The sequence below is a fragment of the Mytilus galloprovincialis genome, chromosome 1, assembly GCF_965363235.1.
Source record: "Mytilus galloprovincialis chromosome 1, xbMytGall1.hap1.1, whole genome shotgun sequence".
In the NCBI taxonomy this organism is placed as follows: domain Eukaryota; kingdom Metazoa; phylum Mollusca; class Bivalvia; order Mytilida; family Mytilidae; genus Mytilus; species Mytilus galloprovincialis.
In genome coordinates, this window is record NC_134838.1 from 65858241 (window position 1) to 65983766 (window position 125526).

Below are 125526 nucleotides of genomic sequence, written 5' to 3' on the forward strand. Positions count from 1 at the left end.
AAAAAGATTTCCAAGAATTATGAAAACTTTTGTATTTTTAGTGTCGATATATTATGCCCTGCTTCTTAGAATATATAATAATGATGTCCTTCGGAAGGGGGTGTTAAATACGAGGTCCTGTGTTAATGGAGTACTACGCTTTGTGCACATTAAAGATCTCTCTTAACAAGTTTCTAAAGTTATCCATAAATGGCCGGTTGTTAGGCCAAATTATTTCATACCGGTTTTGGCTTTGATGTTTTCAATGGTTTTTAAATATACTATTTAGCTTGTTGGTTTTTATTGTTAAAGATTAGATGCTAAATATTTGTAAGGATGCATTTTTGAAATCAAGATGTAAAACGACTTCAGAGTATTTAGGATAAACATACGGCAAAATTGCGGGTACTTTATTCATTATCTAAATCGCATGACCTATGCTAAATCTGCCCCTTTATGCGAGTTATCTCCCTTTTATTTACAAAAAAGACCCACATATAAGGAAAAATTTTAAGCGGCCTGCCGACGGAACTTTTAATGGCATTATTCTTTAATCATTTAACCCCATCCAAACCCTCTTGAGTGAGTCTGACTAAAAAAAAACTCGCTATTTGACTTTAAAAAGCAATTAAAAAGACAATAAACATCTAGCTGACTATTCATTGCTAAAACTTGTTTATGTAATGTTTCATAACTACAAGTATTAATTGAATTAAACCAATGATTTATCAATGTAAAAGGGAAGCAACTCGCTTCTGAAGTGTTACCGGTACAAGGAGGCGCCTTCAAGGAAATACATTGGATTGTACCAATTCATTTTAAAATTCGATTGTGATTGATACTTTATAACACATAAGAAGATTTTTCTTAATCAATGAAAAAGAATGCGTGTACGTGTGTGGAAAGGTCTTTTTCTTTTAATCACAAAAAAAGGGGGTGCATATTCAAACCATGGGTAATATAGGAGGATCAAGGTCCCAGTTTATGAAAAACCAATTCTTCGGTAGTCAAAAAAAGTTTAAAGTTCATGGAAATAGTTCTTTAATGTTATCTAAACAAAGACCAAAAGAGTTTATTGAAATTGAATTCGGAACAGAGAGGGAAGTAGTCAAATTGTCACTTAAATAAAACTTTTCAATGAAAATGGCTTTTAAAATTAATATAAACACTAACTTTACATCATTACCAATAGTAATTGACACTACAATAGAAACGCAAAACGGGAATTCATCAAATGTGAACGATACACACAAAAAAGCATGGATCCTTCTAGATAGGGGAACAGTTCTTAAAATACACAGCATCTACAGTGAAACAAGTATTTCGCCGATACATATAATTAATGATAAATTGAAAAAGAGTGTCCTTCCGATTTTAGAAAACTGCGTTACTTTTATATCAAGGTTTTTTTCAGCTGTCCGGAGGACACAACTCAAAGCTAGGTGTGTAACCGGTGGGCGAGAGAGGGACACTATACCACGGGAAAATGTACATTTACAGGTGTTTTATGATGAAATGTGTTTTAAGAGTGAATTAATGGCGAAAGAACGTAAAATTAATAATGGCAAGCTGAACTCGTTGTATGCCGAACATTCGACAACAGAAAAACAATTAAACTCTCTCAAATTAAAGTCTGACGACTATCAGAAAAATTTGAGATTGTATAAAGAGGCAAATACAGCCTTAAATAAGTACATTGAAAACCTACAAAGCCCTCTAGTAAATAATGGTAAGACAATACCAGAGTGTAAAAGCAGGAAACAGTCAACTAAAAAGATTAGTATTCTTAAGGAGAGGGTAAACAAGGCTCTATGGTTTGCTAAATCAATTGGGGTTGATTTACAAGAGTTAAAGGTATTCGACTCAGCAGGTTATACGCATGACCTCTTAAAAAACACAAAACATGTTGGCAGGTATGATCAAATGCCAGAGACGGAGCAAGATAAGGTAAAAAGTTTTCTGTGTGCTCTTGACAAATTCAGTGTTTCTGACGATGCTTATCATGAACTTGCTGTGTACAATAACGAACTTCCAAGATCGTACTTGATGAAATAATGTCGTCAGGATATCAATGATATGTGCACAATAACTCAGACCCCTGGTAAAAGTCAGGGTGCTCAACTCACGTTGAAAGAAACTCTAGATAGACTTCTTACTAGACATGATATAGAGGGCTGAGTTTAGCACCCGGAATTTTACCAGGGGTCGGAGTTATTGTGCACATATCATTGATATATACGGTATTCAGGAAGTCGGGAATCAGAACACTGTTTTGTCATTTGCTTGACCACAATATATTTTTTTTCTCATAAGAAGAAATAAAATATCCCATATCAGTCTTCGAGTGGTCAAAAATACTTATTAGAGTTATTTATAGGAGGAGATATGAAGTGTTTATTGATTTCACTAGATTTAAATGTGGCCATTGCAAATTTTGCATGCCTTTATTGTAAGATAGAAAAGAAAAATAGATACGATATTATATACGGTATTCAGGAAATAAGGAATCAGAACATTGTTTTGTCATTTTCTGGAACACAATATATTTTTTTTCTCATTAAATTTGGGGTCAGAATATGTTTTTCTTTTGAAGTTAATGGTCACACCTTATATTAATGTACTGAAATGAATAGATATATACTGGAATCATTTTTTAGAAGTAACTATATTTTTCAATGATGCCAACGTACTTATATTAATACAAAATAGATATAGGAAGATGTGGTGTGAGTGCTAATGAGACAACTCTTCATCCAAATAACAATTTAAAAAAAGTAAACCATTATAGGTCAATGTACGGTCTTCAACACGGAGCCTTGGCTCACACCGAACAACAAGCTATAAAGGGCCCCAAAATTACTAGTGTAAAACCATTCAAACGGGAAAACCAACGGTCTAATCTATATAAAATAAAAAATCGAGAAACGAGAAACACGTATAAATTACATAAACAAACGACAACTACTGTACATCAGATTCCTAACTTAGGACAGGTGCAAACATTTGCAGCGAGATTAAACGTTTTAATGGATCCAAACCTTCTCCCTTTTTTCTGAAACAATAGCATAACATAGAAAAACACACATTAATATATTAATTGGCAGGCTTAACTCGATCAAAAAACGTACATTAATACACTATAAACGAATAAATTCGATCTGTGATATCTGAATGCAAATGCAGTTAATAAAATATTAGAGACAAACATTCAAGGCCAAAAAGCAAACAAACAAGTCCAAACAAAGCCATGGCAAGTCATCATTGCGAAATATTTGACCCTTCGAAAATATTCACTTCAGAAAAAAAAACGGTTTAAAAAAAATACAGGTAAGTCTTGAAGTTTATACAAATATATTTCAAATAATCAAAGCTATACCAGCTATATAGACAAGATCCATATAAATATAAAATAACAAAAAAGCATTATAAACAGTATCAACAGGTCGAATTAACAAAAAAATACGATTTGAAAGAACTCGCAGTTACTGACAGCTAGTTAAAAGAACAATTAATAATTAAAAAAAACCATGCATCAGAGACTTAAATCAACTAAAACACATCCCAAGGATTAGTATTTTAACGTCATGAACAGTCAGAGAAGACATGACTTGTGCAAAGCCAAAAATAAATGTATTGACAGGTAGTAGGATAGTGAGGAGCGACTTCTATAGAGATAAAAATTAACGTGTCTGTGTCTCTATACATCCCGCCTTAAAAAAAGATAAAATTTAGTTACGTTTTAATTTGCTAATGACAAAATCGATATTAGTGCCAATGTAAACTATATTCAAAGATCTAATTACAATATTGGTACGATAACCTTTACTTATAAGTTTGTTTAAAGGTTCGATGAGTTACAAGGATCACATAATGATTTCCTCGCTTTAAGTACAATATAACCATAAAATTTAGGATGTGAAATACCATTTTTAATAAGTTTTCTACAGGTATAGCCAAATTTACTAATCAAATCTTTGTATCTATGAAAGAATTCAGTAAAAGTTTAAAGTAATTTTTGGTATCAAAATCCCTGACACAGCAATTTCCGAGTGATGCATTGATTACGTTCGTTAAAATCTATGACATCCAAACACACGGGCAAACCGAACGAGTTGGGATATATAAACACCGTATGATGGAGCCAAAGGCACATCGCCGTCTAAAAAAGGAAAATTACCAATAGGAAATGAAAACTCGTCTCTTTTGTCGTAAATTTTAGTATGAAGTTTCCCGTTTGAATTAAAATGTCTAATCTAGAAAAGGGCAACTGCTGCTGTTTGTGTTAGATTTAGTTAAAGTAAGTTCTTTTGGGTAAATTTCTGAAGTATATTTAGAGAACTCTGGATTATTTAACGAAAAAATATCATCCAAATAACTGAAGGTACTTTTGAATGTATCAACCAAATATAACAATGATGGGTCTTTACTGAGTTTGGTCATAAACTGGGATTCACAGCAATATAGAATTATATCTGCTATTAAAGGGGCACAATTGGTGCCCATAGAAAACCTACTACTTGATGATACCGCCGAAACGTACATAAATGTTATCTAGCAGAAAATTTAAAGCTTCAATCATATCCTCACATTTCCAGTAAGTCCGTATAACAACTAAAAGGTGTCCGTGTATCATCTAAAATGTCCGTGTAACACCCGTAAATGTACTGTTTTTGTAAAATAGCTCTGCTGGGGACAAAGTCGTACAACACAGTTTATTTAAAATATACAAGGAACGTGCTAGTGAGGTAGGAAAATGGTTGCACAGTTTTTTCGGACATTTTTTTCTTCCGGATTCAAATGTTGAAGATTCATTCGTTGACAGTATGATTGGTGGCTGAAGCACCTTAAGAACCTATATGTTTCAAATTTCGTACTACCTGACAGAAAAATTATGTGATAGTTAAATGCCGATTTCCACCAATATTATGGGCTGAGTAGTCATAACACAGTAAGTGTACGATAAATGGTGAAGAATCCTTTCATGCAAACTATAATGAACAGGTCTACTCGACACATCTCGGCTTTTTTGGTCATTTTGAAGAGTATCATTGAACAACAGTCGGGAAATTACATTAAGATTCATTGTTTTGATGAACAGGCATCCCAGTCAAGAATTGAGAAAAGAAACTTCATTATTTAGTTGAAATGTTGGCGAAATACCAGTCAGAACAGATAACAAGGGCTTCATTTGTTCACTCCTTGGGCTTCAGATATCAAGAGAAAACTGACCTGTGATGACTGTACGTGTTTTTATGTCTTTAGAATGTTTACTTTTATCTGTACAATGTATATAAATAATCATATAAATATCAATGTGCTATGACATAAATGTGCAAGCATTCTACGTAAACTTATCCGAAAGAGAATGAGCCGTTGTTATATTATAGTTTCTGTGTGTGTTACAATTTAACGTTGCGTCGTTTGTTTTCTCTTATTTTTTTAGTGTAAATTGACATTGCGATAAGACGTGTCACGGTACTTGTCTATCCCAAATTCATGTATTTGGTTTTGATGTTATATTTGTTATTCTCGTGGGATTTTGTCTGATGCTTGGTCCGTTTCTGTGTGTGTTAGTTAAATTTTAGTGTTGTGTCGTTGTTCTCTTATATTTATGCGTTTCCCTCAGTTTTAGTTTGTTACCCCGATTTAGTTTTTTGTCCATGGATTTATGAGTTTGAACAGCGGTTTACTACTGTTGCCTTTATTGAACACATGGATAGACAGAATTTGTTTAGCAATCAACAGTTTGGTTTCATGGATGGAACTTCACTTCAGCTGAAAGTCCTAGACCAGTGGACAGGGGAGGTATATTACACTCGATTTATATGGACTTCATGAAAGCGTTTGATAAGGTGCCACAAATGAGACTACTACACAAGATTCAACATTATGGTATCAGTGAGCAAACTAGAAACTGGATAAGAAGCTTCATTAGTAATAGACAACAGTGCGTACAGGTCGATGGGTCAAGATCAAGTGGGATGAATGTAATCAGTGGAATTCCTCAAGGCTCTGTATAGGGACCAATATTATTCGTTCTATTCATTAACGACGTGCCAAACAATGTTATATCAGATGTATTCAGGTTTTCAGACGATACAAAATTATTTAGAGAAATAGTCGAGCATAGCGTTCAGAACCTTATTCAGGGAAGACCGCGATGTCCTATTTGATTGGAGCAAAACTTGGCTATTGAAATTCCACCCAGACAAGTGGAAAATTTTACCGATTAGTGGAAGGAATACTATACATCAACCTCCAAACTACACGATGAAAAAGTATGAAGACGGTCGCACTACTCTTGAAAATGTTGAATCAGAAAAAGATATTGGTGTAACTATTTACATAAATCCGACATTTGCAAATCATATTCAAAACAAAGTTAACAAAGCTAACCAGATCGTAGGCCATTGGTGTAACTATTTACATGAATCTGACATTTGCAAATCATATTCAAAACAAAGTTAACAAAGCTAACCAGATCGTAGGCCACACTCGTCGTTCCTTTGTCCACATAGACAATCGCACATGTACATTGTTATTTAAGGCACTTGTAAGATCGAATCTGGAGTATTCAAACAGTATATGGTCAACCTACAGGAAGGCTGTCATAACAAGTATTGAGAATGTGTAAAAGAGAGCGACCAAAATGTTGCCTACCATACGAAGACCGCTTACGAAAACTCAAGCTTCCAACTCTCCGTTTCCGCCATTTACGAGGTGACATGATAGAAGTGTACAATGATATTGTCAGTTTGTTTTTGATTTATTAGTTTGACTGTCCCTCTGGTATCTTTCTCCTCTTTTATTGACATATACGACACTAGAGTAACACATGGTTTTCTAGAGATACAAAACTCGAACTAAAACTAAGAGGCCACTCAATAAAACTTGAAGTCGTCTGGATCTGAGGAAGCATTTTTAATCAAAAGAGTAGTGAACATATTGAACAGCCTCCCTGAAGAAGCTATATCAGCAAAAACTTTAAACGCTTTCAAAAATAGATTAAATAAATGTTGGGCCAACCAACCAGTAATGTATAATTTCGAAGCAGACTATGAAATTTTATCCGAAAGTATAAAATGTACTATTGAATACAACGATGATGAAGTAGAGCAGAATATAATGTTACAACAGTGCCAGTGATCTAAAGATCCATAGGTAAATGTGCTATGAAATGACTTTTAAACTTTTAACTATAATGAAAAATATGACTTAAACTCTGTCAGGTCTAACCTACAGGTCAAAATACCGGATAAAGGAGGCTGGAAGTCATAAAAAACAAAATATTGCAAAAGTGCAAAATTAATATCCTTTTTTAAAAAGCGGTAATGTCCTATGATTTAAAGCGCAAGTGTCCAAAAAAAGCCCAAACATCCCTCACCAGTCGCGTTAAAACCCCTCACTTGCCCCCTCAAAAGCATTCAGATTTTTAATTTATCCCTAGGTTTTTTTCATCTATGCAAACATTATCATCCAATCATTTGGGGACAGGATTTCGGTGTTTTCTAACAAGCTTTCTCAAATAAGCTGTCCTTAATGACGTATATAGATATAGGAAGATGTGGTGTTATAAATTAACTTAACGGTACAAATTTTCTTGCACCAGATGCGCATTTCGACAATACATGTCTCTTCAGTGATGCTCGTGGCCAAAATATTTGAAATCCAAAGCTTATATAAAAGATGAAGAGCTATAATCCAAAAGGTCAAAAAAGTATAGCCAAATCCGTGGAAGGAATCAGAGCTTTGCATGAGGGAGATACATTCCCAGTTAAAGTAAACCATTAAGTTAACATTTACAGTTAATGTAAACCATTATAGGTCAATGTACAGCCTTCAACATGGTGCCTTGGCTCACACCGAACAATAAGATATAAAGGGCCCCAAAATTATTAGTGTAAAACCATTCAAACGGGAAAACTAACGGTCTAATCTATATAAAAAACGAGAACCGAGAAACATGTATAAATTACATAAACAAACGACAACTACTGTACATCAGATGCCTGACTTAAGACAGGTGCAAAAAATTGCAGCGGGATTAAACCTTTTTATGGTACCAAACCTTCTCCCTTTTTCTGAAACAATAGTATAACATCACAACATAGAAAACACACGATAAAAAATCAATTGGAAGGCTTAACTCAATCAAAAAACGTAAATTAACACACTATGAACGAATAAATTTGATCTGCGATACCTGAATGCAAATACATTTTTACTGAATTTGCCTCTACATTTTTGATACCCGTTCGACAGTTTATTTTCGATTTATGAGTTTGACTGTCCCTCTCGCATCTTTCGCCCCTCTTTTAGACAATATATCAAAGTTTTTTAGTTTATAGTCGTAGGTCCAGAATTCTCTCGCAGCACCTTTTCTCTAAATAACAAAGTGTTTTTCACCTGAAGGATTTTAATATTTGTCTTCCCATAAAAATGTTTGTTTCAATTATATCTAGTTCACTCAACCCTCAACTAAAAAGTGTCCGTGTATCATTTAAAATGTCCGTGCAACACCCGTAAATGTACTGTTTTCTAAAATAGCTCTGCTGGGGACAAAGTTGAAAGTCGTACAACACAGTTTATCTAAAATATACAAGGAACGTGCTAGTGAAGAGGGAAAATGGTTGCACAGTCTTTTCGAACATTTTTTTCTTCCGGATTCAAATGTTGAAGATTTATTCGTTGACAATATGATTGGTGGCTGAAGCACCTTAAGAACCTAGATGTTTCAAATTTCGTACTACCTGACAGAAAATTATGTGATAGTTGAATCCCGATTTCCACCAATATTATGGGCCGAGTAGTCATCACACAGTAATCGTACGATAAATGGTTAATAATCCTTCCATGCAAACTATGAGGAACAGGTCTACTCGACTCATCTCGGCTTTTTTTTGTCATTTTGAAGAATATCATTGAACAACAGTCGGGGAATTACATTTAGATTCATTTTATTGATGAACAGGCATCCCAGTCAAGAATTGAGAAAAAGAAACTTCATTATTTAGTTGAAATGTGGGCGAAATACCAGTCAGAACAGATAACAAGGGCTTAATTTGTTCACTCCTTGGGCTTCAGATATCAAGCGAAAACTGACCAGTGATGACTGTACGTGTTTTTATGTCTTTAGAATGTTTACTTTTAGCTGTATATAAATAAACATATAAATATCAATGTGCTAAGACATCAATGTGCAAGCATTCTACGTAAAATGGAGAAACTTATCCGAAAGAGAAGTATTGAACACATGGATATACAGAATTTGTTTAGCAATCAACAGTTTGACTTCATGAGTGGAACTTCACTTCAGTTGCTGAAAGTCCTAGACAAGTGGACAAAGGAACTTTACAGGGGAGGTATATTACACTCGATTTATATGGAATTCATGAAAGCGTTTGATAAGGTGCCACAAATGAGACTACAACACAATATTCAACATTATGGTATCAGTGAGGAAACTAGAAACTGGATAGGAAGCTTCCTAAGTAATAGACAACAATGCGTACGGGTCAATGTATCAAGTTAGAGGAATGTAATCAGTCGAATTCCTCAAGGATATGTATTGGGACCAATATTATTCGTTCTATTCATTAACGACTTGTCAAACAATGTTATATCAGATGTATTCATGTTTGCCGACGATACCAAATTATTTAGAGAAATAGTCGAGCATAGCGATCAGAACCTTATTCAGGGAGAACCTCGATGTCCTATTTGATTGGAGCAAAACTTGGCTATTGAAATTCCACTCAGACAAGTGGAAAGTTTTACCGATTAGTGGAAGGAATACTACACATCAACCTCCAAATTACACGATGAAAAAGTATGAAGGCGGTCGCACTACTCTTGAAAATGTTGAATCAGAAAAATATATAGGTGCAACTATTTACATGAATCTGACAATTGCAAATCATATTCAAAACCAAGTTAACTCGTCGTTCCTTTGTCCACATAGACAATCTCACATGTACATTGTTATTTAAGGCACTTGTAAGATCGAATCTCGAGTATGCAAACAGTACATGGTCAACCTACAGGTAGGCTGACATAACAAGTATTGAGAATGTGTAAAAGAGAGCGACCAAAATGTTGCCTACCATACGAAGACCGCTTACGAAAACTCAAGCTTCCAACTCTCCGTTCCCGCCATTTACGAGGATTTGTTTTTGATTTATGAGTTTGACTGTCCTTCTGGTATCTTTCTCCTCTTTTATTGACAGGTTTATACGACACTACAGTAACAAATGGTTTTCTAGGGACACACAACTCGAATTAAAACTACAAGAGGCCACTCAATGAAACTTGGAAGTCGTCTGGATCTGAGGAAGTATTTTTTAATCAAAAGAGTAGTGGACATAGCCTCCCTGAAGAAGCTAAATCAGCAAAAACTTTAAACACTTTCAAAAATAGATTAGATAAATGTTGGGCCAACCAACCAGTAATGTATAATTTCGAAGCAGGATATGAAATTTTATCGTGAAAAACGTACTATTAAGTACAACGCTGATGAAGTAAAGCAGAATATAATGTTGCAACAGTGCAGTGATCTAAAGATCCGTGGGTAAATGTGCTATGAAATGACTTTTAAACTTTTAACTATAATGATAAATATGACTTTAACTCTGCCAGGTCTAACCTACAGTTCCAAATACCGGATAAATGAGGAGGGAAGTCATAAAAAGCATAATATTGCAAAAGTGCAAAATTAATATCCTTTTTTTAAAAAGCGGTAATGTCCTATGATTTAAAGCGCAAGTGTCCAAAAAAAGCCCAAACATCCCTCAACAGTCGCGTTAAATCCCCTCACTTGCCCCCTCAAAAGCATTCAGATTTAATTTATCCCTAGGTATTTTTTCATCTATGTAAACATTATCATCCAATTAGTTGGGGACAGGATTTCGGTGTTTTCTAACAAGTTTTCTCAAATGGGCTGTCCTTAATGACGTATATAGATAGATATACATGTAGGAAGATGTGGTGTGAGTGCCAGTGAGACAACTCTCCATTCAAATAACAATTTATAAATTAAAGGAAACCATTATAGGTCAATGTACGGCCTTCAACACAGTGCCTCGGCTCACACCGAACAATAAGATATAAAGGGCCCCAAAACTACTAGTGTAAAACCATTCAAACGGGAAAACCAACGGTCTAATCTATATAAAAAACGAGAATCACGTATAAAAACAAACGACAACTACTGTACATCAGATGCCTGACTTAGGAAAGGTGCAAACATTTGCAGCGGGATTAAACGTTTTAATAGTACCAAACCTTCTCCCTTTTTCTGAAACAATAGTATAACATCACAACATAGAAAAACACACGATAAAATATCAATTGGAAGGCTTAACTCAATCAAAAAACGTAAATTAACACACCATGAACGAATAAATTTGATCTGCGATACCTGAATGCAAATACATATTTACTGAATTTGCCTCTACATTTTTGATACCCGTTAGACAGTTTATTTTCGATTTATGAGTTTGACTGTCCCTCTCGTATCTTTCGCCCCTCTTTTAGACAATAAAGCAAAGTTTTTTAGTTTATAGACGTAGGTCCAGAATTCTCTCGCAGCACCTTTTCTCTAAATAACAAAGGTATTTTTCACTTGAAGGATTTTAATATTTGTCTTCCCATAAAAATGTTTGTTTCAATTATATCTAGTTCACTCAACCCTTATGGCAATAGGTTTATATGGTTTATAATGAAAAAGATTAATTACATTATAAATTCCTTGCACAACTTTGTTCACCCTTTTAAAAATACAATGAGGTACACCTTAAAGATGAACCAGTGTTTCGGCAACTAGATCATGCATCTGTGCATGAAGAGCAATATTTTATACAAACAAATCTCAAGAGACTATGATAATGACTAATATTGTTTTTTTATAACTACAAATGATAAATGACCAACATATTGTTTACAATGCAGTGAACCATGAAAAGATGAAGAGTGTCATCATGTAAATATTTATCATATTTAAACACCTTACACGATGTCGTGAAACAATGTACAAATAATTAAATGACATATGATAAAACAAGTTAAGACGTGACTTAAAGATGGCTGCTAAAAAATGTAGTCAACAGCCATGCTGCAAACGTAAGTTAAATATCATTGTGAAATTCTTTTGTTTAATACATTGAAACAAAAAAATATGTTTTTAAAGTTATTCAATGGAAAAGATTCAACATCTCGAAGAGAAAACTGTTATGTCGGTTGTGAAATACAACGGGAAATGAGATCACTGGTTCCTATCCAGCTATTATACTTAGGACAGGGGACTAGTAATTGAACAGAAACACTTATTATACAAAGGGATATTAATAATATATATACACAGGCACTCGTCTCAGAAAAAAATATACCTTTATATAAAGGATAAATAGGAATTTTTTTTCTGAGACGAGTGCCTGTGTATATATATTATACCAGTATATAATTGACCAATGTGGACCTTATTTTCGCAATTCCATAGATTGCTTTATTATTTTAGTCTACAACACTAGACAAAATATCTTTATTGGGATCTAGAATAGTTTTAAGTTTAGAGTTTGAGTCAAGCTGGTTAAAATTAGGATAATGGGTTTTAATTGCATTATAGTACCCTTTGTTTTATTTTGTCACAAATCGTACTTTTGTTATAGCTGACTTGTATTGCAATGAGTGTTGAATTTGAAAATGCAATTTTGTAAGCAATGGCTCTATTTAAGGAAAATAAAGAGACAATATTTTGTATGATAAAGAACTACGAAACAAGTCCACTAATCACATATATTGAAACTATAGAAACTTCAAAACAAAAACTGGAACTGGAATTAAGAGCTTCGGAACGATAAGCAGTTCCTGCTCCACGTGTAGCGCCAAGTACATATTTTATAAGTCTCTTTCTGAAATGTCATAATTTTAAAAACAATTATAGGTCAAAGTACGGCGTTCATACGGAGCCTTGGTTCACACCGAACAACAAGCTACAAAGAAACCCCAAAATGAAAATAAATCATAAATATAAAAAAAATAGATGTGGTATGATTGCTAATGAGACAGCTTTCCACAAGAGACCAAATGACACAAAAATTAACAACTATAGGTAACCTTACGGCCTTCAACAATAAGCAAAGCCCATACCGCATAGTCATCTATAAAAGGCCCCGAAATGACAATGAAAAATAATTCAAACGAGAAAACTAACGGCCTAATTTAAATACAAAACAAGAACGAATAACAAATATGTAAAACAAAAAAACGACATCAACTAAATAACAGACTTCTGACTTGTGACAGGTACATGCATACATAATTTGGCGGGGTTAAACAATGTTACCGGTATCCCAACCCTCCCCGAACCTGGGACAGTAGTGTAACAGTACAACATAAGAACGAGATATAAACATCAGTTGAAAAAGGCTTAACTCGTCAGATGGATACAAACACTTCACAGAGTGGACGTGGCCGAGTACTTGTATATCCCAACAACAAAAAGACACTTTAAGTACAGATCTGAGAGTACTCGCAGTTACTGACAGCTACTTCAAAGCCACTAACAACTAACAAAGCAAATTAGCATCTAAGACTAAATTTCCTTTCATTTAATTATTTCAGCTGTAAATTATAACCAGTGCATTGATATGTCATGTTGGACTCTAGAAGATAGACGTTACTGTAATATTCCAATTAATATCAAATCTATTGATTGTTTCTGCGTGTTACACGAGCGAAATTGTTTTATTGAGGAAGATCTGTTTGGATATGACATCGACGAAGATCAACACTATTTATGGGTTGATGGTGGATGCAATGGAATATTTCGAGTTTGCAGTAAACAAGGTATACATATTGATGTAATCTGGATCTCTTAAGGGAGTACCATTTGATATTTAAGGAGGGTTGACAATTTGTTTGAAAAAAAGTTAAGATAATAAACTAATAAAAAAAAGGCAGTCGAGACCTCGAATAGAGTGAAAAATAAAAAGGCATAACAAAGATTACAACTAAAAATAACTGCAGGACAAAAAAATTCATCCTAGGCTCCTCCCCCTAAAGATCAAATGGTAGCTCCCTAAGGAACGGAAGATCAGTATCAAGACAACACGCATTTTATATTTTCTTCCCATGCTAATACACCAGGATGGCTAATATTTTCTAAATAACGATAATATCAGGAAATTATCTGAGAATTTCATTTTCTTTGTTGAATTAGATAGCTTTCGGTTAGCAGTGATGCTCAAACATTCTTACTTTCAAATAATTAAATCGAAAGAACTTCTCTACAAGAAAACTTAAAAGGAACGGTTGTATTTCAATTTGTCATAAAGATGCAAAAATCAATCTCATCGATGTATGCCAGGGGTAACAGAAAATGTGAAGATGGAATAAAAATAACACAGAGATATTCTTCTTATTAAACAAATTAGTACATTGAAACATACTGATGACAACAGCATACACTAAGATTTCATACCGATACATATATATCTTTATTGATTATTGTTTGATGTGTAACGTCCGGTGGCAAACATTGCATGTATGTCTAAGACGAAGGGATACATGGTAGGCTCGATAAGCGTACCGATATTTTCATGGATAGCTCAATTGATGTACCGATTGTCTATTCGTATATTTTTATGCATCAAAAGTAATATTTTTACAAAATAAGTGCTTTTACAAATGATAAATATTTCCTATTCCCTAAGGAACGGAAGATCAGTATCAAGACAACACGCATTTTATATTTTCTTCCCATTCTAATACACCAGGATGGCTAATAGTTTCTAAATAACGATAATATAAGGAAATTATCTGAGAATTTCATTTTCTTTGTTGAATTAGATAGCTTTCGGTTAGCAGTGATGCTCAAACATTCTTACTTTCAAATAATTAAATCGAAAGAACTTCTCTACAAGAAAACTTAAAAGGAACGATTGTATTTCAATTTGTCATAAAGATGCAAAAATCAATCTCATCGATGTATGCCAGGGGTAACAGAAAATGTGAAGATGGAATAAAAATAACAGATATATTCTTCTTATTAAACAAATTAGTACATTTTAACATACTAATGACAACAGCATACACTAAGATTTCCATACCGATACATATATATCTTTATTGATGATTGTTTGATGTGTAACGTCCGGTGGCAAACATTGCATGTATGTCTAAGACGAAGGGATATATGGTAGGCTCGATAAGCGTACCGATATTTTCATGGATAGCTCAATTGATGTACCGATTGTCTATTCGTATATTTTTATGCATCAAAAGTAATATCTTTACAAAATAAGTGCTTTTACAAATGATAAATATTTCCTATTCCCTAAGGAACGGAAGATCAGTATCAAGACAACACGCATTTTATATTTTCTTCCCATTCTAATACAACAGGATGGCTAATAGTTTCTAAATAACGATAATATAAGGAAATTATCTGAGAATTTCATTTTCTTTGTTGAATTAGATAGCTTTCGGTTAGCAGTGATGCTCAAACATTCTTACTTTCAAATAATTAAATCGAAAGAACTTCTCTACAAGAAAACTTAAAAGGAACGATTGTATTTCAATTTGTCATAAAGATGCAAAAATCAATCTCATCGATGTATGCCAGGGGTAACAGAAAATGTGAAGATGGAATAAAAATAACACAGAGATATTCTTCTTATTAAACAAATTAGTACATTGAAACATACTGATGACAACAGCATACACTAAGATTTCATACCGATACATATATATCTTTATTGATGATTGTTTGATGTGTAACGTCCGGTGGCAAACATTGCATGTATGTCTAAGACGAAAGGATACATGGTAGGCTCGATAAGCGTACCGATATTTTCATGGATAGCTCAATTGATGTACCGATTGTCTATTCGTATATTTTTATGCATCAAAAGTAATATCTTTACAAAATAAGTGCTTTTACAAATGATAAATATTTCCTATTCCTCGTTACAGTATCAAACAACAACTTACAATGTCTGTCGAGGAATAACATCTTTAAACCAACGCACAGGACACCAAGACCAACAAGAAAGTATACACAAGGTGTAACGAACAAGAGTAGCACAACACCACGACTTTATATAGGAAGCACAACAATTTTACCAAACCAACAGGAAGCTACAACCAGTTCCACAGGGTTGTTGGTAGTACTTCCGTTAGTTATATTGGCTGTTTTAGTAGCAGTGATATTACTAGTTTACAACAGGAAGAGGTAATGGTATAATAAATTCTCTGAATTTGTTCTGGTTTTCTAATTTGTGAATTAGCATTGATTGTTAAATGCAAGAAAATATGTAGAGACACGTTTTTAAGATTCTTAGCTAGTATAATACAAAAAAATAAACCTTCAAATGAAAACATACAGTTACCAATAACACATGGTCAAGCTAGGCTTACTTTGTACAAACCCATTCTTACGAAAGCACAAACTGCACCTTTTCCCATATGTCTCTAAACGTAATAACATACTCAGTACAGCTGAAAGAACTCTAACGTTAACTTAAACAAGGAAAAATGATAATTTTGAAACCATGGTGAGAATTTCTTTTTTTCTTCTAAAGGAAGTTTGCTAACGAATCAATGTATGCATGTTTGGATGGATACCTCCACAGAATAAGAAACACTTTTACTTGTTTTCATACGTTTATTTAAGAATCAGAAAAACGTTTCCATTCCTTTTATCTTGTAGCCGTATTCTTATTTCCTGTAAAATTCCACAAATGTAACTTCAAATCCATACTGAATTATAGAAAAATCAGTTTGAACCGACCACCAAACGACCCAAAAATCTTAAATGAAGAGTATCGATATTTCACCCATAATTAACTTTTAATCTACATCCATAACAAGATCAGCTAATGTAACAGTTATGTTTTTTTCTTCAAATTTGACCGAAGTTCATGCTCAGCATGCAATTTGTAAGATATAGATGCCAGTGACATATTTTAAGTGCGATTTTTTATGGAGTTGACTGATTGTGGATTCCGTATTCGACGTTTCTGCAGATTTTTGCTTCATTAGAACATATTCTAGCAAACTGAACATTTTGTTATATGTTCACATCATTTGAGCCGGGACCATTGCCGCCAGGGAAAAGTAGGGCTGATTTACTTGCTTCCGTCCAGAAAAGTTTAACTTGTAATGCCATGGTTGAAATCATCTATTTTGTCGTATTTTTTATTTCAAATTCAGTTTTATACCATTACAGTTTTCATAATTTTTTCAATGAATAATATTTCAACTTGGCAAACTTGTCTAATTGGCTATAATACCGCATTTCCTTACTTTTACACAAATAATTATTGATAGCATTATAGTTTTGTTAAGCTGACATTTCAATTCGTTGGTTGTTAGCTCAGTTTTAGTAATCAGAATAAAAAGTTCTACACTGTAAATATACCTGACGCCTGACGCGTCCGGACGCGTTCAAAATTTGTACACCGAATGTTCAATATTTTAACGTCATATGTTCATGCTTAGAGACGTGTTCAAAGTTTTAACGTTTGCAAATATTAACATGTGTGTTCAGACACAGTGAACACTGGTGTTCAAATTCTGATCTAAACCTCATAGTTGTTTGTCCGGTTTTCTATTCTTCTAATTATTGGCAAATTTACAAAGAAGTTAATTTAAAAATATGATGATCTTGTGAATTTTTTACTAATATTTTAGTAATTGTGAAATATTAAACTTCCAAGCTGGCATATATGTATAGCTTATGAACTTATTTTATTATTATTACTAGTTTTACTTATGAGTGACATAATTACGCATATCAATGAGGTCTGTTATGATAATATCGTAATAAAAATATGTCGATGTTTATCTTATTTCATGATCCGTTCAGTTTATTAACATTACATGTTCAATCAGTGTTCAAATCGCTCGAAATTTTGAACACCTCGCGTTAAAAAAAATATACCAGGGTACCAAATACCGGAAACAGATATCGGCTGGTGATTTAGGCGGTTAAACGAAGAATGGATACACACAAGGAAGAGAACTGGAGAAGGGACTTCTATTCCACATGAACACGAAAGAAGTGAGTAACAAGTTAGGATAGGTAGTTAGATGGCTTCCTTGGTATTTGCTCATGTCAGATATATATTTGTCAAATATTCATAACTGTTATATCCAAATTTTCAATATTCAACATAAAGACTTGAAGGACAGGATTAAAATTAAACGTAAATAACTGTCAGCGTTGTTCTGATGATTTCCTAAACTGATGAATAACCAATCTGTGATCGTGTGTCTGTTATACAGAATAAATGATGATTGTTGACATCCACGTATATTAGCTGAACACTAAGTGTTAAGAACTCTAACATCAAGTGTTCAAAAATGAAACACAAAGGCACCAAAAACGGAACACCACACATTCAATTGATGAACACTCAGTGTTAAGAACTCTAACATCAAGTGTTCAAATATGAAACACAAAGGCATTAAAAACTAAACACCACATATTCAATTGATGAACACTTAGTGTTAAGAACTCTAACATCAAGTGTTCAAAAGTGAAACACATAGGCATTTAAAACTGAACACCACGCCTTCAATTATTGAACACTAATGTAAACATTTGGAACAACATTTTTTACTTAGAAAATGCATTCTTTTTTTATTATTTGCAGAATCGTTAGATTGAAATGTGTGAACTAGGAACCGGTATCCAATAATCACACAAAGGTCATTTCTGCATGCTATAGTGTTGGAAAAAAGAAAGATGTAAAAAAAGGTATGACAATATATGCATATTAATAGCTTATGTGGGTGTATCATTTCTATATCTGTATACCTTAGGTCAAGAAATCGTCTTTTGTAATTTATAATGTCAAAACTTGCATTTCACTGCCATAGAATATCAATTTGTACTCTAGTATATATTGAAATTAAAGCATAACAACCATTGCATTTTTTTTTTATGCTTTATGAAAAATTCTCTTCTATTAATTTTTAATTTTATTTTGCAGGATATATAGGCTTATAGACATTACTTGTTGTGGAGGATTTGACATTAGAAGTTGATAACAACACATAAAATACCACCCAGTTGATAGCTTTAAGTGAAGATGCACTGAAAAGTGGAGCGTGCATTATATGTGATCGTATAAGAACTGTTGGAATTTGTAAACTTTTAAACTTTCCTTGTGACAAATATCTATATCATAAACTATCTACTTATCACATTGACATGCTTTTTTGGTTAGGATACACTTGATGTAGCAACTATCTAGTCATGTAGGGGTAAATCATTATTTGTGATATATTTAAGTCAGTTTAAAAACATTATGTATGTGATTTCACTGAATGTTACTTGTGATATCATAAGGTATTCTTGTGTACTTTTCTTACATATATGCTCATTTGATTATATAAAGAATTACTTGTTAAAATATGTTTTATTGTTATATTTTGCCTGATTCAATATAGTTTTTATAACAGTTTAATTAAGTTTAGTACTTATGAAAAATTATGTACTCTTGAAAATAGAACATGTTCCACATTTGAACACCATCATTTTGAACACTTATCTCAACTGTTCTGAATGTTAACGTCTGGTGTTCTGAATCTAACATTTTGGTTTTTGAACATGTTCTGTGTGTTCAAAAAGTGTTACATGGCCGTTGAACGCGTCGACGTATTAAGATTTTGAACATTCGGACACGTTAAATCGTTGAACACTAATGTTAAGGTCTCTAACATCAAGTGTTCAAACATGAAACACAAAGGTATTAAAAATTGAACACCACACATTCAATTGATGAACACTAGTGTAAACATTTGGAACACCATTACACGTTCAAAAAGTGTTACAAAAAAGCGTTCAAGCAGTGTTCTATTTATTAACACTTAGATTTACAGTGTATGGTCGGTGCTTTTATGCCATAATAATATAACAAAGTTAACATAGCTTTGAATTTTTAAATAAAAACTTATTTTCAAGTGATCTTTCTTAAATATTGTAACATAACTCTATTTAAAGGTTAAGATGCAAAAAGACTGCAGTGAGAAATAAGACTAAGGTAATCAATTATTCAAGTTGTCATATTCCTAGTGTAGAAACGGATGTGTAAATAATTCTGTGTCGATTGGTGACGTAATCGGGATTGCGTAACGGTATAAATATGCCTCTATGAGAGAGAAGTTCAATCCATGTAATGATCATTTATAGAACCATCTTCGGTATCCTTACATTAAAACAAAAAATTGTTCGAAGTGAAGAATATCGAATAAAGAGTTCAAGAGCTTTATTTATATCAATTTAGGGAGCTACCATTTGATTTTTAGGGGGGGGGGGGTGCTAGGATGAAAAATTGTGTCCTGGTTTTTTTAAGTTGTAATTTTTACTAGTTTATCCTGTCTTTTTTTACACAAATTGTCATCCTGCCTTTTTTTTTTACCAAGTTGCTCATCCTGCCTTTTTTTTTACTCAAAACTCCTGTCCTGCTATTTTTTTCAAATTTCACCCTAGCCCCATAAAAATCAAATGGTAGCTCCCTTAGGCATTTCATATATACCGAACATTTCCTTCCACAATCATCAGATTTACTGTACAAATAAGATTGAATAAAATTGAGATAGGAAATGGAGAATGTGTCAAAGCGACAACAACCCGACCATAGAGCAGACAACAGCCGAAGGCCACCAATGAGTCTTCAATGTAGCGAGAAACTCCCGCACCCGTAAGCGTCCTTCAGCTGGCCCCTTAAAAAATATGTATACCAGTACAGTACAGTAGTCATACTAAACTCCGAATTATTCACAAGAAAAAAAAATTAAAAATCATACAAGACTAACAAAGGCCAGAGGCTCCTGACTTGGGACAGGCGCAAAATTGCATGTACAGATCAGAGGAGACATTCCTTTCAATTTATTTGAAAAGTGTATCGTGGTGTTTTGCTCCTCTTGTTGGTTAAGGTTTATACAAATGTACGTCCGCAATGACGATTTCTTTGACAACATAAACTATAACGTCTGGGATTAAAAAAAGACTATGCTGTATAATTATGCTGATGACAGCTCCAATATCAAATTTCAAGAAAAAAAAACATTTTTAGTTACCAGGAATTTTAGAATGTAAAACAAATCGATGGGAAACTGTTGAAAAGCTCTGCGAGTTTCAAGTTAACTCTTGCATTTCTTCTCGTGTAATGAAAACCCGCCACCATTTTCCATACATGTATATATTTTCCATACATGTACGAATGTAGTGTATACGTATTTTCAACACTTTTATATATTACAGACAGATGAAGACAGACCTTATATGGAGAGTGTAAAATTAGATCATGATATCGTGTACGATGAGATTCGGCCTCGCCAAACTTCCGGCCAGGATAAAAGAAAGAGTCAAATTCCAATTTACAACATATGTGGTGGTAACATGGACACGAATACCGATGCTGAAAAAATGACAAATGCTAATTATTACGTACTGGAGAGAGATACAATTCATCCTAACGTTAGAGTACCAGCGCAAAGAGATTTAAGCAAAACAAAGTCAGACAGTCAATCTGACAGGCCAATTCCACTACCAAGAAGAAAACTAACTGGCAGATTATCGGTGGAAGAACAGGCAGGTTATTTTGTTCCTGTGGATGTTAAGATGCCAGATGTGGATAAAAATAAAGTCACTGGGAATGAATACTTCATTCTTGAGAAGGAAAATAATGATAAGGAAAACCGTTATGTGCGAGACACTGGCTTTGTTTTTAAACAACCAAACAGAAATGTGGAATATTTTGTTCTAGAAAAAGAAAACAGTGGATTTACTGAGACTTAAAATAAATGGCAGATATATATTTTTTATGTTTTCTTGATTATTGCGTATTTTCAAGGAAATGTATTGTTGCTCCATTTTTACAAATAAAGGCTAAAATATATTATCCGAACATTATGTAAAAAATAAGGAGATATGATAGTATGATTGCTAATGACACAATCTATCTTCCAAAGTTTAAGTGAAGTGGATGTAAGCTATTACAGACAACAGTACGGCCTTAAACAATGAGAAAAACCCATACCATATAGCCGGCTTCAAAGTGCCTCTACATAACACAAAAATAAAACAATTCAATTGAGAGATCTAACGGCCTGATTTAAAACAAAACAATTAACGAATGACGGTCATGAACTAACGATAACCACAGAGCAACCGTGCTTCTGACTAATCGAGATTTGCTATGAAAAAAATATCTACTTGTTACAATTACTAAACCTTTTAATTTGTTTTTACTCTCCACTGCTATTCACCATCATTAACAAAAAGATCGACTTCAATTTTTAAAAAACGTTGTTTTACTACAAAAAATAGAAATCATAGGTATAATTATGTTTTTTAAGGACACTAAATCATTTCTCGTGAAAGACCACACTGATCCAAACAACAAACACACTGCAGACAATACAATGTAACACTATATAACTGTAGTTTTTTTTTATTGACACCATGTCATGGATTGATATTTCAACAAACAGTAGGCCTTCCAATGATGACGAATTATGACCCTTACTGAGTGACTTGTTTTTGAACTCATTTGAAGCAAAATTCATACAAAAACCTCAAAAAGACAAAAAGAAAGGGTATCTTAATGTGTTCTTTAATTTCACCATCAGATATATGGATTATTTGTTGACACTCAAATCCCACATTTTAGCGAGTGAGTGCTTGGAACTCATATTTACCATCAATCATTAAAATAATAAGAATACTATCATATAGTTATCAAAGGTACCAGGATTCTAATTTAGTACGCCAGACGCGCGTTTCGTCTACATAAGACACATCAGTGACGCCCATATCAAAATATTCATAAAGCCAAACAAGTACAAAGTTGAAGAGCATTGAGGATCCAAAATTCCAAAGTTGTGCCAAATACGGCTAAGGTAATCTTTGCCTGGGATAAGAAAATCCTTGGTTTTTGGAAAAATTCAAAGTTTTGTAAACAGGAAATTTATAAAAATGACCACATTATTGATATTCATGTCAACACCGAAGTATTGGCTACTGGGCTGGTGATACCCTCGGGGACGAAACGTCCACTAGCAGTGGCATCGACCCAGTGGTGTAAATAGTTATCAAAGGTACCAGGATTATAATTTAGTACGCCAGACGCGCGTTTCGTCTACATAAGACTCATCAGTGACGCCCATATCAAAATATTCATAAAGCCAAACAAGTACAAAGTTGAAGAGCATTGAGGATCCAAAATTCAAAAAAGTTGTGCCAAATACGGCTAAGGTAATCTTTGCCTGGGATACGAAAATCCTTGGTTTTTGGAAAAATTCAAAGTTTTGTAAACAGGAAATTTATAAAAATGACCACATTATTGATATTCATGTCAACACCGAAGTGTTGACTACTGGGCTGGTGATTCCCTCGGGGACGAAACGTCCACCAGCAGTGGCATCGACCCAGTGGTGTAATATGTTATCAAAAGTACCATGATTATAATTAAGTACGCCAGACGCTCGTTTCGTCTACATAAGACTCATCAGTGACGCCCATATCAAAATATTTATAAAGCCAAACAAGTACAAAGTTGAAGAGCATTGAGGATCCAAAATTCCAAAAAGTTTTGCCAAATACGGCTAAGGTAATCTTTGCCTGGGATAAGTAATCCTTAGTTTTTTGGGAAAATAAAAGTTTTGTAAACAGGAAATTTATAAAAATGACCACATTATTGATATTCATGTCAACACCAAAGTTTTGACTACTGGGCTGGTGATACCCTCGGGGTCGAAACGTCCACCAGCAGTGGCATCGACCCAGTGGTGTAAATAGTTATCAAAAGTACCAGGATTATAATTTAGTACGCCAGACGCGCGTTTCGTCTACATAAGACTCATCAGTGACGCCCATATCAAAATATTCATAAAGTCAAACAAGTACAAAGTTGAAGAGCATTGAGGATCCAAAATTCCAAAAAGTTGTGCCAAATACGGCTAAGGTAATCTTTGCCTGAGATAAGAAAATCCATAGTTTTTGGAAAAATTCATAGTTTTGTAAACAGGAAATTTATAAAAATAACCACATTATTGATATTCATGTCAACACCGAAGTGTTGACTACTCTACTGGGCTGGTGATACCCTCGGGGACGAAACGTCCACCAGCAGTGGCATCGACCCAGTGGTGTAAATAGTTATCAAAGGTACCAGGATTATAATTTAGTACGCCAGACGCACGTTTCGTCTACATAAGACTCATCAGTGACGCCCATATCAAAATATTTATAAAGCCAAACAAGTACAAAGTTGAAGAGCATTGAGGATCCAAAATTCAAAAAAGTTGTGCCAAATACGGCTAAGGTAATCTTTGCCTGGGATAAGAAAATACTTAGTTTTTGGAAAATTCAAAGTTTTGTAAACAGGAAATTTATAAAAATGACCAAATTATTGATATTCATGTCAACACCGAAGTGTTGACTACTGGGCTGGTGATACCCACGGGGACGAAACGTCCACCAGCAGTGGCATCGACCCAGTGGTGTAAATAGTTATCAAAGGTACCAGGATTATAATTTAGTACGCCAGACGCGCGTTTCGTCTACATAAGACTCATCAGTGACGCCCATATCAAAATATTTATAAAAACTAGATGATCTTCTTTCTAAATCTTCTTCTTCATATTAACCCAGATGGACGAATTCAACCAATGACCTATGATAAACATGGCGATTTCAGTGTTCCCATTGTCAAAATCCCATTTTTCAAAATTAACATACCCCTTGTCTTACCATGTCATGTTTATATATCTCAACCGATACGTTCACAAGCCGATTTACTACCATTTGTACACCAACATCATGATAATTGTGGGTACAAATACGTACTATCCACACTGATCTGTGTCCACAATTGTTGTGGGTACAAAAATACTCGAACCTTCTTTATGCCATGAAGTGAAATTGTATCTTTAAATTCATAATTAAGACACCGACAAATGTATAACAATTCACGTTTACGAGATAACCATGAATAATATCTGATAAAGTGTTGACCGTATTTAATCTTGTCCACTTTTAAGTATGTCACAGTATAAATTGTTAGTTCGGTCTGCTAAACAAGTTGTCACAGTGCGCAACAATGGCGCAAAAGTGGTGTGCGGAAAAGACATGCAAGCAGTTGATATCATAGATGGGGATGACAATGATGGCGTCAATATTCTTATCAGCAAGTATGTACTGTATGAAACACACAAACAACGCGTGTCTTGTAATGATTTGTTATCTATCAAGAAATATTAAATATATAAATAAATTGATTTTTTTCTATATATAGAAATTTGGTTTCCCCCATTTAAGAATAAAAAGCCAAACTGCATGCCACTGATGATCTGCATAAAGTCATTTGATGTCAAATTTGCTGGCTAAAAGCTAAATAAGAAAAACTGCACCATACGACTAAATCATTTTTCTAGGACTGTGCCAATTTTTAGCCGTATACCCTGATGTGAAATTAAACACTTTTAATAATCGAATTTTTCCTATTCCGTCACCGCACTAATTCAAGATGCGTGTAAATATTATTTGTATGTATTAAATTACGTTTCATGTTTCTTGGAAAGAGACTAATTAAAGATATTGGACATTCTAGTAATGCATTTTTAATTCAAACCAAACATATATGTAAGACTCAAATCTATGGCAGATTCCTAATCTATGGTAATTTTGACGTCACGCCATCCTAAATCTATGGCAGATTTTTTACAATCCTAATCTATGGCGGATTTTTATTGTTTCCAAATCTATGGCAATTTATTTTGTAAATGGAAAACAATGCAGTATATTTTCGACCAATGACTTGTCTTAAGAAAGAGGAAATATACGACAACGGGAACATGTCTTTAAACATTTGTGAAATAAACATTCCATAATGGTCAACCAAAAAAGTCATAAATTATAAATTCATAAACCTTAGTACAGACTTCAAGATGAAATGATGTGCTCTGTAAAAAATAAACATTTTTTTAATCTGTGCATGGCATCTGTTTAATGTGGATTTAAAAAGCGGTGCCCTTATTCATCGCGGGCATTGACTGCATGGTACAGCACATCTTGTCCCTCTTCGGAAAAGTAGGTCTCATCTTCATTTAAACCACCGGCAAATTTTTGTCAGGAAAATAACTTCATCTTGAATGGTGTTCAAATCTATTGGTTCCGCCATCGTTAGCGGCGGCGAAGACGTAATATGACGTTATTCAATTGTGACTTTATATGTTACTCTCTCCCCCAGATCTGCCATAGATTCGGAGAAAATAAAAATCTGCCATAGATTTGGAGAAAATAAAAATCTGCCATAGATTTGATTTGTTTGGCGTTTGTAACGTCACATTTACCATAGATTAGGAATCTGCCATAGATTTGGAACCCGCCATAGATTTGAGTCCTACATATATAACATTTATAAGGAAAAGTGGTTTATAAATAAAGCCACCAATGTTCAAATGTCATAAATCGATTGCGAGAAAAAAAATCCGGGCTACAAACCGAAACCTAGGCCGAAACACATCAACTATATAAGGAAAACATCGAAACAACAGACACACTGAATTCGAAGTGTAACATTCGAAACAAACAAACAAACAAACAAACAAACGACAATACAACACACAGAGAAACAAATATAATTGCCAATGAGACAACTTTTCTTGATCAAGCCAACAATTCTACCCGTTGACTTTTAACCTAAACGTAGCATTCGTATTAAATGTAGCTTTATTCTTTTTTTTTTTTTTTTTTTTAACTCGGATGATTTGAGTTCGACCTATATTGTATATTGTTGATGTACATGTATGTACTTTAAATCGGTATTGCATAGGATTGTATTTAATGTCAGCATGATACATTTAGTATGAAACTTTAGCAATTCAGCAGCAAAACTTATGACAAGTTTTAATTTAAAATAGATCTGGCAAAATTGAGTTTGTGGGAAAAAATTCAAAGTTTGAAGAAAAGTATAAAAACCTTACAGTTGATGTTGAAATCGACGCTACCGGAAAATGTGTTATTCCAGGTGAGCATTAATGTTAACCATTTACATCTAGTACTAAAATATTATATATGTAAGCAATTTAGGTTACCATATGGCATTCTACAATGAGCAAAACCCATATCATATAGTAAGAAGCTTTCAAAGGCCCGATATAACAAAATCTAAAACAATTTAAAAAAAATCAAGTGAACCAATTATTATAAACAAAAAAACGAATATAAGAGACAGCAACAAATGCTAACCACTGAATTGAAGACTTCTGACTTGGGACAGACACAAATTGCCGATTTGAAAGTATGGATTACTTTGTAGGTACCTTCATCCGTAATTCAAAATCTTCTTACTGCATTTCATTGATTTACATCAGCAGGATTTTCAACACCTTTGCTAAAACTACTTATTGTTTTCTTAATTCATTTTTCTTGTCCTGGATATGCATAAAATATTTGCCACTGGACAAATAGTATATTACAAGCAATCAATCGATCGACCTTCATATCTAAGATAATCATTGCAAATAAGCTTTAAATGTACACAGAGCGTAGAACTCACCAGACTGTGTGCATCAGATTTAACGTCCATATTCTGACAGGACGTGGCCTTAAATTTAAATCCATATTGGACGACCCACTGTGGCAATGGTTTAACTGCCGATCGGAAAACTAAGGTCACCATATTTCTATACCCAGGTATCATTTGGATCAACGTACTTTGAGAAACTGAAATGTTGAAATCAATCTTAGTCGTAATTTACCACACGAGGAATGCTTGAATTATGATAAAAGAAATTGCCATTCGTTTCTTCATCCAGGTATTAATAATGAAAGTAAACCAGAAGTGATTATATAAGCATCAGATGCAGCTAATAAATCCTTCCGTCCAACTTATATATTAATATGTATATATCGTCTAATATTTTTTTTTTTAAGTTAACTCTTTGTTAAATATGTACTCATTTCAGAATGTAGCACCACGTATAATTGATTAAATTGGATCTTATTCGTTTATAATATTTTCTAGGATTGGTGGATGCCCATACTCATCCGGTATGGGCTGGTGATAGAGTACACGAGTTTGCTATGAAGGTAACTTTTAATACTTTTCCTATTTTTAAATTAAATTCAAAGTTCTGAAGGTTAGCAATCTGGTGTTTTTTCGTTTATAGTTTTTCAAAAAACTAAGGATTTTCTTATCCCAGGCATAGATTACCTTAGACGTATTTGGCATAACTTTTTGGAATTTTGGATCCTCAATGCTCTTCAACTTTGTACTTGTTTGGCTTTATAAATATTTTGTTATGAGCGTCACTGATGAGTCTTATGTAGACGAAACGCGCGTCTGGCGTACTAAATTATAATCCTGGTACCTTTGATAACTATTGTACGATTATCAGGAGGTTAGTTTTCCCGTCTGAATTGTTCAAGTTCTATTTATCATGGTGAGGTCCTCATAGCTTTTTATGCGGCACGAATATTTCCTCATTGTTGAAGGTCGTACGGTGACCTTACATATATGTCATTTGGTTTCTTATATATCATACTTCGGTGGGAAAGCACGAGAATGTAAACAGAGGGCACTGGACGGCTTCTGACAATGGGCAAAAACTGTATCGAATAGTAAACCCGATATGATAAATGTAAAACAATTCAAACGCGAAAACAACCGTCCTGCTTTATTTACAAAACAATACCGTTCAGACTCCAGACATGGACCAGACACAAGTATGCCAAATACTGTGTGTTTTCTTTATTTTTTTATTGACACAATATTGGTAGAAATATTTGTTTATTATAGCTCGCAGGTGCGACATACATGGATGTCCATAAAGCAGGAGGTGGTATTAACTTTACAGTCGAACACACCCGTGCTGCATCAGAAGACCTGCTCTATAAAGGTCTGAAACAGAGGTTACTGAATATGATGAGTACAGGAACCACGACAGTAGAATGTAAAAGTGGATATGGATTAGAAGTTGACACAGAGGTTAAAATGTTAAAGGTCATTGACAGAGCAAGCAAGGAAATTCCAATCACAATATCGTCAACATTTCTTGGTGCACATTCAGTTCCAAGGTATTTGATATTTACATGAAAATTTATTCTACTTTTTGTAAAATTTTAAAAACTAACATCACGATAGTTTTGATATTGAGGTTATATAGCCCGCAAGAGTAGCAGGGGAATAGAAATGTGGTCACTTTGGTATTTTTCCGAACGGAATTAATACACTGGTCAAAGTTATGCGTCTGTTTGGCAAAGCGGGATGTTCAAGTACAAAGCCACGTCCTGTCAGAATGGGGACGTTAAATCTAATGCTTCGAGTAAAGAGAGTTCAACGTTTTCTATACGTTAAAAAAACCTTGCTTAAAATCCCTGAGGGGGATGTAGGTGTCCTCTTGCTACCGAAATATCAGTTCCTGTCTTATATTCCCTCATTTTCCAGGGGCAGTCCCGATTTCCCCAACCTTCATCCCAGACGGTCCCTATTACAGAACATACCTTATGTCTTAATTGTTGATTTGTTCTCGTCTTGATCACTCGTAAAATATTTGCAACTGGACGTTTAGCAACCAATAATCAATCATGAGGTTACAGACAATTTTTAGAGAGAAAAAAATACAATGTATAAGCGTCAGGTTATAATGAAGTCGTAAAACCGTCATACATGTAAATATCTTTTGGAAGAAAAGGTCAATCTAGAACTTGTGAAAAAGTATGTGTGAAACTTAATACATATGACAGTCAATGACAGGTGTTAACTGACACGTGAATGATGTTAATGGTTGTTTCTAGAAATCGGCTGAAAATTACATAAGATGAAAAAGAGTGTTAAAAATGGTTAAAGACTTAACCATGAAGCTTGCGTGATGAAGTTTTTTTAGATTCTGTTGGAAACATATTACAACAGTTTATCATTAGAAGATAACGAAAAGTCTCATAAATACATATTCGTAAATAGGTAGGAGGTATGATATTTAACCGAATGATAAACAGTTGCAGCTTTTCACAACAAATATATTTTCAAAATCCACAACTCCAAGTTTAACCTTAAGGATTACGGTAAAAGATTAGAAAAAACTTTCTTTATGTAGTAAATTTTATAAATAAGATAATAAGACTTCAATTTTACATGAATATTATGACAAAGAAAAGAAATTCGCAAATAAGTGTCCTTTAATTTTGAATAATCTCGGTATATATATATATTTTATTCTGAAAAACCTATGTTGATACAATGGTATACAGAAACACATAGACATACATAATAATTTTATAAGACACATGGTGAGGTATCGGCAAATAGAGAAGAAAAGAATGCATATGTTTGAAGGCTTACATTTTATCAAGGAGAATCCATTTTTGTATTTATGATTCTAATGAGCTTACACAGCTTTTTAAGTTTTGATTGTTTTGAAAAATTCATAACTGCTTTAAACTTTAGAGTATTAATGTTGGTACAAAATTTCTCATCTATACATTCTTTCCTTTCTTCTGAAAAATATGTACATTCTGAAATATAGTGAAATTCATCTCCAATTTCATTTCTATTACACAAGTTACATGTTCGATTTTCTCTAGGTATGTTTTTCAATCTACCAGATTCAATTGGGAGCTTGTGATTTACGGTTCTAAATCTACAAAGAGTGAAAACGTCTTTATCGTCTAGCTTGTTGAGATAGTTCTCGAAAGCAAATTTCTTTATAAATGCAATAGTTAACCGTTTTAGGACTGTTATTAATATTTGAACTCCAAGTTTGGATAAATTGATCTCGGAGACTAGCTCTAATCGTATGTTTTAGCCAATCATAATTGTAAAAATTTTGATAAGTCCATATGTAGGAGAGACCACATTCATTAAAAATGTTCGAAATATAATTTAGCCATGCAGATCTTAAAGAGGAATCATTTTCTAATTTCAGCAGTAATTTAAACACAATGTAGCATAGTTTTTCTTGTTTGCCTTTTAATTTTCTTATCCAATATGATATCATTCTGATTTTTATATCAATATTAAGAGGGTATCGGCCGAGTTCCCCATATATAACATAGTTAGGTGTAGTAGGTTTTACATGGAGGAGGAGTTTACAAAATTTTTAATGAACTTTTTCCAGGATGTCAATATTTTCATATCCCCATATTTCACAGCCATATAAAAGAATTGGTTTAACAAGTTTGTCAAAAAAATCAAGTTGACAGCTAATAGAAAGATTATGTTTTCTTCCTTTTCGTAAGACATCGTACATTGCGTTAGTATCCTTTTCTGCCAAATGAAGTTTGCCCGTTTTAAAACTCCCAGTTCTTGAAAAATATTACCCCTAAATAATTAAAGTCATTACATGTAACAATATCGATATTTGAGTTATTGTATTTAAATATTAAATTTTTTTGTAACCTTCCTTTTGTAAAAACTACTATCTTTGTTTTTTCAACGTTCACCTTGAGTCCCCATATGTTACAATACGTATTAAATTTATCTAAGGAGATATGATCGTGTCATCAGCATAAAGTATAGCAAATAAATTCAAATACATATCTAACTTTGTTTCAATGTCTTTGCTTATTGTTTGTAGACCACATTTTCTTGGCATAGAAAATCTTCTAAGTCATTTAAAAAAAGTTAAAATAAAAAGGGTGGTATAATTTCTCCCTGTCGAACACCATTTTCGCATGGAAAAAAAATCAGATTTTTTACCATTATATAATAAACATGATTTGATATTTTGATACATATTGAAGATAATGTTGTACATTTTGTCACTTATATTACTTAAAAGCATTTTGTACCACAGAGCATCCCGTCGAACAGTGTCAAATGCCTTCTCAAAATCAACAAATGCACAAAAGAGCTTCTTCTTCTTATTTCTTAGAATTTCAAAAAATGAATGCAAAACGAACACGCAATCAGTTGTCGAATAACCTTTACGAAAACCAAATTGATTTTCCTTAATCAACACTGATCAACAATGTTTCTTCCGAAAATTTTATTAGTCTTGCATTTAAGATTGAAGTAAATAGTTTTCCAAAACAGCTAACAATTGTAATCGGGCGATAATTTTTAGGGTTGAATTTATCACCTTTATTTTTGTAAAATGGTTTAATGGTCCCAATTACCCATGATTTAGGAATTGTCCCCGATTCAAAGATAAGATTGAACAATTTGACGTAAAGTTCTATATACTGACCAAGGGAAGATTTTATGTATTCGTTGATAATTTTATCATCTGAACAGGCTTTGTTGTTTTTCAGTTTTTTAACGCACTTTAAAATTTCATCTTCAGTTATCGGCACATTAAGACGTTCATTGATGTTATTATCGACATTGCAATGAGCTTGAGAAGAGTCTTTTGCACGGGGTTATTTTATTATTCTTACAGTAATATAGATTTATTGCATGAATATTGGTGAATATTGCCCCGAGCTTTCGCGTGCAATATATACTCAAGGAGGGATAATATTCATCAATATTAATTAAAACTTTTCTTTTATTGCATGAATAAATCAAAGTTCACATGAATACGGATTCGATGAGGTCGAATTATTCATTTACGAGTAAATAATTTATCATCAATGTTTCTTAGCTTATTTTGAAAAATTGAACCATACTGGGTGCTAAAAGCGATATATTATTTCACTTTCATTAATGATTGAACAAAAAAAATCTTATTTTAGATTTTTTATATATCTCATAGCTAGTGCCCCTTTAAATACCATATAATATAATAAGAAAAGTTCAAATTAAATTGAGAATGGAAATGGGGAAATGTAAAAGGAACAACAACCCAACAAAGAGCAGAAAACAGCCGAAGGCCACCAATGGTTCTTTAACACAGCGAGAAAATCTCTCACCCGGAGTCGGGCCTCAGCTGGCCCCTAAATTTAAGTAAAGTGTGTACTAGTTAGAATGTTAGAAAGAATGTCCTTTGGAATGTCAGTCACTGCATGTACATATTAAAATATAAAAAGTTTCACTCCTTAATAAACACCAAAAGCATGACGCTAGGGTGTATGTTTTGTCTTGAAATGTGATTCCTTAATTGTACCTCATATTAACTACATGGATACAATGTTTTAGCGTAGTTCTGTTTTCGCAGAAGTCGGTATTTTGGTCAACTGTATGAGTTATTATGATTGGCTGTTTTATTAACATTAACATCCTTGTTTGCATACCATATTTTATTATAAGAGTGTCAGAATATTCAATAATGCTAAACATCTTGAAAAGTAAACAATTACAAAGTCCGTCCTTGGCCTTTGATCCCGATTTGACGGATATATTTGAAATCTTAATAGCTTTTCCTTATTTGCATACCTTATTTTATAATCAGAATGACATAATATATATGCAATAATGATGCAATCTTAAAAAAAATTGTCCGTTTTTAAGCTTTCACGGAAATAGTCCCGTGGGAAGCTAGATTGGTTTTTACTTCTGCAGACAACCGTTAGCAGCCTTAATCACCTATACATAGCCAGAAATTAGTAGTGGTTTTGCTAATTAATATTCATAATATGTAAATGAGAATTATACCACGTGATAGTACTTTGAACTGGACAGGCTTGATAGGCTTGATATCATTAAAATCTTTAAAACACGGATATTATAAGTTTCCCATCACAGAGTCCTTATTTACAATCACTTTGATATTTCCGTAAAGTTGTCAGGCGGTCAAAATCAAAACAATGAACGAAAATTTAGTGAATTTTACATGCCTACGTGAGTTTATTCTTCTTGAAATAGTGACATTTTAATTTTACGTGGGAACCTAGAGTTCAACGACTACACATACAAGGTTTGGACTTGCTTATTCTTTGGAAATTCAAGTTTCATATTTCACCCCGGCAACCTGTTTTTGTAATGACCTTGTAAGCCAATTTTCAACACGAAGTTTGCAAATTTGACGTTTCAGACATTTTAGCCTGTATTTTACACTGCAATGTTAAAAGCCTCTCGCTTCAAAGTTTAAAATAGCTCAGGAACCTGTATTTTTGCAACAACAGTCATTATGTTTCGTTTAAATGGTGTATATTGTTGTGTATATTCATTTTCTGCCCCGGCAACCTGTCTATCACTTAAATTAAAATTAAAACAGACATTTTTTCAAAATTCCCTATCATTTTAATGTAATTTCCGTGACCCGTATCCGATTTCTTTAGTATAATATTCAAATAAGCAAAGTGGCGTTGATTTCTGGATATGATACATATAACATGATTATCAGCCCAATATTTATATATACTTTTACAATTAGACTATGGTGTGTGGTACATCATTTAATTCTAATATAAAGAAGGCTGTATATACGCAGGTTTATACTGTTTTCTTATCAAGCTTTTTATTTGCTTTATTTTATTCAATTTCAAGAAAATATGAGAGCCCAAATACAATTGCACTTATTCAAAACAAGTTGTATAGCTATTTGTAATAGAAAAACAAACTAATGACATGGGGCATCCATTCATGACACAAAAATACATGCAAAGCTAAAACACACAAACAGCAAAGGAACAGCGCTTGTATTGCTGTTCTTCATCTCAAAGTCACAGCGAGGCCTTCAACACGGAGCAAAACAAGTTAAATTAATTAAACATTATTTAATTTCTGTAATTAATTACGTTTATAACATTGAACTATTTTGCTTCAGTGAACTTCATTGGCTATATTTACAGATGTTAAGCAACCGACTAATTTGTGATGGATAGATTTAAATGAATGTCAATCTTATATAAATGAAGTATAAGAAAATAACAAAGATTCAGATCAAAGTCAAATAGTTTATTAAAGTCTCACCACAAAGAACAAAGATATAAAACAAGATACATAACTATATATACATATTTACATTTACTAGTCTAAGTATAAGATAAGTAAAATATATGTATGTACTATTTTAAAAAGAACTATGTAATGCTTATAACATTATACACTAAAAATATATATATATATATAAAGACGTGGTATTATTGCGAAGGAGACCACTCTCCACCAGTGATCAAATGACGACGAAGGTAATACCCCCTTCACATACACGAATGTGTCTTACGATTCCTTACGAATGTTGTTTGTTTTATCAAATGCAAGCATTCGCAAGCAATCGTAAACCACTCGCAAGCAATCGTAAATCACTCGCAAGCAATCGTAAACCACTCTTAAACAAATCGTAGACATTCGCAGACAATCGTATCGATTCGTAAAACTATTTGGAAATTTTTGGACATGCCAAAAATTTTACACGAATGTCCACGAATCATTTCATTCGTAAAGAGCTCGCAAATCACTCGCAACAATTCGTTAATGCATCGTTAACCGATCGCAACAACTCGTAAATCATTCGCAAGAAATCGTGAACAGTTTGATTTAAGAATGTTTAACGATTCATTTACGAATAGTTGCGAGCAGTTTACGATCGCTTTGCGATGGATTAACGAATTGATACGAATTCACGCGAGTGCTTTACGAATATATCCGATTGCTTTACGAATGTATACGAATACTTTGCGACTGCTTTGCGAGTGCTTTGCGAATGTTTTACAAATAGGAATATTTAACAAATGATTTGACGATAAAATTGGGGTTTTGTTTTTATTCTAAAAGATTTAGGAAAATCTTGAATAGAGAACCTTTAAATGTATAACTATTTGTAGATTGTAGAAAATTTGTAGCTTTTTTTGAGAATGAAAAGAAATAGGTTAATCCACATTTGTTTATGTTGTTTATTTTAGGAACCAAAATTTTTAAACAAAACCAATAAAAAATGACATCGCTGAAAAGTGTAATATGCAAACGGAATCTTTTGCCATTACTTGGCGCCTGTGCCCTTTTCAATGTACATTTAGTTGTAAATCAAATTCGAACACACTAAGGAGCAATCAATAATCATAAACCACAAAGAAGACAATGCCATGGCAAATACACAACAGGCAACACAAATAACAACATAACAAAAACTAAAAACAAAGCAACATGGACCCCAAACAAAAACAAAATGTGGTGAACTCAAGTACCCTGGAAGGGTTAGCAGCTCCTGCTTCAAGTGTGACAACCGTCGTTTAGCTTAAATGTCAAAATCATTCTGAAACTCATTTATTGATGCTTATCAAAGTTTGTGTTTAAACTCAACCTATTCTTTTTTGCGCGTGTTGGGTCGTTGCCTCTTTGACACATTCCCCGTCTTCACTCATATTCTATCCCTTAAATACCATTCCAAGTACTAGTATTGCAACAAATTTGTATTATAAAGTGTATGTCAAACAAAGTTGGAGTGAATTATTCATTATGATAGAACCTCATTCTGAGATTTTTTATAGTCCTATCTATATCTAAATTTTTATTTTTAAACATTACATCAATTAACACAATACTGATGCATTCAAAACAATCAATGTTTCTGAACCAGTCAAATCATGTTCTCTTGCCAATCTACGGCGCCTGCTTCCGAGTTGAAGTAATTTTTAAGATAGTTCCTTTGATCAATTCCAGCAGCGTTACCAAAATTTCTCTGATACCCTGGGTCTCCGTCGGTAAGTTGCGCACCTTGTCGCCATTGTCCCTCTATTAAATTATGATTGTTGTCTTCTTCGTCAGCAAACAGTTGTAGATCAGCACGTTTCCTTATCCGAAGTAAGTTATGAAGAGTAGTACAAGACACTACGATTAAATCTACTGTTTCTGGCAGTTGTTGCATAGTTCCAATCAAAATCTGAAATCTCATAGCAAGAATGCCAAAAGCATTCTCCACAATTCTACGTGCACGGGACAACCTATAGTTAAAGATGCGCTCATCGTGGTCTAAACGTTTTCTTGAATAGGGTTTCATCATCCATGATCGGAGAGGAAATGCGTCATCGCCAATAAGAAAATAAGGAATATCTGTTTCACCATTTGGAAGAGGGGAGGGAGGCGGAAGATCCAAAGTTCCATCTTCTAACATTGGTCGTAGTTCCGAGTCCCTAAATATCTGGCTATCAGATGCACTTCCGTATGAGCCCACACTCAGCCAAATAAACTTATAATCTGCATCAACTAGAGCCATCATCACTGTAGAGAAGAAATGTTTGTAGTTAAAAAATAACGACCCCGAGTTAGGCGGTTTTCTTATTCTAATGTGCTTCCCATCCAAAGCACCACAAGCGTATGGGAGGTTCCATATTCTTTCAAAGTCAGATGCTATACGCATCCAATCTTCCGTCGTAATCTCATCCGGCATGACTTCATCTTTGTATGCTAAGTAAATTGCTTCGCAGACTTTAGGCACAAAGAGTGATATGGAGTTCCGGGCAACACGAAAGGCATACATAAGATCAGCATACGTGGAACCGGTAGCCAAATGTCTGAGTGTAACGGCTAACTTCAGTCCTGGTTCAAGTGGTTCCCTGTAACGAGAAATATTTATCTAAACTTACAATGCAATTAAAAGAATATTTTTTGTCGCATAAAAGGTAAACTGGAAATGTGTCATACATTAGAATAACAAAAGACAAGACAGTTTAATATACCCACTTCCATATGAATACGAACGTTATTTGGGGCGTTACTAACACGTACTTTGTTCACTTTGTATTAAATTGAATTATTTAGAAGCAAAGTGCTTAAGGAAAATTTTTTAAAAGATTGTTTTGCTGACCTTTTTACTTAGATATGAATTTCTGAAAAAAACAGTTAGTATGGTTTTCTAAACTGACTATATCATGCGGAAAATCCAAGCCTCGTCCTTCGGCACCGTCGGATATTCATATGATATAGTCAGCATACAAAATAAAACTAACTATTATTCTTAATGTACATTTCTGTTTTATTTTGCTTGAAAATTGAAGTACTTACCTGAAAGAGGTAGAGCTTTTTCTGATTGCAGGGGTAATTCTGTCAAGTATCTCCCCAAACAATTCGGCATCAACTCTTAAAAAGTTTCTGTAACCAGACGCATCTTCCCGGTTAAGCTCATGCAGGAGTTGGTCATATTGTCCAAACAAAGTTCTTCTGATGAGCCATGGCCTGCACCAAAATCTACGTTGAGTCCGCCTCCTCCTCCTAAAACAAAGAGGAAACAGTTGTTGATTTTCTTCCTCTGCCCTCTGTGCCAGTGGAAGAAGAAGTCGAAGGAAGTTATGGAAGAGTAATAATTTATTTCTCTCGTAAGACATGTCTTGTTACTCCGAATGTTTACATGGATAATAAATGATACTGTATGGCCTACTATCTATATGAGTGCATGCATTTCCCATTGCAAAAAAAATAAACATTCGTAAAACACTCGTAACTCAATCGCAAATGTTCGTGGGCTATCGTAAACTATTCGTTAACCAATCGTAAAAACTTGGATCAGATCGTTACCATTCGTATTGTGCTCGCAAAACACTCGTATGCATTCGTTAATTGCTCGTATCTATTCGCAATGAATCGTCTACTGTTATCGTAAAAGCATCGCATTCATTCTTAGTAAATCGTAACCAATCGTAAAGCACTCGCAAATCACTCGTAAAAGTGGTTTATTCGCAAAAGATTCGTTAAAGTTTAACGAATCTTGTAAATTTTGGCGATTCGTTAGCATTCGTAAGAAACATTCGTGTATGTGAAGGGGGTATAAGCAAGAATGGGTTGCTGTACGACCTCCAATGACGAGCAAATAACCCATACCGCATAGTAGGCTATTAAAGGCCCCGAAATGACAAAGGTCAAACAAGAAAACTAACGGCCCTATTTATTTACCAAACAATAAATGAAAAAAAATAATCTGATATACAGTTTCCTGACTTGGAACATGCACATCCAGAATGTTGCGTGGTTAACCAAGTTTGCGGGTGTAATCACAATTACTGAATGCTAGTTCCTAGACAATAACAACTAATCTTATAATGTGAAAAAATAATCATGTATTCAAATAATCTATAAACATATAAAACATTATAAAGTGCAATTAATGGTATAAAAGCTGTCTTGTTTAAAAAAAAATATTAAAACACATAGAAGAACGTACGGGCAACGTAAATGTGGGTTCCATCAAGCACCACCAACATAACAATTAACAAACGAATGTAAATTAACTATGATTATTATTAGCATGTGACATTGTTGTTATGTTTTTGGAATGAACATGTTGACAATTTGCTTCTTGACCCTACCATCGTACTTTCATTTATATAATTGTCATGTTTTTTTTTAAATGTGTTATGGTTATGATTCTAATCTTTCAACAACCATGCATCCTTAACACTAACTCAGAATACTAACGATTCAGCAAAAAAAGATATACTAATACATATTTAGTGCATGGTCATTTTAATAGGCAGTAAAGGTACGTTCCACGACCGACATTTAAAGGATTTTTTCTTGAACAAAGACAAGTGTATTATAAAAACAAAAACTTATTTATTGTAGCATGCTTGACAAACAAAAAATTATACTGCCAGTTGTCACATATCTAACTTTAACCATATATTTTTTCGAAGTGAGGGATTCATGGCAGGCACTTCGGATTTATACAACCCTAAAATGAGGCTATGTAATATAGATAGTTATCAAAGGTACCAGGATTATAATTTAGTACGCCAGACGCGCGTTTCGTCTACACAAGACTCATCAGTGACGCTCATATCAAAATATTTATAAAGCCAAACAAGTACAAAGTTGAAGAGCATTGAATATACAAAATTCCAAAAAGTGGTGCCAAATACGGCTGAGGTAATCTACACCTGGGATAAGAAAATCCTTAGTTTTTCGAAAATTTTAGTTTTGTAAACAGGAAATTTAATAAATATGTAATATAGATCAGTAAGTTATACAAGAAATTATTTCTGAAGACGTAAAACGCATAACTTGAATTAGGACTGATCATAAGTGATCTTAAAATATCATAGTAAGAAACACATTTAATCTTGCTGGGAACAGTTCTGCCTTATTTTTAAAAAGATCATGTGATTCCAAAACTTCACTGAAGTTGGTTCCATGTGCATCTTGTTTACCATGTAGTTAACACTGTTCTGAACGTGTTATTCGCTATACTTGTCATTGATTGAGTTCATACCATTAATAATAATGAATTAATGATAAATATTTCGTGCACCGTAAAATAGATTTTTTTATGAATACTACCCCCTATAAGACCCTAGTATTGAAAACACAATAGGATTTTATCACTTACAAGGAAATTATATTTGAAGTATGTTTACAAGCGATCATAAACTAAAGTTATTTTTTAGAGACATTTAGATAAACGAGAAAAATCCACCTGTATGTGCAGATGTTTAAAATAATTTATAGAACATGCATTAATAGCGTAAACGGTACCAAGGATAAGCTAAGTTGATAAACGATGGCTTTCTCTGAATCCTTCAATCAAGCCCAGATTCCATTCTGCTCATCTTGTAAACTGGAAAAAATCACTGAATGGAAATGTGTGGATTGTGATAAGCAACTTTGTTATGAGTGCAAAAGGTTTCATCTGTGGGAAGTTGATTGTACTTCACATAACGTAGTGTGTATTAGGCCTGCATTAGCAGAAGGATTAAGTGATCTGCCAGAACTTGCTAAAACCAGTTGCACTAAACATGCAGAATTCGGTTATACAAACTATTGTTTGAATTGTAGGCAACTTATGTGTCCAGAATGTATAGTGTTAGGCTCAATACATTCCAAGCATGAAAACATAACAATAGTTAAGTGCCGTGAGAAAAGTTTGAGAGATCTTGAACATTTGAAGACGAACATTGAAAGTAGAGTCCTTCCAAATATTGAGGATAAAATTATATCATTAACTGGACTAGATATTGCTTTTGAAGAACGGCATGAGAACGAAAGGAAAAAAATAGCGAAGCAAGCAGAAAAATTGAAAGAACAAATAACAGAATGTACAAATATGCAACTCTTGTATTTAGAGAAATTTTGGAAAAAGAACAAAGATATCATAGAAAAAGAAAAATCGCAGCTTATAAAAATACAGAAAGAATTAAGGAACGAAATCAAAAATATAAAGTCCATCAGAATGAAAAATATCGAAGAGATAGTACACGAGACTGCAGACATTACAAGTCGTATATATAGCAAACAAAACAGTAATCCACCAGTCAGCTTTCCACAAGATATTATCAAGTTTCACCCTAAAAACAATAATACAACTGACATCAGTACGATTATGGGAGGTTTTGAGAACCACAATATGGCAAGTGAGGTGAAAGGTCGGATTCGTTCATACCAGTTAATACAACAGATCAAACAAAATTCTTCACTGGCGATTGACAGAGATGAAACAATATATATCGCCGACGATGATTGTGTTTCTATTGAACAGACACCCAATAAAAAGCCCAAAATTATAAGAGTAAAACATGGTATTTTAGATATTGCTAAATTGGACTTATCACACCTGCTTTTTATATCAAGGGAAGACCATCATGTTATGACAAAAAGTGAAAGTGGTGAAACCAAATCATTTTACAGACTTCGAAACAGCAATAATATAGCATTAGCCCTTTGTGTCTGTGGAGACGAAAGAGTATTATTGCTTTACGCTAAGGAAGTTCCCTCCCCAAAACGTAAGAGTGAGTGCCAAATAAAACTTAAAATTGATATGTTGTCACACAATGGAACATTAATGAAAATAATAAAATTCAATTATCCGTCGCAGTGGAATACATTTTCAACAAGCAGATTTAGAATGAGACAGAATATTAATGGACATCTATGTATCTTTTGTGAAGAACATGGCGAAGTAGCTGACATGAGTCTGGACGGAACGGTAAACTGGAAATACAAAAACTACTTAGCATGTGATATAGAGACCACGCCTATTGGCAATATTATTGTTTTGGAAAGATATTCAAATGAGTTGAAAATTCTTAACTCTGGTGGAGAACTATTACAAGCAATGCAATTAGACTTATCAAAACCAGAAACAAACAGTATATGTTTTAAAAATGGCAAAGAATTTGTGATCATTAGCAGAGAAGAAATGTTTATTTTAGAGCTATCTTTTCCAATATAACAGTGCTTTTGTCTATTTTCAATTGATTGTACAGTGATAAAATTTTCATATTTGTTAAATGCTTACTCAGGTTAAGTTTTACATTCACAAAAAAGTTCAAAGGATTGGTTTCTTAGGATCTGAATGAGGTTTTGATAGGTTAACACTAATAGGTATTATTTTTTTCGGTTAACTTGCAAGAAATGGAATTCTTAAATATGTATCCAAAAGAAATATAAATTGAAAATATAATTTTAATTAGATCTAAACAAACACTTTGTTGATAGTTGTCTCATTGGCAATCATACCACATCTTCTTTTTTATATACTAACTCTGGTGGGAAAATTACCAATAATCAAGACACTAATTATTTCAAAGTTAAATCATCTGTTTTAAAATTAAAAGCATCATATTATAATACTCCTAAACAACTTATTAGTTCAATATATCCATTTATTTTGGAAAACACGCCTGACAAGATGAAAAGATAAATTTTATTGCTGGGTCATAAATTCCTTATGTAGTTACTAAAGTGTCATTTTTGTCGCAATGTAAAGCTTTTAAGGGGGTAGACCTTGGTTCAGGGAGATAACTCTTTAAATCAGTTAAGCGTTTGTAAAAGTCAAGTTCGTCAATGTTTTTTAAGCATTTACCTGAAACAGATTGAAAATAATCTATGTAACCTAGAAGCTTAGAATATATTTTTTAAAATGGTTGACACAAACGTACTGATGATTTTAAGAGTTATTTCCCTTAACCTAGGTCTAACTCCTTAAATTTTATTCCAATTTTGAACCATCGTTGTTGTATTATTCTTCTCCATTTCATAATTTTTTGTCCACCACAATTACACAGAATAACTACTAACGAAAGCCTGTGAATTGAATCAGGTTTACCGTTGTGACAAATCTATCACTTTTATAGAATTTTAAAATAAAACTATCCAGAATATAATATGTTAAAATATAAATGTAAACTGTCACCTTTGTCATAATTTTGCTTGAACACAGCCACTATAGATTGATTAGTTAAATGATAATGCCAAGTGACATTTTTATATGCATCTTATAGACGAGAACATATTAACAATTAATACAGTAGATAGGTTTTGCAAACTGAGATGACATAGATAAAGGTCGGGTAAACAATGATATACTGAGTGCCAATGGAAACGCAACACTTGGTTTTTCTAAAATAAAATTTATATTAGAAATGATAAATAATCTTTCAAAATAAATTATTCTTGAAAATTAACAATTTTAACAATAGATCGATATCATACAAAAATGTTTCATTGTCATCTTTCGAGCTCAATAGGTAAACGAAACATCCAATGTCGAATCATCAAATCACAGTCCTAACAAAAAATGTTACAACCCCGTGGTGCAGCGCAATCTCGACAGCGCCGTTGAATTGATCATCCCGGACGTTTAATGTTATCCCGAGGAATGTTATGCCACTTGTCCCGCAAAGCAAACTCAAACTGACTTTATGATATTGGTGGTGGTTTTCATCGTCTAAACTATGTCAAATCTGATGCAAAATTTGCTCGATCGGACCAAAATCCGGCGAAAAGCAGGACTTTTGGCCAAGGCGGATGCCAAATGTCTATGTAACCACCACTGACGGTTTTTGGTACATAACGAAGGATTTTTGGTCTACAGAATTCGATGTTTACGCCAGACGGATGTTTAGATGTTGCTAAGAAAAGACGGTGGTGCTCTTTAACAATTTCTGCGTAAATGGTGCTTTGCTGAAATTGATCCAAAGGTTCTACTGTGACCACCATTGAACTCTCGTGACCTTTGGACAGCCATCAGAGTCGATATCGGATATGTTTAAGACCAAATGCATCGGTTTTGCTAAGCGTTTCTTGCTTTTTATACCCCAGGATGTGGCTTATCATTAAATGATCCATTTTGGTTGAATTTGTGGATGATTTGGGTTATTGTAGAGGCTACAACTTCCTTCTCGTAATTGTATGCTGTGAAAGACTTCATTGGATCATGCCCAAAACTGCATGTCGCTGGTTGTCAGAAAGTCCTGGCATTTACTCAGATGTTTATTGCAGTTTGTTAACAATAAGGGCAGGAAAATTCATGACATTAGCCAAGCTTTAAATGACAAAGTCGTGAAAGTGGTGCGTATGTTAAAAAGCGGTGAACTCGGTGAATGTCCTTTCAAAATAACCCTTACTTCGCATTTGTTCCAAAAATCACTCAACCGTTACATTGTCGACAATTGTCTTAAAAATCATTTTCAACCAACTATACAAAGTTCTAATATAAAAAAATAAAAATTATTAGATTTTTTGAAAAAACAAAAGTGTTGCGTTTTCATTGGCACTCAGTATATAAAAAAATACCATTTTGATACGGTAATCAACTAAGAGCGGGAAATTCGGGTAGTTGAAGTTCTAACCAATTGTCAAGAATTACTTATCTAGTGTCGGTATATATTGTTTTCTGTTCCCATTCTTATAGTTATCGGTACCAACAATAAAACTAGATGAAGACAATCGTTTGGCTCTTTTAAGTTAAAAAAAAAAAAAGCTTCTAAATTTGGGTACGAATGCAGATTTCAAATTTTAATCAAAATAAGCACTAACAATCATGGATAAAAAAAACAATGCTCTAAAGAGATTATCTCTTTGACATAGTACTAATGAGAGATGTAACCCCAAATGGCGATTTTTACCATCAATCTCTCAAGGGAAACTAACAATGTCTAGTTTTGAGTTGGGACCTTGATTTCTTTAATATTTCTTAATTAATCAACGATTAGGGAAAACCTGTGGTACGTTAGGACAAAATAACACAAAAAGAATAAGCAATTCCAGAACTCGATATTATGATGAAGAAATTTTCATCTCTATGGGAGATTTCACAATACTAGTTCAATACAAGGTTAATAACGGCAACTTAACACAACACTTATACAACTAGTTTAAAGAAAATAAATTAAAAAAAATTAAGGTTTCTCTCTTAACAAGCTAAGCTATATAAACTTTAGTGGGCCTCAATATATGAGTCTTGCATCTTTAGCTATAAATCCTTATGCCATTTAAAGTTTTATTAGTTTACATTTCAAACTGAAAGTCTTTTGTGTACTTAAAAGTGTCTAATTAAATATGAAGTAATGAATTACGACTTTTTATTTCTCAAATACGAACCCATTACAATTTCACTATAGAAACACTATACGTTGAACTTGACCGTTTTTTACTAACCAATAAACTGAAGTTATATTGTTATTATTTTTATTCTTAAGAACACCAAGATAGCGAATGATCTATGATTGTTACCTTGTCTCGACTCTCCCTTATCGGTTAACAAGATTTGATCATCGGTAAAGTACTATCTCTCCATGTGTTGACATTTGAATGACAAAACAGTAGTTGTATTTCAAACTTTTTGACAACGGAAAGTATTTTGGTATTATAAAAAGGCATTGTTCATGTATTGAATTATAAGATTTACTATAATATATATAATATAAAATAAAAACTATATTTGATTAACTATCATTAAGTAAAGTTATCTTTAATATTATAATGTATGTTTTAAGGGCCTTTAAAAAATCTATCTGTATATAAGTATACTGAGGTTTTTGAACAAGTGGCTTTGAGAAGCTTAGTTGAGTAAAGATCGTCATGGCTTCCTATGAATCATTACAAAAAGCTCAAATTCCGCTCTGCTCATTCTGTAAACTAGAAAAGAAAACAGAATGGAAATGTATAGATTGCGATAAGTATCTCTGTTATGAGTGCAAAATGTTTCATCTGTGGAATATTAATTGGAGTGAACATAAAATATTATGGACCAGGTCTTCAATTACAGAGGGATTAAGTGATAGTGCAGAACTTGTTGAAATTTGTTGCACTAAACATGAAAACTATTACAATACGAACTATTGTTTGCGTTGTAAGCAACTTGTTTGTCCAGAATGTATAGCTTTAGGTTCGCTCCATTTCCAACACGACAACGTAACAATATATAAGTGTCATGAACAGAGTTTGAAAGAACTTGAAAATTTTAGGAAAACAATTGAAAATGAAGTGTTTCCAAATATTAAGAAAAAAATGGAATCATTAATATCATTTGACATTACCTGTGAAGAAAAATATGAAACTGAAAGAAAAAAAATTGAAGAGCAAGGGGAAAAGTTGAAAGCCCTTATTTCGATATGTACAAGTAACGTACTCGAGTCTTTAGGAAATGTTTTGATCAGGAACAGAAATCTAATAAGAGAAGAAATATCACAGCTTGAACAAAAACAGAAAGAGTTGAAAAATGAAATTAAAAATATAAATGTAACAAGAATGAATGATAACATTAGGGAAATATTACGTGAGGTTGTAAACATTTCAAGTTGCATTCAAAAGAACAGTGATATATCAGTTTATTTTCCTCGAGAGATAACCACTTTTTATCCGGTAAACACCACATCAGCCGACATCAATGCTGTTATAGGATGTTTAGAGTATCACAATATAGCAACTGAAGTGCATATTAGACATCCTATTTATTCTTATAAAATAGCTCAACAAATTAGTGATAATAGCTCATTAGCGGTTGCTAAAGATGGAACCATATATGTTTCCGATCATTTTGTTTCTATTGAATTGAAACCTAATGAAAAACCTAAAAGAAATAGAGATCAATTTAATATTTTAGATTTGGCTACATCGGAACAATCAGAACTGCTATTTCTTACAAGTGGAGACAATTGTGTTTGGATAGAAAGTGACAGTGCTGACGTTATGGCTGTTTACTCACTTCCTAACAGCAAAAATGTAGCTGTAGCTCTTAGTGTTTGTGAAAATGGCAAAGTAATGGTTCTTTACGTCAAAGAGGTCCCATCATCCACATTCAAAAGCGAATTTTCAGTAAAACTTAGAATTGATATAATCTCAAAAAATGGAATATTGATAAAAACAATTAAATGTAAGTTTCCTTACAAATGGAATACATCTTCAATAAACAGATTTAGAATGAAAGAGAATACTAATCGACATATTTGTATCTTGTGTGTAGAACAAGACGAAGTTTTAGATTTGAGTAAAGACGGAAAGGTCAATTGGAAATACTCGATGTGTCAGGTAAACGATATTGTGACAACATCGGTCGGCAATATTATCGTATCAGGAAGATACTGTAAAACATTGAGAGTTCTAAGCTGTGACGGAAAACTACTAACAACAATACAACTTAACTTTAGAAGACCCGAAACATACAATGTATGTTCGAAAAACTGTAGAGAACTTGTCATCGTTAGCAGAAAGGAACTTTTTATTCTAGAGCTATCTTTTCCAATATGACAATAGCTAGTCTATTTAAGGACGCATCTCTTAAACTATAACATCTAGTTATACACACTGTGATATATATATCGTTTGATGCTCCATCAATTTAGTTACTTGTTAGCTCTCAAAAATATAAATTGAAGCCTTTTGTCATTGCCTCCTCTGGTCGTTTGTTCCTGCATTTATCAGTTCCGTCTAAAACAGGAGATGATAAAATACTGCCTTGGCAAATATCCATCTACTTTGATATTTAAGAATTATAGTGTTTAAACCCGTTTGTATTCATAATGTATAGTAGACGCTTATCTTTTGTTGGCTGAAAGACTAATCACTTGATTTTGTTTTACACTTTGTATGAAAACAACCCAATGTTATAGAATGAGATGCGTCCACCTAATTTATCAACAATGCGCATTGTCTTGAATTTCTTGCAAAACGTTTTGTATATTTTATTGATTAAAAATGAAATGCACTGTTAATTTTATATATTACTAGTAATCTCTTACTACTTTTAAAACAATACCTTTTCTTTTGTTCATACTAATGATTATTCTTTTAAAAACGCAAATTGTGTGCATATGCAAAAGTAGTCGACAATGTGGTAAAGGAAAATAGTTCGGAACACAATTGAGTAATTCGGCTTCCCAATTGTGAATTTTCATTTTTGGACCAAGAGTTCCAAATGGTGAAGTTGAGATCAACACTTTGTAAATTTTACGGACGCCATCACGGGTTGGTTGACCGTTGTGTTATATCCGTTTCATATATGATATCGGATATGTTCCTTATGTCGTAACTACAATCCAGTCCCCCTTACACAAATGTGACCAATCTAGTGAGCCTATTAACCGACTTGGTAATAACATGAGCAATACGACTGGTGCCGCGTGTTGAGCAGAAGCAGCTTACGGGTATCACCAGCACTTTTTTGTGCTGACATGAATTATCATTGATATGGTTATATTTATAAATTACCTGTTTACAAAATTTTGAAATTTTGAAATACTAAGGCTTTTCTACCTCAGGCATAGATTACCTTAGCTCTATTTGGCAACACTTTTAGGAATTTTGGTCCTCAATGCTCTTCAACTTCGTACTTTATTTGGCCTTTTTATTTAACTTTTTTTGGATTCGAGCGTCACTGATGAGTCTTTTGTAGACGAAACGCGAGTCTGGCGTATATACAAAATTTAGTCCCGGTATCTATGATGAGTTTATTTACAACCCGGGGCACCTGAGATCGCCCCCAGGTTTTGGTGGGGTTCGTGTTGCTGTTGTACCCCTATTTGTGATATGTTTACCTATTGTGTCTGTTTGTTTTGTTCACACACCGTTGTCAATGGAATTTGCTGCGACTGTCACACACGTGAAAGATTGAGCGCTTTAAAACCAGGTTTAATCAAACCATGTTCTACATCAGTCTACCTAGCCAGGAATATGACAATTGTTATCCTTTCGTTTGATGTGCTTGAGCTTTTGATTTTGTCATTTGATTAGGGACTTTTCCTCGGAGTTTAGTATTTTTGTTATTTCGCTTTATACAGAGTTAGCTCAAAGAAGGAACGTAACGAAACATTCACAAATTGAACAGCGCCAACGGAATAATTGTTCAGTGTCGTCAATGGTAGTTGAGATACAAACATTTTTTTGCGCTTATGAATGCAGAAACGAATCAATTCTGGACACAATCAAGCCTTCTTTCTAAAGTATTTCGAGAAGCATCCGTCACATATTTTAATGAAAAATATTAAATTGATACTGGCAGAACCTTTCGGAATTTTATGTTCTCAATGCTCTTCAATTTTAATTTTTTATTTGGTCTTTTTTTGGTCCACCACGCCCATATTTCTAGTTGCAGTTCTTATTTAGCACACTTCATCGCAGTCGACATTACATTTTTACTTTATTCTCGTCCTGGATAAGCATAAAATGTTTTGGCATTGGACGTTAAATTAGCAAAAATCGATCGATCAGATGCAAAGTGATTTCGTTAAGGTTATTTTATTATTACTGAATTCCATTCCAATTACCGTTTTATAATAAATCAGGACGATCGATATAGCTTCAAATGATACTTTAGGGTATAGTCTTTATATCCTGTTGGATTTTGTTTTTTTACTACAGAGGGAAAACACCAGAAGACGCAACAAATGATGTTATTTCCGTTCAGTTATCGAGGATAGTCAAACTGATGTCTGATGGTCTATTGAAAGTTGACAATATTGATGTATTTTGTGAGAAAGGAGTATTTGATGTTGATCAATCAAAAAGAATCCTAGTGGCTGGAAAAGATGCAGGTCTACAAATAAATTTTCATGGTGATGAACTCCATCCATTAGAAGGGGCTGAGGTATACATTAGGCTATACGAACGTTATACATAGGTCATCTTTTTTTGCTGTTAGCCTTAACGGGACTCTTAATGCGAAAAATTGAATGTGATAATTGTCTTTTATAGTACTTTACTTGTTTGTAGTGTATAATAGGAAGGGGGACGACACGCTTTTGGAATGTGTGATATAGGGTACAAAGGAATGGGGTCTTCGTATACGGGGGTAACATTTGGGAATGTTGGAACAAGACGATAAAAAAATTGGGATCTGGGGGGGAAAAGACCATAAGTTAGAAGTGCGAAAACATTACAAAAGAAGTGGGATTTGGGAAATGATCAGGAATCCGCGAAAAACTCTAATGAATAACTACTTTAAATACATATACCAATCAATCATGCATAAAAGAAACAGGCTTTTGAAATAAAATAGAGAACGTAAGACGATCACATTAATTGCTATGACATTTTATAGAAACAGTCGCTTGTATTGCTTTAATTCACGCTGAAGTTGCATGAATGTCTTTAGCAATAACATGAATAAACTGAATAGTGAGCATCTTAAAAGAGACCAGCATTGCCATTATACAAAGGTACCTGTCTCCGATATCCGTAACTCAATCTTATAGCCTATGTTATGTTGGAGCATTAGAATTTTATATATGTGCGGATTTTTTTTTTAAAACACACAGGACAACAAGCTTAAAAAGAAATTCCCTAAGTGGTAACATATCCATGATATACATTGTTGTAATCCGGAATTCCGACGGTTTTTGTGCAACTGCCTAAGTTTTCTAACACTATTTTTCTTTTAGATGGGTGCAGAATTGGGAGCTTTAGCAATAAGCCATCTAGAGGAAATTTCAGAACAAGGAATAAAAGCAATGGTAGAAGCTGGAAGTATTGGTGTTGTTTTACCTACAACTGCATATATACTCAGAATAAAACCACCACCTGTGAGGTTGATGATAGATTCGGGTATGGCAGTTGCTCTTGGATCCGACTATAATCCTAATGCTCACTGTTCAGCAATGGTAAGAACAACAAAAATAATTTTGAAAATTATCACTATATTAGGTTTCTTCTACAGGCTAATAATGTGAATAACAAAAATGGAAATGGAAATGTATTCATTGGACTCCAAGTACAAAATATATAAACATGCATTCCCATTTTCAATTTTATTAATAAATAACCATAAAACAGACAAATACTGTACAAAATAATATCCATGTGCACTTGGAGGCACGAAGAAACAAGGATTATAATTCCCTTTAACTAATACCTCAATGAAATGTTATTAACCACTGGGATTAAGGCTAATTGTATTAATCTGGTTAATTACTTAAATAGCATTTATCGTTTTGTCTTACCAGCCTCTGGTTATGCATTTAGCATGTGTGTTGATGCACATGTCGATGCCAGAAGCCTTAATAGCTGCTACACTCAATGCTGCTGCGGCCTTGGGATTAGCTGAAACACATGGTACAATAGAAGCTGGTAAATATGGAGACATGGTTGTCATTGATGCCAATAGGTAAACTAACTTTATACTGAAACTACTGGGTGTTATAGTACAAATGTAATAGTCTCAGCTTTACAGTTTTATTTCAAGGCAAAATGTTTATACATACATGTAAATAAAAAATACAGGGCACAGACTTTTTGCCAACATAAGCTTTTGTATCTCTTTAAATGTAGTTCGTATACTGAAGGAAACTGTTGACAAATCATGAAAAAAATTATAACCCTTTTTTAAAACTAAATTGCAGATTTATCAAAATATTGTAAAACTGGGAGTAAATAAATAATATACTGTGACTTTTTGAAGAAAACAAACCAAGAAGAATTAAAATGAGCAATCGAAAAGTAAACCAGATGAGAAAATCAAAGCCAAATGGTAACGGAAGCCTTTACAAAATGGGACAAATTGGAATCGGAATACAAAGTAAAATAACAAACATACTAAACTTCGAGGAAAATTCAAAACATAAAGTCCGTAATCAAATGGCAAAATGAAAAGCTCAAACACATCAAACGAATGGATAACAAATGAAAGCAATACAGTGATAGGAATCTTCCGTTTAAAGAGGTGGATCATTTAGTGTATAATTATTCAGTTACTTTTCAGTCGTTAAGAATACAAATGAAACAGCTCCATGCTACTATTGGATTGAACATGAAACTGTCCTTTATGAACATATCTTTTATTCAAATTTATGTTTTTGTTATTTTAATTTATTTGAAAACTTATTATTTCAGATGGGAGCATTTGATATACCAGCTTGGATCACATGATAAATTAATTGACTGTGTAATAAGACATGGTGATATAGTGTACCAGCGAGTGTGAAACATACAATTGAGCTATAATCATTATTTGTTCATTTGAAATATGAAAATGTGGTTAGGGTATTTGAAAATACATGATTTTTTTTTCAATCAAAAAGTTGTATAATATTTTGCATTAAAAAGTATGAATCAGTGAGTGTAAAATATAAAGTTTTTTTAATCCAAATTAAACGGATGTATGTCCGTCCGTACATCGTCCACATGTTGGTCTGGAAAACTCATTAACAATATCTATCAAACTTTGGTGAATTGTTTACATCTATTGATGTGAGTTCACTTTTCATTTTTATATAAAAAATATATAAATTAGTTTCTAAATAATGGGTTTTTATTCTTAAAAAAGGGTGAATTTTCTAGTTGTCTGACAATATCTAATAAATGCTTTTGGCAGTTTTCCTAAAGCGTTGGTCGTTGGTTTATTTCTATTATTTAATATAAGCCCCTTACGAAATACAAAAATGTCACAATTTGTTTGCCTTTGGGTTTGATCTCTCTTTCTTGACTATCCTGCTTAGCTTACAACTTCTGCATGGATATTAAACTTTTTTTTTTTTTTTTTCTAACATAAATTTTTCATTGACATTGTTATCGTTCACATCTAGAGGAAGAGATTCTGACTCATTTTTTAACTATGAAAATCCTCCAGTAAAAAATATATAAACATACATTTAATTTAATAAATAAAAAAAAAAAAAAAAAACAACAGGCTAATACTGTACAAAATAATATGCATGAGCACTTGGAGGCACATAGAAACAACCGAAAACTGAAGTTTGGGAAAACTAAACAGTTAAGAGAAAACTTGAAGTGAAAAACGTACAACTAAAATACCGTACTCAGAACAATTCAAAAAAGGGTAGTATATAAAAACAGACAAAAAGCAAAAACTATCAAACAAGTGAAAAATGCATCAGGTTAAGCATAGCTTTGTGTTTTGTTTTCAAGCCTTCAATCATCATGTTTTCGGGTATCTCAAAATACTTCATTGAGTAACATTTATCTTGCTTGTGGTACAGCTGAAAACCCTTAGTTAACGAAACTATACACAAGTCAGTATCACTTGCCAAATGGTCTATGATCAAAGATGATTAATAGGTTATAAAAAACTAAGACATTTAGATGTCAACATATTGTCAATAATTTTAAGATTTCTTAACAACATATCTAGCACTGAACCATGATAAGTTTATAAATCTTTGCTTGAATTCCAATCAACAATTTGTCATCAACACACAATTCCTCACGGACAAAATTATTAAGACAATCAATGTGGTGTTTCTGTATTTAAAAAAGTTCAAAGACGTCTCATGAAAAATGCAAAAACAAATAAATTCAAATGATAATAACTGGCAGTTTGGTGTAGAAAAACAGCCCCTCTTCAAGCAAGATATATTGTAAACCAATAGCATTTTCATTTAAATTCTTTGTTTACACACTCTTATATAAATTCAATCTGTGAACAATAAGGGAGAGTGACTAAATTATCTTTGAACAGATACTAATGCAACAGCTTATCATTGACTTATTAAACGTGGATCTTTCTGTGCTGGACATACTTACCTTACGAACATTTTAACATGCAGAAAATTAAAATATAATAGATCTTTATAATGTGGCATTGATGGAAGTTATCTTAATTAGATTTGTAAAAATGCTGAATGGATCTGATAAGGGAGCTACCATTTGATTTTATGGGGGGGGGGGGGGGGGGATGGGGCTAGGATGAAATTTGAAAAAAATAGGCAGGACAGGAGTTTTGAGTAAAAAAAAAGGCAGGATGAGACACTTGCAAAAAAATAAGTCAGGATAAACTTTAAAAAAAAAAAGGCAGGACCGAACAGAGTGAAAAATAAAAAGGCAGGACATGCAGAGATTATAGCTAAAAAAAAATGCAGGACAAAATTTTTCATCCTAGCCCCCCCCCCCATAAAAATCAAATGGTAGCTCCCTAACAACATCCATTATGTGTGTACCTTGCAAGGTCCTCGCGCCTGTCATACAGTTTCATTTGATTGATTGTAAGGTGTACATTTAATCTGACATGGTTCTTCTGACCTTGTAAGGTGTATAATTATGTATTTCACGTATTTTTTAAGACAATGTATTTATCTAACCTGGACATCTTATTCTTGGATCATGTTAAGTTGTTTATGTGATTCTTGAAAAATTAGTTTAAGGTCATATAAACCAAACAAGATATACAATGTACGTGTTCACCTTACAATCATTCGATACACTATATATAGTTGACCTATTGCTTATAGAAAGAGACAGACTTAACCAAGAAACTTAATATTTACCAATGTACCATGAAATGAGATCAAGGTGAGATTAACCATGCCAAGCAGACATGATCAGACATGTACAGCTTAAAATCATTCCATACAACAAATATAATTGACATATTGCTTATAGTTATCACAGAGATATGTCTCGCTTTTTTTGTAATTTCAATAATGCAAATGTTGAAATTAAAAAAGCAATTCTTTTTTTAACATGTAAGTTTTGCAAATATTCAAAGTCAATGAACCATGACTGAAGGTACATGACTAAACAATCTCAATTGAAATGAGATGTGCCAATGCTAATGCAACTGCATACCAAATACCATTGACTTATCATAAGAAGTTTCTGATAAACCAACTTAATCACAAACTAAAACATAAAAACTTAAGCCAAAGTTTCAAAGTCAATAGACCATAACTGAGATGGCGAGGCTAAATAATTTCCATGAAAATGAGATATGCCAATTATTATACATCTGCATACCAAATAACTTAACACTAGTGGTTCAGCATAAACTACACCTAATCACAAACTAATACATTGTCAAAAAACAGACCAAAATACAAAAACTTAACACTGAGCAATGAACCGTGAAAAATGAGGCCAAGTTCAAATAAAGCCTGCGCCAGTGACATGTACATCATAAAACATTTCAATACACCAAATATAGTCAACCTATTGCATAATATGTAGTATAAGAAAAAGAGACCAAATCTCAAAAACTTAACTGAATCACTGAACTATGGAAATGAGGTCAAGGTCAGCCATCTGCCATCTAGACATGTAAACCTTACAATCATTCCATACACCAAATATATTAGACCTATAAGAATAACAGACCAAAAAACAAAAGCTTAACTATAACCACTCAACCATTAAAATGAGGTCACAGTCAGATGACACCTGTCATACACAGAATATACTAGACCTATTGCTGAGATATGGACTTGACCACCAAAACTTAACATTTTCATTGATCCATTAAATGAGATCGAGGTCAAGTGAAAACTTTTACCTTTGTACGAAGTAAGGTAATGCCGCCATCACTGACGCCACGGCAGGATCACTATCCCTATGTCAAGATTTTAGCGACAAAAGATGCAGGCTCAACAATAAAATATATGGTCAGCAAAGCAGGCAAGACATTTCATTGTGTGAACCATGTTATTCAATAATCATGATAATGAATCAAAACCAGATCCTCCTGCACTAGAGGACAACACACTATCATGATATCATTGAATTTTTAAAGAAAGTAATGACATAAAAAAAGGAAAATAAAAGAATGTTTAAAATATTGTATTTTGTTTCAAATGAAAAACAAATGTAAGATAAATAAATTTCAATATCACAACAGTTTATAAACACCAGTGAAAGATAAAAACTTTCACAAATATTTTATTTTTATCACAATATATAAAATGCATTTAAGCAAGAATGCTAAGTGTATTACAACCAAATGCATGTAGAACAAAATAAACACATTTTTAGTTTGTAAAATAAAATTGAAGTGTGCTATCACCTTGCTATAGTTACATATGAAATCTGCCATACAAATATCAATGGCTAGAAATCATAATTGATTTGGCTTTTCTGAACACTTATGCTATGTCTATATGACCTGGCTTAGTCATGTCAATTTAAAGTCCATCCATATGGTATCATATACAAAATTCCCTCCTCCTTTCGAATTATTGTGTCCTCATTTTTTTTTAATAATGATACAAGTATTGTTCTTCCTCTAACAAAGCACTGTCTTGGCCAGCACCATCATCCTCTCTTTTCTTCTGTTTAGGTGGTTCTGATCTGAACACAAGTTTCCTTCCAGTCTGAAATGAAAATATAAAAGTTGTAAATGATCTGAAAGCAGATTTTCAATAAATATAGCCAAATTCATCACAGCTGAAAATTAACAATATTTATATAAGTGCTCTAAATAATGTAATGTACATGTATAACATTTCTTTGTAAACAAGATACATCTATTAAATTTGGAATTAGAAACATCTAAATGTAACATAGAAACCATTTTCAGAGGTTCAAAATTCTATTCAGAAACTTTTGCAGAAAATTGAGAATCATAAATAGTTGTTTTTAGAGATATTATGTACTCTTGAAAACTGTGTTTAATTTCTTTGGTGTGATAGAACAACAGGATGCAATGGGAGTTAAAATATCAATACATTCAATGAAGTAGGAAAACATAAATTTACATTCAATATATATATAGATTCTACCACTGCATCGAGTGTAATACGATATTTATCCACTCGAGACAGTTAAATTTTCAAATTTGAAACGTGAGGCTCGCCGATAAATATCGTATTACACGAGATTAGGTGGTGGAATCTTTCTCTAATGATTTTCAAACAATACGCAGGCAAACTTATTCCTTGTTTGAAACTGATCTGCAAAGAGATGTGTTCTTTCTATGTGACGTCATCAGGCATGGTCGCCTTTTTTCATGCCGTCACAATAGGAAATTCAGAGGAAAACAAGAAAATTCGACGTCATAATCGGATTTTAACCAATGAAGAACTGAGATCAAACGAACCACACGTTGATTAAATTTTTTTACACAATGGGTGCAGAAAGGGATAAATTGACGAAGAATTAGAGAAATATATGATATCAAGTGCCCTAAAATGGTAAGCACATCCCTGTTTAAATAGAAATCTTGTTAGTATTGCAAAAAAGCTCTGTGATGTCTGACTGATATAGATTTCAGTCGTCAGTACTTGTATGAAAGAAACAGTACTGTGTTTATTTTTCTTCATTTTTTTTCCTGTACTGAGTGATATTGTTATTTTAATTTTCCAATAATATTTACCTGTTTCTTAGGTTCTGCTCTTGCTCTCTCCATGGCCTTCCTAACCCTTTCTTCTTGTTTTAACCTTTGTTCTTCCATCTTTTCTTCTCTCATTTTTAATCTTCTTTCTTTTTCTTTAGCCTTTAAAAATAAGAAACGATTTCAACTTCTTTAAACATGCTTATAATGTTCTAAAAATAACTTAACAGATTACTTTTAACAAGATAAGGCCTTGAAGACATAAAACTTTGCTCAGTGCTCTGAACCTAAAAATCATGCTCAAAACATGAAATCCAGCAATTTGATTGGTTGATTTTCGAGTCCGAGTACAAAATTCATGCCCGAAAGTTTTATGGATTACATGGTTCACAATGTTTTACATTTGTGTTGAAAATTATAAACTTAAGTTGTTAACAAAAATGAGATATAATCTAACCTTTTCTGCTGCTTCTACTTTGTCTGCTGGCATTGTTTCTATCTGTTCTAACAAACCTACTAACTGGTTTTCTAAATTTGTTAACATTTGTAATGTACTGAAAAACAAAATACAATAAAAATAGAGCTATGTGGTATGATTGTCAATGAGACAACTATTCACCAAGTTCATATAAAGTGGCTGAAAGCAAAATTTATAGGCCATGATATAATAGAAAGATTGGTAGTATTGCAAAAATCTATATGAAATCAAACAATATTGTAATACATATTTGAATGTCAAATCAACAGCCTTGTACTCTTATATTTGACAAATCATGACATTTTCAATAGATGATTACTGCATTAACACTGTATGTCAAATAGAGGAAAATGAAATAGCAGGGCAACTTAAAAAAAACTGCTTCATAAAAATATAATATAACTTACTGTGGAATCATTAATAATCGTTGGATACCAATTTTTGTGGATTTCGTGGGTACAGGGAAACAACGAATTTAAATGTTCAACGAAATGCATATTTCCTAAAGGAATGCATGTGAATTTTGTCAAAACCACGAATTTAAATATCCACGAATATGCAAGTTTCCCTCTGTCCACGAAAATTGGTACCCACGAAAATAAATGAATCCACAGTAGAATTGTATGCTTTTGTTCAAATAATATGATACAAGGCAGCACAATTAACTTAACTTTCCAACTTCATGTTGCTTACCTAATTTGTGCTTCGTTGTCTCCTATACATGTTTTATATAACTTCATGTTGCTTACCTAATTTGTGCTTCGTTGTCTCCTATACATGTTTTATATAACTTCATGTTGCTTACCTAATTTGTGCTTCGTTGTCTCCTATACATGTTTTATATAACTTCATGTTGCTTACCTAATTTGTGCTTCGTTGTCTCCTATACATATTTTATATAACTTCATGTTACTTACCTAATTTGTGCTTCGTTGTCTCCTATACATGTTTTATATAACTTCATGTTGCTTACCTAATTTGTGCTTCGTTGTCTCCTATACATGTTTTATATAACTTCATGTTGCTTACCTAATTTGTGCTTCGTTGTCTCCTATACATGTTTTATATAACTTCATGTTGCTTACCTAATTTGTGCTTCGTTGTCTCCTATACATGTTTTATATAACTTTATGTTGCTTACCTAATTTGTGCTTCGTTGTCTCCTATACATGTTTTATATAACTTCATGTTACTTACCTAATTTGTGCTTCGTTGTCTCCTATACATGTTTTATATAACTTTATGTTGCTTACCTAATTTGTGCTTCGTTGTCTCCTATACATGTTTTATATAACTTCATGTTGCTTACCTAATTTGTGCTTCGTTGTCTCCTATACATGTTTTATATAACTTCATGTTGCTTACCTAATTTGTGCTTCGTTGTCTCCTATACATGTTTTATATAACTTCATGTTGCTTACCTAATTTGTGCTTCGTTGTCTCCTATACATGTTTTATATAACTTTATGTTGCTTACCTAATTTGTGCTTCGTTGTCTCCTATACATGTTTTATATAACTTTATGTTACTTACCTAATTTGTGCTTCGTTGTCTCCTATACATGTTTTATATAACTTTATGTTGCTTACCTAATTTGTGCTTCGTTGTCTCCTATACATGTTTTATATACATCTTCTACTTTTCTATTTAGTTCTAGCAACATTTTCTCCTGGTCTTCCTGTTTGAATTCTCCAAATGAAAACATTCTGTAAATGGAGTATTAATTTATATGAGTCAATACAGAATATGATTAAACAACAAAAACATTATCAGATTTATTTGGAACTATAGTTGAAATGAATTTTATAATATAACGAATAATCAGATTCATTTAAGGCTAGTTAAAGTTATAAAAATGAATAAAAATATCAGGGTGTTCTCTCTCAGAAAATGACAGGAAGATAAAATTGAGAATGGAAATGGGGAATGTGCCAAAGAGACAACAACCCGACCATAGAAAAAAACAACAGCAGAAGGTCACCAACAGGTCTTCAATGTAGCGAGAAATTCCCGCACCCAGAGGCGTCCTTCAACTGGCCCCTAAACAAATATATACTAGTTCAGTGATAATGAACGCCATACTAATTTCCAAATTGTACACGAGAAACTAAAATTAAAATAATACAAGACTAACAAAGGCCAGAGGCTCCTGACTTGGGACAGGCGCAAAAATGCGGCGGGGTTAAACATGTTTGTGAGATCTCAACCCTCCCCCTATAAAGAGTATAGTAGTAACTTTTTTGTAAACTTGAGAGAAAAATGTTCATAGAGGAATTCAAAAAAAGGTTGTTTTTTTTCTGATGTTGATCATAGATTGTTTTTATTTTTGTAGCTAAAAATGACAACAATAATAGCCATTAAGATGACAGGACAAAAATGGATTTATTTTCAATCCCTAAATGATTATGAAGACAAGTGATGACTGACATGAAATTGACATGGTACAATATATCACCTTGCTAATTAAATAGACACCTGACAACATAAAGTATAAAATTTGATTCAAAGAAAAAAATATTAACCACAAAAAGGTATTTGTAAACTAGATGATTGTTTTAAATCACTCTTGCTGGTTCAATGTGAAATAGAGCAATTGCTGACAATTAAGAACAGTTTGATGTGCGGACATTTCATTTACTACCTATGCTATATACAGAGTGATATTTCAGATAAATCACCTGTTACAGTGTAAGAAATCACTCTGCTGAATTTGAGTGAATCAGGGTGAATGCTGATGATAAAGAGAGACAGCACTAATTTAATACCATGTCATATACTACCTATGTTATAGACAAAGAGATATTTCAGATGAAATACCAACAATCACCACCATTCACTGCTGGATTTGAGTGAACCAGGATGATTGCATGTGATTTAGAGAGACAACACTGAATTAAATATGACCATATTGTAGAGAATTTGCTTCAACTTTTTATTCCCTTCTTTAAACTGTTTGGTATTTTTATTTCATTACAGGGCAATGAAAAAAATACTCAGCTGCTTAAACTTAAATTGCAAATATAACTCTGGTAAAATAAACCTATTGAATAATCTGAGCTAAATATTAAAATATATACAGCCATCATTTTTCTGCAATTAAAATGCAATTGAATGGTTGTAAGATAGTATGTGTAAGTTTAAAATTTGCTCTCTTATAAAAAAATAAGTTGAATAGCCTCTTCAAATGGATGCAATTCATTCAATGAAAAAAGAAAGTACATTGAAGTTGATATATGTTATCCTGAACACATTGAGTTGAAATTTCAAACAATTTAAATACAGATTTTGGATTTCATACAAATACATGTAATTCATAAAACATGAATTTTCATAAAAACAACATGTTAGGTTTAAAGTCAAGCTGGCCTTTTAGGGTCCAACATATAAAGCATATAAAGTTTATCTATTAGGTTTGTAGAAATACTGTTACTTCCATAATGTACCTTTTAATAAATAAATTATGAATAAGTCCAAGTGAACCAACACCTGGCATTATAAGCTAGTTGAGAAATCAGGATGGATACTGAAATATGCTGTGATTGTCTTAAAACCTCATTAATTCAACTATAAAAAAGACAACAACATTGTTATTGCAAGGAAATTATTTTACTGTGGTCGACACATTTCACCACATGAACCACAGTTTATTTACTTCAGTTTTTTTATTATGCAGCTATTCTATTTATTGTCCTGAAGATGTCACTCTATTGTTGAAACATGTTGTCCACAATAAAATAATGTCCTTGTCGTCACTAGGATGTTGTCTTTTATAGCTATGATTATACAATTTTAGATTTAAAATCAAGATCATCAATATATATTGTTTAAATACTGTAAATTCAGAAATTATTGCATGCATTTAGCTATCATTATGTGAGATAAGTTATTACTGTTTTATGAAATGCTGCATATGCAATCAAAATTTAAACATGCAAATTTTTATTTTCTCAATAACAATCCAATTGCAATCTTCACAGAGATATAAATGTTGCAAATGTATGAATTTACAATATTTTATTTAATATGATTGTAATAACAATAAATAATTTACTTCCATCAACCATGAAGCAACAACCATCACTTTTTATCATTTTATCTGTTTGACTTGAAAACAAATAAATCATATTTTCTTATTTAATATATAGATAAAACCAAGATACACTATCAAACATGTAAGATATCAATTTTATGTCTTTCAACAGTCAAGTTTCATTTGATACAATAAAAATTGAGAAAAAAACAAATGAAAGTACCCCTCCCCCCCCCCCAAAAAAAAAAATAATAAAAAAAACAACAAAAAAACAAAACAAAAACAAATAAAATTTAAAACAAAATAAAAAAGATTAAATTTGAAAAAAATGAATATCCTTGCCAGTGAGAAATTTTATGATTAAGTAAAATAACTTGTACAGACTGACAAGTTGTCAGAAAGCATTACTTGAGTTAATATAATTATATATTTCACTCCAATACACTTTACTTATTTTATTTGATTGTGTAGCCATGATAATGTTCAATCATGATTCCTAAAAAAAAATTTGGCATAACTTGAAATCATTTATTTTTTACTGATTCTCTACTTTGAGTGTTCGATAGTGTATCTTAGTTCGGAACATTTTATTTATTAGATTATAATGAGGTAGATTCTTTTCAAGATTCACTTTTAAAATAGAAAGCTAAATGTGTTTTCAAAATTATTGATTGAAATCATCATAATTATCTTTTTTTAAATTTCAATCAAACCCCTATTTATATTCAGTATCAAGAAGAATAAGTAAAATACATAATAACAATACAGTTATTATTTTAGAATTTATAAAGGGAAAACATTTTTAATAATAAATGAGTGAATATTCCTGAAAAGAATCTATAATGTTTTAGGCTTCCTTTATATTTTTACCCCCATTCATCTGCTGTAGTTTTCACATCACTAATACATAAAGTAAACAACATAACTAATTGATGGTTTATGGTAAGTAAGGTATAAATTATTTATACATTGTATCAGATTTTTACAGGTACATTATCAATATACTGGGAGTTAAAAGGTCACAATGATGTATGTTGAAAAGATCAAAAGTGAAAAATGACTTTGTGAAAAGTATTTTGTTCATAATTATATATTAATTAATACTCAATTGCAAATTGAGGCACAACACTCCTCAATATGCTCCGCTACCAAAAAAAATAATTTAACTTTTCACTTATTTCTCAATACTGGCTCTGATAGTTACATGTAAATAGATATTTGACTAAAAACATTGCAAAGTATGCATTGAATTTCTGTAAGGAATTCATTCATGGTTTCTTAACAATAACAGGCAAAATAGTCGAAATAAAAAATTAAGGGTCAGTGTTTCATGCTTAGGTTCAATAAGTGCACCATCTTAACATGCTAGGTTTTTTACATTACCATGCTTCAATATACCACAAAAGGGGTCATATGGATAATACAATACAATCCTTAAAATAGGCAGTTCGACCTTTGACATCAAATATGCAGTCGTCATGATAAATCATGTTTTTAACATGCAATATGTACATAATTTTGTCTTTTAAAGACTTTTTCAGTTTGATAACACCATTACTCTGTTTTATACATTCATATATAATAAAACCAAATGCTAATGTGAAAATCATGTTAATTTTAGGTAAATTTAAAATGACTTCAACACTTGACTCAAGTACCAGGATTTTCACATTGTAAGCAAAAGGGATTTCAGTATTGTAACATGATATTTTTTCTCACCAAAAAGCACATTCAGACATATAAATATGTTCTTTTAATCTGTATCAAATGAAATTTGTTCAAAGTGCACATTAAGGATGTACTTGGGTGAGGTTTTGGAATTTGTGTCAAATGTTCAGACTCCTTGGTGTTTTTCCATACAATACAATGTAAAATATTTTGCCCAATAACATCCATTTATTTTTTCATACAAGACTTAATAGCTCATGGAGGGTCATTAACCAAAATTTTAGAAGATTCTTAATTTTCTTTCTTTTGTTTTGAGACCTAATAATACAAATGCAAATATAAGGTAAAAGTCAGAGTCAGCCTTTTCCCGCCCTATTTTAAATCTCAACTATCTCAAACAGGAGGTCCATGACCTATCAATATTTTTAGCTTATTTTTATTCTTAATTGCTGCTCTAACAGCTTATAGTATCAATTTTAACTTCTTAATTTATTAATTTTCACCTAACCTCACCTAAATACATCCTTAAGTCATATTCATTTAGTTTCTGATTCTTGTTCTAATCAACTGATCATCTCTATTGATAATTATAAATTGATTATCTATTGTTTTCTTAACATTCTTTTTTATATCAACTGTGTTAGGGCTGTATAGTTAGTCAAGGTCGTTAAAAACTCCTATCATCTTCAACATTCACTGGAAAGTTTCATGCATATTCAAGATGACTGCAGAATAAGCTTTAGGGATGCGAGTTTCTCGATAGCAATTCCCTATTGTCTAATTTCAAGTAAAATGGTCAATTTCAATGTAATAATAAGTTTTTTTGTCTTTAATTTTTTTTAAATAATTTTGGAGTAGTCCTAGCTGCTTATTTTTTCTATTTTTATATAAAATTTTATACAAATAACTTCATATCTAGTTCAGAATTCATTAAATTCATTGGAAAAAAATATATCTCACAACTCAAAAGGGAGACAATTCATGCAAATATTGAAAAAATGGGAGACAACTTTTGAAACTGAAAATAGGGAATAAAGGATAATAGCTTGGAGGAAAGCTTGAAGGAGGTGTGTTTGATTTTTTTGTTTGTGTGTGTGTGATTACTTAAGTGATCAGTTATACTTAACTTACTTGTCTTCAAAATAACTGCATTCAGGTTGTCAAATGTAAATTTTTACTTATTAGTTCACATTTGAACATTAAACTTTAAGTTGCAATAGTTCACAACATTTTCTTACTCAAGTGGAAAAAAGTTTAAGCTTAGTTTCATTATCTCATGAGATAAATGAGTTTCATTTTTATTGTCACAGTGGTAAAAACTCATATATAATTTGTGAATAGTTGCATACATACTTTGCTCTGATTTTTAAATCTTGTGCCTTGCTTTCTTCTCGTTTGATTTGATTCGTAAGTTTGCTAATTTGTTCTTTCAATATGGCTGTCTCTTTTTCCCTGAAAAGAAAAAAAACAACAATTTGATTAAAATAAAATATGATTGATTAATATACATAAAAACAAACCTAAGTACATGAAAAAACACTGATCTCTTTTATTATAAATTATTATTAAGTTCAAATACTACTGATTTCAAATGTGCAATTATTCCTCATGCAATTTTCATAGGGTACCAGTGGTGTTCCATATTTTTGCCTTTGTCTTTTTCCAAAAAAAATTCAGTTTCAAAAAAAGGTGTATATTTAAGTACAGTTGTGTTGACCTTTACACTGATCAGCATCTTTGTTTTAAAGTCACTGTTTTCAGATATTTTTAATCATAAATCCATTGTTATTTGGTATAAATGACCTTAGGCATTCACATTTGCCTAAACCATTTAAATCTGATTTCATGTAAACATTTCCCCTTAACTACTTAAATTGTTCAATACACCTTTAAAATCAATTTTGCCGATTCAAATTAAAAATTTCTATCAACTATACACATGACATGTTGTTTGGTAAAACATACTTACATTTTAACCTTTGTTTGTTTTATATTTGTTTTCATTTCTTCTAAATTTTCTTCTGTCTCTTGACTATTTTGTATTAAAGATAAATTTTGTTCCTCAAGTTCAGCAAATATATCTAACAGTTGCTGAGGCCCAGAAAAGAACAATTCTAATTCCTACAAAAAAGTAACATACCGGTAGTTATAATTATTTTAACACCCAACAATCTTGTCCCCATAAACCAGTTTTTCTTTCACCATGTTCTTTCTATTCTTAATTTATCAACTGCTATTTAAAATTTTCATGGTCTGAAACTAGTATTACTTAGGCAGAACTACAGTAAAGTTAACCAAATTAAAACATTTCAGGCTAAGAAATTTTGATTCAACCCATAAGCCAATTTTAATTGGCTCCTGGAGAGATTAAAAATGAAATAACTAGCAACAACAAAATTTGTTATCACTGGATGGATTCAAATACAAAAACAACTATTATAGATGACCCAAACAATTAAAGAGCTTGGAAAATTCCTAGAATTTATTTTTTTCATCTTCAACCGTGAGTCAGTGTCCAATTACCCATAATTCAACTCTTTTTTTTATTAATTTTTTTAATTCCAGCTTTATCTTTGTCTAATTACTTTTTAGTATTTATGAAATTGAAATGCATAACCGCATGATTGTAATTTTGTATTAGTTTTCTATCTTATAAAATGCTTTCCTTTTTGTCTTCAGACTAAAAGGAAGGAATTTAACAACTTCACTTACTTCTAAAGATTTTTTTAGTATTTATGATATTGAAATGTGTCACCACAAATTAAATAATGACTCAAAATGTAAGCTAAAAGGAGAAAAATAAACTCAAATACAGCCTGTTCTTAAACATTATTCAGATAAGTAAACTTTATTACATTGGTTGCAATGAATTACATTGATTTCCCAGTTAGATTAAAATTGATAATTTCACATGTGAAATAAACGTGGTTATTTCACTCTCTGACGTCATACAACAATAGGCGTTGTCAAGACATTGATAGCGTCGGATCAAAACAAATTGTCAATGCGTAGGAAAAAGATATAGTTCCTTACATTTTCTACATTAATTTCATAAAAAAAAGCCATTTGCTAATGTAATAAAAAGAATAACTAATCGCCGTATTTGAATATCAAAAATAAGACAACTTGTGACCTAACGCCGCTATGGATTAAACTCGAGTCGTTCGGTCACGCATTGTCTTATTTTTGATATTCAAATACGGCGATTAGTTATACTATAATTATACTTACATCATCATCAGATGATTCCTCTGCTGGTGTGCTGGCAGCCGCTTCTGCTCTACAAAATAATCAACAGAAAATTGTTTAAAATAATACCAAAAGATCAAAATGTGTACTATTTTTTCAGAGTTCTTTGGATTCATTTATTTTTAAGACTGAAAATACCAATTGTTGTTTATAAGGGGGAAATGTATTTACATGTGTATTTGATTTTGTGAATTTACATGCAAGCCTATAGAAATTTTAAACTTTTGTTGAACATTTAAATTAGTGCTTTTCTTTTACCCACAAAAATTGTATTCCACAAACAATAATGAAGTCAAAGAAATTGCTTTTGTTTGCACCTGTGCTAAGTCCTGTTGTTCAGCAGTTGTCGTTTGTTGGTGTGGTTCATAAGTGTTTGTCATTTATCAATTTTTGTTTAGATTATACCATTGGTTTTTCTTTTTGAATGGTTTTACACTAGTCATTTTGGGACCTTTTATAGCTTGCTGTTCGGTGTGAGCCAAGGCTTTGTGTTGAAGACCTAATACGGTTTACTTTTACAAATTGTTACTTGAATGGAGAGTTGTATCATTAGCACTCATGCCACACCTTCTTTTAACTACTTATACTAAATAAAAAACTATAACCTTAACATTGTTAACACAAGGACTCATCAAAACCAGGGCTGATCTTGTGCTCCAGAAGGGTAAATGACATTATACAATTAAATCAATGCTACTGCTTACTTTTTAGTTGCGGAGCCTGTTTTTTGTGTCTGAAGTCTTCCAACTGGTGGTTTCTTCCTTCCTTTCAATAAATCAGCAGATTTTTCTCCTGCATCTATGCTACCTTTCTTTTCCTTTTTAGCAGCCTCTCTTTCTTTCTTTTTCTCTTCCCTTCTCTTATCTCTCCTTTTAATTTGTTCTTCTCTTATTTCCTGTTGAAATATCAATATTGTCATATAAAATCAAAAATCAAATTTAACAAATGGGACATAACTCTATATGGATAGGGAGGATCTTGTCAACAGTCCATTTACATTGTGGTTGGAATTCAACTTAAGTTATAATAAAACAAAATATCTTTTGCTAAATTACATGACAGGGTGTATGTCACACCAATTTATGACAAAAACATAATATGAAAATAACTGATTATATTTTCCATGTAATTAAATACATTTACCAATAATCTTTATAATTTAAGAATATTAAACATCTCTGCTGTTATATAATTGACGAGTAAAAAAAGGCAGTTTATTTCACTCTAGATTTAACAATAATAATATGCATTGGATGAAAAGAGCATTGAGACTTCCTGTATATTACATTTGATTCAAATGCATGTTTTGCAATATTTTCATTAAAAAAAACCATGTGCATCTATTCATGCAAATCTGTCGCATAAGAATATCAGGGAATTTAGTACATCTTATATTCTTTTAAAATCAAGTGTAAACATATTTTTTAATTAAAAAACCAATGTTGCATTATATGTTTCTTTAAAATACAGCAATATTGCATAAAGTAATACAAATATGTGCACCCCATCACACAAACCTGTGCACCCCATCACACAAACCTGTGCACCCCATCACACAAACCTGTGGTGTAAGAGTATCCAAGAATTTTTTGTACATGTGATATTCTTTTAAAATGTCTTCAAATTTAGAGATCTCTGATTTTATTGTCATTATGTCTGCATTCACTCTCTTTATTTCTTGGACTTTTTCCAGTTTGGCTTTGGTTTCATTTTCAGCTCTGGAGAAAAATAACAAAAATTGCTAATACCATAAGAACTACTCATTCATAACAATGTTGTGTCTTCATATACATATATTAGTCATAAATTCAAATCACTGCCACTTATAATATTAAAATATAACAAAGTTTCTGAAAAAAATTGAGGATTTCCAATTTTTTTTAAAATCCAAGCTTTCACATTTCTTACAAAGGGCCATCATTTAAAAAAAAAAAAATCACACTGAATACCACTGAAAATATGTTCAGAAACAACAACACATGTGCTTTCCTGCAGCCTACATTTGTGCATAATTGCCTCAAACTTCTTTCACCTTTTGTACATTTTCAAATCAATAAATAGAAGTGTGCTTTACAAGTAGAGTATGTAAAATGAACATACTATAGCAATCCTATATTATAAGACAGGTTTTGAAATAAATAAGATGATTTTACAAAATCAACACAGTGACAAAGGTAGAAAATTGTCATTTTGGGAATGAAACTAAAGATTCGTTTTTTTTAACATAATACTTTATAAAAAATTATGTGGTGCAGTCTAAAAATATTGTGTCTAACCAAAAAAAAGAAAAGTTAAACTTCTTTTGACTCCAATAGGTAAATTGAAATAGTGTGAATAAATGTATTTTAAATTTAAAATATCAAGCATATACTTTGTTATTTTAAAATAATTTATGTTTAAGCACATAGGCGTAAAAAGATTTTTTTTGTCTCTTTAAAGAAATATTCAGCTGTTTAACCATTAACATAGAATTACTATAGTATGTCAAAAATGTATATAAATTGTTCTTCTTTGATGTTCCAATCCCGTCACAAACTCATTTCTAGAAAATCCAACCTGAGGCGTGCATTTCTCAAGAAATTTCTTGAACAATTTAAATTCTCTAAGAAGGTCTTCGTAATTAGATATCTGCGACCTAATTAGACTCATCTCTGTTGAAAATGCTTTGATCAAGGTCACTTTCTCCTGTTTTTCTCTCATTTGACCTTCATATCTAAATATATAGGGCAGATTTTACAATAAGAAGGAATTATTGTTTTTTGTATCCATCAAAAAAGCAATTGCTGAAACAGTGAAACAGACTGTGTAATGGAGTAATGCATTATGTTATTGAATAAAATGTGTCTTTCTGAGTAAATAAAAATAAAAATTACTCTGTGTTTGTGTTTTATGTTAGAATTAGAGGGTTTTCAATTTCAAAATATTGGACATGGAATAGACATCATGACCTACTTTACTGACATCCAGCTTATTTGGAGTGGAATTTTGAAGTATTATTTATAAGTGGAGCCTAATAACATGGACTTATATTTTAATAAAAAGTCTTCTTTTGTGTTTTAATCATAACTTTAAGGCAGATTTTTATTGGTAAAGGCTAAAAAAGGTAATTTAATAATATTGTTGCTAACGTCACGTCTTTTCCGTCCATTGTGGTATGTCACGATCGCAATTTTCTTGTTAGTTCTCAGACAGCCCATTGTAGTTATTTTTATCCCGGGTTTTATAAATAATTGAAAATAGCAATCATATTAAATTTGGATGACGTAAGGGGGTCAAAGGACTTGAGGAATCAATATCATTGGCTGTTTTATTTTTTGCGAACGTTACTGTTCGAGGTTTCCGTCCAAATCAGTGTCACGTGAGCAACATATATTTATATCTGTAGCTCTCCTGTATAGGAGTTACGATATCGCCCTTTGCAGAAATAGATTCGGAGTCAGTTCCTTCACATGATGGGGAAGCAAAGAAGGTAAGTTGTATGTAATATCGTTACAAGAGGACCTTAAATGTATTCCGTCCATCAAAAAGACGTTCGCAACAAAACATAATGTCATGATAGTAGATGTTGCTAATGTTACTATTACGAATTGGTTTCTTGTGTATTCATTTGATATAAAGTACACCTGCAAATGACATTCTGTATATTAGAAATTCTAAACCAGACTGTACAATTTTATTACTCCAGGCATATTTTAAACATCACTGTGTGCATACATTTTAACTTTTAAAGATGTTGTTGCTCATGTGACATGTCCAAATGTCGCTAACGTTACTAATTTTTTGGTTTCTTGTGTATTCATTTGATATAAAGTACACCTGCAAATGACATTCTGTATATTTAGAAATTCTAAACCAGACTGTACAATTTTATTACTCCAGGCATATATTAAACATCACTGTGTGCATACATTTTAACTTTTAAAGATGTTGTTGCTCATGTGACATGTCCAAATGTCGCTAACGTTACTCATTTTTGTCTCCGTCACATTAGCAACATGAAAGTAGGAGACAGAACACAATACTGTAAAATCTGCCATAGGTTATCACTGAAAACCATTTTTTCAATACATTCATGAAAATATATTTTATCTGATTGATTATTTGGACATATACAAAAAATCATAAACAAGTGTTGTGTACAATTATAAAGTAGGTGTAAAATTTGAAGAAAAAAAACTGTTGTAGTTAAATGACAAGTGAGCATGTACATGTTACATGTATAAATAATAAGTATTTTGAATAAGTTTCGTTTTTTTTCAATCAAAATTATTTCTTGCAGAAAATTGGTTAAAATATGAATTTTTCTGTATAAACAGCATTTGTAGTTATTTTGGGGTGTTTTTTTTTTTTTAGATCAGTGACTTACTCTCTTACAGCCTCCACAGAACCAGTGTCATTTTCTTTTAAGAATTCATCAAACATACTGGCATCTTCTTCTAAGTATAACTCTGCCTGTTCTAATTTTTTCTCTTCAGCCTGGGCTATTTCTTCCAGTTTCCTTATTTCATCTCTTTTAACCCCTAATGAATACTATAAAAAAAGACGTTAACTTCAAAACATAGCTCAAATGAATATTCTGTTTTAAATAAATTACATTAAGAGGCAAAGATAGCATTATACAATGTAAAGATCTATACGGTAAGCCAAGACAAAGCGTGTTATGTATATAGCACTTGTAATAAAGGGATACAGTCTAAATATATTGTTGCATAAAAACTTAAACATGTTACATGTATACTAGAAGAAATAAACAAAACAAACATGTGTACTAAAATTTTAAAATTAGATCTTATTTTTATTTGAAACTATATTTAATACACAAAGTCACAAATCTCTATAATAAATCATTAAGTGAAAAATATTGATTTATCTCCCTTTAATAGAATATAATTTTTGCAACCCAATATTTGGTTGCAACGTTAACAGAATAATATACAAAACTAAATATTTTCTTTTGTCAAACTCTAACAATCTATTTTAATACCTGTACTAAAAACATTTCTCTTTTCTTTTGAATATATTCTGCTAATGATTCTTTTTCTACATGTCGATCTAGATGAAAAGAAAAAAATGGTCATTACATGAACACATACATTTTGTAATAAAAATTCTGAGATTTGAACAAAACTGTATTTTTTTTAATAAAATATATGACATTCAATAATGGAGTCTCAATTTAAAAAGGAAAAAAAATACAGGTATATATGACAGTTGCACGTTGGCATACAAATTATAAATATGGTATCTTTAATAAAACCTTTGTACAGAACAATTAAAATGTTGTCTTGGAAATTGCTTCAGAATACTAACAGTTAATTTACATACCTTTCATATTGCTAATTTTTGTATGATTTGATGAAGAAGAAAACAAATTCAATAAGATTTCACAAAAGTCAACAAAATCATTTCCAACATTAATGAAATCTACCTCTTGTGACAGCAATTGTAAATTGTGGATCATCTTTAACTGCTACAGCTTTGTCTGAATCCTCAGCCTCCCCATCTTCATCTGAGTCTGCTGGTCTGATCATAGATGCTGTACGGAAATTCACTTTAGAGGCATATGTTGTTTTCTCATGTACTTTCAATTCTCGCTGTTTCAATCTTTCCTGGAAATAAAATATGTGGTTTAGTTAATAACCAACATTCTCAATAATTTTTCAAACAAAGGCATATAAATAAGACATGTATGTAGAATGTGCATGTATGTTTTGGCGTTTTGTATGACATCCTTTTTCACTGAACTAGTATACATTTTTATTTTGGGGCCAGCTGAGGCCCACCTCTTGGTGCAGGATTTTCAAATAACAAAATAATATTCTAAATAGTTTATGCTTAATTATATATTATAAGCAGATCGACTAACTGTAAGAAACATTAAATTTAGTCTGTTTTGAATATTACCAATCAGAAAATACATTGATTTCACGGTAGGTGATTTTTCAGAGCATTGTCTCAATAATTTTAAATTTCAAGGCAGTTAGTTTTTATGTTTAAATAGAAATTACAGAACAATTATAATATTAAATCAAACCTGTTTCTTTCTTTGTCTTTCTTTATCTCTAAGGACAAATATGTCTACCTCTGGGGGCATCTTGAAGGGGTTTCCTTGTGGTACCATATCATCTATAAAAATATATACATTTTTTTTTAGGTTGAACTATTTATGCATGTTACAAAAATACTGAAGTCCAAGGAAAATTCAAAACTGGAAGTTCCTAGTCAAATGGCAAAATCAAAAGCTCAAATTTTAAACACAACAAAGGAATGGATCACAACTTTCATATTCCTGACTTGGTACAAGCATTTTCTTATGTAGAAAATGGAGGATTGAATGTGGTTTTGAAGCCTTAAATCTCTCACTTGTACAGCAGTCTCGTCAAATTCTACTGTATCGACAACAATGCATGACAATACAGCACTGCATGATTGCTAGCTGAAGTACATTGTATAGCATTTTAATGATATTGAAAATTAATATTCTTTAATTATCTTTGACAAATATATTTATATAAAATAATATCCCTAAAAATGTAGTTGCTTGAAATTTCTTTTTCACACTAAAGCAAATAACACAAAAATTTATGAATATGTTCATACCACTAGTGTTAAGATACTTTCAATCATAGATTGTCATAAAAAGAAAGTTTCCTAACCTTTTAAAATTGTACTTTGTTATCTTATGGTTGGGTTACTGTCTCCAAAAATTAACCATCACAATCTATTTCTATTGATATTCAAAAAGACTGTTTAAAATTCAACATCATAACAATTCAAATAACAAAAATCAACATTTGTACCTGATAAAACAGATTTGTTTGATCCTGATTTTGCTGAATTTGGGAATGTTACTCTGCCTGACTGTCTTGAACCATCCACTCCTACAAGTAAATATTCATAACTTTAATATCAACACAATAACTAAATGTTCATTGCACTAAATCATTTCACGAAATACGTCACTACATTATGAAAATAAGCAGATGGTATTCGTGTATGATTGCCAATGAGACAACTTGAGTTCCAATTGATAGATAATTTGTGTCAACTAAAAGTGGTCTGTGGACAAAGGAAATCTGGATAGAAAGCTTATCTGCATTATTTTATTGTAAATAGCTAAAGGTCAAATGAAACTAATTTATGGGGTTCGTGTTGTTTATTCTTTAGTTTTCTATGTTGTGTCATGTGTACTATTGTTTTTCTGTTTGTCTTTTTCATTTTTAGCCATGGCGTTGTCAGTTTGTTTTAGATTTATGAGTTTGACTGTCCCTTTGGTATCTTTCGTCCCTCTTTTATGTACATGTATCATTAATTATCATTTAGAAGATGCCTTCTTAAATATTAATATCAATTTGTATCTTATTCTTAATGACAAAATTGCAACGTTACTATTAATCTAAGTTACTCCAAGCATTCTTAAAACTTTTTCAGATTATTTTTAGATAAACACAAATATATGTTAAATTCTATTGTTCTAAAATTTATATTTTATCATAATTTGTTTCAGGAATTTTGTTTACGAAAAAAGTCCTATCACTTCTATGTCTTTACCATGTTTATGATCAAAATTTATATAGGAATGAATTTTCAAAAGTGTCACTTTTGAAATTAAAAAAAAATTGAATATTTTTAGTCAGATTAAACTTTTGAAATAATTAACTACTTACTTGACTTTTTTCCTGAAGCATCTGTGTCAGGAGAAGGGGCACCTGTTGGAGAGTCTGCCATTTTGTTTAAATTCTGAAATATAACAATATAAAACATGAAGTTATTAGTTTTACCATGTTTACCTCCTTGAAATCTTGTTTTCCAATGGGATTTGTTTGTACATTTTTTTTTGTATCCTAGCTGCTCTATACAATACAATACAATATCCATCAATTTTTGTTAAAACCTGTACATATCAGACTTGTGATTTTTTTAATGTTTTCCCATGATTCATTGCATCAAAGCAAAGAATGAACTCTGTTTCCTAAAAAGTTGAGAATAATGAAAAATAAGGACCATTTGATTCACATACATGTATCTATCAGAAATTATGTTATTTACAACTGCAGTATTTATATCACATGTGTGTACATGTACAATGTGTCTCGATATGTGATTGATCTGTAAGTCACAGTTTTAGCTACATCATTTTTACATACATGTTGTTCAGCCAAAAAATTCTTTACCTATACAAGTTTTAAAATAAAATACACTTGCATAAGTTTCCTATAAATTCATTATATAGGCATATTAGTATTTACTTCTTCAAGTAAATAAAAATTACTTGTACAAGTAGTACCCCTGACTGGGCCTAAATTAATATATTGTTTGTTTCCCCAATCCCGATCCTGCCAAGCCAGGTGTGGGTAAGTACATGTAGGTAGGGAAATCATTTTACTTTTTCCAAAAAGCTGGAACAATATCAGTCGATCCCACAATCCTTCAAATTGGAAATGAATAAAATAATATTTTTCAGGGTCAGTCAGGATTGGGGAAACAAACAATATTTTATTTTAGGCCCTGGTTATTAGCATGATAAGTAAAACAACCATGCATCAATGACATTCAGGTAATAAAACATGAAAGATGTGTCAGAACAAAAATTCTTACTGAGACATAACAGCACAAGCATAGACCTTATCCCTATTTGAAAATCTGTGTGACCATTGCTTGACCCTAGAATCTGCACACCTTGAACTACCGGTATTGACAATCACATCATTCAACAATCTCTTTTCCATTGTTACTTGTAACGTCAAATGTTTTTATTATGACCTCAAATTTTAAAGAAACCTTTGTGAAGTTCAGTAATGACATACAAATCATAATAATTAAAAAGGTGTATTGTGACATATGATATTTACAGAAAATGCATGAAATTCAATTAAAAAGTTGTCTTTTTACTTTTAGAAAATAAAAATATAATTTGTACCCAATGTAACCTTCAAGAGATCATTTCATAGAATACCTTCTTCTTCCTTTATAGTACAGGCCTCCCATGGGAGTATTATCGTACTGTTTTATGTACATGTTCGATGTGAGAACAACAAATGTGCGGGTAAGTGCGGATTATCTACAGTGAAAACGGTGCTTCTTTAAAATAACGATAAAAACAAGGTTGTACATCTATCAAAGCCGGACCACTTGCACACCCCTTTTGAATGATTCAAGGGTTGTGCAGCTAACTATGTGTTGTGGCAGTCCATTCGGGAAAAACGAGTGACGATATACTTGAGTCCTGGCAAAAGGAACGAGGAATCATTCATTGTGTCCTCTTACTGTTGATATTACTGGCTTTAAATTTGTAGTTGGTACCTGTCGCATAGTATCTGAGCAAGGATTTCTTACTATACAAATCCTTGATCTGAGTTATTTCAAAAGTGTATTAACTATCGTTTATGCTAATACATTAATTTTATTTAAGTAATATCTGCGTTTACTATGAGGAAAGTACCAAACAAACCTATGTAGGACATTAATGTATTACCTATAATGTTAGGATTTGTATACAAATCCTTACTTCAGGGTAAACCAATTTCAAATTTTAGCTTGAAAAAAGCAGAAACTACTTGCATGATTTCAAAATTTCATGAGTATTCAAATCAGTTATTCAAAAGAATTATTCATGGGACATCTGCGTTATCATAAAGAGCTAAAGTTACCAATTAATGTAAATTCAGGCACCCACTGTTTACAATTTCCGTGGTTACTAACTCCGGAAGTTAATTTGTATGAGAAGGGGAAATAAGCAATAGTGACTTCCGGAATGGCTAACTTCATGGATTTCAACGTGCAGATTAGCGAGAAGCAACATTTAGCCAAAACACTTGCTATGGCAGCAAAATGTAAATATCATATTCTTGTTAAATCAAAATAAGAAATACGATTCTTCTCTGGCAAAACTTGTGTGTTTATGAAATCATAGCAACATTACTCCAGTTCAGTTGTCCCGACCTAGTCCAAGGACGTATAACTAACAAGTCCAAATAAATTATGTTTTCGAGACGTTTTGGCCAAGGACGTATATTATGTTAGTTATACGTCCTTGGTTTTGGCCATACACCACTTAGTCGTTTCGACCCCTTTTCTTAATTTCTTTGTCTATCAATGTTTTGAATAAAAAATAAGAGGTCAGTGTATATTTACTTTGTAAGAGATAAGACTGATACAAAGTAAATATGGGGTTAAATATAATGATTAAAGAATAATGCCCTTAAAAAATGAAGATTAGAGAATATCGGGCAAAAAAATGAAGATTAGAGAAATGCATGGTCTAATTTTTTGAAGATTAGAGAAAAAAGGGGTTAATTTTTTTGAAAATTAGAGAAAAAAGGGATGAAAATTAAATGTTTACAGAATAACAGACCCCCATCCAGACCCTCATACATGACATATAAAACAAATGATTTGGAAAAAAGAAAATTAATGTATTGTTTTGCTCCAAAATACTATAGAAAAAAGTAGGTCCCATTGCAGGAAAAAAATAGTTAATCCTCTCAATTTCATTGATGGTCTTTTAAAAAAAAATTAAGGTTCATCTGTACAATTGGCATGATTGGGAATTAATTAATATATATCATGTATATAGATTTCCAGAGATATAATATTCTAGTCCCAAATTAGTTCCAAAAAAATATTATGACACTTTTAAAAATTAAAGCTGATTATATTTGAGGTGGTGCTGTTGCCTTTAAATGCTACATCTTCATTTGAACTTTGGTGGATAGTTGTCACATTGGCATTCATTCCACTTCTAAAATTGAGAATGGAAATGGGGAATGTGTCAAAGAGACAACAACCCGACCAAATAAAAAACAACAGCAGAGGGTCACCAACAGGTCTTCAATGTAGCGAGAAATTCCCGCACCCGGAGGCATCCTTCAGCTGGCCCCTAAACAAATATATACTAGTCCAGTGATAATGAACGCCATACTAATTTCCAAATTGTACACAAGAAACTAAAATTAAAATAATACAAGACTAACAAAGGTCAGAGGCTCCTGACTTGGGACAGGCGCAAAAATGCGGCGGGGTTAAACATGTTTGTGAGATCTCAACCCTCCCCCTATACCTCTAACCAATGTAGTAAAGTAAACGCATAACAATACGCACATTAAAATTCAGTTCAAGAGAAATCCGAGTCTGATGTCAGAAGATGTAACCAAAGAAAATAAACAAAATGACAATAATACATAAATAACAACAGACTACTAGCAGTTAACTGACATGCCAGCTCCAGACTTCAATTAAACTGACTGAAAGATTATGATTTCATCATATGAACATCAGGCACAATCCGTCCCGTTAGGGGTTTAGTATCATACCATCATAACATATATGAGAAGAACATAACCCGTGTCATGCCAACAACTGTTTTTAGAATAAATGTGTTTAGTTCCGATGCAAAGACCTTATCAGTGACTCAATATAAACGCCAAAATATGCAATCTTTAATGACTTGACAACAGTATCGTAATTATATCCCTTCTTAATAAGTCTATTCAAAGGTTTTGTAAGTTTCTGAGGTGAATACTGACACCTTTGTGCTTTATAAAGAATATTACCATAAAAAATTGGATGTGAAATACCTGAACGTATTAGAAGTCTGCATGTTGAGCTATATTTACGAATGATGTTTTTATACCGATGATAAAATTTAGTAAATGTTTTGACTAGTTTGTGATATCGAAAACCCTGGTGTAATAATTTTTCAGTAATACATAAATTTCTCTCGTTAAAATCTAAAACATTGTTACATACACGAGCAAATCGTACAAGTTGAGATATATATATAAACACCATAAGATGGTGACAAGGGAACGTCACCATCTAAAAACGGATAATTAACGATAGGAAATGAAAAATCATCCCTTTTATCATAAATTTTAGTATTCAGCTTTCCATTAGTGATATAGATATCAAGATCGAGAAAAGGGCAGTGGTCATTGTTAGTATTAGCTTTATTTAAAGTAAGTTCAACAGGATAAATTTCATTAATATACATACTGAAGTCGTCATTATTGAGAGCCAAAATGTCATCCAAATATCTAAAAGTATTATTAAATTTGTTTATCAGATGTTGTTTCGATGGGTCTTTGCTTATTTTTGTCATAAATTGTAACTCATAACAATACAAAAACAGGTCCGCAATAAGTGGTGCACAGTTAGTCCCCATTGGAATTCCATATTTTATTATATTTTACAGACTTAGCAAAAGGTAATGATGTTGTCCCATATTCTCAAAAATGGTTTACCTTTGATAAGTGATATTGGCCTAGAAATTGTACAATGTTAAACTATGTTAGCTAATATACCAGGCATGGGTTACCTGTGAAAGAGAACTATATATTGATTTATCAGAACAAACATGACAAAAGCATAAATGAAAAAATGACAATAAGACAGCTACCCAGCATCTTTCATCTGCAAGATTTTTTACCTCATCATTTATCTTTTTTATAACATTGACCAAGGACCAGCATATGAAATTAATTTTTTTAACAATTATATTATTGTCAACTTCTGAATCTTTGAAATATAATATGGCAATGTGTTTTTTTGAACATTTTAACAGTGGGCTATAGTTTTGTTGCTGTAAATCATTGTGCACCAAGTATAGACAGTATTGTAAAGAAAAAGAAAAAAGACAAAGATTATGTAAGTACTGTAATAAATTTGTATAGATATGTATACACACATGTGCAGACAGTAACAATCGTATATGTATAAAATATATAGATTTTTGTTAGAAAATGATGGATTTGAGAAATGAGTCTTTTTTGCATCATTTACATGTAAATATGTCTCACCGCGATATAGCCTTGTTGTGCTAATACGGTGTAATGCAATCAACAATCAATGTAAATATGTGATAATTAGTGTATCTCAATTTTTTAATGTTTGCTATATGTTGAAAAATATGAATAATCTATCTTAAGATTTTAAAGAACTTGATTGCTAGGAACACATTCTTGATTCTTACCATATGCTTAAAGCATGCATTAAAGCATTTATATGTTTAAAAGAAGAAGAAGCTTTTACGTCAATGAGACGACAACGTAAGGGCAAACAAAAACACCCAAAGTTGGATGAAACTCAAAACAAGGATATGAAACACACCAATTCTAACTGGCAATTATAACAGTCACCTATTTTGTAATGTTTATGTATTGTTCAGAAACAGATGCATATCATATGAATACTTGCCATAGCACACTGTCAGAAGCAACATCTATTCTATAATTATTTTATATGACTCTTTATTTTTCTTTTTTCCTTTGTGTAGCATGCAATTCCATTACCAGAAACTTTGAAAGTTGATGCAGAAACTTTAAAGAATATCATGGTAAGATATTTAGTTGAAATTCTGTTAAGACATCTGATTTTTGGTTGCCTGCTGCTGCTCTTGAATTATTTAAGATTGCCTTACACTCATGCCATCCTTTTTTAAAGAATTTACCAATAATTTCAATGTTTGTAATGTTATATTTTGATATTATAAGATCTCAATCACTTTAAACAATGAAAATTTTACTGCATTGTTTAAATAATATATTCAAATTAGTGTGCTTAATTTTCACATTTTTTTAATTACTAAAGCAACAAATAAACCAAAATTAATTATATTTTTATCCCAATTTTTGTAGTAAGGGAGATAAATCTATATATTTCAAACATTTGAAATTATTTGTGCAGTCAGACAGAACAGGTTCAAACACATAATCATTTTATACACTCAAAAAAGAAAAGAATAGCAAATATTCTCAACTTGAAAGTATAAACTTAAGGATGTACACCTCTGAGGAGCCAAAAATTTCTAGAATTAAACTTTTTTTCTTTGCTTTTTTGTGTCAAATTTACCATGCTGTCAATTTTGTAAATTTGTGATTTTTCTCAGTTTTAAGAATAAAATGCATATTATTTCAACCTTTTTTGTTATAAATGATTGAAAAAGTATATGAAAAGACAAAAATGATATGGGATGTACATGATTCTTGTAAAATCATTTTGTGTACCCCTCATCCATTTTCTTAAAATTTTGGCTTAAAAGACTGTCAGACTTGATTGGTCGTAAAATTTGAAAACTGAATTACACAAAAACCATCCATTGTAAATACACAATTTTTTCACAGAGTTATGTTTGATTATAATATTTTTAAAATTCATTGATATTTTCCACTTGTATCACATGTTTTGGAAATAATTCAAGAACGAGATTTCAACAAGACTGAAACCTCAGAAGAATACATCCTTAAGAATGAAATGATTACATTAAAAGGAGAATATAAATCACCAAAAAATAACATAACAGATCACATCAACCACCAAATCCTAACCACTACAAAATAACAGATATACAAACAAAAACAAACAACTTTGATCAACACATTTTCCAGGTAGCCTTACTTGTTACAAGCACCGTTTCCAAAATTAGGTGGATTCAAATTAAAACCGTTTTAAGAATACACCAACCTCTTTTAAATGTCTATCTAGACTGTATATTTTTACACAATAAAAAAGCCTGCTCAAGAAAGTTACAAACAGGATGACACTAAAGTCCAGAATTGGAAATTATGATAATATAAACATTGCTTTTCAGGCAGGAACCAAAAAATTCAGACAGTTATCAAGATTTAGTACCATAATGGAAGATGTTGCACAACTACAAAAATTAGTAAGTTTAATTAATTCAATAGTTACATACCTGCCAACTTTTCAAAATGCCAATGGGGGTTTAATGTACAAGAGGGCTTGTATAGTCCTAAAAAACCTTCAAGGGGGCCTTCAAATGTATTTTGTTGTTGTATTTTGGCTTCTTTATACTGTTTAAAGCCTATAACCATTGTAAAATTTACTGTTTTGTATAAAATTGTGGACAAAATTGCTCTTTCAAAATTTCCATTAGGGAGCTTTCATGAGTGAAATCCCCCACAAATAGTGAGAGTTGGCAGGTATGAATAGATATATATATATATAAAACAACAGTTCAACAGTAATAAATGACAAATCAGTAAAGAATAATATACTTTTTATGATTAGAAAATATATCAATCATGTATATTTTGGAAGTAAATACAAATTCATGTTTTATACTACATAATAATATTATGACTAGTACTAGTGTTGTCAACGGTTAACCGGTTAACCAGTTAACCGTTCGAACGACCGAATACTGAATACCAAAAACGCTAACCGGTTAACCAGACTTTTTTTCAATTTTAATAGATTTGATATAAATTTGTATTGAAATCATTAAATAGTTATGTTTTCTTTAAAAATTGTCGTCATGGTAATTAATTTGACGGATCAATTGTCCAGTATATTAATTGCTATTGTTAATCCAAAAATATAAAATTAATTAGAACTTGTCTCTCAGCTCGGGCAAGATCTTAAGGAAACATAATTAGTTACATGTTTTTTCAACAATAACTTTAAATCAGTAATATTATTAATACGATTAAATTTTTCGATTTACTTCATTATTTCATTTTTGATCTACTATTGTGTAGACCTACATCTTAAAAGTGCAATCTCCGTCGAGCAAGTCTTTGTCAATAAACGAAAAGCTAACACAAAAACTGTAAAAAGTCAACGTGAATGAAATCAATGTATACTTGATGGTACAAGTATCAGGATTAATAAATTTAAATTAAAACACTCCACATTATTTTCGGAGAAAACTAGAGAAAACAAAAAATAATCCGTTTCAGACATATTCAACTCTACATACGAGATCAAGACGTTTTTTTTTATTTTTCAATCTGAAGTTGTACAAACACCATAGTATATACCGTGTATCTGATTATTAAAAGTCAAACTTCGACAGGAATCTTCACAGTCAAGTCTTATAATACCAAAGGACAAACTTCAATTCATCTATTATAAAAACGTAACTGTATGACTTGGATGGAAGGTAGTCACATTGACACTCGTATACATCTTCTTATATCTATGTGTAGGGTATTATTGATAAGGCCTTCAACTACCGGTTAACCGGTTAATCGGTCGAACGATTATACGAGTAACCGGTTAGGCAAAAGTGTACGATTTGACAACACTAATTATGACATTATTGATGTTGTAAACAAATTTAAGAGGTTATACTACTCAGTTATTTACAGCATAAACTCTATCTGTATTAAACAATTTATTTGATAGTTAATTTTTTATCTAAAGCAAATTAATTGTTTTTTACCATGGATACAGTTATGATACTTTTTACAGAATACTCCAGAGATACAAGCATTTGATCTGGTGGCAGTTCAACCTTTAACAGAAAAGATTTTCCATGTAAGTGAGCAGTACATATTTATGCCGCCCCACCTACAATAATAGAGGAGCATTATGTTTTCTGGTCTGTGAGTCCGTTCGTTCATACGTCCGTTCGTCCCGCTTCAGGTTAAAGTTTTTGGTCAAGGTAGTTTTTGATGAAGTTGAAGTCCAATCAACTTGAAACTTGGTACACATGGTCCCTATGATATGATCTTTCTAATTTGAATGCCAAATTAAAGTTTTGACCCCAATTTCAAGGTCCACTGAACATGGAAAATGATTTTGCAAGTGGGCATCCATGTACTATAGACATATTCATGTTTATTTTTAAAATACCTGAAATTATGTGCCTTACAAGGGTCCGGAAACGGTCATATATGCCAGTCTTGACCTAAACTGAAAGTATTTTGTCCTAAATGAGGAATTGGGATTTAGGACAAATTTTATTTTTTACAGAAATAATTTCGGTCATTCAATGTCATTTCGTTGGGATCAAGTTTCTAACATTGTCTAAATCGCCATTTTGAACTTATTTTTTGTTTGTTATCCTTTTCCTGTAATAAAACTGCCACTCCAGTAAAGTGTTATAATCCTGAGGGCCCTCCTAATAACTATAGTAATGCCTCGGGGAAATATTGGCTAATGATCGCTAATCTCTTTACATGTGTTTTTAATTAAATTTTTTATTGATCACGAGCTCAGAACTAATATTTTACAGAAATTAAAAGTTCATAACAACTGTCTGCATTATTTAATTACTTTTCTCAGCTTAGACAATTGTCAATTCTGATTTAAAATTAAATTAAAATTAAATTAATTTACGTAGAACAAAATATTGTTTCACTACAAACACACGTGCTTTGTTTACTAATACGCATGCTTGAAATTCTCTTCCGCAAATAGACACAAAATCGTAAATTCAAAATGATTTCATGCTAAATTAAACAAGTCCAACTATTATAAATAATATTCAAACACTATTAAAGGTAAAACAGTTAAAAAGCCGACAATTTCCTGTGAATTTGATAAACAAAACTCCCGGAAATGAGTCCGGAATTGGTCGTTTTACTATTGTCGTTAAACATCCGGTTATAATTTTGTCTTCCAAATCGAAAGAAACGTAAGCGAAGTTTGAGAAATTTATCGTTTTGAGTCATTAAAATCATTTCATTTTTAAACTGTTGCCTTCTTTTTATTGCTCAAGATTGATTTTAAGGAAAATGGTAGGGAAATTTCTGAAGTAAATGCGATGCAACTGTTAAACAAGTTCGTTGATGCTACGAGTATGACTGTATGAACATACACACAATCTTTGTTTGAAAAAGGACACCAACTTTAAAGTTATCCCAAAATGACCGAAATTAGGTGAAAAAATTTCCGGATCCTTGGACTGCCTTAGTCAGAATTTATTTTCATACCAAACTCAGTGTCCAGTACACACAGTAAATTTTGTGGTTATGCATCTGCAAAAAATCAAAAAGAGTTTCCAACATTTCATTACAGTTGTTATATTTCAAATAATTGTTTCAACTAAAACATAATGGTGAGTTACAGGAAACATTTATCCCATAAAGCTAAATTTTCATATAGTTAAAATCCTACAAATTTAACATCTTGAAGGTGTTGTATTCATGATATTATTACACATTTATGATATTATTTCACATTCATTTGTTTTCTATAGTTGGAATATTTATGTTAATTTTCTACTCTGAAGAAAACCAGCATTTTATAAATATACAAACAATGCATGCAAGTTCAAACATTTTCTTCATTAGGTTGCAGTGAGTTCACTGAAGATTGACATAATAACAGTAGATGTTACACAAAAGTTACCATATCCTATAAAAAGACCTCTAATTAATGTGGTAAGTCTATTCATTTATTAATATAGAAGTATCTATAACATGTATAATATACCTTAATAGAAGACTTAACATTCTTTATAGATAAATATTTATCAAGTGTAATACAATATTCCACAGAAAGTTAAATTTTAATTAAAAACTAGACTTTTTGAAAATTTAAATTTGAATTATGGAGAGTAGAGAAACATGGTATTAAACTAGATTTTATAATTTTTTTATGAGCAAAAAGTAAAGTAACAAAATACTGAGTTACGAGGAAAATTTAAGATGAAAAGGCCCATATTTAAATGGCAACTCTAAAAGCTCAAACACATTAAATGACTAGAAAACAACTGTCATATTTTTGACAATAATAAAACGCCATTACAAATTTTGATGAAGTTACAGATCGCAGAAAAACAAATTACTTTACACATTCCTCTTGGGTCATTCATCTTTGCCTTCCTTAACTTCTTAATGTTGCATGATTTTTTTGGAAGCAACAATTGTAAATTTAAATGTCTTGGTTTGATCTTGTGTGTAATTAAACCGTACAACCTACGATTTTACTATGGTGACAACATTGCTAAGAAACAGTAGAGGCAGTTTGGTTTGCTTTGAAGTATAGCTTGGCTTGCCTGTACATGCAATCAATGTAATGATAGAAGTTAAAAATATCTTGTATGACAAAGACATTATAGATTACTATTCATAATAATGAAATTTCTGATTTTTTCAGGCATTAGAAAGAGGAATATACTTTGAAATCTTACAATAATGAAATTTCTGATTTTTTCAGGCATTAGAACGGGGAATATACTTTGAAATCTTATAATAATGAAATTTCTGATTTTTTTCAGGCATTAGAAAGAGGAATATACTTTGAAATCTTATAATAATGAAATTTCTGATTTTTTCAGGCATTAGAAGAGGAATATACTTTGAAATCTTATAATAATGAAATTTCTGATTTTTTTCAGGCATTAGAACGGGGAATATACTTTGAAATCTTATAATAATGAAATTTCTGATTTTTTTCAGGCATTAGAACAGGGAATATACTTTGAAATCTTATAATAATGAAATTTCTGATTTTTTTCAGGCATTAGAAAGAGGAATATACTTTGAAATCTTATAATAATGAAATTTCTGATTTTTTCAGGCATTAGAAAGAGGAATATACTTTGAAATCTTATAATAATGAAATTTCTGATTTTTTCAGGCATTAGAAAGAGGAATATACTTTGAAATCTTATAATAATGAAATTTCTGATTTTTTCAGGCATTAGAAAGAGGAATATACTTTGAAATCTTATAATAATGAAATTTCTGATTTTTTCAGGCATTAGAACGGGGAATATACTTTGAAATCTTATAATAATGAAATTTCTGATTTTTTTCAGGCATTAGAACGGGGAATATACTTTGAAATCTTATAATAATGAAATTTCTGATTTTTTTTCAGGCATTAGAACGGGGAATATACTTTGAAATCCAGTATAGTCCTGCTATAAGAGATAGTACCAGTAGAAAATATATGATAGCAAATGCACAGACTTTAATTAGAGTGTGTAAAGGAAAGGTTAGTTTAACCTGAATATAAAAGTTATTTTCATGGTTCAGCAACTGCTAAAGAAAAATAGTTTCTTTGTCATGTGAATTTCGAACATATGGGTTATCGAATAATAATATTTGGTAAATCTCATTCTTGCAAGGTCTACATTTATGTCGAACAGAGTTTACCTGTTTTCAGAATAATTAGATTTGTTATTTACCCTAATTAGTTTTCAGAATTACTGGTACACAAAAATATAATATGCACCTCTAAATATTATCCTCAACAACTGTGGAAAAAATTTCCAAAAGTTTATTGACCTCTTGCTTATTCTTTTAGACCTTTTGTATTTACAAAATTGTTGACAGATGGACAGAGGAACAAAGTGAAATTTATAGGGCTTACATATCCTTGATGTGTGGTTCTAGAGGATGCCTTTATAATATTTGCAATTTGTTCATAACAGTATTTTTTGAACAATTAATGATGATAAATCTATTTCAGAATGTGATCATAAGCAGTGGTTGTCTAAAGGTAAGTCATATTTTCAAGGTACGTTGAATAGGATTTTCTGATAAGAACGTATCAAAATATAATTCATTTGATTCTTCACTTGCAATTTCTGACACATGATAAAAAGAAATATGGATTACTAGTATAATTATATCGATGAAACAGCAATCAAGGAACACAAAAAAGTTGAGAAATTCATCTTACATTTGTATATCTGTTTTGATGGAGAATGCTGTCAGATGCACCCTTTTCATATTAAAATAATCTCTGCTGCATGTCTCATAAGTTTATATGATGTATTTTATAAAATGTTTTGGAAGTGTTGATAAGGGTAAATTGTTATAAAAATAATGGTTAGAATCTTTAATTTTATTTCATTATTCTTAAATGTTTTGTCCATTGCCAATGAGACTACCTATCATCTTTAAAGAAGTGGTAGTAAGCTATCATAGTCCACCATACAACCTTCAACAATGAGAACAATCCATACTGTATGGTCATCTATTAAAGGAAGTGACATGAAAAATGTGATAAAATTCAGTTGACAATGTGAGAAAAATAAGGATTAGAATTATTACGGTACAAAAAATTTATGAAAATCTAATATGAGACATGAACCAACAAGAATGTGGTTTGCTTTAAAATGTTTGTGAGCACTCAACCCTTAATCTAACCTTGGAGAGTGTTGTAACAGCACAACATCAGACCAAACTACAAAAATCTGGTGCAATTGGCTTAACTCAATAGATTGGTACAAAAACCGCTACCAAAAAAAACAATGGACACAAATTGTCACACAAAGGATTGAAATAAGAGTTCTCACAACTTCTGAAACATAGTTATTAAAAGGACAATTACAAGTAATGATAATGTTCTTCTAGACTGAAATCTATTTTGTGGAGAGGATTCTTATAACATGTATACATATATACAAATTTATTTGGTTTTGTAGGCAATGGATTTGAGAGGACCACATGATGTTGCTAACTTGTATCCTTTGTCATTTTACAAGTCATAATTTCATCTAATAGTTTATTCAACTCTTGATTAAATTCACTGACGAGTTCTGACATGATCAGATCAGAGAACATATTTACAAAGCATCCATTAGTTAACAGATGCTCTAAAATTTCAAAAATCATGTTTTAAATCCAAACTAGAATAAGAATAGTTTTGTGTTAATGAAATTGAATTGTCAGGAACTAGACCTACACCAAATTCTAAGGGATCATTTTCAGTGTATAGAACATTATATACATGTCAATTTTTTGTTTATTGGTCATTACACCAAATCATTTTGGGTTTATAAATAATTGAAATCTCAAAATGGTATCTCAATAAGATTCATGGAGTAGCTTATATTGTTTGTCAGACCATTTTTGCCTATTCCTTATATTTGAGCACAAACTTATTGTTTTCTTTTATGTTGGCCTTTTTTTCTCTATTAATTATTTTTTGGTGTATTTTTCTGAAGCATTGGCCCATTATTTTTATTCTGTAAATCCTGGTCAGACCCTCAGAAAACAGTAATTTTCTGTAGAATAAATTAAGATATGATCCTTTACAACAACCAGAGGTTTATTGTTTGGTATGTCACAGGAACAGGCTAAAGCTGCCATCTCAACTAACTGTCAATCACTTTTATTACATTCAGGTAAGTCAACTTAAACATGTGTCAAATAGGCTGAATAGAAAATTAGAAGATGTGGTATGATTGCCAATAAGACAGCTTTGTAGATGTAAAAAATTATTAAACAATTGTGTATTTAAAAATAAAAAAATAAGAAGATGTGATATGATATGATTGCAAATGAGACAACTGTCCACCACAGACCAAACGATTGTCAAAGTAGGATAATATATCTTCATCCCAGAAGACCCCTATCACAGGACCTACACACAAGTGGCCACACATGTAGACCAGAATACAGTATTTCCTTGCAGTTATCCAGGATGTTGTTGTCTATTTATAGTTTTATTGTATTCATTGTAAAATTTTATTGAATTCATTGTAAAATTTTATTGAATGTTTTTCAAATTTTTCATTACAGAATCCAGAAAAATAACAAAGTCTACAGTAGGAGTTGTACACAAAATGAAACTAGAAGAAAAAGACAAATGGATTATAGAACAAAACAGTGCAAATTCTAAAAATAAAAGTGAAAGTAGACTTACAGATAGTGAAAGTAGAAAAACAGACATTAAAACAGACAATGATAACAGTAAATCTGTCAAACGGGTGTTGGATGGTAGACAATCAGATGACATTACAGAGGTTAAAAAATTCAAACTTGATGTTAAATGTATGGAGGCTAATGATATTAAATCTGATGTAATAAAATAGAAAAAAAACAAAATTTCAAATGATTTATAATGCCAAAACTTTTTATTTATACTCTGAAGTGGTTAGCTGATGTTAAACAATGGCTTGTCAAAATTGTACAGTGCAAGTGTAAATGAATAATGAATTGAATTGGAAAAAAATAATCATTAGGGGGAAAAAAATAATCATTAGGGGGATGAAAACTTTGGATTCATCTATTTCAATGGGTACCAATTTTCATTGATTGCAGAAGATAAATTGTAATTTGGTGGTTTATTTGATATTTGTGATTTTCCAAAGTTTGCATACAAGCCTATAGAAATTGTTTACTCTGTTAACATTTCAATTGGTAGCTCACCAACTTCATCAGTACCCACAAAATTCACAAAAAGTTAGTACATGAAAATGTAACTCATGAAGAATAATAAATCAACAGGACGATCTTCAGAGAATTCTTGAAAATTATTACCGTACATCAAACACTATTTGACATTATAACAGTTGCCAAAGGGTTTAAAGCTAAAGTAAAAATTCACACCTTCAATTATTTGGAATGTGTACTTATTTAATACTTGTTATTTTCTATGTGACAATGGTCCAATTCAAACAACCACTAATTTTATCATGATTTATTCACATGAATATCTATGAAATATACTTCTTGAGAGTCTTTACACCAACTACAACTAAATATGAAGGAAAGATTTAAAATTGTGGTGTATTTGCTCAGTGTTGTAGTTTTTACTGTAATTTGGTCATGTGATATCATTTGTGGTCATTTCAAATACAAGAAATGTAGAAACACTTCTGAGAACTGTCGCCATAACTGAAACAAAATTTTGCAAGAAGTTTCTTGCTCAGACTGAATGACATGACACATCGTTTTCAATTGGTAAACTCCCCAAGGGTGACTGAGGAACTAAACTATGGTCACTTTTGGTCTTCTTCCTACTGGCAGTAAAACCATTGACAATATTGGGCATCTGTTTGCCTGTGTGGGGTGTATTGAGTCACAGCCAAGTCCTTTCAGAATGGGAACACTGAATCCTATCCTTGTGTAGAAATAGTGCCATGCTCTTTGCTCATTAAAAATCCTTGCAACAACTCATTGAGGGCTGGGTAGGTGGCCTGTTGCTAGCCAGAATTTCTGTCAAAGGTGACTATCCATTTCTTCTGGAAGACCCCTATTACAGGACCTTAAGCTTACTAGTGTATTTATTGTTAATTTTTTCTAGTCCTGACCTGATCATGTATGAAGTATTTGCCACTGGACATTAAAAATAACAATCAATCAATCAATTAGTCAACTTATTTTGTTTTCACAAGTTAAACTCATTGAAGATCTATGTCTTGAGGTGAAATAAAAAAATCGTGTTGATTCTACACTGCAATTCATTCAAAACTTGCATGCACACTGAGCAATGTAGAGCATGACCTATTATGGGAAAAACCTTTGTATCCCCTTAATGTTGTTTTTGGTTGAATTGTGAAATTGGGTTGCTGGTTTTATTTTGGATTTTTAAAATACATTTTGTATACATCTTACTATAGAAAGATCAAATCTTCAGCCATTACAGATCTATATACATCAAATAAATTGAAAAGTAAGTTTTTTTATTGACATTATTTATTTTTAAGTAAATGCTCTTTAACAAGTTATAGTCATTTAAAATATTAAAACAAATAAAATATGAGAAAAATACTTTTTTTGTAAATTGTACAGATACTAACTAAACTATAATGCATAAATATGTAAATTTATATCATTCATAAGAAAAAGACTTTTTTGTAAATTGTACATGTACTAACAAAACTATAATGTATATATATATATATATACACACAAGTCTAAATTGAAACTACGTTCAAACCTATAATTGCGTTGGATAAAAACCGCAATTTTCATACGTGTGCATGTAAAACAAATTCAGATGTAGAAGGGTCTACAAACAGCACAAACAACATTTTCCAAAAAATAAAAAAAGTGAAAAAGTATATATATACGTGGTATTATGAATATGTAAAATTAATATCATACATGTTAAAAAAAGATCTTGTGGACAAAATTGTAAATTCTCTTGTAATCTTATCTGCAAAGTTGCAAAATAAAATAAAAAACAAATTCCTGAAATGAGTAAATTCCCTGGGTATTTTCTTTGAACTCTTTGAACTAATGGCTTACAATATTTCTACTTTTAGCTGTTGAATTAATTAATTTTGATTTTTTTTCATAATCTCATTCATAAGAAATAGGAGAAATATCATAATTATCTTTGGCGAGCAATTTTTTCAAACTATTGGTAAAAATTCAAAGACATTTAATGATATTATTTTTATCGCCAGTATCTGCTTTAGTTACTGAGACTGAGATGCCATTTAACAAGGGGACCATACTTGATGAATGAAAAATGTTATGGTTAAATATTGTTCTAAACATTAGAAAGAAGAAAAAAATCTTCCAATTTGACTGCTGTACCTAGTTCTGTAAATGATATTTCTACAGTTAAAATAAATAAGATCTTAAATAATTGAAATGCTTGCCAAACCACTGTTTTCAATTCAACTGCCTCTGCTAAGAACAATTCCAATTTCCTGATTTGTACATCATTTAATGAGATTTACACTCGGTTTGTACATACAATGAACAATGGGTGCCACAATTGGAGCAGAATTAGCTGCCCTTCTGGAGCACCTGAGATCATGCTCAGCTTTTGATGTGCATGATGTGGTTTGTGTCTCAGTCTTGTTTGTTTGTTTTTTGGATTTTTTTTGGGTTTATTTTTTTATCTTTTTTGTTTTTTGGGGTAAAGATTGTAATGCAACCAAAACTCTATGTTAGTGACTTGAAATATCTAAATCTACCAAGGCTTATCACTACCTTTTTGATACACACAATATAGTGCATTGATCATAACATTCTATACATCCTATCCATGAACATTTCCAGAAATTCTCAAAATCATATATTCTAAGATATTCTAGTCTAAAAACGATGTTACCGGTACACCTGTCAAGAAAATTACATAACTTATGCATGGTGCAGGAATCTTATATATGTTATAAAAATATAAATGATGTCATATTGTTAAAGTCATTTTTTAAATGATAGAGTTATCTCCCATTATCCAGAATAACTACAACCAATTCTTTTTTGAGAATGCAATATTTATTTTACTTTCCACTGATAAATTAAATTGATTTTGTGTGTCTGTCTTTCTCTAATGAATTTTGATTCTCCCTACAGACCATATGATATCTTCCACCTCTTTTTCTAGGTTTTTTTTTCAATAAAAAATATAATCCACTTTGTATCCTATGCAATGCCATTGGAGATGAGGCAGATAATAAGACTTTTTATATTATCTTTATAAAATGCATCGCTGAACGCAGCCTGATATTACCGCAGAGGTCAAACCCTGAACAGTTGGAGCAAATTTGGATATAATATTCAAGTAAAACTGTAACCCCCCCCCCAAAAAAAATAAAAAATTTGCACTTGCACATAAAAACTAGAAAGACATTGAACGAAGCTTAAAAATATAACAACCCTAATTCACAATATATAAATGTTATGGACAAATTTTCGCATTTGAAAAATGCATACATCATTTGTACATGTGAAGAAAAACAACCTGCTTCACTAGAAATACAGAAAATAACCAAAACAAGAGGCTCTCAAGAGCCTGAATCGCTCACCTTAATTCTTTTGGTTAAATCTCTCATCAATGATTATTTTGGCTTTTCAATTTATTTAAATGTTTTTTGGATCGTCCTATTTTCTTCAAAAGCCAAAAAAAATAATCATTTTCTCCTATGTTCTATTTTAGCCATAGGAGCTATGTTTCTTGACATACAAGGAAATAAAATATAAAATTTATACTAGATACTCTGAAACTCATTTAGCCTAAGTTTTGCTGAAATTGATACAGCAGTTTCAAAGGAGAAGATTTTTTAAAGTAAGTCAACATGATGAACAAATTGTGAAAAAAGTCTTTAAAGGGCAATAACTCCTTAAGGGGTCAATTGACAATTTTGGTCAAATTGACTTAATTGAAGATCTTACTTTGCTGAACATTATTGCTGTTTACAGTTTATTTCTATCTATAATTATATTCAAGATAATAAACAAAAACAGCAAAATTTCCTTAAAATTATCAATTCAGGGGCAGCAACCCAACAACAGGTTGTCTGATTCATCTGAAAATTTCAGGGCAGAGGGGATAGATCTTGACCTGATAAACAATATACCCAACGTCAGATTTGCTCTAAATGCTTTGGTTTTTGAGTTATAAGCCAAAAACTGCATTTGACCCCTATGTTCTATTTTTAGCAATGGCGACCATGTTTGTTGATAGATCATAACTTCGGATACAATTTACAAACTAGATACCATAAGGAACATTCAGTTAAAGTTTGGAAGTATTTGGCCCAGTAGTTTCAGAGGAGAAGATTTTTGTAAAAGATTACTAAGATTTACGAAAAATGGTTAAAAATTGACTATAAAGGGCAATAACTCCTAAAGGGGTCAACTGACCATTTCCGTCATGTTGACTTATTTGTAAATCTTACTTTGCTGAACATTATTCCTGTTTACAGTTTATCTCTATCTATAATAATATTCAAGATAATAACCAAAAACAGCAAAATGTCCTTAAAATTACCAATTCAGGGGCAGCAACCCAACAACAGGTTGTCTGATTCATCTGAAAATTTCAGGGCAGATAGATCTTGACCTGATAAACAATATTACCCCTGTCAGATTTGCCCTAAATGCTTTGGTTTTTGAGTTATAAGCCAAAAACTGCATTTGACCCCTATGTTCTATTTTTAGCAATGGCGACCATGTTTGTTGATAGATCATAACTTCGGATACAATTTACAAACTAGATACCCTAAGGAACATTCAATTAAAGTTTGGAAGTATTTGGCCCAGTAGTTTCAGAGGAGAAGATTTTTGTAAAAGATTACATGTACTAAGATTTACGAAAAATGGTTAAAAATTGACTATAAAGGGCAATAACTCCTAAAGGGGTCAACTGACCATTTCCGTCATGTTGACTTATTTGTAAATCTTACTTTGCTGAACATTATTCCTGTTTACAGTTTATCTCTATCTATAATAATATTCAAGATAATAACCAAAAACAGCAAAATTTCCTTAAAATTACCAATTCAGGGGCAGCAACCCAACAACGGGTTGTCTGATTCATCTGAAAATTTCAGGGCAGATAGATCTTGACCTGTTAAACAATGTTACCCCATGTCAGATTTGCTCTAAATGCTTTGGTTTTTGAGTTATAAGCCAAAAACTGCATTTGACCCCTATGTTCTATTTTTAGCAATGGCGACCATGTTGGTTGATAGATCAAAACTTCGGATACAATTTATAAATAAGATACCCTAAGGAACATTCAGTTAAAGTTTGAAAGTATTTGGCCCAGTAGTTTCAGAGGAGAAGATTCTTGAAATAGTTTACGACGACAGACGACGACAGACGACGGACGACAGACGACGGACGACGACGGACGCCAAGTGATGGCATAAGCTCACTTGTCCCTTCGGGACAGGTGAGCTAAAAACTAAACATTGATTTTTGATATCTAACTAATCATAACAAAGTTAATATACAGTAAAGTATAATGAAAACCAAAGGAATTCAAAACAACACACAACATTTATACTAAATGATAAATTGATGATGTGTGATAAATCATTTAGTAATGTAAATTTTAATACATTATAGGTTGCATTTTGTAAATACAACTGTTTCTCAATCCACGCCTCTTTTGGGGAGATATATATCATTCAATGATAATTTGATTTGTTGACAAACTGGTTCCCAGATATGATCTCTATGTTTCATCTCATAGAGACAATATCTTAGGACTGTTACCAGTATAAAAACATATTTATAATTGCTTTGAAAAATAAATTCTAAAGTAGGCAAAAATTAAAAGTAGGGGTAGTACATAATTTTAGTATTAGTTTAAACTCTTAACAAGTTCAGGACATATAAATGTAGAAAATATGCCGCACAGCCCTATGTTTAGACCTTTGAATAAAATAGTAGTGTATATCAACTTTTCCATTCTAGGATATAATTTTTTATGAAACTTCATAGTAATTAAGAGTCACAGTTTTAGCCACAAAGGGAGTTACTATGGGAAATTTCATTGTCAATATTTACAGTAATGCAACCTATAGGGAATCTGTCTGTTCAATGTTTTGCTTGCCTGATCCATTAACTTCTGTGGGTTAACTCATAAATAAAAACATTTGATTTACACAAAAGTTATTTGAGAGACATCAATAGACACACCCATTTATTAAAAACAGGTCAGACAGTAAAATGTGAATTCATTTCACACTAAAAAGATTAGACCGAGTGAAAAGGAATGATCCACAATTGAAAAAATTTTGAAGGATCCAAAAGACTAAGGGTGCATGTCTTTTTAACACAAACGATGCAAACGACTAAGCGCGCACATCCTTTGATCATTTCTTTGAAACATACGTTTGCAAAGTTTACATAAACTTTGACAAACTATGCAAACGATAAAAATGCATCTGCAGTTTGTCATTTGTGGTTTGTTAGTACAAACGCTACATTTGTTTCTTACTTCAACCTGATAAACGAAGTAATTGTTTCTACTTTTGTAAAAAGTCTGTTTACCAGCAACATGTGCATGCATTATTGAAAGTTCAAACAGGGTCAGTAACAGGGATGGGGTAATTAAAAATGTAATGGTAATTAAGTGTAATGCATTACAATTTTCCATGTAATTGAATGTAATGTGTAATTGAGCATTTTTTTAATTACTTGTAATGGTAATTTAATTAATTACATTGAAAAAAGCATGTAATGCTCAATTACTTTTGAATTACATTTCAATTACATGTACTTTTATGGTGTTAATGATAAGGATTTATGTTTAATAATATAAATTGTAAAATTATATTTATTTTTCAAATATTGATATCACATACTTTCTGTAATTTATTCTAAAGTTTTTATATTACTTATTTGACCAACAGAATTTTTTCTGAATAGTCTTAATACATATGTTTTAAAGAAAGATCTTTAACTAAATAGATTGAAAAGTAATAAATCACCATGTTAAACAAAAACAAAAAAATGTCTGAAAAATCTTTATGAGAGTTCATTTTGAATTTAAATTTACTGCACACAATCATTTTGTCAAATTAGTATACACAAAAGGATTATAGAGATAAAAATTAACAGCTGTAAAAACAAACAGCAATTAATCAGATTAAAATGTCCATGGGGCAATGCCACTATTACATGTATTTTATCTAATTAGCAAAATATTGCTAAGAAATAGACATGATATACATTGTTTGTACTAAAAATTATTTTCAATGTTGTGACAAGCATACCTTTTAATAACTATTAAGTGATTTTTTTTTTTTTTATTTATTTATAATTTCTTTATTCATGCCATGTTTGATTTAAATAACTTCACTTCTGAGATGTCAAAATACCCCTTAATGTATTGGCAAGTTAATAGGAACTAATTTCCTTCTCTATCAACACATCTACTGATTATGAAAGTATAATACCTCCATGTTCTAATCAAGCGATATATGCCACATTAGCTCCTATAGAAATACTTTTGAGAATGGCTGTCAAAGTGTACAGACCAGAGAGATGCAGACTAAATGACAAAACATTGAAATTACTCATGATTATCAAATGCAACGCTTAAACTATGTTTACACGAGTATTTTACACATACATTATACATACATGTATAATATTGGTTAACAAATATTATGATGAGATGTAATGTGTAATTTAATTAATTACTTTAGTAAAGTAATTGTAATTTAATTAATTACATTTCAAAAACTGTGTAATGTGTAATTAGTGTAATTGACCATTTTTACAATGTAATGTGTAATTTAATTAATTACATTCCAATGTAATTGACCCCAAGTCTGGTCAGTAAAGACTTTTTAAACGATGTATTTGTTTCTACTTTTGTAGCGTTTAGAAAACAACAACAAACGCGACACCACGTTTACAAAATTTTGGTTAGAAAGAAATGCAGCTTTAATAATACAATTGGCTGTTGACTGAGAGAATATATACATTTTGTAAATAACTAAAGCAGTGAGACTTAAATCTGTAATCCTAAACTGTGAAGACTGATTGTGTACAATTTAGCATTATTACACCCAATCCATAAGAAACTTTTCAAATCTACTGCAACCCTTCTCGGCCAATTTCTTTCAAGTTCCTTGAATTGGAGAAAGGTTATGAAACTTCCATCAGGTTGAAGAACATGGATTGTATGATTTTCGTAATCTGCTATGTATAAATGACCCATTCTGTCATTTGTTACACTATCAGGCTGGAAGGGTTTTGGTCCTGCTGGTTTTTGAGATCCATTATAGGTAAACTTAACCTTTGTAAAATCCGAATTAAATCCTTGTATTGCTCTAGTTTCCCCATCAATGACTAGGAAATCATCGTTTACATTTTGAATAACTCTATCAGGTTTTTGAAACATTTCTTTTCCATTTTGATTCTTTGAATATTCAGCCATAACTTTACCAGTGGGACTCAGCTTTACGATTTTACCATTACCAGTAGTACTATTCTTATGAAGACAAAGCAGAACTTCACCATTTCTTGTGACACACATACATCTAGTTATAAATGGAGATGCATCATAAAATTCCTGTTTCCTTCCACAAAATGTAAATCTCCAAACTTTGAAACCTTTTTCTTCTGATACTAGTATATCACCATACTTTGTGATCTTCATATCTTTAAAATCAAAACCTACAAGAATTTTCATCTTTTCAGCGCCTTTTTTAGTTACCAAATGTAAAGTTCCTGGGCGCTGAAATCCAATCCATGCCAATTCCCCATGAACTGGAACGACCGTCCCAACATGTTGATAATTTGGAAAATTGCTTTTAAAATCGATTGAGGTATTCAGTTCTATTTGACCTTGAAATTCATCACCTGAGCAAACATGGTCTTCATAACAGACATTTTGGAAACGACCAATCATACGTGCCATACGCTTTTCATCAATCTCTATTGAATCCAATCTATATTCAGATGGTTTACCCAATGCCATTTCTGTTAAAAATGACCTATCTAAACAAAGTGGATCAAATCTATTTTTAGATATCCAATGAATTAAATCAGAATCATTGTTAGATAGCTGCTTCTCTATAGTTTCCATATGCTTTTGAAGCTTTTCCCTGCATGTTGCAGCTTTCTGTTTACAATTACCCAAAAGAGTTTTGTCTATTTTCTGTAATGCCTTGAATTCCTCATCTAGTTTACATTTAGCTTCTTCAACTTTTTCTTTCACATATTCAGCTTTGTCTGAAATGGCTTTTGAAATGACTGATCTTTTCCGTTCCATTTCATCAAGATGTAGGTTATTTTGCCTTTCTTCGTCTTGAATCAATTGTAATTCATCTTTCATGCTTTGAAGGTGACCTTTTAACTCCCTTCTTTTTGATTTTGCATGTTCACTGAGATCAGATAAGGTGTGACCTCTGTGTACACCAGTTACACATAATCTGCATGCAAGTGTATTGTCATTTTCACAATAGAACTGGTAAACTTGCATCGGATGATGAGTGCATGTATTGGTAACAGGTACTTGAGCTTGAGCCATTATCCTAAAAAAAAGAGGCAGACATTGGTAAATTTTAATTTTTCACAAAGGCAAGAGTGTACATATACTTATTTTGCATGTCTCACCTGCTTTTCTTGTCATGATTGTCATGATTGTATTTTTGAATATATGTGTTTAATTTTAAATTATTACTATAGGTGTCACATTAACTTAACATGTAAGGAATGATCAAATGAGGTCAAAGTCAGATGAAGCCTTTCAAACAGATATGAAATTTACACTTAACAATCTTTCCATAAAGCAATTACATATATATATGATAATAAATGACTGAGAGTTTTTAGAACACTGAGAAACAGAAAAAACTATTAAATCATAACATTGACTGAAGAACAATAAAAATGAGGTCAAAATCATATAAATTCTGCCAGATAGGCATGTTAAATCATTCCATATATCATATGTAGTTGATCTATTGCTTTAATGTAGTACCTGAGATATAAACTTAATTGACCACAACAACTTAACCTTGATCATTCTAATCCATGATAATTAGCGGGGTCGCCCTGATATTCCAACACCCCATTAGTCCGACACCCCATTGGTCCGACACCCTATTAGTCCGACACCCCATTGGTCCGACACCCCTTAGTCCGACATCCCACTGGTCCGATACCCAAATAGTCCGACGAAGGTTAATAACTGTCATAATAGAAAATCTACTTCATGAGGGTGTGGATTGGGGTTTACAGAACAGTGGGCAAATATATAAAGAAGAGAAAAATGGATAAATATTAAAGAATAGAGAATAATGAGGTGCTAATATATAAAGATAAGAGAATAATGAACAAAAAGTATAAAGAATACAGAAAATGGCCTAAAAATTAAAGAATACCGGTACAGAAATTTACGAAACCAGACACTCATTTGTAGAATTGTTGTTGACGTCGTATTTGAACTACTCTTTCTTTTGAGTATATCACAGAAACAGATAATATCATACCACCTGCCTGGTATTACTTTTAAAGAAGTAACATGACCATATGCATATAAAGAAATCGAGAACCTTGCAAGTTTTGGTAAACTAATACAAGATGTGTTCTATATAGGAACACATTCAACTAAAATAGAAATGTCTGCACAGTCATCAGGCCACATTTAAAAGAATGTCTGTTTCCCCTTCCCCGGGTCTACCCTTTGTAAACAGACCAGAAAGGCAGGTTCTTTCTTTTTTTTTTTTTTTTTTTTTAACTGGATGTGATTGTCATAGCATGGTCACATGAATGGTTTGACTTGTCCAGTCCAGGCCACTGTTCAGTTGTTTGTGCTCAATTTGAGTGTATTTTTTTTAGATTATCAATCCTTCTGCTTTCAAGCACTTTCCAAAAATGGAAACAAATTATTTTCAGGAAAAAAATAATTTCTATTTTTTTGTTGAAAATAATTTTTTGACCCGGAGCTTATTTTTGACCCGGGTGGGGGAGGGGAAACAAACATATTTTTAATTTTGGCCTCAGTAGTGCAGTCTCTTATCATAGAGAATAATGTTTTTGTGATTAGGTCTCGGATAGTCAAAACTATCAAAAGTGTCATTTTACCATGACCAGGGACTATTTTTTTCAAACATTATCATTTCCATTCATCTATACTGTACACGAACTTAAAGATTGAAAACTTAAAGCCGTTGCCGAATTGTTAATTGATTATATCATTATACACTCGAGCATTGGTGAGTTTAAGTTTATAACCATTGATAGTAAAGTTGTCCAATCGGTGATAAATTTTCTATACAAAAAAGACTTTTTATCATTGTAGAAACTTCGATAAAAATGGAGAAAATGTGCTGTCAGAATGAACTTGAACTGAATAGTCATGAAACATTTGCCACTGGACATTAGACAAACAAATAACTACCAATTATGTACAAATAGCCATTTCCATGTATAATTATTTACATAATTAAGCAATAATATTCGTAATTGCATACTCATAAAGAGGGGCGGATATAGCTATTTTTTAAAGGGGGTTCCAACCATATGTCCCCATTCAAATGAATTGATCGTCCAAAAAAGGGGGGTTTCTTCCCCACCCCTCGATCCGCAACTGCATAAAACAACACACTTTTTTATGTGTATTATTTTCATTTGTGTTCTTTGTTGCATCTTTAAAAACACAACTTATCGGTTGCTTTTTTAACAACATAAGCAAACATGCGACATGAAAATAACTAAAAAAAACACCACTTCTCTTGACATTGATACTGTCACAGGAATGTGCCTGTTTTCATTATTTCTATTTACCAGCACATTTTTGATGATATAAACTCGAACTCAAACAGATTCCTTACGGAGAACGCACCAAACTTTACATTTTTATCGAGCCTGCGACTTTTGTCGCAAAATCTAGACATAGCGATCATACATTCTGTTGTCGGCAGCGACGATTGCGTCCACAAATATTCACTCCGTGGTTAAAGATTTTGAAATTTTGATAACTTTTTTAAACTATCCTTGATTTCTACTAAACTTGGACAGAAGCTAATGTTTAGGGAGCAACCATTTAACTTCAAGGAGGAGGGGGCGTATGGGTTTTTTCTTAGTCAGATAAATTTAACACTGTGAGGTATGAGGGAATTTGCATTCAGAATAATTTCAGTATTAAAAAAAAAAACATATATATAAACACCCCCCACCCCCCTTGGAAGTTAAATGGTCGTTCCTTTATGATCATAAGATAGTATCCAGAAGTAAATTTTGTAAAAAAAAATCCTGTTTATCTGTATTTTACTTTTTAATGGACTTTTTCTGCCAGTTACCATTACATTCACTAGGTGGTTAAAGTTTTAATATTGTAATAACTTTCTTAAACTACCCGTGATTTGTACCAAACTTGGACAGAAGCTTGTAACGTTTATTATTAAAAAGCTAGTATAGTATCTAGGAGGATTTCCTGTTTTTCAGTATGTTAAAAAAAAGTTTTTTCATACAGTCTAGAGTTTAAGTTTTTACAACATTTATTAAATTCATAAACCATCCTGGATTGTTACAAAACTTTGACAGAAGCTTCTTATAATCAAAAGGTATTAATATGTAGAGGAAAATTTCTAATAATTTTCCCTTTTTTTGTTGAGCATGCGACTAACAGCAAAAGAAGGCGAGACACAGGGTTCCGCAGAACCCTCACGATTTTTTGTGTTTCTTTGTTACATATTTGTTTGTTGCTATAGTGATTAAAATTATAACACAATGTTAACTGCTGTGTACCCCTATTATATACACACATGTCTCTGAATATAAATAGATCCATACGAGAACAGACAACCTGAACCCCTTCTCCTCCCCTAAATAGAGTACTGGACAATTTTTTGTTGACGTCACAAGTTCTTATGTACTTTTACTCTGACTCTGAGACTCCTAATTTATGACCTATATAATATTTCACTTCAAATACCATCAAAAGGCAACATAAAATCGTTCTATTTAGGGGTAAAGATGGATATGGATACAGACATAGTTCGTAATTGAGCAAACAATACTTGATAATGATATTAATGGCTTTAAAAGATATATATATATATATTCGTATGCTTTACCTCAAATAAAGTGCAGGACCAGGAAATGTTTCAAACCGAAAGTGAAACTAGATCCAATTTCCGGAAATCATCCCAGCGAATTAACCAATCAGTAACAAGAAACTTAAACCGAAAGTTGGAGCACATGTGGAGATAACTGTTGTTTCTGAGGAAAGGTAACACTTTTAAAAGTTTGGTGCAGTTTCAGTCCAAAGTGTCGAACTATTTTCATCTGCATATCATTTGGAAGAGTCTACAATCAATCAACATGATCAAAAATAATATGAAGATGCGTTTATTCATTTTATATTTACATGTCATATTAATTATTATGATATATTATAATTATCATGTATATACCATGTATATTATCTAATATATAATATGTAAAAGAATTATTTGTATATAAACAATGATTGTAGGAGCCCATTAAGATCTTTTGTTAACGTGTCTTTTCTGTGGGAGAGCTATTTTCAAACATAATTGAATTATATTATACAGGACAAACAACTTTTAATTTGAAACTTTAATACAAATTTGATATATAATAATGCTAACTTGTTGGGGGTGGTAGGAGGGGTCCTGATCCCGAAATCCCTGGCTTAAAAACACGAAATCCTGATGCCCCGAATTTAAATAAATTTAAATCCTGACATCCCGAAATTCAAAAAAAGAATTCTTGGGTCCTGTAAGAGAAATCCCGATATCCCGAGCTTAAAAATACCTGATCCTGGAGTCCTGATTAAGGTCCTTTCCCCCCTCCTTACTGCTTAGTAGTCAAATACATGATTTCAGATGGCACTGCAAATTGATGCATTGAATATTTAGATTCAAAGCATTATTGTTTTAATGAATGGCTATTATTTATTTTCATCTGAAGCTGGTTATGTAAAATGTGAAAAGTCAAAAATTAATTTTATGGTTCAATATATTAAAAAAAATTTGCCATTCATTATTTATAAATAATCCTATCAAAAATTAGGCTCAAAGAACTTTTTATATCATTTATATTAACTCAAAATCAATTCAATTCAATTCAAACAGTTTGTGACATATAACAACAACAAAAACAAATAAAGACAATAACTAAGTAACTCAAAATATATATACAAATTCAGGTAAATATTAAAGGGTCCCCTGTCCTCAGTTCCATTGACTTTTTAACCAGATTTTTGTGACAAAAATGTCGGTTATTGATTTGGGGATGTACGGCATTCGGTCGGGCGGTCGGACGGGCGGCAATCAAATGTTGTCCGTGCAGTTACTCATGAACCGTTCAGCTAAAGCTTTTAAAATTTTGATATGTTGTTACTGACAACTAAATGAAGGTCAAGTTCAATAATGGTGATTTTGACTTTTACCGTTCAGGAGTTATGGTTCTTGAAAGATTGAAAAATAGAGTTTTCAGTCGTGTCCGTGCATTTACGCATGAACTGTTCTACCAAAGCTTCCCAAATTTTAATATGTTGTTACTGATGACAAAATGGAGGTCAAGTTTAATAATGACTATTTTGACTTTTACCGTTCAGGAGTTATGGTTCTTGAAAGATTGAAAAATGGAGTTTCCAGTTGTGTCCGTGCATTTACGCATGAACTGTTCTACCAAAGGTTCCCAAATTTTAATATGTTGTAACTGATGACAAAATAGAGGTCAAGTTAAATAATGACGATTTTGACTTTTACCGTTTAGGAGTTATGGTTCTTGAAAGATTGAAAAATGGTGTTTCCAGTCGTGTCTGTGCATTTTCTCATGAACCATTCAACCAAAGCTTTTGAAATTTTTATATGTTGTTACTGATGACAAAATAGAGGTCAAGTTTAATAATGACGATTTTGACTTTTACCGTTCAGGCGTTATGGTTCTTGAAAGATTGTAAAATGGTGTTTCCATTCACGTTGTTGCATTTACTCATGAACCATTCAATCTAAGCTTTTGAAATTTTGATATGTTGATACTGATGACAAAATGGAGGTCAAATTTGATATTGACGATTTTCACTTTCACCATTCATCAGTAATGGTTCTTGTGATATTGCCAGGACACAAATAAATATTAATAAATCCGGTTTGCTGTCGTTCTGACAGCCTCTTGTTTATAAAGGATCCTAGTTTATTCACTTGTGTTGGTGTTGATGGGTTAAGTAAGTATATATATAACTTTGTCATTTTCAGTTGGATTAGCAAATGAATTACTTTCTCTGTTAATGCAATTAAAATATGTTAATCTAATATTTGAATTGTGAGAACAATTTATTAAGAAATGTTTCTCATCATCTAGTACTTTGCATTTTTTGCAAAGTCTCTCTTCGCGAGGAATTTTAAAATGCCTTCCTTTTTCAATTAATAATGAATGGTCACTGATTCTAAGTTTTGTAATTAATTTTCTAAATTCAAAGTTTGAGTTAGAGAGGTAAGGTTTGATCAATAGATTTGGCTCAAGTCCTTTTTAAAATTTAATTTACTTTTATCATCAATAGATCTCAACTTATCCATTGTTGTAGTATGAGTTTATTTGGGGTTTAATATAGCTTTTAATATTTTTTAATTGTTTTAAATTATCACAGGTTTTTAGTCTATCTATATCAATGTTAGATTCAGAAAGAATATCTTTTGCAAAAGAGAACCATGAATAGGAGCCACTAGAATCCAAAGTTTTAGTTAATTGAAAAGATTCATGTAGGATTCAAATTTAAGGTGAAAAGCCTTGCTAAATACATAACAATAACAATGTACACACGTGTTGGCATATGAATACACAACATCAGAGTGGGCATGTTGCCATAAAAAATTGACAACATTGAAAATAAAAGTCATACTTTTAACCAATCAGCATGATCAGAAGACAGTAAATACACCAAATTTATTCATTTAACAGTGGTGGGTCCAGTGGGGCTCGATCAAGTTGTATAGAGGGTGTATATGCCTCATTTTATTACCCTCCTTTCCTCACACACCAAAAAAAAAAATAATTTCATGTTTCTCATGATTTAGTAGATATTTTAGCATAAAATTGTTTTATACTTTTTATCTAGGTTATATCATAAAATCTTACTTCTGATTCTGATTCAGAAGCAAGAGTTTATGATAAGTTCAAATGTTTTGAAAAAAATGTAGGCTTTGTTCCTTCATAATCATGATGTCCATGATGATATTAAGTTTGAAATGGAATGAATTTTCTGTAATTGAAACAACAATAATATTTCCCACAGAAAGTAACCAAAAGTTAGCGTGCAATAAATTCTAATATTGCACTAGTGCAATAAATCTTCAAAATTCATGATGTCATCAAAGACAAAATCTTAATTTAAACCAATTTTTACTTTCAAATATTATATTGCTATACAATAAAAGGGTTATTGCATGAATATTGGGGAATATTTCTCTCGTAGAACATATATTGCACTCGCAAGCTCGTGCAATATAAAATTCTACTCGGGACAATATTCCCCAATATTCATGCAATAACCCTATATTATGGCATTGTTAAATCTACTAAAGATAAGTGACTGCTACGTGGAACAAATAACACCAATACATCTAACATGCATGTACATGATTTTATTAGGCCAAAATTTTAATTTCTATTTAGGTCATGATAAATGAAGCCGTTACAGAGACAAGGATGTTATAAACTTCATCAGATCACAAACTTCATCGTTGGGAACATCATTGGTCATTCATCATGTTCATACCTATTAAAGGAAGCACAGAAGTCCACCAGGATAATAAATCACTGTCTATCTAAAGTGTCAATAAGGACCGTGACCACTGTTTCAATATGTCAAAGAAAATATGGGACAGTATTGCTCAATTCTTTAAAACAAGGAACACAATATTCTGATGGCCACAAAGGATGGTTGTTCAAACAAAGTATAAAGCTGTTTTCAAATGGTATCCTGTTTGAGAATCAGTCTGATGTAGAAGAACTGTTAAAATTATGGACACAAAAGTTTGAAGAGGAAGGTGTGTCGGAGCCTCAGACATCTGCAGAGCTAATTATTGCTCATGCTCTTGGAAAGAAAATGGTAAAACATGTATAAAAATAAAACATGTGGTATGTTGCCCATGAGACAACCCTCAACCAGACACTAAATGATATAGAAGTTAACAGCTATAGGTCACTGTACAGTCGTCAACAATGACCAAAATGCATACCACATAGTATAAAGCCAATTATTTGCTATAAAAGGCCCCGAAATGACAAATTTAAAACAATAAATGAAAAACAAATATGATATACATAAACAAAAGGCAACACCAAATTACAGTATCCTGACTTGCATGACTTGGCAAGTTGGGACAGGAAAACATGTAAAAAAGTTAATTGATACCATCTACCATTTAGTAAAGATGAACTATGGCTAATAAGAGAAAATGCAATATAAGCAAGATGATAAGGTTATATAGATGTGCAACCAAAGTTAAAAAGTAAAACATTGACACTATATGGTATCTTCCATATTAAAAAGAAAATCTACCATTTATTTATTAAAAATATTTAATAGTTAAAAAAAAAAGGAAAAGATACCAAATGTGTACATCATTTTGTTCAACAAATGAGAAATTTCATGAATTTGCTTAGTTTAGAATCTATATTTATAAGAGGAAAATATTTAGTGTATTCCAATATATTCCATGTATTCTGATCAACTTTGAATTATATATTATATACCAGCAATAACATTCATGACATTTCATAATAATTTCTCAACAAATGTGTGATAAACTTTACTTTTTACAGTTGCATGAAGTCCCACCAGAATATACAGTTGACCTTTCTACAAATTTAGTTATTCAAGAACTGTGTCAAAGGCGATTACAAAGGTTAGATTTTAATTATGTGTCAATCATTATTCGGTAACTATTAACATAGTTTTTAACTGCACCAGATTCACATATTGACATTTTATCATGTTTATGTTTGTATTCCATATTTCCTATGGGTTAATGTGGTTGAATAATAATTCTAGAGGAGCTATTACCAAAATCTCTGTTTTTGGTCTTTTTATTAAGAGGAATTTTGTCAAACTGTTGCTAAGAACAGTATTTTACAAGAACAAATTCATATGTGTTTATCATGTGTGGGTTACAGTCTAAACAAGTGACCCTTTATTATCAAGCATGGACTCATGAATTTAATTTTAGAAGGCCTTGGCCCACCTGATATTATTGCCAAGCATTATCACTCTAAGATTCCTTCCCAAGTGTTTATCATGTTGAGATGACTTTCTGTTATTGTATAATGTATATACTTTAACCAACATTTTAAGGAAAGGTACCACAGGCACCTGTCTTTAAAAAAAATTCTCTATATATTTTTATGTATCACACCTAAATCATATCTTCCTTATATAAGATTAAAAGACATTAATTCCAATAATCTTGTTATAACCAGAATAAATTTTTCAAATGTGACTGCTTCAACTAAAAGTCAGCTGAAGGTCTTTATTTTTGTTGAAATCATTTTCTATTTGAACAAGAAATAACTAAGGGACCATATTTATGATAATGAAGCTTTATTAAGAACCTTTTTTCTTCTTATTCCAATATACTTTCATGTTTAGGTAAGGGACGACATCAAAAGTTCAATGCAGGATAAAAAACTTAATTCACATAGTTTTTTCACTGACCCCCCCTCCCTCTTAACTTAATTTGGGGAAAATTGATTTACTAATAGAGATATATGTAAAATTCGATTTTTGATATACAAAACTTGCAGAATTTCAACCCCCCTCCCAAACTATTTGATTTAAGTTTTTTATCCTACATCAATCTTTTGATGTCGTCCCTAAGTTTTGATTTACAACTTTTTATTTTATTAGTTTTTGATTCAAGAGGCGAAGGATACAAAAGGGACATTCAAAATCCAGTCAAAAAACAAGGCAAAAAAAAAGATAAAAAGACGAGTATTACCGTACACAAAACACAATTTATAAAACTAAAAACTGAGCATCACAAACACCATCAAAAACTTGTGACGACTTCATGTGCTCTGGAAGGGTACTCAAGTTCTGTTCCATATGTTGCACATGTTGTGTTGCTCATGTTAAATGTTTTATACATAGTACTGTGGATTCACTATTATTCGTTGGATACCAATTTTCTTTGATTTCATGGGTATATGTAAACCACGAAATTTAATTTTCAACGAATTAAAAATTTTCCATAGGTGTATATGCAAACTGTGGCAAAACCATGAAATTAAACATCCACGAACATGTAAGATTTCCTTAATCCACGAAAATTGGTACCCACGAAAATAAATGAATCCACATGTACAGTATAGCAAATAGAATAACACTAATTTGTTGTGTTTTTTTCAATGACTATGTATAATGTGATCAAATTTGAATTTCAGGGTACCAGTACAGTACATCATTGGAGAGTGGGATTTCCATGATCTTGTTCTAAAGATGAAAGAACCAGTATTTATACCCAGACCAGAAACTGAGGTAGTGATTGGTTAAGTACATTTTGCTTCAATAGTGTAAATTATCTCCCTTATGAAACTGATATAAGGGAGATAATTTGTTTTCTTCTTTTGATTTCAGGTCACTTGAACACCACATAAAATTATTAACAGCCATATTCTGTCATACCCACAAACCAAAGACAACCAGTAACAAATGCTTGATTTGGTACTAGTTCAAAATGTGATGGTGCTGAAACTTTGTTTCTTGTAAATAAACCTTCATGATCAATTAAATGATAAGTAATAAATTGATGCAATAAAACTTGTAATAAAAACCTAATCGACCCTTAATGAAAAATTCTTTTCAAAATTGTTCAAAATATGTTTTATTTCCTGAATGATTGAATTTACATATAACATGCTGAAAGATGATAAGTTTTGCAACTTTTCTGACAGTGAGAATTTTACAAGGTTCTTATTTTGCCTTTTTCTAAAATTTAATGTTAGCCCACGGTTTATTATGCATTTTGAAATAAATAGAGAAAATATTCCTTAAAATTATTTTTGCATTTGTGATATTTGTGAACAAATGAAAAACTATCGATTATGCATTTATAGTAATTGAATAATGAGGTTATTTAAAATGAAAGAACTAATGATAAATAAATGTTTGAACTGATAATCCATATTGTTAAAATTTTATAGTATTTAATATCATATTTTGTTAATTTTTTTATTTCAGGAACTGGCTGATTTTGTATGTGACTTTATAAAATCCAGTAACCTTCAAAATGGGAAATTTCTGGACATAGGTTGTGGATCAGGAGCCATATCATTACACATATTGAATTCTTTCAAGACGGTTAGATATGATATATCTTTTTTAACTGATAATTATCTTAAGTCATCTTCTATACCTTCAGAAATAATGCAGAAAACACATTGTGTTATAATCATGATAATGGCTTTATTAGGTTTTATTTTTCACTGAAGTTTGACTTTTAGTTCAAGATTTCTAATTTTAAAAATAGGAATATGTGGTATGATTGCCTAGGAGACAACTCTCCACCAGATACCAAATGATATAGAAGTTAAATGACAACAGGATGGGTTAAGGGCTATTTTAGAATATTGTATACATATGGAAATGGTTGGACACTTCATGATAACTTTGTCTTTAGGTAGTAGGTAGTTTTTCTATAGGGTAAAAACACAAAATTAAAAACAGGTATTTTTGGATGCAATATATATGTCATAATATATGTACAATATTTATAAAAACATAAAAAATACCATTCTATTCTTGGAAAGAAAATATATATTTTTAGTAGGGATGGCAATGAGTACTCGAGTACTCAGGTACTCTCTCGAAAGGCCCAGTACTCGAGTACTGTTTTAGTACTCAGATACTCGTTTGCTGTTATACATCTTGAGATATTTCTCTTCACATTTCCACTCACTTTAGTTGCGATGAAATATCCCCTTCGTTATACTAAAAAAATCAATTAAAGATGATCTAAGGTAAAATTAAATAAATCAAGAATTCAAAATTGATACTTTAAGCTGGAAGAGTATTAGAAAAGGATCAAACTCAGATAAAAATATTGATAGGTCATGGAGCTCCTTTTCGAGATATTTGATTTATAAAATATGGCGGGAAAAGGCTGACTCAGACTTTTACCTTAATTTTGCATTGGTTTTATTTGGGTCTCAAATCAAAAGAAAGAAAATCAAAAATCTGCTTAAATTTTGTTAAATGACCTTTTATGAATTATAAAGTCTTATGTTAAAAGATAAATAGGTGTTATGGGGCAAAATATTATCGTATGAAAAACACAGAGGAGTCCGAACATTTGACACTTTTTCCAAAACCTCACCTAAGTAAATCCTTAACAGCATAAATATGTTTTCCTTAGGTTACTATTTGTTATAGTAGTACCATCAACGTCCTTTTCATCTGTAACTGTTGACCAGATCATATTTCTTAATAACTGCGGTGAAACCTACGCAACTGATTAGAGACATTTGAACGGTGGTTATACACGGATCAACACTTTCATGGATTTTTAATTAACTTATCACAAGTGTAAAACTTACCTTTGTTCGTTAATCGAGACTTCTATATAAACGTGATTGGTATGAGAAGTATAATTTAATTACTCTGTGTTTGAAACCTAACTAAAAATAGGTGAAAGTATGAAATCAACTTTCAAATCCAAAAGTCGAAAATAAACTGACAATGTCATGGCTAAAAAAAGGAAAATAAGACAAACGATAGTGCAAAAAAACAAAACACAGAAAAAAGTAAGACTGAGCAACACGAAAAAGCACAAATAATTTGAAGTCCAATACTGTTGTTGACAACTTAATGGACAAGTCGTAATATAAAAAAATACCGACTCATCAGGAACAGATGATACAAATGTAGTCTTCTTTGTCGGACTTTGTATGCAAATATTTTTAATTTTATTGGAATTTTGATCATTCATATTATTGTATTATATGTCTCTGGGTTCATGAACACGGAAACAGACAATAATTGCTATTATGATAGGTAATTATTTGTAGAAATGGTGGTCGGTAGTTCATTGTTTAATTGACACAAAAAAACATAAGAGCAATTAAGCTATGTTTGTAATAAATTTGTCTTATGTTTATGAAAGGTAATAACAAAAACACTCCATTCCACCCAAAATCTAAACTTTTCAATAGACTTTTAAAATTCATCCGAGTACTCGAGTATCATGACCGAGTATCCGAGTATTAAATTTCAGATCTTTTGACATCCCTAATTTTTAGATTGAACCATGTTTTCGATTGGTTGATTTTTTTAGTCTCATTTGTTATATTTCATTTTCTTTCAGATAACTGGGGTAGCTATAGATAAACATAATCATGCCTGTGATTTAACAAGAGAAAATTCCAGAAACTTAGGGCTTAATGAACGACTTAATGTACATCAAATAGATATCTTCGAAAAAGGTAACCATTCAAAAACCTGTGCAGAAATTTAAAAGGAAGTTTCTTTTATACATGCATGTTTAATATATTTATGCTAGTGATATACATGTGAAAATGGGTGCTTATATTGATCACTTATAATTAAATGTCATTTATATCAATGTAAAACAACTGCATCAGATAATACATTGAGAATTATAAAAATGTAGGTAAAAAGGATGACATGCTCAAAATATTATTTGTTGGTCAATATTAAGATTCAAGATACAAAAAAGTTAAAGGGAATAGATGATGCATTACATGTAATATGAAATCTTTTGGATAATACATGAAGATGAATGGATCTTAAAAATTTAGGTCTAAAGGATGGCGTGCTCTCAGTATCATAGTTTAAAATGATTGATTACATTTTCTGTTCTTGTAAATACTAAAGTTTAAGTTGAAGTTGAAAGTGTAGGTCGGGTTTTTGTTGCTCAATCTTGAATTTTCTATGTTATGTTTAGTGTGCTATTGTTGTGTGTTTTTTTAGCCATGGTATTGTGTGTTTTTTTAGCCATGGTGTTGTGTGTATTTTTGTAGCCATGGTGTTGTGTGTATTTTTGTAGCCATGGTGTTGTATGTATTTTTAGCCATGGTGTTGTGTGTATTTGTAGCCATGGTGTTGTGTGTTTTTTTAGCCATGGTGGTGTGTATTTTTGTAGCCATGGTGTTGTGTGTATTTTTGTAGCCATGGTGTTGTGTGTATTTTCAACTTATCAGTTTGACTGTCCCTCTCGTATCTTTCACCTCTCTTTTATACAATACAAATGAAAATCATGTCAACATGAAATTTCATCAGACGTGCAAGTGCTTGATTTGTTGAAAAAAAACTACTCATAACATTATCAATTTTGGTATGGTTATTTGCAACCAGGTCTTACATATTGGTAAAAAACATATTAGTTACAATACAGGACAGAAAAAAATCGAAAGGAAAAAAATCTCTATACTGCTCATGCCATTGTATTCATGAACCTTCTCAGTGGTCTTGTGGTAGCTTGTTTGACTTGACTGCCAAATGATGTGGGCTTGAATCCTAGACTGGTCAAACCAAAGACTTTACAATTGGTATTTGCTTCTTCTGTGCAAAGCACATTGCAATAAGGTGTAAGAGCAAAGACTGGTCAGCTCAGGGTCAGAATGATGTGTTCTGGTAGCTGCGAAAACGTAGCTCTTAAGGTCCTTTTGATGATTTTTGATATTTGCGAAAATCAAAGGACAATAGAGCTACGTTTTCGCAGCTAGTGTTCTGGTAGTGTGACATGTCTTCCATGGATTATAATCTTGTGTACATGCATGTTTCAAATATGGCTCAGCACGTTGGTCTTGTATAAAGCAAGGTTAATATTCTTATTGCATTAACATTTTCTTGTAATGTATATACATTTAATTTGTCACTTACGTAACATCTTTAAGCAGCTATCCATCATAATCATCTTTTCAATTTTCAGATACAGTGGAGAAATTACAAGAATACTTACCCTTTGATGTTGTCATCAGCAATCCTCCTTATATTCCTACCTCAGATATAGATAGTTTGGAACCTGAGGTTGAGAGGTAATCTACTAAATTCAATAAAGGCCATTAGTTTTCAGACCTTTTTGTCGCTTTAAATGCAGAAAAGAATGTAAATTGCAAGGCCCTTGGAATTTTATTGATAATTGATCAGTTTACATGTTTAGGTGTTTCAAACAAATTTCGTCATTTTGATTGGCAGATGACAATGACTAGTTGTTTTAAAAGTATGTTTTATTCCCCGTATCCCATACCCAACATCCATGACATCACATGCATTCCTTTATTGATTGGTGTTTAATGGCTGTTTCAGCTCTTTTGTGCTTTTTTTTACCAGTTTTGTTTTGGGGAGGATGCCGGATAAAAACCACAATCTTCAGTTGGAAAACTGACAATCATAGTCAATTAAGATTAGGGTCAAGCACACTTGCATGCACAGGATTTGAACTCACAATCTTAGTGTTCAAAGGCTATTGTTACATTAGTTTGACTTCATAGACCACCACAGAGACCCCTTCATTCCAATGTGACAGAAAAGTGTATGGAAAACAAAAGAATTTTCTGTTTTAGCATTAAAATGTAATCATAAAAATTGAATGCTTCTGTTTTGTTGATTACCGTATAGAGGGTTATTTTCACGGGTATAAAATTTCGCAATTTTCATTGAATAAGGTATACGAAATATTTTGGCGGATTCAAAACTTTTATCAATACCTTTGCATGTGCTGTTTTAAATTGGCGGAATTTATTTTGGCGATTTTGTTCTATCCCCGAAAATTTGCACCCTGTGAAAATAACCCGCTATACTGTAATTTGGTTTTCAAACAGTGACCCAGCAAATACTATCATCCTGACAATTCATCAATGAAAGATTTTTTTTAATTTTTAATTTCATGGTCAATGTAATTTGGCTCTTATGAAACCTTGTCTTTTTAGCTCACACCTTGCTCAAAGGGCCAAGTGAGCTTTTCTCATCACTTGGCGTCCGTCATCGTTGTTAACTTTTACAAAAATCTTCTCTTAAACTACTTGGCCACAATCATCATTGGGGTATCTAATTTTAAAAATGTGTCCGGTGACCCAGCCAACCAACCAAGATGGCCACCATGGCTTAAAATAGAACATAAGGGTTAAATGTAGATTTTGGCTTATAACTCTGAAACCAAAGCATTTAGAGAAAATCTGACCTAGGTAAAATTGTTAATCAAGTCAAGATCTATCTGCCCATATCACAGTTAATTTTAAAAAATCTCCAAGAAATACTAATCAAATCAAACATAGGAATAAATTATTCTTTTGTTGAAAAGGACATTATGCTAGGAAAAAACACGGGAGAACTAAAATATGATAATTTTTTAAACATAATTATCATATATTTCAAATGGACACTATGGAAAATTAGGAATTCAATAAAATTCAACAAAACGCCTAAAGCACCACAAGATATTTATAATATCTGGAAACAAAACTTGAAAAATAATCTAAAATTTGTTCTTCTTTTGAAAGGCGTTGACATCATTGACAAGACAAAATTGGAGTCGGCAATAATGAAAATTTAGACAGTAATTATAGTATAAGCTTGAGTCAAAGTGCACTTTTTTATGATTTATCGTATAAGAATATCGATGTTAACAATTTATACAAAGATAAAAAAAAATGATAAAAAGTTAAACTATCATGTTTATTGTAGTAAATGCACATCTTTTGTGTGGGTATCTTATTATTTACATGTACTTACTTCTTTAAAATAATTATGGAACTGTTAGATGCTTCTAACATTATATGGTTATACTTTTTTACACTAATTGTAAATCCAAGGTAAAAGGTGGACTAGATTTTTATTGCCTTCTATTTCCCCTGGATAGATGGTTCATTTTGTAAACAGGGACCCTTAGTCTGTTCCTAGACGACTACGGTAATTGTATACAGGAAATATTTAGCAATAAAATGTTTATATGTCTTAAAAAAAAAAAAAAAAAAAAAAAGATCTATCTGCCCTGAAATTTTCAGATCAATTGGACAACCGGTTGTTGGGTTGCTGCCCCTGAATTAGTAATTTTAAGGAAATTTTGCCCTTTTTGGTTCTCATCTTGAATTCTATTACAGATAAAGATAAACTGTAAACAGCAATAATGTTCTGCAAAATAAGATCTACAAATAAGTCAGCATGACCTAAATGGTCAAGTGACCCCTAAAGGAGTTATTGCCCTTTATAGTAATTTTTTACCAATTTTTCATAAATTTTTGTAATCTTTTACAAAAATCATCTCCTCTGAAACTACTTGGTCAAATTTAACTAAACTTAGCCACAATAATAATAAGGGTATCTAGTTTTAAAAATGTGTGCGGTGACCCAGCCAACCAATCAAGATGGCCACCATGGTTAAAAATAGAACATAGGGGTAAAATGTAGATTTTGGCTTATAACTCTGAAACCAAAGTATTTAGAGCAAATTTGACAGGGTAAATTGTTTATCAAGTCAATATCTTTTTGCCCTGAAATTTTCAGATGAATTGGACAACTGGTTGTTGGGTTGCTGCCCCCCAATTGGTAATTTTTAAAGAAAATTTGTCATTTTTGGTTATTATCTTGAATACTATTATAGATAGAGATAAACTGTAAACTGCAAAAATGTTCAGTAAAGTAAGATCTAATAATGAGTCAACATGACCACAATGGTAAGTTGACCCCTTAATGAGTTATTGCCCTTTATAGTAAATTTTTAACAATTTTCATTAATTTGGTAAATTTTTGTAAATTTTTACAACATATTTTCCTCTGTATCTAAAGGGCCAAGTCTATATAGATAGAGAAAATTGTAAGTAGCAAGAATGTTCTGTCATGAATCGATCTGTGTCCTTTGTTTAATATGGACATAGACCAAGGTGAGGGACACAGGCTCTTTAAAGCCTCTAGTTTTGTTTGTCTTACAATGCATTACTGGCATAGGTCACATCGGCTTTGGCTAGATCAGCTGATAAATAAAAACCAAAATGGCAGATATTTTAATTTTCTTTTCAGATATGAGAGCAGAGATGCTTTAAATGGCGGTAAAGATGGACTTGATGTTGTTAGACATATCTTGTACTTGGCACCACAAATCCTTTCTGTTGGAGGGTAGGCAAATATTTAGATATAGGAAGATGTGGTATGAGTGCCAATGAGACAACTCTCCATCCAAGTCACAATTTATAAAAGTAAACCATTATAGGTCAAGGTACAGTCTTCAACAAGGAGCCTAGGCTCACACCAAACAGCAAGCTATTAAAAGCCCCATAAATAACTAGTGTAAAACCATTTAAACATGAAATTCAACATTGTAATCAATATAAAAACAAGAAACAAGAAACACTTATGAACCACATAAACTGACAACAACCACTGAACATCAGATTCCTGACTTAGGACAGCTGCAAACAATTGCAGCAGGATTTTAATGGTACCAAACCTTCTCCCTTTTAGTTCTGTTCTGATGCACTTTCACAGGATTTTTTTACTTGACTTTTAGGACTTTACTGTCATTTTATACTAAATGCAATTATATGGCAATTTTGTATATTTAAAGTCAGTTTTTTCTATCAGAGGAATGCAATTTGATAAAAAATACAGATCTTGTGTTCAATCTTTGCTTACACTGATCTGGCAACACTCCATTTTACTTTCTAATCTGGAAATTATTACATCAGCCAATGAAATTACAGCCTTCAAATTTTTGAAGGTGTGTATTAATTTGACGAAAGCAAAAACAATATTTTTTTCATGCAATCTTTAAATAACTTGAAAGATCATGCAATTTTATCCAACTCAAACAGAAGTCAGAACAAAAATAAAAACACAAGTTTTAAAAGATTAAACTTCTCAAAATTTTGTATACAGAATAAAGAAAGGTTTCCATCATTCAGCAAATTTTTAATTGAAAAAGTTTTTTAATGACTGTAAACTGCAGTTTACTCAGGATTTTATCAAGATTACTTTCATTTTGGGAATTGTGATATAAATTTTAAAGTTTAAAATTTATTTCAAATTCCAAATTAGTTCAGATTTAGGATGAAGGTTATCTGATGACAGCTTTTAAGGGCAGGGAATCAGTTTGTGAACTCACTCACTGTTTAAGTTAGGTTTTTTATGGACAAGCAATGTTATGTCCAATATCTAGGGGAGATAACTCATTAAATTAGCCGTTTCATTTTTCAGGCAAATTTGGTTGGAAGTTTACCTTGATGAACCAGAAATGATCAAGGAATTAGTAAAAGAAAACAAGTCCATCATATATCTTACAACATTGAAAGATTTCACAAAAAGGTAAATACATATCAAATAAGTTTTCTGTCATTTTGTAGAGTGTGCATACACAATATTAATGGTGAAATGGAAGTGAATAATTGAAATGGGTGACCTACATTTATGCAAATTTAAATTTTGACACTTGTTTGTGGGAAACTAATGAATTTATCTGTGTTTGTATACTGAGAATAAGCTGTACTTTATGAATTTTTTTGCTTAGAATAATTATATTGATAGATAATTTATATAAGCAAAGAAGTCTTTCATTGTTTTATAAACATTTAAAAGCACTGCATGTATGTCGAATAGCAAATTTTTGAGTTAAATACAGTTTGTGCTTCCTCGAAAGATCATATGCTGGAATAAAACATAGTATATAAACTAAACAGGCAGTTCTTGCTGTGAAAAGACTTGATGATTTGGGACAATTCTTCCACATTCTTGGGGATATTAGAAACATGCAAAGCAGTTACTTTTCGACAGTTAGATTTCAAACAAATGTTACACATTGAAACTATTTATAAATTTACATATCACATACATTTGACCTCATAATAAATATAACTTCTTAGAGCGCCATCTTTCCCTTACTATTTTAGTCACCTGTTATAAGGGAATCCTGTTGTTTGTTGTTATGTGCCTTACATACATATTAATTTACCTGTAACTGTCTTTTGCTCGCGTGGATTTGGATACATTGTTTGTCCAGCTTTCTCCTCCTAGTATTTGGAGAACAACTTTAAAACTTTGTAAGATGTTCAAACACATAATGGAGGTGTGCATGGCCACATAATTTTGATTTTTTTTTCAAATATTCTGAAAATGACAGATAGTTTGACTCCTCTCTCCTACAGTTACATTATCATACATAGTGTTAAATTTATAAACTTCTATGGTCAGGCTGGGCATTATTTGCTGCCGTCTGCATAATAATTTCAAGTTGTATGCCAACATCTTTTTTTTTTCGAATCTAAATTATGTTGAACTGTACTCATGTATATGGCAGAGCATAAAAGGAGGGGGGCATTGTTCATGTCTGGTTCTTGTCTAATTATTATATTTTTTTTCAACCTAAAAATTATCCAGTAATGTCATTGACTGATTCTTCTTTTGAAGGGACAGATTTTGTGTTTTAGAAGTACAGTGACAGATTCAAAGAACAGACGTGAAAGATCACCAGTATTTGGTGGTTAAGTAAAATTTTCAGAAAGATCTGATAACCTGTGGCTTGAGAACATTGCATCTTTAATGATATGTGATGACACAAACTGGTGTCATTTGTCAAGAAAGGGGACTACATTGACAAAATATTTAAAGAACTCCTGATTTAATGCTTCCTATATGTTGGTAGAGTTTTCTAGAATGGATACTAATGATATGCAGAGTTGTTGAATAAAAATAACTAATAATGACAAAAAATGTATTCTATTGTTTAAGTAAAATTGAGAATGGAAATGGGGAATGTGCCAAAGAGACAACAACCCGACCATAGAGCAGACAACAGCAGAAGGTCACCAACAGGTCTTCAATGCAACAAGAAATTCTCACACCCGGAGGCGTCCTTCAGCTGGCCCCTAAACAAATATATACTAGTTTAGTGATAATGAATGCCATACTAAACTCCAAATTGTACACAAGAAACTTAAAGTTAAAATAATACAAGACTAACAAAGGCCAGAGGCTCCTGACTTGGGACAGGCGCAAAAATGCGCATGCATGTTATTTTATATGATATCTTTTACTTTTAGTATAATTGTTACTCTATTTATTATTGTGAAATAAAGTTTAAGAAAAATAACTATTTTTAGCTCACCTTTCCAAAAGGAAATGTGAGCTTTTGCCATCACTTGGCGTCCGTCATCGTCCGTCCGTCGTCGTCGTCCGTCCGTCGTAAACTATTTCAAAGATCTTCTCCTCTGAAACTACTGAACCAATTCAAACCAAACTTCATCTGATTGATTCCTAGGGTATCTAGAATAAAGTTTGTGTTTTAATTCCCATTTCATCAAAAAACATGGCCGCCATGGCTAAAAATAGAACATAGGGGTAAAATGCAGTTTTTAGCTTATAACTCAAAAACCAAAGCATTTAGAGCAATCTAACGGGGGTAAAATTGTTTATCAGGTCAAGATCTATCTGCCCTGAAATTTTCAGATGAATCGGACAACCCGTTGTTAGGTTGCTGCCCCTGAATTGGTAATTTTAAGGAAATTTTGCTGTTTTTGGTTATTATCATGAATATTATTATAGATAGAGATAAACTGTAAACAGCAAAAATGTTCAGCAAAGTAAGATTTACAAATAATGGTCAGTTGACCCCTTTAGGAGTTATGGCCCTTTATAGTCAATTTTTAACCATTTTCCGTAAATCTTAGTTATCTTTTACAAAAATCTTCTCCTCTGAAACTACTGGGCCAAATTGAACCAAACTTGGCAACAATCATCATTGGGGTAACTAGTTTAAAATTGTGTCCGGTGACCCGGCCAAACAACCAAGATGGCCACCATGGCTAAAAATAGAACATAGGGGTAAAATCAGTTTTTGGCTTATAACTCAAAAACCAAAGCATTTAGAGCAAATCTGACAGAGGTTAAATGGTTTATCAGGTCAAGATCTATCTGCCCTGAAATTTTCAGATGAATCAGACAACCGATTGTTAGGTTGCTGCCTCTGAATTGGTTATTTTAAGGAAATTTTGCTGTTTTTGGTTATTATCATGAATATTATTATAGAGATAAACTGTAAACAGCAAAAATGTTCAGCAAAGTAAGATTTACAAATAAGTCTACATGAACGAAATGGTCAGTTGACCCCTTTAGGAGTTATGGCCCTTTATAGTCAATTTTTAACCATTTTCCGTAAATCTTAGTCATCTTTTACAATAATCTTCTCCTCTGAAACTACTGGGCCAAATTTAACCAAACATGGCCAAAATCATTATTAGGGTATCTAGTTTAAAAATTGTGTCTGGTGACCCGGCTAACCAACCAAGATGGCCACCATGGCTAAAAATAGAACATAGGGGTAAAATGCAGTTTTTAGCTTATAACTCAAAAACCAAAGCATTTAGAGCAAATCTGACATGGGGTAAAATTGTTTATCAGGTCAAGATCTATCTGCCCTGAAATTTTCAGATGAATCGGACAACCCGTTGTTGGGTTGCCGCTCCTGAATTGGTAATTTTATGGAAATTTTGCTGTTTTTGGTTATTATCTTGAATATTATTATAGATGTAGATAAACTGTAAACAGCAATAATGTAATGCTTGGGGTATACAATGTTTTTTTATACTTTCATCATAAATTATATTATGAACACGAGACAAACGAGATATTTCAGTGTGTCCACTCTTGTTTTTGCTTTTGAAGAAGATATGACAGAATCAAAGAACCATTTATATAAATTGAAAACCCAAAATAATCATTGATTGAAGATTTAAGCAAAAAATTTAAGGTGAGCGATTCAGGCTCTTGAGAGCCTCTTGTTTTGTTTTACCTCCCTTATTAAAGGTGGTACCTAACAATACAGGGAGATAACTCTTCAAAATCAGGTAAACCTTTTAATCACATTGTATTGTTAAGAAAATATGAAGCTTCTCAATGATTAAACTTAAAGGTTTATCAAATTGCTATACAACCAACCATTTTTTTTTTATTATGTGTCTTGTTCAATTTTTTTTTAAATTTTGAAATTTTTGTCCAAGGGTCAAAGTAAATATTTTGTAAAATTTTTATTTTTATTAATTTCAGTCAAGGTGTTGGGTATCACCTTAAAGCTTGTTTGTGGGAAATATTAGATATCCTTTTGATGTTCTTCCTATCATTCATCCATCTGTCTGTGTTGATTTTTCTTTCAACCTAATTGCATATCTTCCTGCTTCACATGGATTGGTCATACCCTTGACACATGTAAATATCTCGAGTCAAGGCCACAGCATATGATTTGTTTACTGGTTGCTTAACGTCCAGTGGCAAATATTTTATGCATGTTCAGGATTAGAGCAAATACACAATAAATACTTCCAGAAGTTTCTGTAATATAGGCTGTCTGTGATGAAGGTTGAGCAAATATGAACTGCCACTGTAAGACAGAAATTTTGTCTTGCAAAAGACCACCTCTGACCCCATTTTGAAAGTTTTACTGCGGGTTGGAAAAAGTCAAAAGTTAAAACAGCAGATGAATATATTTAAATTATTTACAGAATATATCTTTGTATTGCCTGATGAGCAGCACTTCAAACAACTTTTGCAAATGACCATGATCCAAGGTCATATTTTGTAGGTTAAGGTAATAGCTGGTACTTGGGATTGATTATTGTTCATATGAATACCAGTTTTCATGTGGGTTTCGTTGATACAGCTGAACAGAATTTAAACGTTCAATGAATTTCAAATCTTCTATGTTTACATCAGATGTAACTTAATTTTTGTTGTAGGGTTGTTGTCTTGTTGACATGCAGTCTACAACTTTTTCAGATGCTGTCCAAGTAAATATCAGGCAAATAATTTTTTTCCCACTGAATTTTTGACTCCAATGTAATGTTTATATCATACAAAGGATATATATGTCAAAGATATTTTTGAATCAACAGTGGATGGTTCAGAAAATGATTTTAAAGTTCACTAACAATGCAACAAAATTTGTACAAAATGAAGTTATCTCCCCTTTTCAATGAATTTTAGTGCTTTCTATGTATTTTTTTTTCTCTTTATTTGTTGCAGTTAATAAAAAAACAAAATTTAACTTTGAGAAAGAATGAATTTGTGATATGAAATAGATGAAAAAATTTTGAAAACAAAAAATGTCATGTGCCATCCACTGCCTGGTTTTTCCATGGACACCCTCTTCATCCTTCACACAACAGCAAAGTTGCCCAGAGAACATTTCAATATCAATATAAACTATGGATTAATTTATTTCTAGTTTTACCAATGTCTACATACAAGCATATAATCTTCAACAAAAGTGACTTCTTGAATTCAAATCATACATGTACTTCTCACAATGACCCAGTACATTTGTGTACCATATCTGTTTTTATTATAAAAGTTGTCCTACATTTCCAATTCAAATTGACTGTAAATGGTCTGTCCTATATAAAAGAAGATGTGGTATGATTGCCAATGAGACAACTATCCACAAAAGACCAAAATGACACAGACATTAACAACTATAGGTCACTGTAGTATGTAAACAAGGTATTATATCCCAACATCTAGATTGTCTGCCTTTGAAAGAAATGAAAACTTTTCTGCAGTTTCTTGTAATTTCCTGTTGCAACCAGTAAAACAGAAAATATTAGTAAATGTTTACAAAACAAATGATTGTTTTGCAAACTTCAGTCAGTCAACTGATGTAAAATTGGGTTTATTCCATTGTAGTAAAATTCCAGTGTAGGAAAGTAATGTATTTTATCCTGTAACATATTACTGATTTCCAAATTTTGACATTTGTTTTGTTTCAAAATTGATGAGCTCCTCTGGAAAAAATGTTCAACCAGGGTCCATTTTAATCTTTGTGATACGTGTCAAAATCAGCAACTGTCTCATGATGAATTACAGTAAAAATTTGATAACAGGTCAAAGGATAGACTGTATAATAACCTCTTTTTCTCATTGTTGAAGGCCTATAATTGCTTTCATCCACTTCTTATGAACTCTGGTGGATAATTGTCTCATTGGCAATCATACCTGACAATTAATTACTTTCTATATTTTATACATGTGTTTCCTTGATATACAGATACACATATACTGAAAAATTTTCATTGGCACTCGCCCTTAAGCAAAATGCAAAAAAACAAACTTTTAAAACATTTAGTACATACTGGTACAAAAAACAAAACAAATTTGCATGATAAATACAAAACTTTTTAATTCTATAAACAGAAGAATATGTTAATAATGAGCAATATAAAACAATCAACACACATGATAACAAAGCTTTTATATATATACAACAGTCACACTATGGCATGTATAACAAAATACAATGTATTTTTTTTTTCTACTTCCTAGTAGGCCTTACATTAGATATTATTGAATCAGGGTCTTAAGCTGGGTTTTTTTCAGACGTAAACTATAACTACTATTTGATTTGATTTTTTACATGTTGGATGTGGTAGGTAGTTCAAGCTAAGGCAACACTTTACTCTACTATAAATGTTGGTACCAGATCAGTTTATTTCTTTTAAAATATTACCCCAGCCTCAAAACTAGGAAATATGATGACATGGAAACTATGTTCTATCCTTGACCTATATTTCTTACCTACTGGTACACATAAACTATGTTGCATGTCTAACATTTTGCTATCATACATCATACAATAATCACAGAATTTCTTCCAAATAAATTCATGCTTCTTTTAATTGACATGGGTAGAAATTGTGTTGCAGTATTAGTAAGAACAATAAATGTAAAATAAAAAGCCATATTTAATTGAAAAAAAAATGCTTTCACTAATTAATTCTTTAATATTGGTTACAATTTGATTTGATTTTAGAAGTTTTAACACCACTTTTAAGCACCGCATTTAGGCTATTTCGTGGAGGCCAGTTTTTATTGGTGGAGGAAGCCACAGTTCAGGAGATAACCACGACCTTCGATAGGAAAACTGACAATCTAAGTCAATTAAGATTGGAGTTGAGTGCAACTGCACGAGACGGGTTCGAACTCACAACCTCAGTTTTGACTGGCTAGTGATTACAGTAATAACTACTTAGACCACTCGGCCATAAAGGCCCCAATATTGGTTACAAAGTGTGAATTATATTTTAGAATGGTAGTACTTAATATTATGAACAAAATAATGAAGGTAAAATACAAGTTTTTCATAATTACAAACAATATTTCCTCATATACCAAAATTTAGTACTACAGAGAATATTATGCTTTTCAAAAATAAACAACAGATCTATAAATAAGTAGCAGTAAATAAATTACTGTGATATTGAGAATCAGGATAGTTATAAAGCAGTAAAAATTCCCAAATTATAATTGTTGATTAAGTAAAATATTTTTAGAGGTCATGCACCACCTAAATGCTATAAAATACTCTATATATTAAAATAATATCTTTTTGGAATGTGACGACAAGCTATAATTATACTATACATTTGTATTCTGTAGAAATTTGTACACCAAATATTTACATGTTTTATTTTCTTAAATATTCATTTTGTAGGAATTCTATAAATCATACACATTGTAGCTAAAAAAAAAGATTTGATAATTCTTCTTATTAAATCCAGTTTTCAAATCTGAATTAAAAGCAGTCCTTTCGAAAAAAAAAAAATATACAGTTTAAGTCTCAAATTCAGGTTTGATGTTAAAAGAATAAATTTTCTACTTTATCAAAGTATTTTAATCATTTAGACTGAAGTTATGTTTCTTTCTAATTATTGTGTGGATTTCTTGAAGAACTTAAAAAATATGACATAGAATTACACATTGCACTCATAACTCTTATGCTTAATGGGTATAAGGCACAAAAATAAAAAAGTCAACATTAAAGTCATAAGAAACCTGAAATTAAAAAAAAATATGCATATGTTTTTTTATAACTAAATGGATAGTTTTCATTATACAACTTATGTACATATACTTTTTTCTGAAGAAAGTTCTGTAATTTGTCCACATTTAGAAGAAGTTTACTTATTTTTAATTGCTTACTTCCAGGAAGCAATTCGCCAACATATTTTCCGTATGCATAGTGACCTGAGCGTAACCCTCCTTGTAAAAATCCGTTGATCACAATACATAAAATTGAGAAAGGAAATGGTGAATATGTCAAAGCGACAACCACCCGACCATAGAGCAAACAACAGCCGAAGGCAACCAATGGGTCTTCAATGTAGCGAGAATTCCCGCACCCGTAGGTGTCCTTCAGCTGGCCCCTAAAATATGCATAATAGTACAGTGATAATGGACGTCATACTAAACTCCGAATTATACACAAGAAACTAAAATTTAAAATCATACAAGACTAACAAAGGCCAGAGGCTCCTGACTTGGGACAGGCGCAAAATTGCGGCGGGGTTAAACATGTTTATGAGATCTCAACCCTCCCCCTATACCTCTAGCCAATGTAGAAAAGTAAAACAATAACAATACGCACATTAAAATTCAGTTCAAGAGAAGTCCGAGTCTGATGTCAAAAGATGTAACAAAAGAAAATAAATAA

At 31.8% G+C, this 125526-nt stretch overlaps 6 protein-coding genes and 1 long non-coding RNA gene across 8 annotated transcripts; 5 read left to right on the top strand and 2 right to left on the bottom strand.

Moving 5' to 3' along the window:
* Positions 1-11982: 11982 nt before the first annotated feature.
* Positions 11983-21806, top strand: LOC143081834 (uncharacterized). Of its 2 annotated transcripts, XM_076257516.1 has the most exons (5): positions 11983-12096; positions 13597-13821; positions 15949-16207; positions 19985-20024; positions 21248-21806. In XM_076257516.1, the coding sequence occupies exons 1-5, from the start codon at positions 12057-12059 to the stop codon at positions 21782-21784; spliced, it is 1101 nt and encodes a 366-aa protein (XP_076113631.1). In that variant the 5' UTR covers positions 11983-12056; the 3' UTR covers positions 21785-21806. The 2 variants fall into 2 exon arrangements, with proteins under 2 accessions (XP_076113631.1, XP_076113636.1); XM_076257521.1 differs by lacking the exon at positions 19985-20024 and having other exon boundaries at positions 21248-21333.
* Positions 17662-19714, top strand: LOC143085617 (uncharacterized). The gene is made up of 3 exons (XR_012981394.1): positions 17662-18037; positions 18633-18736; positions 18972-19714. It is a non-coding gene; the product is annotated as an uncharacterized LOC143085617 (long non-coding RNA).
* Positions 21807-24993: 3187 nt separating the features above from the next.
* Positions 24994-52068, top strand: LOC143081866 (putative imidazolonepropionase). The gene is made up of 8 exons (XM_076257537.1): positions 24994-25179; positions 26911-27017; positions 28017-28081; positions 28791-29068; positions 49380-49605; positions 50399-50617; positions 50960-51120; positions 51846-52068. Exons 1-8 carry the CDS (start codon positions 25031-25033, stop codon positions 51934-51936), a joined length of 1296 nt encoding a protein of 431 aa, XP_076113652.1. The 5' UTR covers positions 24994-25030; the 3' UTR covers positions 51937-52068.
* Positions 52069-55504: 3436 nt separating this feature from the next.
* Positions 55505-76171, bottom strand: LOC143081881 (cilia- and flagella-associated protein 100-like). Its single transcript, XM_076257543.1, has 16 exons — positions 76085-76171; positions 74102-74174; positions 73235-73315; positions 72469-72560; positions 71863-72043; positions 71419-71486; positions 70801-70964; positions 67996-68152; positions 67139-67329; positions 66417-66465; positions 65155-65306; positions 64539-64637; positions 59077-59193; positions 57467-57563; positions 57052-57171; positions 55505-56050 (listed from the first exon to the last, which is right to left on the bottom strand). Exons 2-16 carry the CDS (start codon positions 74160-74162, stop codon positions 55934-55936), a joined length of 1746 nt encoding a protein of 581 aa, XP_076113658.1. The 5' UTR covers positions 74163-74174; positions 76085-76171; the 3' UTR covers positions 55505-55933.
* On the top strand, positions 76153-88966 carry LOC143081893 (ribonuclease P protein subunit p30-like). The gene is made up of 11 exons (XM_076257550.1): positions 76153-76267; positions 78997-79079; positions 79708-79767; positions 81022-81096; positions 82647-82712; positions 84473-84562; positions 86007-86123; positions 86601-86630; positions 87562-87599; positions 88184-88263; positions 88661-88966. Exons 1-11 carry the CDS (start codon positions 76189-76191, stop codon positions 88951-88953), a joined length of 1011 nt encoding a protein of 336 aa, XP_076113665.1. The 5' UTR covers positions 76153-76188; the 3' UTR covers positions 88954-88966.
* Positions 88967-96899: 7933 nt separating this feature from the next.
* Positions 96900-102195, bottom strand: LOC143081905 (uncharacterized). Its single transcript, XM_076257558.1, has 2 exons — positions 102151-102195; positions 96900-98601 (listed from the first exon to the last, which is right to left on the bottom strand). Exon 2 carries the CDS (start codon positions 98595-98597, stop codon positions 97074-97076), a length of 1524 nt encoding a protein of 507 aa, XP_076113673.1. The 5' UTR covers positions 98598-98601; positions 102151-102195; the 3' UTR covers positions 96900-97073.
* Positions 102196-102206: 11 nt separating this feature from the next.
* LOC143081917 (MTRF1L release factor glutamine methyltransferase-like) lies at positions 102207-120657 on the top strand. Its single transcript, XM_076257564.1, has 10 exons — positions 102207-102305; positions 105719-106154; positions 106871-106953; positions 108488-108581; positions 109284-109403; positions 111406-111523; positions 112993-113098; positions 116079-116174; positions 117252-117359; positions 118458-120657. Exons 2-10 carry the CDS (start codon positions 105729-105731, stop codon positions 118486-118488), a joined length of 1182 nt encoding a protein of 393 aa, XP_076113679.1. The 5' UTR covers positions 102207-102305; positions 105719-105728; the 3' UTR covers positions 118489-120657.
* The last annotated feature ends 4869 nt before the right edge of the window (positions 120658-125526 follow it).

What these genes read in the sequence shown, in the direction of transcription:
- LOC143081917 (XM_076257564.1), top strand. Translation starts at nt 105,729, where the DNA reads ATGAAGCCGTTACAGAGACAAGGATGTTATAAACTTCATCAGATCACA. An exon ending in AATAGATATCTTCGAAAAAG is followed by an intron (nt 111,524 to 112,992) that starts GTAACCATTCAA and finishes TTCAATTTTCAG; the next exon opens with ATACAGTGGAGAAATTACAA. An exon ending in CAAATCCTTTCTGTTGGAGG is followed by an intron (nt 116,175 to 117,251) that starts GTAGGCAAATAT and finishes TTCATTTTTCAG; the next exon opens with GCAAATTTGGTTGGAAGTTT.
- LOC143081866 (XM_076257537.1), top strand. Translation starts at nt 25,031, where the DNA reads ATGTCACAGTATAAATTGTTAGTTCGGTCTGCTAAACAAGTTGTCACA. An exon ending in GGTGCACATTCAGTTCCAAG is followed by an intron (nt 29,069 to 49,379) that starts GTATTTGATATT and finishes TTTTTACTACAG; the next exon opens with AGGGAAAACACCAGAAGACG. An exon ending in ATGCTCACTGTTCAGCAATG is followed by an intron (nt 50,618 to 50,959) that starts GTAAGAACAACA and finishes TTGTCTTACCAG; the next exon opens with CCTCTGGTTATGCATTTAGC.
- LOC143081893 (XM_076257550.1), top strand. Translation starts at nt 76,189, where the DNA reads ATGGCTAACTTCATGGATTTCAACGTGCAGATTAGCGAGAAGCAACAT. An exon ending in AGAAAAAAGACAAAGATTAT is followed by an intron (nt 79,080 to 79,707) that starts GTAAGTACTGTA and finishes TCCTTTGTGTAG; the next exon opens with CATGCAATTCCATTACCAGA. An exon ending in TTAGAGTGTGTAAAGGAAAG is followed by an intron (nt 86,124 to 86,600) that starts GTTAGTTTAACC and finishes AATCTATTTCAG; the next exon opens with AATGTGATCATAAGCAGTGG.
- LOC143081905 (XM_076257558.1), bottom strand. Translation starts at nt 98,597, where the DNA reads ATGGCTCAAGCTCAAGTACCTGTTACCAATACATGCACTCATCATCCG.
- LOC143081881 (XM_076257543.1), bottom strand. Translation starts at nt 74,162, where the DNA reads ATGGCAGACTCTCCAACAGGTGCCCCTTCTCCTGACACAGATGCTTCA. An exon ending in AGGAATCATCTGATGATGAT is followed by an intron (nt 65,307 to 66,416) that starts GTAAGTATAATT and finishes ACTTTTTTGTAG; the next exon opens with GAATTAGAATTGTTCTTTTC. An exon ending in AAGTAGAAGCAGCAGAAAAG is followed by an intron (nt 57,172 to 57,466) that starts GTTAGATTATAT and finishes TTATTTTTAAAG; the next exon opens with GCTAAAGAAAAAGAAAGAAG.
- LOC143081834 (XM_076257516.1), top strand. Translation starts at nt 12,057, where the DNA reads ATGGCTGCTAAAAAATGTAGTCAACAGCCATGCTGCAAAC. An exon ending in TCAACAGCCATGCTGCAAAC is followed by an intron (nt 12,097 to 13,596) that starts GTAAGTTAAATA and finishes TAATTATTTCAG; the next exon opens with CTGTAAATTATAACCAGTGC. An exon ending in CTAGTTTACAACAGGAAGAG is followed by an intron (nt 16,208 to 19,984) that starts GTAATGGTATAA and finishes CTCTATTTAAAG; the next exon opens with GTTAAGATGCAAAAAGACTG.